The following is a 115136-nucleotide window of genomic DNA, read 5'->3' on the forward strand; positions in this document are numbered from 1 at the left end:
CAAAGTCGTTAGCGGAGCGTGTGTGGTTAACCGGCACACTAACATGGACTAGTGAGAATGGCAAAAGGTCTAAACATTATGATTACGACATCCCTCTTCATAATTGTTTGGACACACATGTGAGCTATCTAAGGAAAGGTGTATGATTTTGATAAAGTCTTATCAAAGCATCTAGTATCAGAAATCTAAACTTTGGTAAGAAAGTCAACAAAGTGTTGATTTCTAGAAGTCCAGCTGATTTCTGAATACATGTCAAAGCTAGTGGGAGCATAAGTGTTATGCTGGTAAGATAATAATTATAATGCTGGTGGGAGCATAATTATTATGGAAAGTGTTGCAAGTTAGAAATGTTAATTATAGAAAACAAAGTTTCAAATCACAAGTTGTAGGGTTTGAAAAGTTGTTTTGCTATAATTAAGGGAGAGGAATTCATACTTCATTTCAATTCTAAAAGCTTAGATTGAGATTTTAATCACATTTAGTCAAATATATATATATATATATATATATATATATATATATATATATATAAATAAATGTTATGTTGGAATGGTTCAACATAAGGAAATTCTATATATCGATGTGTTAATTGCGTTCTCAAAATTTGATTATGATTACATCATCCTTTTTCATAATTCGAATTTTGAGAACATGGCAAATAATATAATATTCTCGTGTTCTAAATTTTTCCAAATGCCTAGGGCATTAAGAGGGAAAAAAGGACTAGAACCGGTTATGACTAAAGTGGTTGTGTAACATCCCAAAAATACAACCCAAAAATTTTCGTTTGAAAACTTTACTAAATCATAATATCAAATATTAAAAGATAAATCCATGGATCATGCGTCTCAAAATGTCATAATAAATTTATCAAATCAACTGATGTCAAAACATATCAAAATATCCGAATAAAACTCCAAGGATAAACTGAAGCTGTGGTGTATGCCATGCCATCATCCCGAGCTCTTCCCCTTACTAGCGGAAGTACCTGAAACCAAAATTGAAACTGGAAGCACAAAGCTTAGTGAGCTCCCCCAAACTACCACATACCATACAATAACATATAAAGCAACTACTGGGCCTTGCCCACTGCATCGGACCGAAGTCCGAAAACTGCATCGGACCGAAGTCCGGGACTAACCAGGGCCTTGCCCTCTGCATCAGACCGAAGTCCGGAAACTGCATCGGACCGAGGTCCGGAACTAACCAGGGCCTTGCCCTCTGCATCGAACCGAAGTCCGGAAACTGCATCGGACCGAAGTACGGAAACTAACCAGGGGCTTGCCCTCTGCATCGGACCGAAATCCGGAACTGACTGAATATAGCATAGCATAATCATAACTACTAGCATAAACACATATATTGCATACTACATCAGACCGAAGTCCGGAACACATAACACGAAGACATGCTTGAATCACAAAGACATCAAGCATACTGAACTACTGCATCGAACCGAAGTCCGGAACTACTGCTAACTTAAACGGACCGGCATTGTGGCCGTAGACCCGTTCCTACTGGAAGAAAACTCACCTCGTAACGCTGGCTGCTGAGGTGCTAAATCTGAGTCTGTCTGACTGCTGCTCCGGAACTCCCCGGCTACAAATCCCATAAACACTAAATCAAATACTAATAACTAATCTCAGGGTAAAATGACTATTTTACCCCTGGTCATAGTCAACTTCCTGGTCAAAGTCAACTTCCTGGTTGACTCTACTCGCCGAGTCCTACTATGAACTCGCCGAGTTCCTGGACTCACACTTCTCTAATTCGTGACTCGACTCGCCGAGTCGGGACGTGGACTCGCCGAGTCCCTCTACTTCTAGATCCGTGTTCTAACTCACTGAGTCCTCTTCCACTCGCTGATTTAACTCACAACTCTAAAATCGGAGAAATTAGGAGGGTTTGCGCTCCGACTCGCCGAGTCCAAGAACAACTCGTCGAGTCCTATGCATGTCCTCACTAAATAGTTGATTCTAATCGATTTCAGTGCATCCAATTCATAGATCTGAGCTTCTAGGGCCGATATAACACGTAAAGTTGCCAACTTTACGTGCATGCATAGAGGTGTGAAGCTAAAACACCAAAATAAGCTAGAAATGGGAACTTAGGGTTTGGAACAAGACCTTGCTTTGCATAAAGGTAGCTACTTTGAGCTCCTGGGGCTCAATAATGTCCAGATCTATAGCTCACTACCCTAAGGGAGCTCCAATCTCGAGTTTGGACCTTGAAATGTTCCAAAAGTGGCAAAACAAGCATATATGAAGATCTACTAGGAAAATGAACAAGGTAGAGGCTTTATTACCAGATGAAGTAGCAAATGGAAGCTAGCTTCTGGATCTCCTTCTTCTCCTTTGCACCTTCTCTATTTCCTTCACTTCTACCCTTCCAAGAATACACCAAAACACTCAAAATAAAGAAGGAATCACTCAAGCTCACCAATGGAGGCTAGGGTTTTGAGGGGGAACGCTTTAAGGGTGCTGGAGGCTGGGATGGGGGCTATAAGGACGTTTAAATAGGGTACAAACCCTAAGGATTAGGGTTTCCTCCAGACTGGCCTACTCGTCGAGTCCAGGCGCGGACTCGCCGAGTAGATCACTTAAAACCCGCGTCCAACCTGGCATCTACTCGACGAGTTAGGGCTACTACTTGCCGAGTAGCTCTTTATAAAAGACATTTAATAAATTAAATATGTACCAGGAACGGGGCATTACAATTCTCCCCCACTTATCTTAGACTTCGTCCTCGAAGTCTGCTGTCTCTGGAAACAACTCTGGGTAGTGCTCCCTCATCTCTTCCTCGGGCTCCCACATCCACTCCGAACCCTTGCAGTGCTGCCACTGCACCTTAACTAACTCTACTGACTTATTCCTCAGCTTTTTCACCTTGCGATCTAGAATCGCCACCGGTCTCTCGATATAGTTCAGGCTATCGTCCACCTGAATGTCCTCCAGGGGTACTCTTGCTGAATCATCCACTAAGCACTTTCGCAACTGGGAAACATGGAATGTGATGTGGATCTGGCTGAGCTCTGCTGGAAGATCTAACCGATAAGCAACCCGACCCACCCGGGCCAAAACCCTAAACGGACCAATGAATCTGGGGCCCAACTTGCCCCTCTTCCGAAATCTGATAACACCCTTCCAGGGTGACACTTTCAAGAGGACCATATCGCCCACCTGAAACACCAAGTCCGAACGCCTCCTGTCGGCGTAACTCTTCTGCCGACTCTGCGCAATCTGCAGTCTGCTACGGACCTGCTGGATCAACTCTGTGGTCTTGAGCACCACCTCAGTGCTCCCGATGACCCTCTGACCGACCTCGCCCCAAAAAATCGGGGTCCTACACTTCCTCCCGTAAAGCATCTCAAAAGTAGGGCGGTCAATACTGGCGTGGTAACTGTTGTTATACGAAAATTACGCTAATGGAAGATACGTATCCCAACTGCCACCAAAATCTAGAACACATGCCCGCAGCATGTCCTTGAGAGTCTGAATCTTCCTCTCGCTCATGCCCGTCCGTCTGAGGGTGGAAAGCGGTGCTGAAGTGAAGACGAGTCCCCATCTCGTCATGAAACCGCTTCCAAAACCTGGAAGTGAACCGGACGTCTCGATCTGATACTACTGATATAGGCACTCCATGTCGTGCCACTACCTCGCGCACATAAATATCGGCTAGCTTCTCGGCCTATATGCTCTCCTGTATCGGTATGAAATGCGCGCTCTTGGTCAGCCGATCCACTATGACCCAAATCGAATCAACTCCACGTACGGTCCTGGGAAGCTTAGTGATGAAATCCATAGTGATATCCTCCCGTTTCCACTATGTCTAACGGCTGCATCTTGTCGTGGGGTCTCTGATGCTCCGCCTTGACCTTCCTACAGGTCAGGCATCTCTCCACGTACCAAGCTACGTCCCGCTTCATGCAAGGCCACCAATAGTCGGGTCGAAGATCTCTGTACATCTTCGTCGCCCCTGGGTGAATGGAGAACTGAGACTTGTGGGCCTCATCCATCAATACCTGTCGTACTCTACCCCAGTATGGTACCCAAACTCTCCCATGAAGGGTCAACAATCATCGATTGTCATAGTCAAAGGAAGCTACTCGGCCCACAATCCTCTCACACTTCTGCCTCTCCTCCTTCAGGCCCTAAACCTGTGCCTCTCTGATCTGCTCCAACAATGGAGTAATCACTGTCATCCTCAGACATACATCCCTGATCGGGGCTGCTACCGCCTTGCGGCTCAGGGCGTCGGCCACTACGTTGGCCTTGCCCGGATGATAAAGGATCTCACAGTCATAATCCTTTACCACGTCTAACCATCGGCGCTGCCTCATGTTCAGATTCGGCTAACCCATGAGGTACCTCAAACTCTTGTGATCCGTGTAAATGATACAACGGACCCCATAGAGGTAATGTCTCCAAATCTTGAGGGCGAACACCACTGCCCCCAGCTCTAAATCGTGCGTCGGATAGTTAGCCTCGTGAGGCTTCAACTGTCTAGAGGCATAAGCTATCATATGCCCTCGCTGTATCAACACTGCTCCCATACCTGTGATCGAAGCATCACAGTAAACTACAAAATCCTCTACTCCCTCTGGCAGGGTAAGAATCGGCGCCTCGCACAATCTCTGTCTGAGGGTCTCAAATGCTGCCTGCTGCTCAGGCCCCCAGCGAAACACCACCGACTTCTTGGTCAGTCGGGTGAGCGGAACTGCTATCTTGGAGAAATCCTGGATGAATCTCCTGTAGTACCCAGCCAGTCCTAGGAAACTCCGAATCTCAGTTGGAGACCTCGGGACCTCCCACTGCATCACGGCCTCTATCTTGGCCGGATCTACTAGTATACCCTTCTGGTTGACGAGGTGTCCAAGGAACTGCACCTCGCGCAACCAGAACTCGCAGTTGGAGAACTTCGCGAACAGTCTCTCCCTCCTCAGTGTCTCTAGCACCTCTCTCAGGTGCTCCTCATGCTGCTCCTGAGTCTTGGAATAAACCAAGATGTCATCAATGAACACTATCACTGACCGATCCAGCATCGGTCTGCATACGCGGTTCATGAGATCCATGAACGCGGCTGAAGCATTGGTGAGTCCGAACGGCATCACCACAAACTCATAATGACCATAGCGGGTCCTAAAAGCGGTCTTCTGCACATCCTCATCTCTGAACCGCATCTGGTGATATCCTGACCGTAGATCAATCTTGGAGAACCAAGATACTCCCTGAAGTTGGTCAAACAAATCGTCTATCCTTGGGAGTGGGTAACGGTTCTTCACCGTCACCTTGTTTAGTTCCCGATAATCTATGCACATACGGTGCGACCCATCCTTCTTCCTCACGAACAGGATCGGGGCTCCCCATGGTGAACTACTCGGCCTGATGAAACCCTTGTCTAGCAGCTCCTGCAGCTGCGTAGACAACTCCTGCATCTCTGGAGGAGCCAACCGATACGGTGCTTTGGCTATCGGAGCCGCACCCGGGACCAGGTCAATCCGAAACTCAACCTGTCTCTCCGGAGGTATTCCAGGCAAATCCTCTGGGAATACGTCCGGGTACTCTCGTACTACTGGCACATCGTCAACTGTCGCCTTACCCTTCTCCCGGGCATCTATGACATAGGCGACGTACCCTGCGCAACCCTGCTGAACGTAGCGCCTCGCTCTCGCCGCTAAACACAGAATCGATCCACGTTGTGCCCTCTCACCCTGAATCACTAACTCTCCCCCACTATGAGTGCGAACCCTCACTAACTGCAGTTCACAATCAATCACTGCCCCCATTGGGGCTCAGCCAATCCATACCTACTATAACCTTATTCCCTCGCAGGGGAATGGGAACCAAGTCCACTGAAAACTGCTCATCAAATAACTGCAGCGAACACGCCCTATGTACTCTCGCGACCCTGGCGGTCCTGTCATCAGCTATCTCAACCTCAAGTGGGCAATCCAGCTCCCCCGGAGCTCTGCTAAACCTCTTGCTAAGCGCAAGGGAAACAAATGATTGGGTAGCCCCCGAGTCAAACAATATTGTAGCTGAAATGTCGTTCACTAAGAACGACCCTATACGAAAACATATAACCATGAGAAACAATCAATATCAATAAGAGATAAGAGGAAAATACATACTCGTCACCACATCAGGAGTCGCTCGCGCCTCCTCTGCTGTCATCTGAAAAGCTCTACTCTTCGCCACTGGCGCCGCACCCCGACCCTGACGGCCGTCTGTAATCCTCAAAGTAGCAGGGGCAGGTGCTGCCACCTTCCCTGCTGCTGCTAAACTCGGGCACTGGGACTTTTTATGTCCCTTCTGATTGCAATGGAAGCAAATCAGATCAACTACTGTGGTGGTGGTGGTAGCTGTACAATCTCTACTCATATGCCCGGTCTGGCCGCACTTATAGCAACCGACACTACCTGCCTTGCACGCCCCATCGTGCAATCTCCCACACTTGCCACACCGACTGTGGCTCTGTTGTCCTCTAGATCTGTGATCTGATACCTTGGGATTTTTGCCCGAACTCCCTGTGCCAGATGCCGCCTCTGGCTTCCTCTTCTTCTCCATCTCCAAATCTATCTCTCTCCCAGTGCCAGATGGGGGCTATAAGGACGTTTAAATAGGGTACAAACCCTAAGGATTAGGGTTTCCTCCAGACAGGCCTACTCGTCGAGTCCAGGCGCGGACTCGCCGAGTAGATCACTTAAAACCCGTGTCCAACCTGGCATCTACTCGACGAGTTAGGGCTACTACTCGCCGAGTAGCTCTTTATAAAAGACATTTAATAAATTAAATACGTACCAGGAACGGGGCGTTACAGGTTGAGCAACTGTTAATGACAATCTAAGGTTCACCAAAGATTGGTCGCTTAAGGAAAGTTGGAAGTATGGTAATGGAAGGACCATGTTGACATTATTATGAATAGACAGGAGTCTATTAATAATGAATTGTCGTATGGAAAATATGGAATGTTTCCATATTGGGGAGTTGAAGAATAGATGAGAAAGTTAGAAACTTTTATGCAAGAAGGATGTTCAAAGGAATGTACTTTGAATTTGAGACTTCATTTCCATGGAATTGTCTTGTAACAATATCCACAGGAACATTTTGTAATATCATTGTTCAAGTCTTTGTGACTTTTGGTACCTAGACATTACAAAAGAATCATTGCATGATAGTTTAGAATCTAACACTTCCTAGCAGTGACAAGAATTTGGAATTCTTACACTTGCAGTAAGGATTTGGAATTGTGAAATGAGCATCATTGAAATGTTTTTCAATTGATCTGTTTTACAAAGTAAGGACCATAGACAAACATAGTGTGCATGCTTGGAGCATGGCATAACTATTGTTTAGAAAACATAGTGTGCATGCTTGGAGCATGGGACAACTATGGTTTTAATTCAAGTATTAAGTTGATTATTTGAAACATTATGCAATGAATAATGTGTAATCAATATGGTGATTAAATAAAAGGTGTTTTATTTATATTCATAAGTTCTGAGACCATATTGGATTCGATTATTCTTGTGTTTCACTTTGCATGTTTTGACTTCCCGAATAACTAAGTTACTCAAACCATCCACAGTCGATCATAGTTTGGAAGTAGGTATTGAGGCAAGACTGTCATGAACGGGTCTGTAGTTTGTCTAGGACAAAATGGATGCAGTGTTCATGAGTGCTCCTGGAATGAGATTCGAGTATTGGATTCAACCCACACTCATTTGAATCACTTCATGGATTTTATCACGAGTGATCATGAGACGATAATATCTTATATTCTTCAAACGGAGACGTGTGAGTTGTAGTTGCGAGTTGGTTGCACATTGACATATGTAAACGCAATGTAACACCCAAAAATTCAAGCCAATTTAAAACTTTTTAAAACATTTAAAACCATTAAGTTATTACAGTTTACTTTCAAAATAATTTAAACATCAGAGTATCCCCAGAATCAATCATGAAAATGTAAGGAGGTGTACGATCACGCCTTCGCCTTCCCGCGTTCATCAAAATACCTGAAACAATAATCGATAAATGTAAGCTCGAAGGCTTAGTGAGTTACCCCCAAAATACCAACGCCATACAATCATAATCATATCATATAACATATAAGCAAACAACATGCATAATGAGCCATCAGTCTGACTGGATCGAATCCCGGTCCTCAGTCTATCTGGACCGCTCTCCGAGCCTTCGGCACGTCTGGACCGCCCTCCTCGGGGCCTTCAGCCTATCCGGACCGCTCGCTGGGCCTTCGGCCTGACTAGATTTGCCCAGCCCGGGCCTGCAATCTACCCGGTCCGCCCAGGGTATCTTGGCCTACTGCACACAGCAGGACCTGCCTCAACCCTTTCCCCAAACCAACAAACATGTGCACATACATATAAACAAGTAAACATGCAGATCTAACAGATCACTAACATGGCAACCATCCTATAACCAGGATACTGATCTAACTGATCTCTAGCATTGCAACCATCCTAAAACAGGATGAAATCTAACATAGCAACTATCCTAAACCAGGATGAAATCTAGCATAACAATAACATAGCAACCATCCTAATCCAGGATGTAATCTAACATAACAACCATCCTAAACCAGGATGAAATCTAGCATAGCAATAACATAGCAACCATCCTAAACCAGGATGAAATCTAACATAGCAGTAACATAACGACCATCCTAACCCAGGATGTAAATCATAAAGGGCCGACCTTGGTGCCGTAGACCCTACTGATATAGTGAGGATAACTCACCTGGCACTGCTGAAGTCCCGCAGATATAACTCCAGCTGTTGGTTGATAGATTCCCCAGACTGTCAACATCAAACAATACCCAATTAATAATTGTGTTCCAAGCCCAAGGTCCAACTCACACTACAAGAACCCAAAAGTCAGTAATGGGCCAAAGCCCAACATATGGCCCGACTTTCCAAATTGGGCCCAGACCTCTACATGGTCTTTCCTTAAGGCCCATCCAATTATTCCAATCCAATTCTCATGGCCCAATATCACATAATCATAAAGGTCCAATTATGGCCCATCTATGGCCCAATTTTCCAAATTGGGCCCAAGTCCTCACATGGGCCTTATCCTAAAACCCATATAATTATTTAGTCCATTTACTTATTCTTGGAAAGCCCATTAATAGTCCAATCACCAAAACCCAATAGAAAGGCCCAACACAAGGCCCAAGTGAAATTAGGGTTTTCACATGAAATGATGATTAGGGTTAAGTGTTCCTACTTAACCCATTAATGACTTATTCCATTAAGGACTTAATCCATTAAGTCCAATATTGCTTTAGATTAATTTGCCAATGATTATTAATTCCTATTTTAAGTTATCAATTAGTTCCAATGCGGGTCCCGATCATTTCCCCAAAGTTAGGGTTTTACAATCCAATACTAGCCCATTAGCCAATTGGTTGGGCTTTAAGGTCACTTTGGGCCTCATTTGGCCCATTAGGGTTTTATTGGGCCCACTAGGGATTCGTCAGGCCCAATCTGTCCAAACACCCCAAACGAGTCAATACGTAAGCTAGGCATACCGCCACCCAACACGGCGGCTGGTGGCGGCAGGACGCGGCAGCCACCACCTTACGGTGGTGGTTTAGAGCTCTCTTACTATTCCGATCGATTAAAAAGTTACAACGCGATATCCAACACACACGACACATACTACATCACACTCACAGTAAATAAAAACACGCACATCCAACCACCTAGCGGCGGCAGGCGGTGGTAGATGGTGGCAGGCTTGGATTTTCGACCACACAAAACAGACACACCCACAACCAATTTCAAAATATACTCCAGCCACCCACCTGGTGGCTCAAGGTGGCGGCGGCAGCAAGGTTGGCGGCAACAACAGTGACGACTTGGAGTGGCGGCAGTGACGACGGTCTGAACAAACACCGAGGGAGGAGCAATTGGAACCGGCACAATCTCGTCGGAATAGCCTCGCAGTGGCAGCACAGAACCGAGGTCGCTTACCAGCGGCTTAATCTTCAACGGTTGTAGTGTAGCGTCGGCAGATCCCCACTACAGCGATAAAGAAAGTGAACGGAGGGTTGTGACATCGGCGGAGAGGGGCTAACGGCTGTTCGACGTGTTCGACTAGCCTCCTCACGACCATAAGGTTGAACTCGGCCACTCGCTTCGTCGGTGATGAGCAGCAGCGGCGCAATCGACGGCGTCAATGAAATAGTGGAAGGGTCCAACCATTCGCATCCCACACGTCGGTGTCCGGCTTCCACTAGGTCTTCAGCATTCACAGCTTCTACGGCGGCTGTTTGCGTCTCGACGGAAGGGGGTTAGTAGCATCGGAGGTCGGAGGAATAAGGGGTGGTGGCGGTTGGAGGGAGTTGAATTGAAGTTGGCGGCTGCAAAACCCGCTTAGGGTTAGGGTTTAGTGGGTGACGGGTTTATATACCCTGATCCCATAAACTTCATTCCATAATAACACTTCTGGTCCCTCCCTATCCCTATTCTTTCAATTTAAGTCCCAAAATTACCATTTGGCTCTTGACTCCGTAATCCTTTTCAATATAAGTCCAAAAATTCTAAAACAACCCCTCCTCTACAAACTATTCTCAATTAAGATCCATAAATTACCATTTCTACCCTGGCTTCAAGAATGCTTCTTAGAATAAGTCTGATATTTACTCTTTAACCCTTGGAAATCAAAAGTATACCATTAGGCACCCCGAAACCAACACTTTATTAATTATTATTCGATTTTAGGCTCAAATAATATAAAATAATAATAATAATTACTTCCCGGGGTTCCTGATTTATTATTTAATTAATCTCTTTAAAATAGGATGTTACAACTCTCCCCCACTTAAATTTGATTTCGTCCTTGAAATCGTTTCTTATCATCCTTTACACGCCAACAACTTGAACTACTTGGTTACAATCTCGAGCATAACCCTAGCCTTTCCACTGCAACCGTAACCAACCCTCGCAGGGTTTTAAAACCTGAAAATAAACGAATCCCTTGCAGTATGGTCACATTTACTCGACCCGTAACCCGATGTCTCGAGATGGTCTGGCTTCCTGACAGACCTCTCATACCAAATCATTATTGTTGAGCCCAGTCCGCTTGTTGCTCATCTGACTATTCAACTTTTGATAACTTGGGGTACCTACTAGAAGACAGAGTCACAGACCAAATTTCCCTTGCAGTACACTTATACTTGACATGAAACTCATCCGGAATACCGGATTCCTGCCCGGTTGCTGAACCAACGAGCGATCTTACAGTCGATCCATGCGATTCGCGAAGGTAACTCGACCAACAATAACTGCCATGGCTCTATCGCCACTCATGGATCCATCAATCCTTCTGGTCCATCCGACCATGATAATCTGACAATCTGTCACCATCGAGCCGAATACGAAAAGTGAATGCTACCAGAATATTGTAGTCTTACATCATGTCCGGTCTCCAACGACCTACGGTTTCCTGATTCCGATTATGTTGTGGTCTACCCACAATCTTGCGAACTGGCCCACCCTGGCCTAATCGTATGAAACAATTCGTGAATGCTACGGGTCCTCCTGTAGTCTCACAACACTTCCCTCACTATCTGACCATTAGACCGAACAGATTACATACAGGGTCTTCAACATGATTGAACCGCCTCACCGGGCCTTCAGTCTATCTAGACCACTCTCAGAACCTTCAGCATGTCTGGACTGCCTCTCTGGGCCTTCAGCCTGTCTGGACCGTTCCCCGAGCCTTCGGCCTGACTGGTACGCCCCGCTGACCTTCAGTCTATCCGGACCGCTCTAAGTCTGTTGTGCATAAACCCGGACCCATCCTGGTGCCCCTTTCCCATGTAGCCAGTTCTCCCCCACTTGGGGTTTCGAACTCCTGATCTGATCCGTGGACTATAATCTCGGCCTAACTCTAGACCTCATGTTGACCGCCCACTCTTTCGGGAAACCGTGGTCTGATCCCTGATCCGCGTATCTACCACCTACGCTAAATAACTCGCACACTCGTGCTGAAAGTACTGCCGAGCCCTGGCAACTAACAAAACCCTCAATCTATCAATCCAAAAACCCTAATAGTCGAGCACACACTCGATCGAACCCCCGAACTGAACTAAATTCATGACTAGAACCCCAAACCGATTCTCCAAATTCTGCTATCAAGCAACGAGAAGATGCGATTCACATGTTGGGGAGTTCTACCGAACTCCCAATTCACAAAACCCTCAAACCAAACAGCCACTTGGGCCCCCTTTCTTCCTGACAAAGATGCGAAAACTTATCCCAGTTTCGAAACGACTCCCGCTTCCAAATCCCGGGACGATTCTCCCCCACTTAGATTCGACTAAGTCTTCACAATACATGAATATTGGAGAACTCCCAACCTTTCTCCCTTTCCAACGATCGATCCAATAACAACCAACTCTTACCAACTAGTGCTCCATTTCTAGCCAATCCCAAATGATCACATGCTTCTAATAACTAGATGAACACTTCATGAAACCCAGTGAAACCGAAAATCCCTAATACTTAAATGATCCCACACTCAAATCTTGAAGTCCAAAAGATAGATGCTCCAACTAACATCTCAGCAACGAGCTACTTCCCTTGGCATTTCCCTCCGCCAACCAATAACAGTTACTGAACTACTGAATCCTGACAATGCTGGATAACCATCCTATGGGACCCTATCCGCAGACCTCCCTCATGATACCCTTCTTCTAAAGGTGCTCCAACAAGTCTCCCGCTCTCGGGCTATAGAAATCATTCCATTCAGGGTTCGCACCCTGACTCCCTCACCCGCTCAAAAGTCCACAACTGAAATGCAGTAGCTGAAGCAACCTCTGCTCTAAACCGGAATACAAACCAACCCCAAGACATAGTCTACAATCCCAAAAGTGAAATAGGTCGCACCATCAATCCTTACCGCCTGATACAAGAGATCCAAGGCAAACCGAAACTCATATTTACTCATGCCACGTCGACCCACCTGCGCTCATCGGCGCTGAAATACTGTCGCCAATCCCTGCGACCAACTGACCCGAGCTGGAACACAACCTGATCCTGGGGTCACAATCCTGCTCACTTCTTCGAGTTCGAAAACTGAAAGGGCACAATCCTTGCCCTAGAAACGACATTCCAATCCTATCAATTAACCATTCTACTTCCAGCTGCATAACTCCAGCTGAACATAATCATCACTTCCTTCCGGAGTCCGCGCGACTCGCATTCCGGCCTCGAGCAAAACCCCCAAAGCCTCAAATCCAGTAACTCATGTGTTAGACTCTCCCGCTCCACCCGCGGAATGTAACGCGTACAGAATACCTCCCTGGTCCCAAGTAACTGCAACCCTCTGCTCATCAGAATATGTACCAATAACAAGTCCCGATGCTGAAAAGCTCGACCAGCTCTTCCCCTTGCTGTCGTTACAGCTGTTGAAGCTGCTGCGACAGCCGTCTCAGCAATGGCTGCATGGCGCTCGACAAATACTCACCCATGACGGTCTTGAAAGACCCAATCATCTCCGGAATCTGTCTTCGAACGATCTCGATCACCTCCTCCCAGATGATCTCCCTGACACGATCCTCTGACAATACTAGCCTATCCTGGCTGCCAGCTCCCGATCCTGACCCGGATCCGGTCTCAAGACGTCTCGTACCCATATTCTGATAATACACCAGAAAGATCTCTGATAACCCATATAATGACAAAGAACCAATTCCCAACCAAACCCTAGGGGTTGTGACTTCCTTGCTACGCGTATGGGTCCTGTGCTTGCAGTAGTACGGGCCCATACTACCTTCCACACCTACCCATATTTGTCTCAAGTATCACCACAACACCCTAACAATATACATAACATAGCGAGCGCTCAATCCTCACTCCTAGAGGAATGCTAAATATCTCATAACTGGCCTCCCGGCCTCACACAACCCACCCATCCATGAAACTTCCACCAACCCTGCAACACTAGTGTATGCTAGCCATACATAACGCTGGACCCTATAGACTTTCAAATATCCAATCCTACCCTAAGCTCCCAATCAAACAAGAACAGAACATAAGGCCAAATCAAACATTCTCGGGCTATAAGATCTTAATTATGTATAACCGTGATGCATACACTAAGCAACTACAGTAATGATGTCAATCTCATATAAAGGAAACCCTAGGCTACCAGGCATCATGTAATCAGGCAATTCTATCATGCAATTTCTGAAGATCCCTAGCCTAATACTAGCATGCTGTTCTAACATATCACATAATCAAATAATCCATAAGGTATTTTGGGGTCTATCCGCGAGCTCCGGCTGATCGTACACTTGCATCCTCCTTTTATTATTTTGAAAACATTTTAAGAAAATCGTTTTATAACCTTGTCCTCAGTTTGAGACTGGAGACACAAGAGTGTTTCCTCCAATTCACTTAAACCAAGGCTCTGATACCAACTTGTAACACCCAAAAATTCAAGCCAATTTAAAACTTTTTAAAACATTTAAAACCATTAAGTTATTACAGTTTACTTTCAAAATAATTTAAACATCAGAGTATCCCCAAAATCAATCATGAAAATGTAAGGAGGTGCACGATCACGCCTTCGCCTTCCCGCGTTCATCAGAATACCTGAAACAATAATCGATAAATGTAAGCTCGAAGTCTTAGTGAGTTACCCCAAAATATCATATAACATATAAGCAAACAACATGCATAATGAGCCATCAGTCTGAATGGACCGAATCCCGGTCCTCAGTCTATCTGGACCGCTCTCCGAGCCTTCGGCACGTCTGGACCGCCCTCCTCGGGGCCTTCAGCCTATCCGAACCGCTCGCTGGGCCTTCGGCCGGACTAGATTTGCCCGGCCCGGGCCTGCAGTCTACCCGGTCCGCCCAGGGTATCTTGGCCTACTGCACACAACAGGACCTGCCTCAACCCTTTCCCCAAACCAACAAACATGTGCACATACATATAAATAAGTAAACATGCAGATCTAACAGATCACTAACTTGGCAACCATCCTATAACCAGGATACTGATCTAACCGATCTCTAGCATAGCAACCATCCTAAACCAGGATGAAATCTAACATAGAAACCATCCTAAACCAGGATGAAATCTAGCATAACAATAACATAGAAACCATCCTAAGCCAGGATGTAATCTAACATAGCAACCATCCTAAACCAGGATGAAATCTAGCATAGCAATAACATAGCAACCATCCTAAACCAGGATGAAATCTAACATAGTAGTAATATAACGACCATCCTAACCCAGGATGTAAATCATAAAGGGCCGGCCTTGGTGCCGTAGACCCTGCTGATATAGTGATGATAACTCACCTGGCACTGCTGAAGTCCCGCAGATATAACTCCAACTGTTGGTTGACAGATTCCCAGACTGTCAACATCAAACAATACCCAATTAATAATTGTGTTCCAAGCCCAAGGTCCAACTCACACTACAAGAACCCAAAAGTCAGTAATGGGCCAAAGCCCAACATATGGCCCGACTTTCCAAATTGGGCCCAGACCTCTACATGGTCTTTCCTTAAGGCCCATCCAATTATTCTAATCCAATTCCCATGGCCCAATATCACATAATCATAAAGGTCCAATTATGGCCCATCTATGGCCCAATTTTCCAAATTGGGCCCAAGTCCTCACATGGGCCTTATCCTAAAACCCATACAATTATTTAGTCCATTTACTTATTCTTGGAAAGCCCATTAATAGTCCAATCACCAAAACCCAATAGAAAGGCCCAATTCAAGGCCCAAGTGAAATTAGGGTTTTCACATGAAATGATGATTAGGGTTAAGTGTTCCTACTTAACCCATTAATGACTTATTCCATTAAGGAATTAATCCATTAAGTCCAACATTGCTTTAGATTAATTTGCCAATGATTATTAATTTATATTTTAAGTTATCAATTAGTTCCAATGCGGGTCCCGATCATTTCCCCAAAGTTAGGGTTTCCAAGACATTAGGGTTTTCCAACCCAATACTAGCCCATTAGCCAATTGGTTGGGCTTTAAGGTCACTTTGGTCCTCATTGGGCCCATTAGGGTTTTATTGGGCCCACTAGGGATTCGTCAGGCCCAATCTGTCCAAACACCCCAACGAGTCAATACGTAAGCTAGGCACACCGCCACCCAACACGGCGGCTGGTGGCGGCAGGACGCGGCAGCCACCACCTTACGGTGGTGGTTTAGAGTTCTCTTACTATTCCGATCGGTTACAAAGTTACAACGTGATATCCAACACACACGACACACACTACATCACACTCACAGTAAATAAAAACACGCACATCCAACCACCTAGCGGCGGCAGGCGGTGGTAGATGGTGGCAGCCTTGGATTTCCGACCACACAAAACAGACACACCCACAACCGATTTCAAAATATACTCCAGCCACCCACCTGGTGGCTCACGGTGGCGGCGGCAGCAAGGTTGGCGGCAACAACAGCGGCGACTTGGAGTGGCGGCAGTGACGACGGTCTGAACAAACACCGAGGGAGGAGCAATTGGAACCAACACAATCTCGTCGGAATAGCCTCGCAGCGGCAGCACAGAACCGAGGTCGCTCACCGGCGGCTTAATCTTCAAAGTTTGCAGTGTAGCGGCGGTAGATCCCCACAGCAGCGATGAAGAAAGTGAACGGAGGGTTGTGACATCGGTGGAGAGGGGATAACGGCTGCTGGACGTGTTCGACTAGCCTCCCCACGACCACAGGATTGAACTCGGACACTCGCTTCGCCGGTGATGAGAACAACAGCGGCGCAATCGACGACGTCAATGAAACAGTGGAAGGGTCCAACCATTCGCAGCCCACACGTCGGTGTCTGGCTTCCACTCGGTCTTCGGTGTTCACAACTTCCACGACAACTGTTTGCGACTCGACGGAAGGGGGTTAGTAGCATCGGAGGTCGAAGGAATAAGGGGTGGTGGCGGCTGGAGGGAGTTGAATTGAAGTTGGCGGCTGCAAAACCCGATTAGGGTTAGGGTTTAGTGGGTGAGGGGTTTATATACCCTGATCCCATAAACTTCATTCCATAATAACACTTCTGGTCCCTTCCTATCCCTATTCTGTCAATTTAAGTCCCAAAATTACCATTTGGCCCTTGACTCCATAATCCTTTTCAATATAAGTCTAAAAATTCCAAAACAACCTCTCCTGTACAAACTATTATCAATTAAGATCCATAAATTACCATTTCTACCTGGCTTCAAGAATCCTTCTCAGAATAAGTCTGATATTTACTCTTTAACCCTCGGAAATCAAAAGTATACCATTTGGCACCCCGAAACCAACACTTTATTAATTATTATTCGATTTTAGGCTCAAATAATATAAAATAATAATAATAATTACTTCCCGGGGTTCCTGATTTATTATTTAATTAATCTCTTTAAAATGGGATGTTACACGCAACCAGTAACTTGGTTGTTATAAAACATATCGTTGTGTGTGATTTGATGAGTAAGTACAAGCGAGCATTTGGGTCGAAGTTTATCCATTCCTTTTACCCTTGGAGGGATAAAAACGATATTTGTGGGCCCCTCGGTGATTTAGTGATGACATCCCTAAGTGCTTGGCCAAGCCTGGACTGATTTAATTTGTTCAATTAGTCAGTCGTCGTAAATCGGAAATCGGGAAACAACAAATTGACAGAGAGAATGATTATAATCCATGTCTCAGTCAATATGATATCTAGAATGGAGGAATATATGATCCCTTATCTAATGGACACGTCATTTGACCGGGTCAGAGTTCGACAGCGGCTTTAAGAGCTACGATTGCTGGTCGGGATCTTGGAGTCATACTTGAATAATAGTTTTAGACTTATCCAAGTGGGAGACTGTTGGATTAGATGTCTAAGCCCATAACTATTATTGGTATGTACTCGACCCGAGAGTAGCATGGTCTATCTGGGTTGCATGGCATCGGAACAATTAGATAGACAAGTGAGAAAAGGTTATTTATTATTTATATTAATATATTATAAGTTCTAATATATCAATATGAAATCATATTATTTAATTAGTATTGATCAATAATTAATTTGGAATTAATTTTGTGATCAAAAGATACTAATTAAATATATGGGGATTGATTATGTAAATCATTCATTCTTATATATGTGGGCTTGTGATCCATTGTCATTCATGTTGGGCTTAACCCATGCGGTAACCCATGGATACTCCATGGATGTTAAAACCCATGGATCATGAAGGAAATGGAAAGTCATGCACATTAGGGTTTACATGGTGTAACCCTAATGAGCCACACTATATAAAGGATCCCATGGTTCATGAAATGGCACTAGTGGATACACAAAGAGAGGGCAAGGGCCAATTTTCATAGGGAGAACCAAAGTAAACTTCTTCTCAAGTTATTCCATTTGTTGGTGGTGTTGTGTGATTCCATTTGAGGCTTCCACACTATTGGGGCTAAGCTCTTAAAGGTTCAAGACTTCAAGCTCCATCAAAAGGTATGTCATCTAACTAGACTTTTGTAGTATAGTTGCTCCATAATATTATAGTTAAGATGATGCTTTGGAATTTTGTATATTTGCATGTATAATAGTGAAAACATAGATCCAAAGCACATAGGGTTGCATGCACACCATAGGAGTGTTAGAATGCTCAAAACCCATCAGATATGGAGCCACACGATCAACCCGACCACCAGCCGCGGCCGCGAGGAAGGAGGAATGTGAGAGGGCGTGGCGAGAGAGGACAATCGGTGCATCATAATGCACCCATGGGAGGTGCTACTTTTGGAGGAGATGCTATGCCCAGTTATTTTGACCAATTGTTTTTTAGTGTGAACTGGATTGGGGGCACGATGGAAAACTTGGACCGACACTTCAATGTTGAGCAACCACCTCACTTAGGAAATCACTATCCAATATGTCCTATGTGGAGTGACTATCAGAACCGGGGTGGAGATGGATCTGGAGGAAGCGGAATGTATGATGAGGAGGATGATGATTAATTTTTATCCTTTTATTTTAGTTTTTGTCTAGTTTATTTTCGGTATGTTTGATTTTATTTTGGTTTGATTTGGTTGTGTAACAATACTTTAAGATTGTTATGTTTCTTTTCCACTTCCTTTGGTTGTTTATTTACAGAAATTTGTGAGAGAAAAACGCGGAAATGGAGAATTAGAGATATGAGAGCGTATACAAGTTTTAGCCGGGTATTTAGAGTCAAGAGGCGAGACCCACAATCTTAGATAAGTGTGGGGTTAATCGAGAGAGAAGCAAGTCTATAGAAAAGTCACGTAATATAGAGTTTGAGAAGGGTCTTGATCTGTTAAGACAATGTTTGCATTGCACTTATTGAAAGAAGACTTTGCAAAACTGCATTCTGTGAGACCCAGTTCTCACGACGTGAGCATTTATATCTCACGTCGTGAGCTCGTTATCAGGACTTTTTGGAACTCAATTTTATTCGCCATCACGTCGTGGATACTATGACTCACGTCGTGAATCCGAAATTTCTACGAAATTAAAGACCTTTATTTCATATTTCTTTCATGGGTCACTATTTCCCTCATTGGAAATATCATAAAGTTGTTTATGAATCTTTCTCTCAACTACGCAATGTGGCGTATGCTTTCTCACATTGTTCTATTATGCTTTGAAGATTTTTGTACACCACGTTTATTGAAGATTCAAGTCTCGGATTCAAATTCTTGTCGGCACATTTACATATCTCACTTGTTGAAGATCCAAGTTCCATATTTGAAGACGTCCAAATTCAAGATGTTCAAGTTATCCGCACTGTTCAGAATTTGATCTCGCCACTTCTATCCCAGGGGAGTCTGTTCTTTTTTCTCCCTTTTTATTATATTATTTTATTCATACAATAAGGGCATTGTATGTAATAAGTGTGGGGTAGGGGGTTGAAAAAGTAAATTGCTAGAAAATTAATTAAATTAAAAAATTTAAAATTTAAAATTTTAGAAATAGATTTGAAATAATAATCTAAAAATTAAATCTAGTAATAGTTTGAACTTAAGTTGCTAAGTGTTGCGTGAGATGATCCAATGCGAGCTCAAATGTTTAATTGAGCCTACATGTGTTATAGTATATTTGTGGCTTTCCATTCCTAGTGAAAATCCATGAGATATGAAAGGTAATCTGGTAGTTTATATGGCATAATAAGTTTTGCAGCCTGTACCTGAAATCTATCCAGAAGAGCTTATGTAGTCATTTCACTTAGACTAATACCTCTAACCAATAAAGGTTGAAGTTAAGCTCCCTTGCTTAAGCATGTAGGATTTGAGCAAAAAAAAGTGGGATATATGTTTAAAAAAAAGAGAGAGAAATTACCAAAAAGTTGTAAGAATCTTGGAGCTATCAAGTATGAAGATCAAAAGATCAAAAATTCTGAATAATTAAAAAGTTGAAGATACCAAAAATCAAACAAAAAGGTGGTGAATTCAAAGAAATCAAAGATCAAATATCAAAGAAGTGAAGAATTCAAAAGAGCTCCATTGTGGTATCTAAAGTTGTAATTTCTAAATTATGTATGCTTGGGTAGCTTAACCAAAAATACCTTGAGGTTAAGAAAGATTTATGAGGATTGATTCGGAGGGTTGCAGAAATGAATGTCATATAAGCTAAGGGGTGAAGGTTCATAAGGATTGTGAGTATTTAGGATTGGGGAGTATTAGGAGATTTAGACACAAATATACACATTGCGGTCTTGGTATAATACGCTACAAACTAAATGACATTTAATGGCACCGAAAAAATGACACTAAAAACCGAAAAAGTGACACTAAAAGCCCCCTGGGGAATGAGCGACACAAAAAGAAAAGTACCACTAAAAGCGCTGCCACTAAAGGCCTTTAGTGACACTTCTCAATTGTGTCGCTGCAGCCTTATGGATTTTAGTGGCATTTTTTTTATGCCACTAAAAAACTATTGGGTTTTAGTAGCATTTATTTTATGCCACTAATATATTTGGTAATATAATTACTATTTTCATGCTTTTGGCATATTTTTTCACCACAAAAATAATGATATTGAAAATTTGGTTTGGTATTTTTTTAATTTAGATGTAATATTAAATAATAAATAAGATAACAAATAGAAAACACAATATCATCACTTAAATTCAAATTTAACTTGTTTAACAACAACATTTAGTACCAAAAAGTTTTCAAAAAATATTAATAAGTCTAAATGTCATGCTAATAACACTCAAAAGTTAAAACTATCAAACTAAATATTGTTGTAGAAAAAACACAAAACTTGATTGACCTCCAAACTTTGCATAATTACTCAATGCTTGTTGTGTATGAGCTAACCCACATGGATCATTTCTTTAACATTTTCTACCACATAGAACTTTTTTGTAACAACTTTCTGCCGTACAGACCTCTTCTATAATAGTTTCCGCCACAACGACCATTTCTGTAATATTTTATGCCACATAGATAATTTCTTATTAGAACATTAATTGGAAAGGTTTTCACATTTATAGCAGTAAATGAAAGTAAAATATTGTAAATAGGAAGAAAAGAAGTACGTTTTTTTTTTCAATACATTTAAGATAACAATTTAAAAATGGAATTGATATATGCCACAAAGCACAACTTCTAACAGTAGCCTTCGATTCGATTACAAACCAATTGAAGTAAACACTTGGCAGATGAAACTTAGAAATCTTTAAAGCCTTAACTAACTTGACATTATTTATTTAAAGACAAAAAAGGGTCTCACCTAATAATAAGATACAGTATTTGAATCCGGTTCTGGTGCATCATTCAAGTAAAGTGGGTGAAGTACATGGCCTTCTTTTAATTCCTAACAAATACATAAGACACATAACATAAAATGGTTGTGAATACATTATTTATAACGACAAAAAATCAAAAGAAAATAACACATGTATGCTATTGCTTTATGCTTAGATTAGTACGAAAAATTAGTTTTAGAAGCCATGGAAACATGGGGAAAATAAAAGGCTGAAATAGGGTTGTCAAGTGTATAATGGAAGCATCTAAAAGAATGCCAAAAAACAACAAAAGATAAGCTGCAAAATAAAGACATAACAGGATCAGAGGAAAGGCAAACCCAAGGGTATAATGGTCAAGTCATATGTACAAGGATGAGAGGCTAGCAGGAATACCACCAGATGTGATTTTTTAGGGAATTGAGCACACCAACGAAGCTTCACATGCACAACAATAATAGTAAAAATTGTCTGAGAAAACCTTCATACCAGAGTCAGGGGTAAAAATGTCAAAAAGAGAAGCAACAAAAAATCCCATGATGTATCTTTAATTTATAAGCAGTGTCAATCCTTTGGTTTTCAATGCCATGGACCAAAAGAATACAATACACTGATTACAAAGAGAAACAGCTAAAAAACACAAAATGACATCAAAAGATAAACTGCAAAATAAATATACGCAAAGCCAAACACAAGGGTATAATGGTCAAGTCATATGTTCAAAGATAAAAGACTAGCAGGAGTACTACCAGATGTGGTTTTTGAGGGAATTGAGCACACCAAAAAATCTTCATATTAACTGCAACAACAATAAAAGTTATCTGAGAAAACCTTCAACAAGAATTCCTTTTAACATGTTTTGCAAGAATCTAAAGTAATTTTCATTTTTAGTTAGAGGAAGTACAAGCTCAGTAAAAATCTATACAGTAAAACTAATAGTGGTGCTGCAAATAAAGTTGGTAAGAAATCCAAGAATCCACTTTAAGATGTTTTGTGACATTTTATAGCAGATGACCATTCTATGCTTGATAGGGTACAAATACACTTACACTCAAATGCTGATTCTAAATTTCTAATTATACAAATGTCCATTCAGAAACTTGCAGATAAGTGAAGCAATATAGATCCCCTCGCTGCCTAAACGCTACATTTTTGGGTATTAAAAATGTGTAAATACAGACAAACCACCCAACGGATTTTTCAAACGATAGTTGATTGACTTACTGTGAAGTTCAACAAAGTGAACAAGAGATGATAGGTTTGACCCTTTTATAATCCAATAAGGTTCAGTGATTTGTCGATGACGATTGGGGGCATAAAAGCAGTGAATGAAACACCATTAGAAGCTATAATGAGAAAAGATTTATATATAGGGACAAGAGTATCATTTTACTGGAACAAAACACCCACAAGAAGACAGATTCAGTGAAGCCAGAGAATATTGAGAGGCAAAAAAAGTTTCAATTTCCATATTTTGGAGAGAAACTTAACCTTAATACCCATGATGAGAATCATGCAGCTTCAAGTCACAAGCAGTTCGATATGAATGGAGTTAGCCAGTAACCAACAAGGTGTGATTTTGAATGCAGAATCATCTTTTGTCATCAATGCCACGAATAATAATTTGGAGTTAGTATGTTGCCAAATGGATGTTTTACTTGAGGTCCCACAGATGGCACGCAGATTCTATGAAACCGGACTAAGACAAGCTCCTAAGACTAAGCTCTGGTGATTACCTAACGGAAGACCCTAAGAGTACAATCTGAAATATTAGTAGCATGGCAACTGGACCGAATGGGGAATGGGAAATCCGGATTAGGTAACTATCGTGGATTTTCCGATTACATTTTCAATGGAAATCTAACAACTCAAGATATAGGGTTTGAGATGAATGTAGGGGATCTGAAGTCGTACTTGTTCAACGGGCAGAAAAACAAGATGAAATCGATGATGAGATATACAAATCTTCAATCGACAGTGAGATACCGAGATGGATTTAATCTTGAACGAGCTTCAACCAACGACATGCCGAGATTTAACCAGCAGCGAACAAGGACATGATACGTAGGAGCGACGTGGATTTTGGATATTGGAAGGGATTGTGATCTCAGGGGATCCAAAAATTTCAAATGTGTTTTTGAGTTTTGACCTAGAAGTTGAAAGGGGTATGTGCAATGCCTTCAATGGTGGAGGGAATAAGGAGCGGGAAATGAAAATTAGAAGGAAAAATAACTAGCGCTAAACAAAAATTAGAACTTTCAACATGATATAGTGTCATACAAAAATATGTGCCACTAAAAACCTAATATAGTAGCACAAAAAGAAATATGTCATTAAAAACTTGTGCCACTAAATATAATTTGGTTTGTAGTGATAAATGAGTTCAAAATGGATTGTTCTATGTTAGGCTAATGATGAAGGTTTGAATTAAAAATAAATTAGATTTGCTTGAGGGCAAACAAAAGATAAGTGTAGGGTATTTGATATTGTCAAATTTATACATATTTTTAGGCAATATTTGAATACATTTTGTTTAATATTTTGGTTATTTGCATAGATAAATGGTACTTATAAGATCTAATTACATTTTGCAGCCAAAAGAAGTCATCTTGAAGAATAAGGACTAAAAGCGACAAGGATTGGAACTTTGGAGGTTAAAAGCTTAAGAGATGAAGAATTCAGCAGAAAGTCGTTCTCACGACGTGAACATGTAGATTCTAGAAGATAAGCATCCGGAAGCAAGAATTTGTGTTCGATACAGATTAATACTGAGCTCACGACGTGAGATGCCTTTTCTCACAACGTGAGGAGGGTGATTTCGAATATTATAAATACTCTTGATGCTTACGGATTTTGGAGGTTAGCTGGGGAGAATAGAGATTCTAGAAGTCAATTTTCAGAGGAGAAGAAGGCAGAAACCAAGGAGGAAGAAGAAGATCTACTTTATTCTTAGTTTGGTACATTACTATGTTTTTAATTATGAAGTTTACTTGTTTGATTGTTTCTATGAGTAGCTAAATCTAGTTGCTTCTGTTAGCTATATGAAGTTGGAACTCATGGTTTAGTTACGTTAGTAAGGATTTTTCTAGTTGGTTAATGGCTTGTGTTTGATTGTTTATACCTAGCATACTTAATTTGATACTGGATTGCTTTAATTCATATTCTATGTAGTTTAGTGACCATTAATCTGGAGAACACATATTGTGACCATAATTGTGTTTGTCAACTCAATCTTACATAACTCCAATCCTATTTAATAATTGATTTTGTGTTAAATTATGTAAGACCATGCATAACTCTACATGAATTAATTCAACATTAGTAAATTTGGACTCGAATTGCTAATAATACATTAATTGGTAACCAACGGGAATAGTTCATAATTAATAGCTAACCATCGAGGGAAAGTGGATTCGAACTAACAGAAGTGTTTTGAATATTTGATTGAATAGTTGTTGAGGAATTAAGTTTGTCTAAACTTGCAAAATTATATAAAAACCATTTTACTTTTGCTTAGAATTTAGGGTTAATTTAATAGTAAGTATGTTAAATAATTAATTTCGTTCCCTGAGATCGATACCCAACTTTTGTGTTATACTATTTGCGAAAGGGTACATTGCACTGGGTCGAATAGCTAGTAGGATAGTTGGTAAAATTAGGTGTAGCTATTTGCACACATCACCTGCCTGGAGTGCCTCCGGAATGTCAAGTAGAATTTAGGATTGACTTAATTCCTGGTACGACACCTGTAGCCAAGGCAACTTATCGTCTTGCACCCCCATAGATGCATGAATTGTCTAATCAAACATAAGAGCTGATGGACAAGGGTTTCATTTAGCCAAGTAGTTCTCCATGGGGAGCGCCGATTATGTTTGTTAAAAAGAAAGATGGGTCGTACATGATGTGCATAGACTATAGAGAGCTTAACAAACTCACGGTAAATAACTGTTATCCCTTACCTAGGATAGACGACCTTTTCGATCAACTTCAAGGAGCATCATGATTTTCCAAAATTAATATACGTTCAGGATACTACCAGATGCGTGTAAGAGAAAAAGATACACTGAAGACTGCTTTCAGAACTCGGTATGGTCATTATGAGTTCGTAGTGATGCCTATCGGGCTTATTAATGCACCCGACGCATTCATGGACCTAATGAACCGAGTATGTAGACCTATGCTTGATCAATTGGTAATCGTGTTTATCGAAGATATATTGGTCTTTTCAAAGACCCAAGAACAACATAAAGTGCACCTAAGAGAGGTACTCGAGGTTCTAAGAAAGGAGAAGTTGTATGCAAAGTTCTCCAAATGCCAGTTTTGGTTACGAGAAGTCCAGTTCCGTGGGCATCTTGTTAACCAGGATGGTATTTTGGTAGATCCAACAAAGATAGAGGCAGTAATGCAATGGCTAGTTGTCACACCCCAAAACCGGAACGACGGAATCGTTCGGGGGTGGAGGACGTCATGTTCAGTATCACAACAATGAATAGTAGTAAACAAGCAACAACATCATCCATTGCATTAATAATATAATTTAATACAAGTGTGTTCTGTCAAGTTAATAGACACCAAAAATATGAATCAAAATAAAAGATGAGTCTTCAACGAGCTCCATCTTCTCAAAACCTGGCACCGGTACCTGTCTACTGGTGACCTGAGAATACAAGTTATTTTGAAAGAGTTTATCAGCTTTAAAGCTGGTGAGATCATAAGTATTTTAGTGTCTGTGTTTGTATGAAAGTGTTTGTAAGTATGTGATGTACAAGTTTGTAAAGGTTTGTAAGTGTTTGAACATTCCTAGAAAACCCTATGTTTTCTACTAAAAGTAGCCTTCTACCAAGGCATCAAGTGTTTGTATGTATGACTCTTGTAAGAGTATGTATTTTCCCAAATCTGACTATCATTAACCAAAAATATAGCTTTTACATTATTGTTCCTTGTGTGAAGATCACAAAGTGAATGCAATGGGGAAATAAAATAGTATTGTAGTGTTGTATTAAGTAACTACTGATGTACTAACTACCTTAAACCAATTGTTATTTAAAGTACCATGTGATCGGCCTGTACCATACTACCGACTAGAAACATGACGATGTAAGACGTCGGAAGAAATGACGTTTGGCACCCGTAGACCTGCAAGTCCCACTATAGCGAGCAGCAAGGTGTAGGATAGTCAATCCAGTATAAATCTATACACAAATTCAACGCTCTCCACTTAAGGAGATTCTGGATACAAAACGAGCCATGACAGGTGATGCCATGCCCCGTTACGTGGCTCACATAACTGTAGTAGTGTTCTTGTATATGTATTGTGTGTACTAGCTGTATTGTATGTTCTTTCTCTGTCTAGTATGTGTGTATGTTCTCTCTGTTTCTCATAGTAGTATGTTCTCTCTGTTTCTCATAATAGTGTGTTCTCTCCGTTTCTCATAATAGTATGTTCTCTCTGTATAATTGTATAGTATGTACTAGCTGTATTGTAATGTATAGTATGTACTAGTTGTATTGTATGTTCTTTCTTTGTCTAGCATGTATGTATGAACTGACTCCTTGTATGTTTCATTGTTCTAGTAATAGTATTAGTAACTTCCTAAACTATACCTATTATAGTTTACTAGCAATGTTGTTTGTATATATGAACATGTTTGTATGCCTTTGCTACCTAAAGGTATTGAATAGAAAGAAGGAACTTTTATATCTATATACATATACATAATATATGACTAGGATTCAAACGACCTTCGGACAAACAACCGATACCCTAAGTCCACAACCAAACAAGGAACAGGAGGTAAGGTGAGCTATCAGTCCTAAGTCCTTTCAATCCTACTTATATAACTATATCTATATAGATACACATTTAACAGAATATAAGTTTAAAAAAGTTTAATAAAAGTAATTGACATGTAAAAGAGTTTGTAAAACAGTTTGAAGTAGTTTGTTTGGTAACACAGTTTGAAAAGTAAGAAATCCACTTGTTTGGTAGTTATTAATCACATGTGATTGATATAATAACTATAATAGTTCAACTTGTATTCTCCCCCATAAAAGCATTTAAAATCAATTAAAAGGTTGATTAAGGGGTATGAACTCACCTGTAGTGAGTGGTTTGGATGAACGGATGGTATAGGATGCTAAGTGTCAAGTGAAGACTTGAGCACACACAAGGATCCTAATTAACATATAATAACACATATATGTATCCAATTAGTTAATTAACAACTAATTAATCAAGTAAAGACACCCTAAACACACGGATAACACTTTGATTCAAGTGCTAGTAGTACCAAAGGGTTGCATCTAAGTGTTGTAGGGCTTTGCTTTTGAGTTTATGGTCCAAGGGTAAACTCTTCATGAGTTTACGGTTTTGGGTTTACGGTCCCAATGGGTTTACGACCGTAAACCCATGGTAACTTCTACCATTTTGTGTTTTGAGGTCTTTATAAGTCATAAAGAAGTATCCTAACTTAAAGTCTAAGCCTTAGGGAGTGATTGTGGCACCATTGCACCACTTTATAGAGTTTACGACCCATGGACCATTTCTCCATGAGTTTACGGCCGTAAAATCTAATGGTTCTTGATCTTTTTTGATGTTTAAGGTCCTAAACACTTCAAGGATGTGATCTAGACTAGTATCCAAGGCTTGGTAAGGGACTAGGGCTCACAATGGCCCTTTCATTAGGGTTTACGGTCCAAGAACATGTCTTGACCGTAAACACCTTTGATCTTGAGTTTCTTTGTGTTTTCTAGTTGTTTAACAAGTGTATCAAGCCTATAACAAGCTAGGGTAAGAGTACTTACAATATAGAAGCTTGTAAGGGTGTTTAAAGTCCAAGAACACTAGTTTGTGTTCTTGGTGAAATGAAGAACACTTGAAGATCTACACAAATGGAACGATTTCATGGATGAAATCATGTAAGATCACTAGATTAAGGAAGAGATCAACTAAACAAGGCAAGAAACACTTACTTTCTTGAAGATATTTAAGAAAAGTCGGATGATACTTGAGAGAGAATTGGATTCTAGACTTGAAAAGGTGAAAAAGTGATAAAAATGACTAAGTGTCATATTTATACTCCTTAGAGTTTACGGCCGTAAACACCATGTTTGGGCCGTAAACTCCAAACTCTTGGAGTTTTGAGACTTTATTGATGCACAATAAACCCTAGGGTATCCTCTCTCTATTTATCTCTTGAAGTACTTAAGCTTTAAAACACTCAAACTGACTCCAAAAAGATTAAAAGTTAGCAGAAACAGTTCTGACTTCTATTGAAGTGAATGGTTGTACAGAATAGAAATTTCGGGTTGTCACACTAGTCCCGACTACTCCTTCAGATGTTCAAAGCTTTATGGGATTAGCAGGATATTATAGAATATTCATTAAGGACTTCTCCAAGATTGCAGTACCAATGACCTGTTTAACGAAGAAGGGAGTTGCTTTTTGTTGGGGTCCGGAACAACAGTTGGTGTTTCAAACGCTAAGGCAAAAGTTATGCGAAGCTCCAGTATTAGCCCTCCCATAAGGTGTTGACGACGATGTAGTTTACTGCGATGTGTTAATCATGTGTTTTGGAGCCATCCTCATGCAACGAGGTCGAGTAATATCATATGCATCAAGACAATTGAAGCCACATGATTTATAGTTAGGAGCAGTAGTCTTTTCCCTCAAGATTTGGAGGCATTACCAGTATAGAGTTCGGTGTACCATTTACACCGACCATAAGAGCTTGAGATATTTAATGGATCAGCCCAAACTAAACATGAGGCAACGTCGATGGTTGGATGTAGTGAAAGACTACGACTGCAGAATCCTTTACCACCCAGGTAAGGCCAACGTAGTAGTTGATGCACTAAGTCGAAAGACGATTAAAACAAAAATTAAGGGCATGTGATTAAGGATGACGGTAGTTACCCTAATATTATAAATGATCAAGCAAGCTCAAAGCGAAGCGATCAAGGAAGAAAACCAAAAAAGCGAGAGAGTCGTAAGGCAGATCTCAGCCTTCAACATAGATAGCCGTGGGTTGTTAATTCTACATGGCAGAGTTTAGGTTCCATACTTAGGAGGAACTCGACAAATACTAATGGATGAGGTGCATAAGTCCAAGTTTTCAATTCATCCAAGAGCTACAAAGATGTACAGGGACCTCAGGCACAGTTACTGGTGGCCCTGTATGAAGAGAGATGCAACATGGTACGTCGAAATGTGTTTGACCTATTGGAAGGTCAATACCGAACACCAAATTCCCCATCGGAAGATGCAGCCTTTATATATCCCGATGTGGAAGTGGGAACAAATAACGGTGGATTTCATCACCAGGTTGTCGAAGACTCCTCATGGAGTAGACACTATTTGGGTGATAGTGGATAGATTAACCAAGAGTGCCCACTTCGTGCCTATCCAAGAAAGCTCCTCGATAGAGAATCTTGAAAAGGTGTACATTAAGGGAGTATATTGTAGACACGGAGTACCAGTCTCAATAGTTTCTGATAGAGATGTCTGTTTCACTTCTCGGTTTTGGAAAAGGTTCCATGATGAGCTGGGCACCCGATTTCATATCAGCATAACTTATCATCCTCGGACCGATGGGTAGAGCGAAAGGACTATTCAAACTCTTGAATACATGTTAATGGCATGTGTGCTTGATTTTGGTGGGAGCTGGGATACTTATCTAGCGTTACCAGAATTCTCGTACAACAACAGCTACCATTCCAGTATTGGTAGACCTCCCTTTGAAATGTTTTACGGAAGGAAGTGTCAAACGCCCATATGTGTCACACCCCCAAACCAAAATGGTGGAAACGTTCAGGTGTCGAGGATTTCATGTATAGTATCACAACATTGCATCATAGTAATCAAAGTAAACACAACCATTACATTGAATCTATATATAAGGTATTTACATCCGTTTGGTACATAATTGTATACATCAAAAGTATAGCAAAATATAAAAGACGTGACTCTATACGCTCCGTCTTCTCAAAAGCCCGTGGAAGTACCTGACTACTGATTTCCTGAGAATACAAGCGGTTTTGAAAGAGTATCAGCATTAAAGCTGGTGAGTTCATAAGCATGTTCTTTTTTTGTAATGAAAACCTGTTGATGAATCTGTGAAAAATGTTTGTATGTTTCCAAGAAAATCCAATATTTTCTTTAGTAAAAAGGTAGTCTTAAACCCTAAGACCAGTTGTAAGTTCGTTATTGAATTCTGTTTTTATGTATGGAAGTACTTGTATGAAATCCCTGGCTACCACCAGTAATGTAAGTAATGTATTGTATGAAAACCCTGGCTAACACCAGTATGTATAGTAGTTTTATTACTTAAAATAAAACTATTGAAGAATGAAATCCCGTAAACAAAAAGGTTAGTTTATACTGTTGTGAGTTCGTATAACCATGCTTGATATGACCTAGTGACCCCTACGGCGTTCTTCAGGCGTCGGACGTTATAACATTTGTCACCCCAGGCATGCCTGCCTAACTGTATCTAGCAGTTTAGGTGTGGGATAGGCAATCCTGAATATATCTATTCATAAATCTCACGCTCTCCCTCCAGGAGACTCTGGTTATACTATGATAGGATTTAGACCGCACCCCGAAGGGTACAATTGAAGTGATGTATCACAACCTTGTATTAACTAGTTTAGTTGTAATGTAATGTTCTCTGGTACTTGAATCTATACGTATGTATTGTAGAGTAAAAATAATTATACTTAAATAATTATTTAGTAAAATACTCTTGTATTCGAAAAATAGTATTGTATACCACAAAACTAGTTTTACCATAATTTATATGTTGTTATGATGTACGGTTCTTGAATTCGTAAAACGGTGTATTGAACCCCAAACTATACCTATTATAGTTTTGTATGTATGTTTACTCGTATGTCTTGAATTATGTAAAAGTTTGATGATGCTTCCAAAGTTTATCAACAAAGTTTGAATGTATAGCATGTATGGTACATAAAACCTTGAAATCTGTATATTGAAAACTACCCTCATGCTCAACATGTTACATAAGGGATTAAAATATCTAAATATTTTTATAAAATGTATTGATTTCTCGGTTTGTATCCATTGCAAAGGTTTTTAAATCCGTTTGAAACCATTTTGTATAAAAACACAAAATTTTAGTATTTTACTTGTATTCTCCCCCTGAAAACATTAAAAGTAGTAAAAATGTAGGGGTATAAACTCACAGTTGGTTGCGTGTATGTGCCGGACAACGAGACTGGAAATGAGGACCCTCGAGTTGATGTATGCGGCAATTAACGGAATCCTAATAATAATTAAACACATATTTGCATTTAAATTAGCGAACCCATTATTTAAAGTGTTTGAAAACACTTGCTTTTGGTTAAGGAATGTTACCTAGACTCGATCGAAGTGGAAAAAGCGGGTTTACAGCCAAGATTCCGATTTAGGGCTGATTACGGCCGTGAACTGATTTCGGCCCTTGAATGGTTTACGGCCTGTTCTTGGTGTTCTTGGTGAAATATGAAGATTTGAAGGTTTTACGGCCGTGAATCCAGAAATGAAGAGTGCTTGATTTGATGAAATGGTGAATGTTTGATGCTCCAGAACAAGTTCCAAGGTGGATTGGATGATTTTTCGGAGGTTAGATGAGAGAAGTCTTGAGTTTTCGGTTGGTGGATTTAGAGAGAGAAAGTAGTGTTTTCGGCTAGCATTGTAGAAATGAGGGCAATATATATATATATATATATATATATATATATATATATATATATATATATATATATATATATATATATATATATATATATATATATATATATATAGGCTGGGTACACGGTCAGAGGTGGGGTCCCCAGGTCGTGACCGGTTTACGGCCGTAAACGTGTTTGCGGCCGTAAACACCAGGATGAACGAGACTTGGCTGATTTTCGAAGAAAAACTTGATTTTTCGCGCGATTTTAGTCCCGACACTTATATAAATTTAATTTATATAATCTAAGTTGTTTTCAACCCTTACGAGCTTGGCAAAATTGACAAAATAAATAAAATTCTAATTTGTTATTTAACGGGATTTGACTTTCTTTGACTGAAAAAGGTTCGGGTTGTCACATCATCCCCCGATAGAGGGAATTTCGTCCCGAAATTCTAAAACGAATACAATTGTGGACTAGGGAGAGAGATGCGGATACTTCTGTTTCATTTGGTCTTCGCGCTCCAAAGTGAATTCAGGTCCCCGCTTGGCATTCCAGCAAACCTTCACTATCGAGATGCGACTTTGTTTCGTTCGCTTGACTTCCATATCCATGATTTCGACTGGCTCCTCCACGAAGTTAAGACTCTCATTAACCTCTATTTCATCGAGTGGAATCATAAGAGTCTCGTCGGATAGACACTTTTTGAGGTTCGACACGTGGAAGACGGGATGTACGTTGTTAAGTTCTTGGGGTAAACGGAGTTTGTAAGCTACGGGGCCGATCCTAGCGAGGATCTCGAATGGCCCAATGTATCTCAGATTTAGCTTTCCACGCTTTCCAAAGCGTATCATTCCTTTCCAGGGTGAGACCTTTAACATAACGCGATCACCAACCTGGAATTCCAAAGGTTTTCGTCTCTTATTGGCGTAGCTCTTTTGTCTATCTCTTAAAGCATTTAGTCGTTCCCGGTTTTGTACGATCTTTTCTGTGGTTTCTCGTATAATTTCTGGGCCAGTGAGAGTGCTATCAGGGACTTGACCTTTGGCTAGCTGCGTGTCACCCACCTCAGCCCAGCACAGAGGAGATCTGCACTTACGACCATAGAGGGATTCGAATGGAGCAGCCTTGATACTAGTGTGATAGCTATTGTTGTAAGAGAACTCGACCAATAGCAAATGGGTATCCCACGACTTACCAAAGTCGATAACGCACGCTCTCAACATGTCTTCTAGTGTTTGAATGGTTCTCTCACTCTGCTCGTTGGTCTGTGGATGGTAAGCTGTGCTCATATCCAGCTAGTTCCAAGAGCCTTCTGCAAGGACTGCCAAAATCTCAAGGTGAATCTGCTATCTCGATCAGAGATAATGGACACAGGCACACCATGCGGTCGAACTATCTCTTGGATGTAGATTCAGGTCAGTTTCTCCATCTTGTATGTTTCTTTGATTGGCAAAAAGTGTGCAGACTTGGTCAATCTGTCGACGATTACCCAGATAGTGTCATGGCCACTCGGGGTCTTGGGCAATTTGGTAATGAAGTCTGTAGTAATTCGTTCCCACGTCCACTCAGGTATTTTGGGCTGTTGAAGTAGACCTGAGGGCTTTTGATATTCCACCTTCACCTTGGCGCAAGTCAAGCACTTGCCCACGAAGGTAGCAATTTCTGCTTTCATGTTTGGCCACCAATAGAGCTTTTTGAGATCCAAATACATCTTATCCGAACCTGGGTGAACGGAGTATCTAGTCCGGTGAGCTTCATTCATGACAACCTCCTTGTAACCGCCGTACTTTGGGGTCCAGATCTGGTTCATGAAATAATAAACTCCGTCTCCCTTGATTTCTAAGTTCTTTTCCATTCCCATCAAGGCTTCATCCAACATGTTCTCTGGTTTCAAGGCTTCTAGCTGAGCCTCTCTGATTTGTGCGGACAGATGGGAATGGATGGTCATTGTGAGTGCCTTCACTCTACGACCTGAGTACTCCTTCCGGCTGAAGGCATCTGCTACCACATTGGCCTTGTTGGGATGATAGCGTATTTCACACTCATAATCGTTGAGTAGCTCTACCCATCGTCGTTGTCTCATGTTCATCTCCTTGTGGTCAAAATTGTGCTGAAGGCTTTTATGGTCGGTGAAGATGGTGCACTTGGTTCCGTAGAAATAATGTCTCCAAATTTTCAGCGCAAAGACCACTGCTCCCAACTCAAGATCGTGAGTAGTATAATTGACTTCGTGTGCTTTCAGCTGTCTCGAGGCATATGCAATGACTTTTCCTCGCTGCATGAGCACACAGCCTAGCCCCTGATTGGATGCATCGCAGTAGACCACGAAGTCCTCCGTCCCTTCTGGAAGAGACAAGATAGGTGCGCTGCATAGGGTCTGCTTCAATGTTTGGAACACAGTGTCTTGATTTTCTCCCTAACTAAAGGTTACTCCTTTCTGAGTCAGGGCGGTAAGAGGCTTAGCAATCCTGGAGCAATTATGGATAAACCTGCGATAGTAGCCAACAAGACCCAAGAATTGACGTATTTCTGTGGGTGTCTTCGGTGCTGACCAATTCTCGATCGCTTTAATTTTGGAAGGGTCCACGTGTATGCCTTCTCCGCTAACCACGTGACCGAGGAAAGTTACTTTTCTGATCCAGAATTCACACTTTGAGAATTTTGCATATAGTTTCTCCGCCCTTAGAGTTCCCAGCACTTGCCTCAAATGCTGTCTGTGATCTTCCTCACTCCGAGAATAGACAAGTATATCATCTATAAATACTATCACGAACTTATCTAGGAATGGGCGGCACACCCGATTCATCAGATCCATGAATACCGCGGGTGCGTTGGTTAGACCAAAGGGCATTACTACAAACTCATAGTGACCATATCGAGTCTAAAATGTTGTCTTAGGAACATCACTCTCATGGACTCGTAATTGATGGTACCCTGATCTTGGGTCTATCTTTGAGAAGTAGCTGGCTCCTTGGAGTTGATCGAAGAGGTTGTCGATTCTGGGTAGGGGTAACGATTTTTTATGGTAAGTTTGTTCAGTTCGCGATAATCTATGCACATCCGAAAGGACCCATCCTTCTTTTTCATAAATAAGACCGGGGCTCCCCAGGGTGAGGAACTTGGTCTGATGAATCCCTTGTTGAGTAGTTCATTGAACTGGCTGGATAACTCTTGCATTTCTGCCGGCGTTAGACAGTAAGGGGATTTAGCTACAGGGGTAGCTCCGGGAATTAAGTCGATTCGGAACTAGACTTGGCGCTCTGGAGGAATTTCGGGAAGATCTTCGGGGAAGACATCAGGAAAGTTTCAGACTTCAGGGATGCTCTCGAGGTCTTTTACTTCCTGTTTTTCATTAACGACATGGGCTAGGAATGCATGACACTCCTTTCGGAAATATTTTTGGGCTTTGATGCACGAAATGATACGAAGGCTTGAGCTGAGTTTATCACCATAGATAATGAGGGCTTCGCCGGATGGCAGATTGAGGCGAATGGCCTTTTCATAACAAAGGATATCAGCACGATTGGGGCTCAACCAATCCATGCCGATGATGACATCGAAACTTTTTATGGAAACTGGCATGAGGTCGATTGGAAAGGAATGGTCGTTTAAGGTAAGGGTACAGTCTATGAATACGTCGTTAGTGCTCTCTTTCTTTCCGTTAGCCATCTCGACGGTGAATGTTTCGGTTAATGGTTGGGATTTATGCTTGAGTAGATGTTTAAATGCATGACTAACAAAACTCCTCTCCGCACCACTATCGAAAAGAATGCATGCATAAGAGTTGTCGAGGAGGAACGTACCCATAACTACGGTGGGATCAGCGACTGCCTTCTCCTGGCCCATAGCTAGGACCTTCCCTGTATTGCCCGCAGTTGTTGCTTTTGGGTAATTCCTCTTGTAATGTCCGATTTCACCACAGCCATAACAGGCTTGACCAACTCCAGCTCCAGGAGTCTGATTGGTTGGTTGGACTTGTGTTTTGCAGAAACGGGTTGTGTGTCCCTTTTTGCCACAGTTGTTGCATTGCATGTCACGACAGGGATCGTGATGATGGAAGTTACACTTATCGCACCTTGGAAGGGTTCCAGTATATCTACTGGCAGGTGCTTGAGTTGCAGGAACAGCAGCAGGAGTGGTAGCAGCATGAACTGCCACTGTTTGTTGTTTCTTGCAGGGCTCATGTGAAGACTTGCCCTTGCGCTTGTTCCATAACTTTCTCTTTCCACTGCTCTCCTTTGGTGGTTCGGGAACGGCTGCTACGGGTTCATGATCATCCCCGTGATCTATAAAATTATGTGCCAGACACTTGGCGCTGTCAAATGTGAGAGGCTTAGCAACCAAGACGTTCCCTTAAGTTGGGGGTGTCAATCCCCATATGTACCTCTCAGTTTTCTTGCTTTCCGGGGTGACCATCCCGGGACACAGAAGAGCCAGGTCGCTGAACCTAGTAGTGTATGCAGCAATGTCGGAACCCTTCATCTTCAGGTTCCAGAGCTCGTGCTCCAGCTTTTGCATCTCGCCCCATGGGCAATACTCCGCAAGCATTAGTTCTTTCAAATTCTCCCAACCCATGGCATTGGCTACCGGCAGAGTTAGGGATTTGACTCGGCTATTCCACCAAGTTAGTGCTCTATCGGTGAAGGTATAGGCAGCAAACTTCACCTTGCTTGCCTTGGGGCACACACAGATCTTGAAAATTGATTCGATCTTCTCGAACCAACGAGTTAGGGCAATGACACCTCCATTGACGTCAAAGGATTTTTCATAAAGTCTTTGTAGGAACACTCCTTCAGGTGTCCCTGACCACCATCAAGATTAAGGGGGTGGGGTCCACTTCCCGATCCGCTAGTGCCACCAGAATTGATCTGCGACATTGCGGCAGCCACGACGGCTATAACCACTGCTTGGAACATAATAGGATCGAACCGAGGAGGTGACGGCGGTGGAGGATCGTTGTTCTTTCGGTTGGACTTCCTCTTCGGAGGCATCTTTCTCTAAAAGATACAAGGGGAAAATGACGATAAGCCTTCTATATTGATCATGAGTCGTGTATTATCGAACAAGATATATCTTAATCCTAAATGCATAATATCTTGATCCTACAGCGTTAACAGAGATCTACAATAAAGGTTTACTAACATAAGCATGGAATTGCAGGTCTTTCGTTTGCGGGGATTAGTACTACTTGTAACAATTTTGTGTAGTGTTATAGAATTATAAAAATACTCCTATAATATTTTAACTATGTGCTTCATTAGTATCAGAGTTGGTGAGTTTTAGACTTGTCGCAACACCACAATCACTCCCAAACACATGTTGGTCATATCTCGGACAAATATAGTTGATCAGGTTATATTGGCCCCACATATGTTTACATAACTATTCAAGTTTAACCATAGTGCCCAACTCGTCCTAAATACTTTTATGTAGTTCTTACTATCATACGGCTTCTAGTATGTATGTATACTTGTATACTTCTTGTAAAATACTTATATTTTAAAAGTATACTTTTAGTTTCAGAGCGCTTCTGCCCCTTTAGTGTTTATAGTTGTATACCATGTAAGGTTCGATATAATTAGTTCACTATAAACAATAGCTCCGATACCAATCTGTCACACCCCCAATCCAAAACGGCGGAAACGTTCAGGGGTGGAGGACGTCATGTATAGTATCACAACAATTGCATCATAGCAATCAAAGTAAACACAACCATTACATTGAATATATATATATATATATATATATATATATATATATATATATATATACAAGGTATTTACATCTGTTTGGTACATAATTGTATACATCAAAAGTATAGCAAAATATAAAAGACGTGACTCTATACGCTCCGTCTTCTCAAAAGCCCGTGGAAGTACCAGACTACTGATTTCCTGAGAATACAAGCGGTTTTGAAAGAGTATCAGCATTAAAGCTGGTGAGTTCATAAGCATGTTCTTTTTTTGTAATGAAAACCTGTTGATGAATCTGTGAAAAATGTTTGTATGTTTCCAAGAAAATCCAATATTTTCTTTAGTAAAAAGGTAGTCTTAAACCCTAAGACCAGTTGTAAGTTCGTTATTGAATTCTGTTTTTATGTATGGAAGTACTTGTATGAAATCCCTGGCTACCACCAGTAATGTAAGTAATGTATTGTATGAAAACCCTGGCTAACACCAGTATGTATAGTAGTTTTATTACTTAAAATAAAACTATTGAAGAATGAAATCCCGTAAACAAAAAGGTTAGTTTATACTGTTGTGAGTTCGTATAACCATGCTTGATATGACCTAGTGACCCCTACGGCGTTCTTCAGGCGTCGGACGTTATAACATTTGTCACCCCAGGCATGCCTGCCTAACTGTATCTAGCAGTTTAGGTGTGGGATAGGCAATCCTGAATATATCTATTCATAAATCTCACGCTCTCCCTCCAGGAGACTCTGGTTATACTATGATAGGATTTAGACCGCACCCCGAAGGGTACAATTGAAGTGATGTATCACAACCTTGTATTAACTAGTTTAGTTGTAATGTAATGTTCTCTGGTACTTGAATCTATACGTATGTATTGTAGAGTAAAAATAATTATACTTAAATAATTATTTAGTAAAATACTCTTGTATTCGAAAAATAGTATTGTATACCACAAAACTAGTTTTACCATAATTTATATGTTGTTATGATGTACGGTTCTTGAATTCGTAAAACGGTGTATTGAATCCCAAACTATACCTATTATAGTTTTGTATGTATGTTTACTCGTATGTCTTGAATTATGTAAAAGTTTGATGATGCTTCCAAAGTTTATCAACAAAGTTTGAATGTATAGCATGTATGGTACATAAAACCTTGAAATTTGTATATTGAAAACTACCCTCATGCTCAACATGTTACATAAGGGATTAAAATATCTAAATATTTTTATAAAATGTATTGATTTCTCGGTTTGTATCGATTGCAAAGGTTTTTAAATCCTTTTGAAACCATTTTGTATAAAAGCACAAAATTCTAGTATTTTACTTGTATTCTCCCCCTGAAAATATTAAAAGTAGTAAAAATGTAGGGGTATAAACTCACAGTTGGTTGCGTGTGTGTGCCGGACAACGAGACTGGAAATGAGGACCCTTGAGTTGATGTATGCGGCAATTAACGGAATCCTAATAATAATTAAACACATATTTGCATTTAAATTAGCAAACCCATTATTTAAAGTGTTGAAAAACACTTGCCTTTGGTTAAGGAATGTTACCTATACTCGATCGAAGTGGAAAAAGTGGGTTTACAGCCAAGATTCCGATTTAGAGCTGATTACGGCTGTGAATTGTTCTCGGCCGTGAACTGATTTCGGCCCTTGAATGGTTTACGGCCTGTTCTTGGTGTTCTTGGTGAAATATGAAGATTTGAAGGTTTTACGGCCGTGAATCCAGAAATGAAGAGTGCTTGATTTGATGAAATGGTGAATGTTTGATGCTTCAAAACAAGTTCCAAAGTGGATTGGATGATTTTTTGGAGGTTAGATGAGAGAAATCTTGAGTTTTCGGTTGGTGGATTTAGAGAGAGAAAGTAGTGTTTTCGGCCAACATTGTAAAAATGAGGGTAATATATATATATATATATATATATATATATATATATATATATATATATATATATATATAGGCTGGGTTCACGGTCAGAGGTGGGGTCCCCAGGCCGTGAACGGTTTACGGCCATAAACGTGTTTGCGGACGTAAACACCGGGATGAACGAGACTTGGCTGATTTTCGAAGGAAAACTTGATTTTTCGCACGATTTTAGTCCCGACACTTATATAAATTTAATTTATATAATCTAAGTTGTTTTCAACCCTTACGAGCTTGACAAAATTGACAAAATAAATAAAATTCTAATTTTTTATTTAACGGGATTTGACTTTCGTTGACTGAAAAAGGTTCGGGTTGTCACATCATCCCTCCGATAGAGGGAATTTCGTCCCGAAATTCTAAAACAAATACAATTATGGACTAGGGAAAGAGATTCAGATACTTCTGTTTCATCTGGTCTTCGCGCTCCCAAGTGCATTCAGGTCCCCGCTTGGCATTCCAGCGAACCTTCACTATCGGGATGCGACTTTGTTTCGTTCGATTGACTTCCCTATCCCTGATTTCGACTGGCTACTCCATGAAGTTAAGACTCTCATTAACCTCGATTTCATTGAGTGGGATCACAAGAGTCTCATCGGATAGACACTTTTGAGGTTCGACACGTGGAAGACGGGATGTACGTTGTTAAGTTCTTGCGGTAAACGGAGTTTGTAAGCTACGGGGCCGATCCTAGCGAGGATCTCGAATGGCCCAATGTATCTCAGATTTAGCTTTGCACGCTTTCCGAAGCGTATCATGCCTTTCCAGGGTGAGAACTTTAACAGAATGCGGTCACCAACCTGGAACTCCAAAGGTTTCCGTCTCTTATTGGCGTAGCTCTTTTGTCTATCTCCTGAAGCCTTTAGTCGTTCCCGGATTTGTACGATCTTTTCTGTGGTTTCTCGTATGATTTCTGGGCCAGTGAGAGTGCTATCAGGGACTTGACTTTTGGCTAGCTGCGTGTCACCCACCTCAGCCCAGCACAGATGAGATCTGCACTTACGACCATAGAGGGCTTCAAATGTAGCAGCCTTGACACTAGTGTGATAGCTGTTGTTGTAAGGGAACTCAACCAATGGCAAATGGGTATCCCACGACTTACCAAAGTCGATAACGCACGCTCTCAACATGTCTTCTAGTGTTTGAATGGTTCTCTCACCCTGCTCGTCGGTCTGTGGATGGTAAGCTGTGCTCATATCCAGCTTAGTTCCAAGAGCCTTCTGCAACGACTGCCAAAATCTCGAGGTGAATCTGCTATCTCGATCAGAGATAATGGACACAGGCACACCATGCAGTCGAACTATCTCTTGGATGTAGATTTGGGTCGTATGAAGAAGTTATGCAATTTTGAAAATCTGAAAATCGTCACGCGCGTGCGTCGCCCGAAGCTAGCCGCGCTGCCCCACCCCTTTACGGACACGTGTCAGCCATCCTGAGGATCCATCTCACCCATGTGCGCGGCGCACACATGGCCTTGTGCGGCGTGCACATGATTTTCTCCCTTATAAATAGAGTGCTCTGTATAAGCTACATCCTTCACACCCCTACAGCCGATCCTCTCGAGTTCTAGCCTATTTTTCCTTCGTTTCTAGCCTACGACGATGTCATGCGACACCCATGAGTACTCATCTGAGTAGTAGCCTTCGAGTAGGAGATACCGAGTCAGTATTCTGCCCGCTTAGATCCCGGTTCTCATCAATAGCACTCTGTAAGTGAGCTAGACTTACTCTGCCTCTGTGTAATTTATAATTATAGTTTTAAGTACTTACTAGGAACCTATAATTAAGATTTATCAATAATTCCAAGTCATTATACTGATTGATCTACTTACAGGAAATGTGTCTAGAATGGTCACGTTGGCTTGGTTGTTGGATTTCAGAAAAGCTATACACCGAAATGATCATGCCTCCTAACTGTCCGGTCTGGCCGATCCTTATTTGATAGAACTATTGGTATTCATTAGGATTAGTGTTAGGTCTAGCCTACGTTACATATTCCCATTGAGCTAAGAAACTATAGTAATATAGATTAATCATCGTTAAAGTGTTGGTCTTTAGCTAAACTGTCCGGTTGACTGTTAATCATTTAAGAATCTGTCAAGGTGAGTTCTTCTCAGTATATTGTATACTCCAGTATGTATCCTCTTTATGTTAGGATATAACTACCATGCAATATGCACTTAGGTAATTAGGCTGGGATAGTTAGTTTCCTGTTATGTGGACTGTTGTTACATGTGTATGTTATTATATATGGAGTTGAGGGCGAACCAACATTGAGCTGAAGGCCAATAGACTCGAGCGGACTAGCTTTACGCTAAAGGCCAAGGTGTGGTCCAACTATATGTTGTAGGCAAAGATAGGGCGTACCAACTATATATTGAAGGCCATTATGTGTATGCATTGTATATGTGTTGGGGTATGGAATATTTTGAGGGAATTCACTAAGCCTCGACTTACAATTGTTGAATAACTGCTTTGTAGGTTGTTCATCAGACCGTGGAAAGGCTCCCGCATGACTGTATCAACATTGAAGCATCAATAAAGTTTTATATTCTTCCGCTAATATACTCTTTTATATAATAATGAATTGTGATGTTTTGTAAAACTTATATTCTAATAAATAAAAACGAAAAATTTGCCTTTAAATTTCGGGACGTTACAAAAGGGATGTCGTAAACATATGACATAGTTATTTAGGTAGGTAATGAAATTAACAATATTTACCAGTTTCAATCTTTTGAAACTCCTAGATCATTTTAGATTCATTGACATTCAATGGAATGTTAATCTTAATTGTGCTCATCTCGATTCAATGATGGGGATGGAGCGGATCTTTGAATAGATGGTGAATCAAGCATGCAAAACTGCGTGACCCTAGATATATAATTATTCTCAAATTGACGTGCCTGTTAATCACACACGCTTCATCGACAAAATAATTCCACGAGCTCCATATCATATTAGACTTATATTTTTGCAATGACGTGTCGGATAACCACACATGCTCCATCATCAAAATATAAACAATATGTGCATTTTCATGGTTAACACATGACTTACGTTTTTAGATATATACAACGAGAATTTTGTTTTATTAATTGATTAATACTTCTAATCTTTAAAAAAAATGATCGAACCCTTTTAGTAACTCCACTCTCAAAATACAAAAAGACGGCGAGGGAGGTAAGCGCGAAGCATTTTAAAAACTGACCTCATTAGGAATCACAAAGATCTCCTTAAGCCAGTATTAGATTGTGTGTGTGTGTGTCTAGTCTTGATTCGATGATAATGTTTTTAATTAACATGTGAGGACGCATGTGGTATAAATCGTAATATGTATAGTAAATTATACCATATACTAATTTTAAACCTTTTAAATTTATATTCTTCTCTTTCAAACGGTGAAATTTAATTCTATAATTTAAATAATATTTGAAGTCTTAATTAAAACCTTTTAAGTATTTTAGTTTAAAGCTTTATTAAACAATATTTGAAATATAATTAATCCTTCAAATATTCCAATTTAAATTCTCTAATTAAATAATATTCAAGATAAACATTCAAGCTCTAGTTCAAGTTTAAATAATATTCAAATTTAAATTCTAATTAAATAATATTCTAAACTAATCTCCTTATTTGAATATTTAGATTTAAACAATTAAAGCAGTATTTAATCAAGAGGTTAATCCACAAATTTTCGGAAAAATAGGAAAAATCTGGAACCTAAAAGTCAGGCAGGCGTGCCGCATCCTGAAGAGGGTGCGCCGCGCCCTACGACAAAGCGGGTTTTTATTCAGTTTTCGATTTTACAAAATATGTGGAAAAAACTAAAACCTATTGGATTTGATACAACTGTTGGGGATTTATTGGCATCAAATACATATTAAGAAGGTAGCAGAACAATCTAATAATTTACTTAAGTGTACATGCCTAGGATCTAGGTTTTACTAGTTTTAGCAACATACTTTAAAATCTACTAAGAGAATGATAAATTTTATTTACCTCTTGATCCTTAGATCTTGTGATCGACACGTTTGAATTGGATAGAGAGCCCAAAGTAGCAATCCTCTCATGTAGTCAGACCTAAGACTCCAAAAACAAAACAAGGAACACTCTATTAGGGTTTATTTGAAAATCCCATAACCCCAGAGAGGGGTTATGATTTTCGTATATGGAAAAGAAAAAGAGAGGGGAGAACAAAAATTAGAGGCTCCAGAAGTCTTCCAGAGTTTAAACCCAATCCCTCTATTTATAGGTATCAGATAAATCCTTTAGGGTTTTAAACTCTTTAGGATTATCTATACCTTATCTGAAACCTGTCATATCCTTATCAAAGGACATATGGAAATCATCAATATCAGCTCTCTATGAGCTTCTGGAATATTCCAATTAATCTCTTAGATTAATTCATATTCAAGCCCTTTAATTAATTAAAAATAATTTAATTAATTACCAAAAAAATTTCTAATTAATTTATTAATTCCTTAATAAATTGACAACTTATTTTCTCCATTTCCTTAATGTTATTTGTGTCATGAGGCCAACCTAAAAAGAGTCTGTTATTATTTAGAAAATATTACTAACTAGTTAATAACTTTGCACGCTATTTCCAACAAAAAAAGCTCAGATCTGAAGCTTCTAAGGGATTTAATGGATGAAGTTCCTGAATTTATCCATTACACCATCCAACAAACCCTTAAACTCAAACCCTAACTCCTAAATGAAACCAAAATGACTTAAATCCTTTGCATGGCAACAAAGAACCTCAATCTCATCAAGTCTAGAAGTCACTCGAGGACAAGCATATGATCTGGGAGTTCTCCAAACTTCAAGAACTTTAAAGACAAGAACCACAAGGGGTCAAACTCACTTCCCACGCCTAGATCTATGCAATATTACAAATATAGCAGGGAACTTTATGACTTACAAAGCACATTCAAGGTCTAGAAGGTTACAACTTCAGCTGGAGCACACACCTTTAAGCACCGCCAACTTCTATTCTCCTCAAGATCATCCAAACGCACCACCAAAGAACACAAGGCATGCAAACACGGAGGCTAGGGTTTCAATCATGGAGATGAAGGCTGATGAATGTACACAACCATAAAAGATAACACCCTTATATAGGGACCAAAGACCGAGATCTAGGGTTTTGAACCCAGTCGCCACCGTACTGCGGTCAACACTTGACCGCACTGCGCAGCGACTAATTTTTTTCCCCCAAAACCTTATTCTCAAAATCCTTTATCCTTTAGCTGATCGGATCAGAAAACAGATATTACATTTCAACCGCTAGAATCTGAATCGAAGAGGGTGTGGTGCGATTTGAATCATAAAAAAAAGGAGAAGGATGCGAAACGAACAAGATGAGAAGGGGATGCACTATATTGTTGTTACGTACCTAAGTGAGGGAGAAAGAAACACGAACACAAACCATGAAATCGACACACACTTTATCTGATTCAGAGTTTCCTTCGACGCCAAAGTTCTTCTCCCAATGGAGGCCACTAGGGTTTCATCCGATGGAGACGGCTAGGGTTTCGTCCGATGGAGGCAGTTAGGGTTTCGTCCAAGGGGATGGTGGTGAAGGCAGAGAGGGTGTTGAAGATGGTGACCGTCGGAGATGGTATAGGAGATGACTCTTGACGGTGGTGGTGGTGGTCGGCTACCCACATGTGATGGTGGTTGCTTTGTGTTAAGAAGATGACTAGATGATTGTTACCCACACGTGACCTGATAATAAGCTATAAATGACAAAATTTATCCAAATGTAACGTATTAATGGACATAAATTTGGACTTAGGACATAACCATACATTTTATGTAAATATAAGGGCTTTTATGGCAATAACCCTATTAATAAATGGTGATGGTGGTGATTGGTGGAGGCAGTATCGACAATCGATGGTGGTTGATGGAGGCTAGTGGAGTAGTGACGACAATCGATGGTGGTTGATGGAGGCTAGTGGACTAGTGACGGGTGGGGTTCTTATATTAATAAGAAAAAAAATATACATATATAAATAAAAGATAAAAAGGCTAATTTCTTTACATAGGAAGAGATATTAACGGTTACAACCTCACGGATTAGACCATTCATATTAATTTTTCAAAATTTAGACTAAAAATAGGAATAGGAGCAAACCAAATGCACCGAATCTGTAATTTTTATAATCCGAGTCACAAAAAAAAAGTCACTCACATTCAAATAAATAAAAAAGTTAGCGGCTTCTCACTTTTCCCTGCAAAAAAGCCACTCACATTTTCCTCATCAATGGCTGCTGCAAGCTTTTCAGAGACATAGAGAGGTTAAAGTCGAAAACAAGCAAAACTCTATCAATGCCACTTTCATCATCAACCTCTCTCTGTTATTCCCTCAAAAGAAAAAAAAACTTTTATTGTTTTTTACAAATGGGTTTATGATAATAACTCGTAAATTCCCTTCTTTATTCATTTTTCCAAATGGGGTTTCTACTTTTTAGGTATTTGTTGGGAGTTTCATGATTTAAAGGAATTTGCAAGCGGTTGTCAACAAATTCAACAAATACATTTAATATCAGCAAGGGTTATAAATGTAAAAATCCTCTTTCACACTCCCTCACTTAAGTTTATGGTTAACAAATTGCAAAAAAGTCTACTATTTTCTTTATGTTTTTTTGGATGTATATCCATGTGTCAGTAAATGCGTATATACATGTATCAATTAATATTGATTTAAAAAATGTACCCAAATAAATGCACTTTTCTGCTCTTTTTAATGTGTGTTGTTGTTATTTCAGTTTCATATAACTCATTAACAAAAAAAAAATGGCTATTGGAAACAACATTCAAGGTGAAGGTGAAGGTGAAGACGCCATTGTAGCAATGGAACAAGAGGAGAGAGAAGGGGTAGATCAGTCAATGTCTGGTTTCAAGAACTTTCTTTGGCATGGTGGGTCTGTTTATGATGCGTGGTTTAGTTGTGCTTCGAACCAGGTAATTTACGAAAATACCCATCAACAACAACACTTGTTTCTCTCATTTTCTTGATTTCTTGTTTGTGTTTTTTACATGATAAAGATTGAATCTTTTTTTTTTTAATTGATTTATTTTGAAGGTGGCTCAAGTTTTGTTAACTTTGCCATACTCTTTTTCGCAATTGGGGATGCTTTCGGGGATTATATTACAAGTGTTTTATGGTTTGCTTGGGAGTTGGACTGCTTATCTTATAAGTGTTCTATATGTGGAGTATAGAACAAGGAAGGAGAAAGAGAATGTTAGCTTCAAGAATCATGTTATACAGGTTGGTTTTTCCTTTCTTTTTTCAAGAACATATAATTAAAAAAGAAAAATGAAATTTGAAAGTTTACCCATGTTTTTACTAGAGATTTATCAGTTTTTGCCACTTAAAAGCTGACCCTTTTCTTTTATATTTATGTAAGAATCTTTATTTTTAGTGTGTACTTCTGCAAAGAATCTATTTCGGTTGATTATGATCATACATTCATACTCTCTTCTTGTAAAGAATCTATTTTCCTCTACTTTATGAAATTTTTCGGTTTGTCATATATATATATATATATATATATATATATATATATATATATATATATATATATATATATATATATATATATATATTATATTATATTATATTTAAATGATATGTGTTTTATGTTGGGAAGTGAAATCTTGAAAATGAGAGACTTTAATGATTAGGAATTAGTTACACAATGGGTAATCGATTTTACTTTTTATTATTATGGTATTACATTTTCCCTAATTTTTTTTTTAAATATTTGAGAAAGACTTTCAAATAAAGAAAAAGTTGGACTCTATTATATATATTTAGAGCATTCAGTTAAGTCATTTAATGACTTTCTATTTTCAGACACATAATATTTTCATTAACTTTAACATATATAAAGGGAATTTTTTTTTTTTGAAAAACTAAATGATATATATACTATAATGCAGTGGTTTGAGGTGCTAGATGGGCTGTTGGGCCCACATTGGAAAGCTATTGGGTTAGCCTTCAATTGCACCTTCCTCCTATTCGGCTCGGTTATACAACTTATAGCTTGTGCAAGGTTAGCTTAAAATTCCATCTCATTATCCTTCATCACTTTCAATTTACATCTACCCTTTCGAAAGAGGGATATATTTGACATTTCACAAGTTGTTATTATCACAGCAATATATATTACATAAATGATCACCTTGACAAGAGGACATGGACATATATATTTGGAGCTTGTTGTGCTACAACAGTGTTTGTGCCCTCTTTCCATAACTACAGAATTTGGTCTCTTCTTGGGCTTGGAATGACCACTTACACAGCTTGGTACTTAACCATTGCAGCCTTCATCCATGGCCAGGTATAATCACCAAAAATTAAAAACGATTTTTTTGATGATTAAAAAAAATAGAGTAAGATTTTTTTTGGTCCCTTGAGTATAGCTGATTTTTATCAAATTTGGTCCTCAAATGAGGTTCTTATACATTTTTGGTTCTTAGCGCATATAAAATGACTAATTTTGGTCTATGAGTATAGCTGACTTTTGCAATTTTGGTCGAAAAACTAGTCTTTTTCTGGAACCAGGACAAAAAACATTACAAGAACCTCAGATAAGGACCAAAATTGCAATAGAAAACTTTTTGAGACAAAAATACAAAATAACTATACTTATGGACCAAAAATGTAATGTACTCTAAAAATCAAGGGATATTCACCCAAATAACTACATTTCCTTGAAAGATAAAACCAACTTTTTAACAAAAAAAAAAACACAAATGACCATCAATTTCGAACATTGCAGTTTTCAAAATAGATATGAAATATTTTACTTTTTTTCCTGACAAAAACAATTTTAAAAATTGCTTTTTCTATTCATAAAGTTGTTTTTCAGCTCTAAAAAGCAATTTTTGAAATTGATTTTTGTCATAAAAAACGAGTTCAAAAATTCATATCTATTTCGAAAATTGAAATTTTCGAACTTGGGGGCTATTTGTGTTTTTTTGTTAAAAACTTAGTTATTTCCTAATACTATCTTTTTAGAAAATGTGGTAATTTGAGGGTGAATATCCCAAAAACCAATATATCATAGCGACTATAAACGTAAATTACTCTCATTATTTTTTGTTTAGGATAAAGGGGTCGTTCACTCGGGCCCTAAAACGATGGTTTTGTACTTCACCGGAGCAACGAATATACTCTATACTTTTGGCGGACATGCTGTCACAGTGTTAGTATTTATTCAATTAATTTATTTTATTTAAATGTATTTATGAGACGTTTTATTTAAATAATAAATAACAATTTGATTTTTTTTATAGGGAGATAATGCATGCTATGTGGAGGCCTCAAAAGTTCAAGTACATATATTTATTTGCAACATTTTATGTGTTCACACTTACACTTCCATCGGCTGTTGCCATGTATTGGGCTTTTGGTGATAAACTCCTTAACCATTCCAATGCCCTCTCTCTCCTACCCCGGAATGGATTTCGTGATGCCGCCGTTGTCCTCATGCTCATACACCAGGTTTTTTTTTTGTACTTTCATTTTTTTTTCTTTTTATGGCAATGCTATAATTGGTGGTTAATTCACATAATAAATCATTTAAGTATTCTTATTTCATTTTCTTGTAGTTCATAACTTTTGGTTTTGCTTGTACACCACTCTACTTTGTGTGGGAAAAAGTGGTGGGAATGCATGACACAAAAAGCATATGTTTAAGGGCATTAGCAAGATTGCCCGTTGTCATACCAATCTGGTTTTTGGCCATTATCTTTCCTTTCTTTGGTCCAATCAATTCGGCTGTTGGGGCTCTCTTGGTTAGCTTCACTGTCTACATCATCCCCGCTCTTGCTCATATGCTCACTTATCGAAAGGCTTCTGCTCGCCAGGTATTCATGATAATTTTGTACTGTGTTTGACATGCACTGCACTAGGATCAATACTGACGTCAACGAGACAAAATTCACAACTTTTTTGTCCACAACAAAAAGGTGGAATTGTGACTTGGTATTCATGACACTTTTGTACTATGTTTAGTGTGCATCGGGCTGTATGTCAATGAGACAAAAACTGTAATTTTAATTGTCCCCGAGACCTGTACTCAAGACAATGTTAGACTGACTGACTGATACTGATGTCAATAAGACAAAAAATGCAACAAAAACTTGGGAAAGAGGCTTGATCTCAAAATTTTGGTTGGTGTAAAAGACATTAATGCCCTTACACCATTAGTGAAAAATTTGTTGGTTGTAGAATGCGGTGGAGAAACCACCATTTTTTCTTCCAAGCTGGACGGCTATGTACATGGTGAACATCTTCATTGTTGTGTGGATTATGGTGGTGGGATTTGGATTTGGAGGGTGGGCAAGTATGACAAACTTTATCAAACAAGTTGATACCTTTGGGCTCTTTGCCAAGTGTTACCAGTGCAAGGCGGCACCACCACCACCACCACCAGTGTCGCCATCATCACCACTACATCACTGAGATTGCAAACCTTCTTTTTTGCACCAAGTATGTTCTAGTTTTGGTATAGTGTGTAAATGGCTGGATGAATGGTGTTAAGTAACTTGAGCCATGAAAAATGGATAGTTAGTTTTGGTGTTATTTTGTTAAACATGCTTAATTCTTAATAGAAAGGTGCTTAACGGGTGCTTTATATAATGAGGTTAACAAATACGTTCTCACTTTTCATACATATGAAGGAGTTGCTTTCAAATAACTTTACATACCCTCCAAAAAGTATTGGATACTTGAATTTACTCCTTGAACTTCACCAAATATAGTTATTAGATTCTGATTAACACTCTAATTCAAGAGTCAAACCAGGGTTTTTTTCTATAGATAAGAGTTCTTACTTTATTTTACATGATATCCTCACTAATTCTTAACATTCAAGTTATTATATTTCTTAATAACACATAAGTAACAAAATGCTACAACTACACTTCACAGATTTCATGAAATTAACTTAGATCACTTGATATGGAACTATAAGAGACGAAATTAACTTGGGGGATATTCTTTAATATCGGGCTTACACTCTTCACAAAACTTGCTCCCGTGATACTAAACTTTGATCATTCGAATTTGCATTGCATTATCCTTTTCTTGGATAGATTTAATCTCTACTTCAACGCTCCATCACTTGCGATTGCTAAAAAACACGCACAAACCAGAGAAAAATGAATTGATTTGAACTTTCAAGGATGCCTCTACATATACTTTACCCTTTAGTCCCCTAACTTCGTCTTTTTGCAACTGTACCCTTATTTCGAAATTCGTATGTGCTATAAGTTTTTAGGAAATAAATGAACTTCAAGCATACATACTTATAAAGCTAACATTTTTTTTCTTAAATCTCATTCATTTGAGACCCCCTTTTTTAACTTCCTTTCACCACATTCATTTGAAACTCCCATGACTTTTCAATTTCTTTACAATAATATTATAAATAAGTTAAATAATGTTCTATAAACAAGAAATGGTGTTTTATTACAATGTCTTCATCCCACATCGATGGTGAGAGTAAACAAGAGAATGTTTCCTCATCTATAAATATGAAAGGTTGTGAAATGTTTCAAAGAGACCAAACCATGAGAACTTCCTCATGCCTACCTTTGTAGGATTTTGAAGGTATTATTTGGTGAGATTGTCTATATTGGCAAGTGTCCAGTTAACTTTTAGAATTCCAAAAATGGTTTTGAACTGAATTTTTTGAGGTTTAAATCGTGTTTCAATTAGAAATTTTTTTTATGTAATTGGGTATATTGACTTGAACCGGAGCTGGATCAATTTGGACCGATAAATGAATCATTTTCCTTTCACAACAAACATTTGAAACTCCCATGATTTTTTAAATTATTTCTAATAATATTATAAATAAGTTACATAATTTTATATAAATATAAAAAAGCATCGACCTAAACCTAAAATTATAATTGTTTGAAAAATCACTTTTATTCAAAAGCACGAAATATATACAAACCAGGTTCCACTAGAAAAAAAATATGTAGTTTGATATATTTAGTTGAATCGGTGCGAGTTTGATCTATTTGGACCATAAAAGAAGCATTTTCCTTTCATTACATATATTAGAAACTCTCATGATTTTTCAAATTGTTTCCAATGATATTTTAAAAAAGTTACATAATGTTATATAAATATAAAAAAACATCTACCTAAACATAAAATTATAATTGTTTGAAAATTCGATTTGATCAAAAGCACGAAATATATACTCAGATTATATTTTATAAATGAACACTTTTTATAATGAACTTTTGAATCATGAAAATACATATAAACAAACTTTCTATATTAAGTACCTAACTGAATTTATGATTTTAGAATTAAACAAAAAGTTATTCAATAAAAACTTACTTTTTTGGATAGCCACTTACGAGATTATAGAAAAATGGAACTATTGAACAATAAAGAAAGGGTAAACAAGAGAAAGGGTGTTTTACTAAATAAGTTGAATAATGTTTTATAAACAAGAAAGTGTGTTTTATTACAATGTCTTCATCCCACATCGATGGTGAGAGTAAACAAGAGAACGTTTCCTCTTCTATAAATAGGAAAGGTTGTGAAATGTTTCAAAGGAACCAAACCATGAGAACTTCCTTATGCCTACCTTTTTAGGATGTTGAGGGTATTCTTTGGTGAGATTGTCTTTATTGGCAATTGTCCATTTAAGTTTTAGAATCCTGAAAATGGTTTTGAACAAGATTTTTTTAGGTTCAGTTTCAGCTGAAAAATTCTTGGCTAGCCGCAATAAATTTGGCTCGCCCCATTTCCCGATTATAATCCTCGGCACAAATATTTTTGGTTCTTAAAAAGAAACAGTTCGAGAAGGTTCAATTGTCCGAAATGAATTTCTAGACTCGCGGATTTATCGACCTCAAGTTTGTACTTTCAACTTCATGATTGTATTCCAGGCTGAGCACAACATCCTTATGCACCCATTTCACATGTTTTCATTATATCTAAAGTGTGCAGTGAGGGAGAATTGGGAATTTTTCTGATAGGAGATAAGGGTGTTTTTCCTTGGCGCTATAAAATTCGCCCACCGGGTTCAGGTAAAGACTCTCCCGAATATTGGGTAGTTGTTGTTAAACCAGGTCGGAACGGTGCTAGATCTGGTCCAAGACGAACTACTGTAGGGGATTTATTAAAACCATTAAATTCGGAATATGGTAAAGTGTTTCGGATTGAAAGAGGAAGAGTTGAGTAAATGAAAAATCCTTTTTTTTCATACCTGGAAAGTTTCATTCGTTGGATATAGAGCAAATTTTTATAAAAAAAGCAAAAACAAAGAAAGAAGGGGTCAAGTCAAATAGTCTTCTTCACAATCTACATACTGTGGCTAGGAATGTGGTACAAGGATTTCCCGGCATCATGTGTAATGTAACATAGTAATTATCTTTTTCAATTGGGAGAGATGGCTGAGTGGACGAAAGCGGCGGATTGCTAATCCGTTGTACGAGTTATTCGTACCGAGGGTTCGAATCCCTACCGTTATGTAGTTTGGTATATTGAGTTGAATCGGTCTGAGTTTGATCAATTTGGACCGATAAAGGAAGCATTTTCCTTTCAGCACATACATTTGAAACTCCCATGATTTGTCAAATTGTTTCTAATAATATTATAAATAAGTTACCTAAACATAAAATTATAATTGTTTGAAAAATAAATTTGATTCAAAAACACAAAATATATACAAACCGGGTTTCAATAGAAAAAACGTTATGTAGTTTTGTATATTAAGCTGAATCGGTCCGAGTTTGATCAATTTGGACCGATAAATGAAACATTTTCCTTTCACCACATACATTTGAAACTCCCATGATTATTCAAATTGTTTATAATAATATTATAAGTTACAGAATGTTATATAAATATAAAAAAATCTACCTAAACATAAAATTATAATTGTTTGAAAAATCATTTTGATTCAAAAACACGAAATATATACTCGCTTATATTTTATAAATGAATTCATTTTATAATGACATTTTGAATCATGAAAATACATATAAACAAACTTTCTATATTGAGTACCTAACTAAATTTTTGATTTTAGGATTTAACAAAAAGTTATTCAATAAAAACTTAATTTTTTTTATAGCAACTTACGAGATTACTGAAAAATGGAACTATTGAACAATAAATTTTCTGGATAACATTTTATTTTTATTATTTAATATTTTATTTAACAAAATGAAATTATTGGCAAATAAAGAAATGCGTTTAATTAAAATGTCTTCATCCCACATTGATCGTGAGAGTAAACAAGAAAATGTATTCTTCTCTATAAATAGGAAATGTTGTGAAATATTTCAAAGGGACTAAGCCATGAGATCTTCCTTGCATCTAACTTTGTAGGACGTTGAGTGTATTCTTTGGTGAGATTGTCTTTGTCCACAAGTGACCAATTAAATTTCAGAATTTCGAAAATGATTTTGGATCGTATTTTTTAGATTTGGATTGAGTTTAATAAATATCCGAGTGTCTTCTGGCTGAGTTAGGCAAACTCGCTTCCATTGGAGGCCGAGTTTAAGTAACATGCCGAGTATTTGGTTGTGTTAGACAAGTTTTACAACCCTGTATGTAATACAATTTAAAGTTTTAACCTTATAAAAGACGTCACTATTATCATATGTTCTACATAATTATGGTAATATTTATGATACAAAACATTTTTTTTACTATTTAAGATAAAAAGTTGTCTCTATTATCATATGTTGTACAAAATGATAAAATTTAAGATAGATAAAAAGATGTCTCTATATTATCGTATTTTCTACATAATGATAATATTTAATATAAATGTTTTAATTTAATATGAAATTATTATTTAATAGATAACAATAACGATTTATTTATTTATATTTTTTTTTCTATTTTAACCATATAACTTTGTATATGCAAAACAGCTTCAAGTTCCAACCTTATCTCTTATGATATAGTTCAACATAATAACAATACTAAAAATATTTTTTATATTTTTTATGAAATTATTATTTAATTTTTAATAACAATGATTTAGTTATTTTTAATATAAAATATTTTTTTATATCCCACGCAACGTGCAGGCATTCGCCTAGTCTAATATGTAAGAACTGTGATAATTCACGTGTTATGATATTAGGAAATAGAATGAAATTCAACCATGTAAAAAAATTATGTTAAAAAGAAATGTGTTTACCTTTTTACACTTTGGTATAAAAAGAATGGAATATCTTGAAAAAAGGATTTTGAAGGCTTCTTAAGGATTCCAATCATGTTGGTTTCACAACCAAACATGCCCAAGGTCTTGATTCAATAATTTCTAAAACTAATTTAGTTTATCATATATTTAACTAGTTAACGAAAAAAAATCATGTACCCGAAATCGTTTTCCAAGCAGAAATTCCTACCAAAATGATTAACTAAGAACAACAACATTTTGGTGAAACATAATAATGTCGTTGACTTGGTCTATCATTAGAGAAATCAAATAAACTTTTATCTTTTGTTCATACTTATATTCATGTTGACTTGGTTTATCATTAGAAAAATCAAATAAATTTTTATCTTTTGTTCATACTTATATTCATATTCATTAGATCACGGTAAATATCAAAATCAAGTGAAAAAAATTTAGAAAAAGAATTAATAAATTTCACATATCATTATAGACAATATGTTTAATTCCTTCAATTGTATAATAACAAGATACTTATATTTTCATTTTACATATAATAATGACATGTTTATTTTTAATTATAATAGTGATATGCATGGATCTTGTAAAATATACCTTGTACTATTCATATTATAAACATATATATTTTTTTCAATAATAATACATGTAATCATAAAAATTTGTAGGAAAATGGAACAAGACGGAAAGTTACACGACATCGTATTGATCATATCTTGTTACCAAAAATCAACGTTCTCAAAAGAGCTACCCTTATCCTCATACACCAAGAAAGCAACACAGCTCTTGCCAATGGCGTCAATGGCACTTTCAATTGCTTCTTCTTCTCTCTCTTTCTCTCGTTCATGTTCCCCAACTGCCATTCCCCTCGCTTCACCCTCTTCCTCCATCTCTCTCACCTCCTCAATTCAACCACTGAGTACGTAAACTCTAAATTCCTTTCTTGTTTTAACTTACGCAATTTTAAGCTTGACTGAGTTTCGTTTCAGTTTATTGCGGAAGAGGAGACAAGAAGACTGCTAAAGGAAAGCGATTCAATCACTCATTTGGGAATGTGAGTTTTCCTGTTTTTCTCAATTTTAGGGTTTCGAATTTCAGTCTATTAATTGGTTGCGTAATTAGCAGAACGTTCGACAGTTTCCTATTTGCAGCAATCCATAGTAGTAAAATCATGCTCAAATTATCAACATGAAATTTAAGAATTATATGATCGAACAGGCAAGGCCACGGAACAACACCAAGGTGCCACCAGCTCCACCACGGAAAGACCGCTTCGACGACGGTGAGGTTGTTAAGATAGAGATCGATGAGTCTATCTTCTCTAACTAATCTAATCCAAGCATTTGTTTAATTTTTTCTTGTTTCATGATTTTGGGATCAAATCCTATGCTTTCAGTTCCAAATCCAATGAGAATCATCAAATTTTTCTACGGTTACATCATCTGAACACTCTTAAATCTTACTATCTTCCATAATCATTATGGTTAATGTTTATTTATACTTTATATTCAGTTATTTTATTACATATAATAATATTATTTAACTTATATTTTATATATAATATATGATATGATTAAAACTGATAGTGAAAGTGGAGTTTATAAGAGCGATTTAAGTTTTACTATTATATTTTATGAAAATATCAAAAGTAATTTTTTCTTTTGCCGGCAGGAGATTTACACTGAACTTCCTAAGCTTATTTTGATGGTAGGGACACCTAACATCAAAATAAGATCCCTATCAAAGCCCCTAAGGCTAGAGGAAAGGGTTTGACAGTGATGATGTGGACTTGGCAAACGTACTCTGCAGGTATTGATCGGCAGTGTTAGGATCGATGCTCAACATAGAAGAACAATGAAGTTTCATTTTCTAAAATCAATTAGTGATAGAAGGGATTACTCATCGACTATATGCTTATGCTAATATATAGTTTCTCTTTTTATCGATGTGGGATTGGGTTTGCATCCCAACAATCATCCCCCAAACCCAAGTTCCGTCCTTGGTCTCCCCTTCAACGGAAGTTCATCAAATCCAATCCTTTTTCATAGGGCCGATACTTTCGGGACATGCTCACTTGACCTTGGGGCCATGACCTGGGACCATCAGACTTGACCTTGGGGCCATGACCTGGGACCATCAGGAAGACTTTCGATACAAGGCTTCAGGATGAACTTCACCATTTGTTAGGATCGCTATTAGCCTAACCATGCTTAACATAGAAGAACAATGATGTTTCATTTTCTAAAATCAATTGGTGATAGAAGGGATTACCCATTGCCTTATATGCTAACATCTAGTTTCTCTTTTTACCGATGTGGGATTGGGTTTGCATCCCAACAATCATCCCCTCAAACCTAAGTTCCGTCTTTGGCCTCCCCTTCAACGACTGTTCATCAAATCCAATCCTTTTTCATACCGCCGATACTTTCGGGACACACTCACATGACCTTGGGGCCATGACCCGGGGCCATCAGGAAGACTTTCGATACAAGGCTTCAGGATAAACTTTGTTGGACCGGGAATTATACTTTTCGATACAAGGCTTCATGATGAACTTCGTTGGATCGGGAATTATACTGGGGATTACGCCACTTGCGACCACCACATCATTCAGACTACGATCGTAGCTCTGATACCATTTGTTAAGATCGCTATTAGCCCAACCATGCTCAACATAGAAGAACAATGAGATTCCATTTTCTAAAATTAATTAGTGATAGAAGGGATTACCCATTACATTATATGCTAGCATATAGTTTTTCTTTTTACCAATGTAGGATTGAGTTTGCATCCTAACAAGCAGCCCTACTCGACAATCCTTTACCGAGTTACTCTCCCTTCTACCTACAAATCAATGGCTAGCAATTAAGAAATGGTTAAAAGAAATTTTTAAAAAGAGTGGCAAACCATTCCTCCTAAATGATAAACTTTTAAAAAGGTGTGAGAAATCTTATGTGGCGTCTACGTGACAGTAAAAATGATGACAAAAGTGGCAACACTCCCTCTAGCCTAAAAGACTCGATAGTGGACAATATATGAAAGTCCAAGTGCAATAGACATACCAAACACTGAGACTGGATAAGAGGCTTCAAGTGTTAGTTATCAAAACACTGAGACTGGATAAGAGACTTCAAGTGTTAGTTATCAAAGATTATGATTGGACCGGTCTGCCAAACCCAATCAATAAGAAATCAAAGCCATACCTTCTTTGTCTTTCTCTGACCATAAGAAATCATATAAGGGATTTAACTGTTCCTTAAATTATTTACGCTCCATAATTGGCCCTCTAACACTAGCTAAAGTGTCATAAGAACCTAAATTTTTATATATTTTTTTTCCAATAAATATCATTACACAGTAATAGCAATATATTACATCATACCTTGTAAATTTATAAATTTTATATGTTTTACTATATACTTCATTTAAATCTTCTTAAATCGTCTTCCTATATCATATACATATATTCTTAAGGGCGGAACTATATAACTATATTAACAGATATGTAACTTAGGAACAATATACTTTGTGCTTATCAGATTTTGGCCACAGTAGTTTGTTGAGGTTGCCAATTTTAGTCCCTGCCTCCTCAAAATTCCAATTAGGTTTTTACGGCTGTTCTCCACCCCCTTCTCTCCCTCGATTACATTACCCAATTGTTTCAAATCTAGGCATATACACGAGTGATCGATTTTATTCTCCCAAAACCCTTTCCACCTACGACTTCTCACGAACGCCACCACCACCACCGTTCTCAACGAGTACAACTGCTTACTGTGTCTACACGAAGGAGAGAGAGAGAGAGAGAGACGTCTCCTCGTTCGTTTTCACCTCTATACATTGATCCGTGTTAACTGCTCCAGTAAGAATATGAAATTTTTTGGATATTGTAGCCTGAATTAAGTGCATATATGATTGCCCTTTATGCTCCCGTGTAATTAATACTTTTTCCAGATTGATACCTATGCATATTACAATTTCGAATCAAGTTTGCTCGCTTCCAGTGTTCCTATTAAGAATTTCTCCATTGCACCTGTTTTGAAAAAGAAATCGAACATATTAATTTGATTAAATTAATGTTTACAATGAGTAGTGATATGAACAAATTGATCTCTAATATGGTATTTCCATTTCCATTCAGGTAGCAGCTAATCCAAATGATTCTATCTCCACATCTAAAGAAAAATCATCTCATTTCAAGGAACTAAGGAATGTAGCTTGTGGCGTCCTTGCTGTCTTGGCTCTCACTACCACCTCTCCTGTAATCGCTGCTAATCAGGTTCGACTAATTTCTGCCTTCCTGCTACATAAACATTATACTAAATACGAATAGTATCAGATTTTGATTTATATTTGGATGTTTGATTTGCAGAGATTACCTCCGTTGTCAACAGATCCTGAAAGATGTGAGCGAGCATTTGTTGGAAACACAATAGGTCAAGCAAATGGTGTATATGACAAGGCGATTGATCTCCGATTTTGTGACTACACAAATGATAAAACAAATCTAAAAGGAAAATCTCTTGCAGCTGCACTTATGTCTGATGCTAAATTTGATGGAGCAGATATGACTGAAGTTATCATGTCTAAAGCTTATGCTGTTGGTGCTAGCTTTAAAGGTAACACCTTTTGTTTGATCTGATTGATTTATTTTCTTGATTTCTTGATAATACATTAATTTTTGTTTTGTAAAAATGCAGGTACAGATTTTACGAATGCAGTTCTTGATAGGGTTAACTTTGGGAAGGCTAATCTTCAGGGAGCTTCGTTTAAGAACACTGTGTTATCTGGTTCAACATTTGAAGGTGCTCAACTACAAGATGTAGTGTTTGAAGACACGATTATTGGGTACATTGATCTTCAAAAGCTGTGTGTAAATAAAACTATCAATGAGGATTCAAGACTTGAATTGGGATGTCGGAATTAGAAGAGTGAGGATGTCTCTTTGTGTTCTGGAATCTTCTTGTATTTTGTGTAAACAGTTTTGTTGCTTGGGATTACATTGCCTTATATTGCACCAGTTGTAAATCACTAAATTATAATGTTTTGCTTGCTTTGTATGCACATAATCTAAAACCACATTCTCGGTATAAAGCTCTTTGATTTTATCAGTTGACAAGTGCATTGTTTGTTGTTTGACTTGCTTATGGCAGTTTTTATAATCCAATTTTCTTTCGTTTTCCTTATTATTTGTTAGTATTTATGTGTCTATAGTATTTAGTAAGGTTTCCATCTGTCTTTCACTCGACTTTACTTTCCTTGCTATTGATTGTGCTAACTTTGTTGTGTGTTGTTGCTCTTTATGCATATCACTAAAGAAATGAAGGCGTTTTCCGGTTGAAATGTCATAGATGGTGACATTTTTAAGGTAACAAGTTGTGAGGATTTGATCATTTGTTGCATTGATATGAACGGAAGTCAAATGATGAAAGTCAAGGAAAGGGATTCAACGACAAGTGTTGGTTAATTCTGAAAGGGTGTCGTTTATGTTGTATAATCTCAAGGATCCGTCATCGTAACCACCAACAACATGTTTCTCACAGTAGACAACACTTGGTATGATTATAGCATTCTAATTTCAAATAGGTGGAATTGGATTGTACTTTAGAATTACATGATGAAAATATAATGGGTTGAATGTAAGAAATAATTGTCTTTTTTTTTTTTTCCTATTATGGTATTGTGCTTTTAGATTTTCTTATTACAACATTGTACTTTCAAATTATTTCTTAACAATGGTGTAATGAAAATAGATGAATGTACAATGCTATTATAAGAATATTTTAGAAAGTATATTGCCATTTCTTGCATTAGAGGTCACCGGTTTCATAAGATAAGTTTAGAAAGTATATTGCTATTATAGTATTGTATTTTTTTTCCTTTTCTTATTAGTGTATTATAATTTCGTGTTATTTCTTATTAGAGCATTGTACTATGAAAAATTGATGATTGTAGCAATAGGACAAAAACTTGGGAAAGAGGTTTGATCTCAAAATTTTGGTTGGTGTTAGGGGTGAGCATTCGGAACCGGGTATCCGCCTTTGGAACCGAAATCGCCTTAGAACCGCCGATTCCGAAACCGGAACCGCCTTAAGCGGTTCCGATTCCGGTTCTCATTTTTTTGGAACCGCTACCCGCTGGGTACCCGTCGGAACCGGTATATATATATATATATATATATATATATATATATATATATATATATATATATGTGTGTGTGTGTGTGTGTGTGTGTGTGTGTGTGTGTGTGTGGTGGGGGGGGGGGGGGTAATACAGTACTATGCCCAAATAGGGTGTATCCTTGTCCTTAACCATCTCAGTCCCCACTGACAACCTGCTCATGCTCTAACATTACCTCTCGGCAGTCATACTGCCCAAATATTCTGATGGAAGGTCGCCATCAATGCTAACCAGCAGGGTTTTAGCCCCAAGCTCAGAAACCGAAATCTCAACACCTCTTATGTTTCCCACAGGAAACGGAAATAATACCACCCAGGTCACAGAAGGTGACATATCCACTATCGGCTGATTGCTCAACTCATGCCGCAATCCTCCATAAACGTCATCTCTACTCATCCTTGAGCCTTGCGACTCCATCTGACATCTCACCAAAAATACCTTGGAATCATCTCGACTTCCCTCACAAGGGATGCTTCGCTGGAACTTGTTCCACATGACCCCCTGACCTCATACCCTATCGCATCCGATCTCGGTCTAACCAATCACAACGGAATAACTGGTAGAACCAGTAACACTAACCGCCACGGGTCATGGTACTCGAACCATGACATCACCAATCAATCTGTCACTTAGCATGGTACTCGAACCATGACATCACTAATCAATCTGTCACTTAGCATGGTACTCGAACCATGACATCACTAATCAATCTGCTACTTAGAATCTCCAGAATACTCCTTGCATCAAGTATGGGTCCTCTGCTTTCAGTAGTACGGGCCCATACTACCTGTCACATCTACCCATACTTTCCACACGGACCATCCCAGATTTCCTAAGTAGTTGCGCAACCTTCTCGTTCGTCCATCCCGTTACACGTGTTCGCTCCCCAACGAAATGCTCTACCCTGTCAGCACACTCATCTGACCACGGTCACCCCTAGGCTCTTCCTAGGTGCTCACACTTCTCTGCCATCAGCTGCTGAAAAACTCCTAATGATGCCAGCCATCTACCTCCTGAATATCGTCATATTCACTTAGTAGCTGACTCCCATCATCGAGAGTTCCACAAAGCACGAAGCAAGCAGCATTCGGGCATCGAATAATCCCCACCAATACGTAAACCACTCTAGGTTACAACTCCACTTGCTCTATTCACACACAACAGGTGTCACCGAACTCAAGCACTCTACCCCACACGGGCATATAACTACTCTCTCAGTAGGCATCCTTCGATGCTTATCTAGGTATCTCTCCTAGACTACTCCTCTACTCGAAGCTATATCTCTGAAATATTCCTACTGGATACTCTTACTCAGCACATACTCGAAAGCACATCACAGATAACAACAACTCCTAGGCTAAGGCATCACAAATCAGGCCACTCTAGTCCTAAAGTATGGAATACCTAGCCTATTTCTAGCATGCATGATATCTCATAAAATATCTCATAAACATCTCATAACATAAAAAGAAATGGTATTTTGGGAAATCACCGTTCGGGCTCTGGCTGATTGTACACACTGCTCCTTCTCGTTTTCTCTCAGAAACTCTTGTTCACTTTAGAAAAATCATTTCTTTGAAATTTTTTCTCAAATCCTCAGTTTGAGTCCAGATTTACCCGAAGGCGCATCCGAATCCCTCAAACTAAGGCTCTGATACCAACTTGTAACGACGTAAATTTTCAACAAATTTTTCCTTTTAAAATCGCATACTTTTCATAACATTTTGTATAAAAATCTCGTTTATTCAAATTACAAAACACAACTCCATTAATAATCCAGGATCCTCAAAACATAACTCTTTCTCTGGTGTGTACAATCAAGCCGGTGCCGTCCCGCGATCCTGAGAAACCTGAAACACATAACACATAACACGGTAAACACAAAGCTTAGTGAGTTCCCCCAAAATACCACATACAACAAATTCGCCACTCGAGGCTATACTCTGTAGGACCCTCCGGTCCATGTGTCTCAGCGGGACCCTCCAGTCCTGTAGCTCGTTGGACCCTCTGGTCTGGTCTAGCTCGTTGGACCCTCTGGTCCGGTCTGGTTGAGCCTTCCGGCCTCATATATCGTTGGACCTTTCGGTCCGGTCTAAATAACTCATATCATAATATCACATAGACAAGATGCATAACTCAAGTAAGCACATAAGACCTTCCGGTCACACATAAATACCACTCTAGGTAACGTATAGTGAGAAGACTCACCTCGGATGATGAACAGTCCCTACAAATGCTGCAGCTACGAATCGGCTACTAACTCTGTGCCAACCCACAATTAACCCAATTAGGAACTAAGTCCAACTCTCACTCAGAAGGTCCAAGACAGACCACTGATCATCCCATCAATAACCTAAAACCCATTGGGCCCACCAAGGCCAAATGATAAGTGGGTTCTCCAGAGGCCCAAATCTCAAATCTTGAAGGCAAGCCCAACACTAGATAAACTCCTCAAGCCCACTAATGGCCCAATTTGCTAAATTGGGCCCAATCCCTCTAATGGGCCTTGCACCAAGCCCAAAAATATCTTTGGCCCATAATATATGACTTATGATGGCCCAAAAGGCCCAAAGACCCAAGGCGTGGCCCAACCGTGGCCCAAGGACACAAAGCCCATACTGACAGAGTACGCGGGGCGTACCTCTACGTACGCTAAGCGTACAGGCAAGATAGCGAGTACGCTGGGCGTACCTGCACATACGCTCATCGTAATTCCCCTGATAAGTCCTCTTTCCATTAAGCACTAATTACACCACTCCAGAGGCTACAAACTCAGATCCCGGTCCTCTTCCATGTCTTATTTCATAAAGTCACTGACTTTGTGACTTTACTTGGCCCAAACAACTCAAACTCCAAAAATGATCTTCTACTTCCATAAAGAGGCCTAGATCTCATGCATGATTATGAATGGACTAGCAAGTTCGAAACTTTACTGCTTTAGAAACACTTTTAGCCTTGAGGGTGGCAACCCTAAGCTCAGAAACGAGATTTCATCATAAAGGTCCAATCTTGGGACCCAAAATGACTCCAAACCTAGATCTATGCATCCTTAAGTAAAGTGATGAACTTTATACCTCCAAAGAGTCCCAAATGATGATGTTATTCCAGATCTATGAGCTCCAACTTCGAAAGTTCTTCCTTACCAACTTCTTCTTTTCCTTCTTCCAAGTTTACACCACCAAGATGAGCTTCTTAAGGAGAAAATCACTCAAGAATGAGGGGATGAGGCGTTCTAGGGTTTTCTGAGGGTAAGGGAACATATAAGGTGGCTAGGGCTTGAACCAATATGTTCTTTATATAGTGGCACACCCTAAAATTAGGGTTTCTGGACATTGGACGTACGCTGGGCGTACATCCTGTACGCCGGGCGTACGCCAGAAGGCACCCGCGATCTTTTCCTGTCATACGTTGGGCGTACCCACACGCGTTCCAATTTGCATGCATGGTCCTCCATACCAACTTTTCTCCATAAGGGACCATTTATGCCAACAACTTGCAAGTGCCATAACTCCCTCACCCGATGTCCGTTTCCGACGCACTTTATATCCGAGAAACTCTACACTTCTATCAACTTTATTCCTCCAGCGCCTTTAACAATACATTTTGCTCTAAAGCACAAACCGAACTCTTTTATTACACAACCTACCTTACCCATATCCCAAAAAGGCCTAAACCTTTATCCCTAAAAGCCTCAAAGCCTTCTCATACTCGGATTAAGGCCCACGGCCTTAAATCACAAAACAATCTGGAACGGGATGTTACAATTCTCCCACACTTAAATTAGATTTCGCCCTCGAAATCGTTCTTTTCCTTTGCATAGATCAAAACAATTAGCCCGAGAAGCACAACCGGAAAATCTCTTATCATTCAACGATCCTTCTCCCAAGACATCCGAAACCAAATAGAAATTCCCAAACCGAAAAAGGACGGACCCCTTTTTCCCGTGGAGGTATCTGCTCTAACTCTCCAAAACTGGAAGACTATAGTGGTCTGTCTCCCGCCAGACCGCCCATGCAGAATATCACCCTGATAATCGCTCATCGAATAACAGACTCGGATAAAACACTTCCAACTCTGAGTACCCGGTCAGCTCCCGACCCAACGGGTTAACCTCCAGCGGCTACCCCTTGCACACCTAATATGATAACTTTACAACCCTCCTGTTCACAATAGCTACCTCGGCTCATCGTGACGCACAAGTCACGTAGTTCGCTTTACCCCAAGCGAATACTACAATTTATCTGATATCGTCTCACCTTCGACCTCTGCCGTCTACCAACCACTGATTCCATGCATTTTGCGGTTCTTCCCATACCGACGAGCTATCTCACTCTGGTTTAATAAATCTGATGGAGAACAATACTTCTCAAAATGAACCCATCTACGAATCTAAAACCTTATCTTGCCTACTAACACACGAACGAATCCAGACTCAAGCTCTAGAGTCGGATTCAACAACAGAATTGGGTCCACTCAATTCCAATCTGGTACTCAACTCATGACCCAAGATTTGCAATCCACGCATACACCACCTCTCCAATTCCCTTCGGTTGCGATAACCACGACTCAACTCAGAATATAGCGATTCCTGACAAATATGGAGACCTCGGCCTCGCCCCTGGTCCAACCACCAGGCTCCCAAAACCCAATCATTAGGGCTACCCAAACCTAAAACCCTTCTGCGTCATGCTCTGACTAGTGTCTAATACGGCTCCCCATGATATCATAACATTCCATCTCACTGACTAGTGAGTACTACGGCTCCCCGTAGTATCACAACACCCTCTCGCTGACTAGTGAGTACTACGGCTCCCCGTAGCATCACCACAACCTCTCACTGAATAGTGAGTACTATGGCTCCCCGTAGCATCACCACAACCTCTCACTGAATAGTGAGTACTACGGCTCCCTGTAGCATCACCACAACCTCTCACTGAATAGTGAGTACTACGACTCCCCGTAGCATCACTACACCCCTTTGCACTAACTCATTAAGTCTGCAGCTCCCAGCAGTCTTACTGCACTTGCTCTTACCCCTTCACAATCTCATCCTCAGGTCGACGCCACACTGCGATCATTAACTCATGCCCTGTGGACCAACCATAGATAGGTGCACACACTTACCCAAATCATGCATTGCTATTTCTGACAACATCCGCCATAACAAAACACCTTTCCCAGCTGCAATCCACATTCTTGAATAATCTCGCTTGATGTCAATTGGCCGAAGGGCCCCCACTGGAACCGTAGATACCTGATACACCACTTGCCATCTCAAACTCAAAACTCAACATAATCAGAGATTTAGGACATTAAACTCAGATACCCCGATACACCATCACAACACCTCGCAGTGTCTTGACTCTACCACTGATCTCATACTCATGACATCATACTCAGATACTGCATTGCTTCCTCAGAATCTCGCAACCGATCTTTCTCTCGTGCCACTTGTAACCCCGGAATACTCCATCTCCCAAATTGAAACACGGAGAAATCGCCAACGACTCAGAACACGAAGATGACCCTCCGAAACTCTTTCCTCATTTGCTAAAACCCAAGAGAGATTACGCATGCCGACCCGGAAATTGGATGCGCGATCATCTCTTACCCTTTCCAAAGAGCATAGAATAATCCATTCATCGAACCAAAATTTCCCAGCTGCCGAAGTATCCCTACGAACCAACCACCTCGAAGAATTCTTATCTACCACAAGGCCTCTGACCAACAGCCACCTGCCGTGCAGACACTCATCCTTTCTTGAACGCGTACAACATGCATTAACTCCCTCTGCAACTCACCTCGACCACCAATAACCATGGTCTCATGAATCCATAGTGCATATCTCTATCCAGTTCCCTAACCGCTCTTGAACAAATCTCTGATCCTCTCGATAGAATACCCGGTTCTCCCCCACTCAGGGTTCGAACCATCACCAATTGGCGCACCAATAATCTATTCCACATAATGTTTCCACCAGGAACATCACACTTACTCTTGGAAGGTACTACACAATGCTCGGTGGTCTCCCCGATAGAGACCCCGCAACTCCAAATACCCGAATCTCAGATGAAATCCTCATAAACTTCTCATCATGATTGCCTCTAATCATACAGAATCTCATACCATCCTATTACCGGGCATCTCAACTGTCCAGTAGTAACTCTGACTCTTAATCTGAAAATAATGAACTATCATACTCATCATCCTCGACTCCTCAACCAACGTTCCATCACGTGGGTTGTAATAAGAGCGGAGACCTCATTACCACACTCGATACTCATCATAGATAATAAGAGCCACTGCCCCAATATCCTCTTCTTGATCGTCCGTCGCTGTAGCTAATACATGCCCTACTATGCCCAAATAGGGTGTATCCTTGTCCTTAACCATCTCAGTCCCCACTGACAACCTGCTCATGCTCTAACATTACCTCTCGGCAGTCATACTGCCCAAATATTCTGATGGAAGGTCGCCATCAATGCTAACCAGCAGGGTTTTAGCCCCAAGCTCAGAAACCGAAATCTCAACACCTCTTATGTTTCCCACAGGAAACGGAAATAATACCACCCAGGTCACAGAAGGTGACATATCCACTATCGGCTGATTGCTCAACTCATGCCGCAATCCTCCATAAACGCCATCTCTACTCATCCTTGAGCCTTGCGACTCCATCTGACATCTCACCAAAAATACCTTGGAATCATCTCGACTTCCCTCACAAGGGATGCTTCGCTGGAACTTGTTCCACATGACCCCCTGACCTCATACCCTATCGCATCCGATCTCGGTCTAACCAATCACAACGGAATAACTGGTAGAACCAGTAACACTAACCGCCACGGGTCATGGTACTCGAACCATGACATCACCAATCAATATGTCACTTAGCATGGTACTCGAACCATGACATCACTAATCAATCTGTCACTTAGCATGGTACTCGAACCATGACATCACTAATCAATCTGCTACTTAGAATCTCCAGAATACTCCTTGCATCAAGTATGGGTCCTCTGCTTTCAGTAGTACGGGCCCATACTACCTGTCACATCTACCCATACTTTCCACACGGACCATCCCAGATTTCCTAAGTAGTTGCGCAACCTTCTCGTTCGTCCATCCCGTTACACGTGTTCGCTCCCCAACGAAATGCTCTACCCTGTCAGCACACTCATCTGACCACGGTCACCCCTAGGCTCTTCCTAGGTGCTCACACTTCTCTGCCATCAGCTGCTGAAAAACTCCTAATGATGCCAGCCATCTACCTCCTGAATATCGTCATATTCACTTAGTAGCTGACTCCCATCATCGAGAGTTCCACAAAGCACGAAGCAAGCAGCATTCGGGCATCGAATAATCCCCACCAATACGTAAACCACTCTAGGTTACAACTCCACTTGCTCTATTCACACACAACAGGTGTCACCGAACTCAAGCACTCTACCCCACACGGGCATATAACTACTCTCTCAGTAGGCATCCTTCGATGCTTATCTAGGTATCTCTCCTAGACTACTCCTCTACTCGAAGCTATATCTCTGAAATATTCCTACTGGATACTCTTACTCAGCACATACTCGAAAGCACATCACAGATAACAACAACTCCTAGGCTAAGGCATCACAAATCAGGCCACTCTAGTCCTAAAGTATGGAATACCTAGCCTATTTCTAGCATGCATGATATCTCATAAAATATCTCATAAACATCTCATAACATAAAAAGAAATGGTATTTTGGGAAATCACCGTTCGGGCTCTGGCTGATTGTACACACTGCTCCTTCTCGTTTTCTCTCAGAAACTCTTGTTCACTTTAGAAAAATCATTTCTTTGAAATTTTTTCTCAAATCCTCAGTTTGAGTCCAGATTTACCCGAAGGCGCATCCGAATCCCTCAAACTAAGGCTCTGATACCAACTTGTAACGACGTAAATTTTCAACAAATTTTTCCTTTTAAAATCACATACTTTTCATAACATTTTGTATAAAAATCTCGTTTATTCAAATTACAAAACACAACTCCATTAATAATCCAGGATCCTCAAAACATAACTCTTTCTCTGGTGTGTACAATCAAGCCGGTGCCGTCCCGCGATCCTGAGAAACCTGAAACACATAACACATAACACGGTAAACACAAAGCTTAGTGAGTTCCCCCAAAATACCACATACAACAAATTCGCCACTCGAGGCTATACTCTGTAGGACCCTCCGGTCCATGTGTCTCAGCGGGACCCTCCAGTCCTGTAGCTCGTTGGACCCTCTGGTCCGGTCTAGCTCGTTGGACCCTCTGGTCCGGTCTGGTTGAGCCTTCCGGCCTCATATATCGTTGGACCTTTCGGTCCGGTCTAAATAACTCATATCATAATATCACATAGACAAGATGCATAACTCAAGTAAGCACATAAGACCTTCCGGTCACACATAAATACCACTCTAGGTAACGTATAGTGAGAAGACTCACCTCGGATGATGAACAGTCCCTACAAATGCTGCAGCTACGAATCGGCTACTAACTCTGTGCCAACCCACAATTAACCCAATTAGGAACTAAGTCCAACTCTCACTCAGAAGGTCCAAGACAGACCACTGATCATCCCATCAATAACCTAAAACCCATTGGGCCCACCAAGGCCAAATGATAAGTGGGTTCTCCAGAGGCCCAAATCTCAAATCTTGAAGGCAAGCCCAACACTAGATAAACTCCTCAAGCCCACTAATGGCCCAATTTGCTAAATTGGGCCCAATCCCTCTAATGGGCCTTGCACCAAGCCCAAAAATATCTTTGGCCCATAATATATGACTTATGATGGCCCAAAAGGCCCAAAGACCCAAGGCGTGGCCCAACCGTGGCCCAAGGACACAAAGCCCATACTGACAGAGTACGCGGGGCGTACCTCTACGTACGCTAAGCGTACAGGCAAGATAGCGAGTACGCTGGGCGTACCTGCACATACGCTCATCGTAATTCCCCTGATAAGTCCTCTTTCCATTAAGCACTAATTACACCACTCCAGAGGCTACAAACTCAGATCCCGGTCCTCTTCCATGTCTTATTTCATAAAGTCACTGACTTTGTGACTTTACTTGGCCCAAACAACTCAAACTCCAAAAATGATCTTCTACTTCCATAAAGAGGCCTAGATCTCATGCATGATTATGAATGGACTAGCAAGTTCGAAACTTTACTGCTTTAGAAACACTTTTAGCCTTGAGGGTGGCAACCCTAAGCTCAGAAACGAGATTTCATCATAAAGGTCCAATCTTGGGACCCAAAATGACTCCAAACCTAGATCTATGCATCCTTAAGTAAAGTGATGAACTTTATACCTCCAAAGAGTCCCAAATGATGATGTTATTCCAGATCTATGAGCTCCAACTTCGAAAGTTCTTCCTTACCAACTTCTTCTTTTCCTTCTTCCAAGTTTACACCACCAAGATGAGCTTCTTAAGGAGAAAATCACTCAAGAATGAGGGGATGAGGCGTTCTAGGGTTTTCTGAGGGTAAGGGAACAGATAAGGAGGCTAGGGCTTGAACCAATATGTTCTTTATATAGTGGCACACCCTAAAATTAGGGTTTCTGGACATTGGACGTACGCTGGGCGTACATCCTGTACGCCGGGCGTACGCCAGAAGGCACCCGCGATCTTTTCCTGTCATACGCTGGGCGTACCCACACGCGTTCCAATTTGCATGCATGGTCCTCCATGCCAACTTTTCTCCATAAGGGACCATTTATGCCAGCAACTTGCAAGTGCCATAACTCCCTCACCCGATGTCCGTTTCCGACACACTTTATATCCGAGAAACTCTACACTTCTATCAACTTTATTCCTCCAGCGCCTTTAACAATACATTTTGCTCTAAAGCACAAACCGAACTCTTTTATCATACAACCTACCTTACCCATATCCCATAAAGGCCTAAACCTTTATCCCTCAAAGCCTCAAAGCCTTCTCATACTCGGATTAAGGCCCACGACCTTAAATCACAAAACAATCTGGAACAGGATGTTACAACAGATGAAGGAATTGCTTTCAAATAACTTTACATACTCTCCAAAAGTATAGGAAACTTGTATCTACAGACAAGAGTTCTTACTTTATTTAACATGAAATCCTTGCTAATGCTTAACATTCTAGTTATTATAGTGCTTAATAACACATAACTAACAATATGCGACAATGACACTTCACCGATTTCATGAAATTAACTTAGAATACTTGATATAGCACAATAAGAGATGAAATCACCTCAATTTGGAGGAAATTCTTCAAAATCGAGCTTACACTCTTCACAAAACTTGCTCCTGTGATACTAAAATCCGATAATTCGAGCTTGCATTGCATTATCCTTTTCTTGGATAGATTTAATCTCTACTTCAACACTCTATCAATCATGATTGCTAAAAAAACACGCACAAACGAGAGAAAAGTGAATTGATTTCAACTTTCGAGGATTACTGTGATGGAGATTAGTGCCCATAGTCATAACAAGCCCGATAATATTACTATAAATAACAATGTTCTTTTGGGTTACACACATGAACAAAATAAATCAGAACTAAAAAGATATTTATATGAGGGATTAGTTTTGTTAATTAATTAATAGTTTAATTAACTAATTAGAAAATAATAGAATATAGAATATTCGAAAATGATTTGAATTCATAGATAATTTTTATTGTATTTGGTAATTATCATTAGGGTTTCAAATCACCACCCTATATAAAGAGGACTCCAAATCTGGTTTTGACACTTATGAAAAATACCTTTCGGCTATCAAAGTTCAGTGCCCTCAAAACCCTAAAGAATCCCGAAGTGCAGTTCCCACGACGTGGCACCTTGATCACCACGTCGTTGCCGATCGTAGAATCGAGTTTTTGATTCAGTTTGCAGGTTACAGTTCGAGGATTGCTCATATCTACTTCTACTTTGTTGCTTAGGTGCGATTTTAGAAGAGGAACTCTCCGTTGGGTTCTCTAGTCCATTCAATTGGCTCGTTAAAAGAAGAAACTTACTACGAAAGCAAATGTATGATTCCATTCTATTATGTTGTAACATTCGATTTTGGGTACTACTTCTTTGGTCCTTTAAGTTTGAGAAAAATGGAAAAAGTGGTTCCTCGTAAGCTGGACGTACATTTGGTACGCTTAGCATACGAGGTCATTTTGGTCGCGAGGATTTAACCACGTATATTGGGTGTACGTGGTGTACGCTGGGCGGATCAAACCCTAATTTTTAGGGTTTGAACACTATTTAAACGTCATTATAGCCTTTGGACACCTACCTCATCAACCTCCATTGTTCTTTTCGTCCCATTGAAACCCTAATTCATTCTTTGAGTGTTCTTGAGCTTTGAAAGTACCCTTGTGGCATTTTTATGTGTATTCAAGAAGAAGGAGCTTGGAGACCAAGCATTTGTGGATGTTGAGCTTTTAGATCCAGAGTCTTCATCAACTTTATGAGCTTAGAAGGTATAAAGTTCTTACCTTGATGATTCATTTTGATAGTTTGAGATTAGGGCTTGTTGTGAGCTTTATTTGGTCGGATCGGTCCCCCTTGTGAGTTTGAGCAACTCTAGGAGTTAGATTTGTTAGATCTCAGCCTCTTTTGTTGTTCATGATGCATAAAAATGTCATCTTGATGGTTGTTATTGGTCCATGCATGAGTTTGAGTTCTTATTAGGAGTATTGTTGGACAAAAATGGATGTTGGGTTCCATTAAGACATGCTAAGGGTTAAAGTTGCCAACTTTATGTATTAGACCCTAAAATGGAAGAGATCTGAGAGTTGGACCTTATGGCTGAATGGATTAAGCACTAAATGGCTTGGGGTGGCAAGCAACCCAGTACGTTGGGCGTACCAAGTGGTACGATGAGGGTATTGGTGATCGGTCGTGTACGCCGAGCGTATGCCTCGCAGTGGCTCTTTGTGGGCTTTTGGTCTTTGGTTGGGCTTTGGACTTTTGGGACTTAGTTAAGTTTAGGCCTTGGACTGTTTGAAGCATGAGTGGGCCTCAGGATTTTGTTAGCGGACCTTAAGTTGTATGAGTTGGGCCTTTTGGGACCTTGGGGGAAGGGGGGGGGGGGGATTATTGTGTTATTGGACCAAGTTTGGTTAGGCCTATTATGGGAAGGGTAAAATGACATTTTTCCATAGGAGTTTGGGTTTGGGATTTAGACCCATGGTTATGGTTTATAACCTAATTTTGATTAGGGTTATTTGTTTGCGTTTAGTGTGGGATCTTCCAGTTCTATAGTTGAGCATCTAGTTATTTATCAGCAGACTGAGGTGAGTTTTCTCACTGTATCAATGTGTCGAAAGCACCAAGGCCAACCCATTATTTATGATATAGGATGCTAGCTATCTTTGTCATATGTGTATGAAAGATCAAGATTTGGCCCGTAGCAATTGTATAAAAGACCAGGAGGGCATAGCATTCTCCCTATTTTCTGTACTTTTGATATTGTTACTGTAATTTGACATTTTTACTATGTGATGTACACTACAATGGAAAATTAGCGCTTAAAGGGATAAAATCCTAAAAGTTAAGTCTCTTGTATTTTACACCTTTGCGTGCCAATGGAACAAGACTGGAAGTTATACGACGTCGTAGTGAGTCATATCTTGTTACCAAAAATCATTATTGTCGAAACAGCTACACTTATCCTGATAGACCAAGAAAGCACACAGCTCTTGCCAATGGCGTCAATGGCACTTTCAATCGCTGCTCTTCCAGTTGCTTCTTTTTCTCTCTCATTCTCTCGTTCATGTTCCCCAACTGCCATTCCCCTCGCTTCACCCTCTTACTCCATCTCTCTCACCTCCTCAATTCAACCACTGAGTACGCAAACTCTAAATTCCTTTCTCGTATACATTTTTGCAAATTTAAGCTTGACTAAGTTTCGTTTCGATTGCTTGAGTTTCAGTTTACTGCGGAAGAGGAGACAAGAAGACTGCTAAAGGAAAGCGATTCAATCACTCGTTTGGGAATGTGAGTTTTCCTGTTTTTCTCAAATTTTAGGGTTTGTAATTTCAGTCTATTACTTGCATAATTAGCAGAACGTTCGACATTTTCCGATTTGCAGCAATCCATAGTAGTAAAATCAGCTCAAATTATCACATGAAATTTAAGAATTTATATGATTGAACAGGCAAGACCACGGAACAAGACGAAGGGCAGAGGACCACCGAGGGTGCCGGTGCCACCAGCTCCACCACGGAAAGACCGGTTCGACGACGGTGAAGTTGTTAAGATAGAGATCGATGAGTCTATCTTCTCTAACTAATCCAAACATTTGTTTAATTTTCTTGTTTCATGATTTTGGGATCAAACTCTTTCAATTAAATTTTATGCTTTCAGTTCCAAATCCATTATCTGAACACTCTTAAATCATACTGTCTTCCATAATTTTTTTTGTCATCGTTCCCACATCGGCTTTTGTATAATATGAACTTCTGTTGATAAACCCGGCGGGGCCCGAATAGCATCAAATTGGGGTGCGTGGGTGCTTTGAGTCCGCACACCAATACTTAACCCTAAACCACTCTGTTTCGCAGCAGAGGCGTTTTACCGTGTTTCCATGGGTCTGCTTTACCCGGGTTTTACTTGACCCGGAAAAGGAAAACCCGAAGTCTTGTCGTGTGTGCAGGCTCAATGCGCGTTGCATAGCCCAGAGTAATAAGTCGGGGACGGCTGACGTCAGTCATCTGGTTTGATGATGTCTGTCGGGGGTAGCATTTCCCCACTCACTCAGCGCACCTATTTTAAAAAAGAGGCATTTTTTTATACAAGGAATGTCATTTTTTTTATGAAGTTACATACAACCAGATAAATATTAGAAGATACATAAATTCACAATTACTATGATGCTAGGAATAAAAATTATGCTAAAATAATTTTGTACTCCAAACATTTGAAACAGGCATCTTCCAACTAATATAAACTAATTCTCACATCCAAACACTTCTATTATCATTATTACTAACTTGAGAACATGTAAAAATAATTTCAATACATTAGATTTATGAAAGGCCTTGTAAGTTACATAAAGTTGACATCATATAGTAAAAGTTTACAAATTTATGTATATAGAGTAAACAAAACCACCAAAATGTACAATGTATGAAGTGCAACCTTGCCCAACTTAAGTTATCTATTCTCATAACTCATATCTATAATGATGTATATTTCCCATCTTTAAGAAAGTTTTTCATTGATCTCTCAACAGAAGATTAACTAGTCGCAAAAGTCCCAATATATTAAGGAGTGCCCTTGATCTCTCTAAAGGTGAAGTCACAAAGGGTTGTGCTCCCAAAATGGATATCCAAATTAAGTATCTTTAACACACCATAAGCAATCGCTGAAACACGATAACTCATATTAACTTTCACCTCTAAAACTCTTTGAAAAAATACTTCTATATTAAATATGATTAAATTAAACATATATAAACTCAAATACATCAAAAGTATCATCATTCAAAAACACACATAAGTTGAAAGTACAATTCCAGAATAAAATGTGTGCTTAAATGGCTATGTACTCGCCTCTCAAACATGTAAGTAATCTCCCAAAAGCTTCTACAAGTGTAATATTAAAATAAAACACATAAATGAATAATTAAACAAAATTAAAATTACTAATTGTTTCAAACCAAGATTTCCCTTCCCAATAACTCAAACTCTCTCTTCTTCTATCCTAAATTTATTTCCCCAAAATAAGAGCTTCAAGCCCTAGAAGCTTAATGCTACACCGTTTTCCAAACTTGTCACATTCGGTCCCCCAACCTTAGTAATGTCTTAAAAGTACCAATATTGGACCTAACATCAAGTTTCAGTCCATAGTCTTACCATTTAACCCTTAGCCTTCTATGTTTATACATTTGTAGTTATTACTGAATGTTAAGTATAACAAAGATGTCACATACCTTTTTTCCCAATTGGAGCATAACCATCGACTTGGTTTTCAAACATCACCTCCAAAATATATCCCAAACTAATACTGAATTAAATTTCAATTATTTTTAGTTAGCAAAACATTTAACCCATTTTGTCGAGTGTTACAAAATTCATGCACAACAACCAAGTACAAGACTTAGCTTGATGCCCGATAATATCGAGACTATTGGATGGAAATGAGTCTTCAAAAGAAATAGCAAGAAAATCTGGACATCCATATTATCACTATTACTAGAAGCATTATATATATTGAATTAGTTTGACATTTTTCAAATCTGAATCAATAAATGCTTAAGACAAGTAAAATTAAGTTTTTATAATTTGATAGAAACATTTTTATTAAAGAAAAAGAAAAAGGTTTTAGTATAGTTTTACTACTCAATATTATTGTCATATGGACAAAAATCCGCCAATTCCATCGTGTTAGCCTCTGCGTAGCAGCAGATCATTTCCTCCCACAGCATCTATCAAATAACAACAAACGAACTGCTTCATGCTATAATGCGCGGCAGGTGCTTTGCCCACACCCCTCCTTCTTCCTCCAGCACTCCCTAAACCCACTCAACCCCATTAATCTAAAACCTCTAACTATGTCCCTCTCCCTATCTCTCCTCCTCCTCATCTCCGTCGTCTCCACCGCCTCCGCCACTACAATTGGCGTAACCTACGTACCAGCTCCATCTCAACCACCACCGGAAGAAGTCGCCAGTACACTCAGATCTCTAAAAATCACCGCCGTCCGCCTCCCTGTCGCCGAACCTTCTGTAATCCGAGCCTTCTTCTACACTAATATATCCCTCTTCCTTTCCATTCCAAACTCTCTCATCCATTCCATATCAACCAATCGCTCCACCGCCTCCCTCTGGCTTTACAACCACGTCGTCCCTTTCTACCCACGCGCTCTCATCACCGCCATCTCCGTCGGGACTAACGTCCTAGCTGACGGAAACGCTTCCTCCGCAGATGTTCTCCTTCGCGCCGTACGTAACGTCCATCAATCACTTGTGGATCTCGGGATACGGAAAATCACTGTCTCAACGACTTTCTCGTTTGTTAACATCATGATGACGTCGTTTCCTCCTTCCTCAGCTGAATTCGAAGAACCGACTAACAATGTCATCCTTAAACCCTTGCTCCAGTTTCTAAGTGAAACGAATTCGTCATTCTTCGTGAATTTATACCCTTACTTCGTATACAAATTGCGCCCTGAGATCCCAATCGGTTTTGCTCTCTTTCAAGAACAGACTTACAACTTCAGAGACGATGCAATCACCGGCGTTAGGTACCGGAATTTGTTTGATCTTATGGTGGATGCTGTTATCGCTGCATTAACCATCTCTGGACACGAGAATATTCCGGTGGTTGTGACGGAGACAGGGTGGCCAAGCTGTGATTCAGCAAATGACGTAGAAGCACGTCCAATATACGCTGAAATGTACCTACGTGGTTTGGTTTATCATCTCCAATCTGGTAGAGGTACACCATTGAGGAAAGAAGGAGTAGCTGAAGCTTACATTTATGAGGTATTCGATACAAACACTACATTCTCAAACCTGCCAGCTATGAGAGTTGGGACAGGACAGAATTGGGGGTTTTTGCACCCCAACATGTCAATGAAATTCGAAATTGATTTCTCTGGATGTTTCTCCACTACCATTGGAGCACTGACAGAGATCACTGTTCTTGGATTCCTATTACTGGTAAGTGGTTTATTGCTGTTCTAGTGGTATGTTGATATGCTTTAATTTTTTAATGACACGATTAGCTGTAGACATGGTTGATTAGGGGTACACCATTCATAATCTCTGTTGTTGACTGAGGTGATTAGTGGATTACTGATTTGATTAGGTAAATATATTTGGGAGGGAAGATTGATAGTATCTTATGATTGTTATGTTAGTATCAATGAAAGGCATGAATTTTACTATTTTTGTTGTTCTTGTGTCTTTTTGGAACAAGTATTGTTGTTCTTGTACATGATGGTAGCCATAGTAGTTTAAACTTTTCTTCCCAAATTAAATAGCAACTTGTTTGATTAAAGCAGATGCTAAAAATGGATTTAGTAGATGTTCTTCTTGATATAAGTCCAATAATAAGCTTCTTGTATTTAAAACATAATTAAGATGGGATAATGTCACTCTAACAAGATTTCACCACAAAAAAACAATTATAAAAAATTGGTCACTAGTTAATGCATTGCCCAACACGATTTCACCACAAAAAACAATTATAAATATTCGTTACTAGTTAATGCATTTCCCTTTTTAATGTGTCAACATTTGACAATATTATAACACAACTAAAATTAGTCAGTCATCTACATTCTTCAGCTGTCATCAAGTTGAAATTGGGTGTGATACAACAGTTTCAGGAGTTAATGATGTGCAAAGTTTTGACAAATTTGGATCATCTTTATACTTTACCCATGCTAATTCAAATTGCTCCCCTTTGCATCTGAAAACAAATAATAATAATACAAATTAATACCATTTTTTGTCCCATTTACTCATATCTAACACTGTTAGTGCATATCATGCGTAACAATCGATAAGTAGGCTTAGAATTTTACTTATGTAGAAGGGTGAGTATCTGAACAATACGAGCACGTATTTCTTCTTTTTCAACTTTGAGCGATGCATCTTTGTATAAAATCACCAATTCATCTATCAATCTGGGGTCAAAGAAAAAATATCAAATCAAACCAAAAAAAAAAAAAGAAAAAAAAACCTTTTTAACTCCAAATCACATGTGCATTTAAGGACTATACCTGTCATAAAATGGTGAATACCTTATCCACGTGAACTTTATAACTGTTTTAATACTGTCAAGAACCTGCAAGTTTCAAGAAATAATAAAAGGTCTTTTGGTTTCCTCTATGAAGAAATGAGTCTATACTCTATAGTGTATTATTTAATGTTACCAGTAGAACACTTTGATCATCATCAGCATGCATCCACTTGAAGAAAAGAGGGAACATGCGCCTGAAATGACCCAACAATACAAGTCCCATGCCAATAAAAAGTGGCTCAATGTGTTTAAGAAATGCGATACGCCTCTCCTTTGATCTTGGTTGCCTCCATAAATGGCTTAACATCTCATTCAACACCTTCTCAAACCTACAAAAATTCTCACTTATATATATGCTTTTTGATGAACAATGACTAGTTAAAATCAGCTAAAAAGGGTAGAAGAGATAGAAGATAGATACCATGAGCTACGAGGATTGTTTTGTTGGGTAGAAGTCACAAGGAGCACTGACATCTCAACCACATGTTCCCAGATTTCATCACTTGAAGCAATGTTTTGACAACAAGCATCCAGAATCACATCTTCATACACACTAAACTCGGAAGAATTCACATGTTTTGCTAGATGTATGAACGTCATCATTCCCTGACCCTGAAAGAAATTCAATCCAGAATTGGAGCAATAAGAAGTAGAAATGAGAGTCTATGAGATTGAAGAACCCAAGTTTTGATACCTACTTTCACTTCTGGAGACCAATGATCAAGAGCTGTGAGTGCACATGGGATAATCAACGAACAGAGTTTTCCTAATTGCGATGAATCAACCTGTCATAAGCCATAACGATGATAATTCATGATGGTTTTACATAAAACCCTAACCCTAGCTTTATTTGAGTTTTTTAATGAAGAGAACGATACGAAACCTGTGTGACAATCCATTTAAATTGATGAGCGGCGACAATGGCGTAAGCAACCGGAAACCTAGCAGAGGCGGCAGAGACCTCGTCACCATCGGCATCCTCCTTATCGATTGAACTCTCCTTGATACTCGTTTTAAGCAAAGGCAAAACTCTAGGCATCAATTCGATCGTTATGTCCTTCCCCTGATCATCGGAAAAAGCTTTATGTAATTCTCGGAAAGCGGAATCCGCGGAATTTGAGAGAGAAAGTGGAATCCATGAGAGCTGATCATACGTAGAGGTTTGAGAAGAAGCTAAAGCGGCACATAGTAAGGTGAACCTCGTCAATTGGGATTGAAAATCGGATTCTTCGATGATGTTAATCGGAAACGGAGGTAGAAGGGATTGAAGTAGAGATTTGATTGAAATGTCTGAGTCTGGTTGTTTGTAGGAAGTTTTCGATAGTGATTCTCGGATTGGTTGGGACAATCTGCGTGAAGAGGGAAATTTCAGAGTGTAAAAGACAAGACGCTGAGACAGATAACAGATGGTTTGTGGCGGGAGTATCTACTTACCGAGTGAGGAGGTCACGAAGATTGGAGAAGGAAGTCGCCATTTTTGCTGGTCTGAGAGTCTTGAGTTTTTCCACTGCAGTTTCTTCACAAGCAGGATAGAACTATAGAAAGCATAAATTTTGGTTCCTCGAGGTTAATCGAAAATAAAAAGTAAAATACTTAAATACCATTTTTTTTAATTGTTACAATTGTTTGCCAAATTACATATTTGGTCCCTATAGTATTGAATATTGATTTGCCAAGAGTTATATACCTTGTCTTCGGAACTATGAGTCCATTCGGTACGGAACTTTTAAGAAAAAATTTGGGATAATTAAACGAATGGTCCTTATGGTTTGGGATAATTTGAGCGCATGGTCACTAACTTATTCTTTTAACTCGGAAGGTCCTTGTTGTTTGTTTTTGTTATGCGCTTGGTCCTTACTCTTTGTTTTTGTTACACAATTGGTCCCTGTCTTAACTAAAATAAAATTGAAAAAGATAAATAAATAAAATAAAATTGAAAAAGAATTATTAATGGCAAAATGGTCATTTTATGTATGTATGGTCTGAGTAAAAAAACATGCATAAATAAATAAAATAAAACTGAATGATAGCCGATTCGTGTTATATATATATATATATATATATATATATATATATATATATATATATATATATTGATTTGTTTTTTTTGTGTTCCAAAAAAACATGCATATAAAACAAAAAAAACATGGGATTTTTTTAACTCATTTTATTTTTATTCATCTATGATTTATTTTCTTTTGTTTGCCAAAAAAACATGCATATAAAAAACTTCTTACTTTCCTATATATATATATATATATATATATATATATATATATATATATATATATTGAAAGAACCCCTTTCTAAACTTTCGTATTTCTGAAAAACCCAAACTTTCAGACTCGACAATTGTTACTCCAAAACATGCTACTTGCATATTCATAAAAATAATATTTTACATTGATAACTTGTTTACATAAGACTGGATACAAACCGACTATTACAAATTTTTATATGTTACATAACTTCCCAGGATACTATAAGTTATACATACATGATTACTAAATACAATAGTTTCAAACTATTCAAAATCTTCTATCAGTATATAACTATACTGGTTGCTTATTGCCTGCAATTGTTAAACATTGAGAGGGGTAAGTGGTGACGCTTAGTGAGTTCAATAATAGATACAATATAACGTTATGCCATATATATACTTCAATATGGCAGAAGCAAAGAGGAACAAGAAACAACAAAGACATATGTGAATCATGTGACAAACTTTCCATATCAATCAATGATTTGATTCAAAGATATACGATCAATGAGACAAGACAATTTCTATACTTGATATACATCAATAAAGCTTCGGCCCAAATGGCACAGAAGACATACACTTTCTGAGTTAAACATTTTGGTAGATTTCAGGCTTATAGCCCTGTCTAACCATCTGCCAATGCCATAAAATAGAAGTCATTCTCTTACGGAGACATGCTCTACATGGCCAGAGGCTACGTACCAGTACCATCGTGAATCTAAGTCCTTTCACTGATCACATGGTCAAAGGTATAGTTTTGCTATCATAAATAGCAGAAATAAAAATAACACGGGAAAATAACCCGAAATAATAACACTGAAAAGCACATAGCACATATAACACATAACATACAATTGTTCCTATATATTGAACTCACCGTGAAATAACCGGATGTTAAAATAGTAATTTAGGCAGCACTTCGTTACTATAATTGATTTTCTTCAATGAAAACCGGGAGTTTTCTTAAAAACCGGGTCTTGCGAGGGTTGGGCTTCAAACCGAAAAGATAAATTTCTCGGGCTTCTCGGGCACTTCGGGGCGTGTTTCGGGTGTTGGAAATGATCTTGGGGGCTTCGGGGGAAGTCGAAATAGTGAAAATATGAGTTTGGGGGTGAAAAATGCCAAATTTCTAAATCTAGCCGGGAGATCTCGCAACCCCCCCCCCCATTTATAGGGTGCGAGACCAAAGATCGATGGCTGAGAAGGCTCCACGCGGCAGCAGATGCGAAGCTCGGATTCGAGGGAGGGACGAGCGTCGGAAGCTCGCAGGCGAGACATGGCTCGCTTTGGACACGCCACGTTTGCGACACGCGTCGGATTTCTACCGGACCACTTCGGACTCGTCATCAGCATCGGTCACGGGGCAGGTGACTCCCCGAGATCGGACACGGGGCACGCCTGGAGCGAGTGACGTGGCTTCTTCCAGATGAAGCTTATCCATGCGAGATTCCTCGGAATTTGTGCCAAAATCTTCTAAAATCCATAACTTTCGCATACGAGCTCCGTTTTTGACGTTCTTTATATACACGTGTAGGCGGGAATATATTCTACAACTTTCGTTTAGACTCGTCGGCTAATTTTGACTTTATTTTTAATATTATTATTTTTAACAGACCGGGACAGAAAAATCCGTTAAAAATTCATAACTTCTTCATCCGATGTCCGTTTTCGTCTGTCTTTTTACCGTTGTACTACTATTGACGAGACCTTCGATTCTCATTTAGATTGTGTTGGATAAAAATCACCCGATCTAAAATTCGAGTTTTTAGTTGTCTACTGCTAAGCTGAAACGTAGAAAAATCATAACTTCCTCATACGAGGTCAGATTTTGGCGTTCTTTTTATCAAAATTCTCGGTTTAACAAATACTACGACTTTCATTTACATCACCAAGGCTAAAAAGTAGTTTATCAAAAACTCACTTTTTACGTCATTCGGCGTCGTGTCGGTTTTGTCACGGATCTTCGATTGGTCATAACTTCTTCGTTATAACTCAGATTTCGATGAGGTTTTCGCGTAAATGTTTCTAACGAGATTATTTACAACTTTCAATAATAAAATTTTACTTATTTCAAATTTTATATTTTCGTTACATTTCACTATTTGACATTTGATTGGAATCTCATAAGACTCCAATATTTTCCAAGTGATTCTAAACATAGTTTTACTTCAATTATAGTAAAAACTATCTGTTAGAACTCAATTGCTCAGATTCACATAATATTTCGTAATATTATTCATTACAAAACACGATTTCAAAACGTGTATGTTACAAATACCTCCTCCTTTTGAGGATTTTGTCCCCGAAATTACATCGATTAAAATAAATGGGGATATTTCGCTCTTATCTCATTCTTATTCTCCCAAGTATAGTTTGGGCCTCGATGGTGTTTCCACTTGACAAGCACCAACTCTACTTCTTTATTACGTAGATTAGTTGTTCTTTCATTCACGATCTCTTCAGGCTCTTCTACATATCTTAACTTATTATCCAATTTCACCTCGGATAATGGAACTGTCTCATCATAGATGCTCAAGCATTTACGCAGATAACTCACATGAAAGATATCATGAATACCTGCCAAATCTTCAGGCAATTCCAAGCGGTATGCTTGTTTACCAATCCTCTAGATGATTTTGAAAGGACCAACAAATCTAGGACTTAGTTTTCCTTTCTTTCCAAATCGCATAAGATCTTTCCATGGGGATACCTTCAACATTACGAAATCACCCACCTGGAATTCTATTGGTCGCCTCCTCTTTTCCGTATAGGACTTTTGTCGATCCTGGGCCGCTTTCATTCTTTCTCGTACAATTTGAATCTTGTTAGTAGTGTCTTGAATCATTTCAGGGCCTCCAAGGATTTTTTGTCCTACTTCACGCCAACATAATGGAGTACGACATCTACGAACATATAATGCTTCATACGATGGCATTTTGATTGAAGCGTGGTAACTGTTATTATATGAAAATTCGACAAGCGGTAAATACTTATCCCAGTTACCACTGAACTCCAAAACACATGCACGAAGCATATCTTCTACTGTTTGGATTGTTCTCTCCGTCTGAACATCTGTTTGGGGATGATAAGTTGTGCTGAGAGCAACTCGAGATCCTAATTCACGTTGCATACTCACCCAAAAGTGAGAAGTGAAGCGAGTATCACGATCGGAAATAATCTTTAGTGGCACACCATGTCTCGCAACAATTTCATCCAAATATACTTGTGCGTATTTCTCCATTGGAGCCGTTTCACGCATGGCGCGACTCCACGCATGGCGAGAAAATGTGCACTCTTAGTCAGGCGGTCAACGATTACCCAAATGTCATCATGCTGTCTAGCAGTCTTTGGCAATTTGGTAATAAAATCCATGGACAGTTCTTCCCATTTCCATACAGGAACACTAAGACTTTCTGGGGTTCCGTGAGGCTTTTGGTGCTCTGTTTTGACTTGTAAGCATATCAAACATTCTTGCACATATCTTCCAATGTCTCTCTTTAATCTAGGCCACCAATAATCAACTCTTACATCATAGTACATTTTACTTGTACCAGGATGTATTGACAGATTTATGAGCTTCATCTAAAATCTTTCGTCTTAATCCGCCAATCTTTGTAATCCATAGCCGATTCTTGAATACCTTCAATCCTCGTGGATCATCAAGTAAAACATCAGTATAATGTACCATCCCTTCTTTCTTCACATTTTCTGGCTTTAAGGCCTCAAATTTCCATTTCTCTAGTTCATCTAGGATAGTAAACTTCACTATAGTGTGAGTAATAGTATAACACATACTATTACGATAAACCTTCCTGCTAAGTGCATCGACAACTACATTAGCCTTTCCAGGATGATACAAGATTTCACAGTCATAGTCTTTGATCAGCTCCATGGCTCGTTCTTGTCTCATATTCAGAGTTTGCTGACTGAATATATACTTGAGACTCTTGTGGTCGGTATACAATTGACATTTTGTACCAAAAAGGTAATGTCTCCAAAGTTTTAGGGCAAATACCACTGCAGCGAGTTCGAGATCATGAGTGGGATAATTCTTTTCATAATCTTTCAGTTGTCTTGAGGCATAGGCTATCACTTTACCACATTGCATCAACATACAACCGAGTCCCAATCTTGAAGCATCGCTATATACAGAGAAATCATCATCACCTTCTAGGAGTGATAAGATTGGAGCATGAGTCAAAAGATCTTTTAGAGTTGAGAAAGCTTTTTCTTGGGCTTCACCCCATTCGAACTTCACTTCCTTTCGTGTAAGACTCGTGATAGGTACGGCTATACGAGAAAAGTCTTTAATGAATCTCCGGTAATATCCCGCGAGACCCAAGAAACTACGAATTTCGGAAGCATTACGGGGCACTTCCCAATTTTGAATAGCTTCGATTTTGGTAGGATCTACGGATACACCGTCACCAGAAATAACATGGCCGAGAAATTGAACTTGGCGAAGCCAAAATTCACATTTCGAGAATTTAGCATATAGTTTCTCCTTTCGAAGAAGTTCTAATACCGCACGAATATGAATGTCAATGAATACGATGACAGATTTATCGAGCATTGGGCGGCATACCCGATTCATCATATCCATGAATACAGCAGGAGCATTTGTCAAACCAAACGACATGACAATGAATTCATAATGTCCATATCGAGTACGAAAAGCAGTCTTCGGTACATCCTGCTTGTGTACTTTCAACTGATGATAGTCTGATCTTAAATCAATCTTCGAGAAATAGCTAACACTCTGAAGTTGATCAAATAAATCGTCAATGCGAGGTAGTGGGTACTTGTTCTTGATAGTCACCTTATTTAGCTCACGGTAATCAATACACATTCGCATTGATCCGTCCTTCTTCTTGACAAACAATACCAGAGCACCCCAAGGAGAGGTACTCGGTCGAATGAAACCTTTGTCAAGTAGTTCCTGTAGTTGGATCATCATTTCTTTCATCTCATCTAACGCAAGACGATAAGGAGTCTTTGCAATCGGAGCAGCACCAGGCACAAGGTCAATTCGAAATTCTACTTGCCTGTCCAGAGGAAGTCCAGGCAATTCTTCGGGAAAAACATCTGGATATTCTTTAGCAATGGGAACATCATTTACCGTTTTCTTTTCCTCTTTTGAGATATCGACTGTATAGGCCAGATAGATAGAACACCCTTTCAATATGAATTTACGAGCTTTGAGGAAAGAGATTATTTTTAAGATTCTTTGTTCACCGTAGACATAGATAGGCTTCTCCCCTTCAATGGGAATACATACTATCTTTTCATAGCACAAGAGTTCTGCGTGGTTCTTTGACAACCAATCCATTCCGAGAATAATTTCAAAGTTGGGCAAGGAGATAGGAATCAGATTAGCAAGAAAATTGTAGCCTTCAATTTCTATAACACAATTCCTATAGACTTTATCAGCAAGTAATGATATACTTCCAGCAGTATCTACGTGAAATGGTTGCGCGAGTGCATAGCAGCAATTTGAAAAGAATGCGCAAATTCATAAGACACAAAAGAATCTGAGGCACCAGAATCAAATAAGATGTGAGCAGGTCTAGAGTTAACAAGAAATGTACCCGTCACAACATTCGGGTCCTCGCGTGCCTCTTCTGTGGTGATCTGGAATGCACGACCCTTAGCTTTTGGAACCTCCTCCTTTTTAGTTGGAGTACCCTTTGATTGTTGAACAGGAGCTTGACTTCTCGCCGGTTGTTGAACAGAAGCTTGACTTCCCGTCATCTGACTAGTAAGAGTAGGGCAAAAACACTTCTTGTGGCAAGTAATACCACATGCATAACAAGTAACATCCTTCCTTGGGCAAGCTGGCTTTATGTGACCCATTTATCCACATCCATAACAGACAATGGATTCCTTGTCTATTTTGCATTGGCCCCGATGATTCCTTCCACAAATGCGACATGAAGGCGATTGAATAGAAAAAAATTGTGATCTACCGCGGCCACGAGGGGCATTTTGATTTTGCACTTGATTACCAGGTTTAGTCCGAACGGATTGAGCTGGTAGAAAAGAGGGAACAGGAACACTTCTTTCAGTACGTGGATGCTTCGGAACAGTAAAAGTGGCACCACGTATTTCTAAGTCATGCTCGCGTCTTCGAGCATACTCAACGACTTTATCGAATGACAGAACTTCCCGATTGGCAACGAAATCGTGGATTTCGTGCTGTAGTCCATCCATGAATAACTGAAATTTCTCGTCTTTAGTTGGAATATACTTTGTAGCAAACCTTGCTCTTTGATTAAACTGAGTTTCATACTCATTCACAGTCATTCCTCCCTGTTTAAGCTCGAGGAATTCCTTCTCCAATCTCCTCCTCATGTCTAGAGGACAATACTTCTCTAGCAAACGAGTTTTGAACATTTCCCAGGATAAATTCTCCTGGTCAAACCCATTGAGAGCTTCATATGTTGCTTCCCACCAGACCAAGGCTTCCCCGATGAGCATTGCAAAAGCATAATTAGCCTTGTCTTCATTATCCACATGAGAAATACGAAATACTTTCTCTGTGTTCTGGATCCAGGTAAGAACAACAATGGGATTAAGAACACCAGAAAACTCTGTAGCACCACTACTCTTGAAATCTTTGAACGAGGGAGGCTTCACCTCCCTTTTTGAAGATTCTCCAGTGGCTTTCTCTTTTCCTTTATCACCATTCTTTTTGTGTTCTTCGAAAGTCTGTCGAATAATACCAGTAAGTTTACCCAATAGTCGCTCCTCACGAGGAGATAATGGAGTATTTACTTCATCAGGTTGAGGACCTACACCCACCTCAGGGGTATGGCTACCTTCTTGTTCAGCCATTGTTCTGCAATATGGAGTAACATTGTATTTTAGAATATATTAGGGTTTATCGTTACCTAATACTCTACTTAAGTCTTTCCTAAAGTTTGTATCCATATACTTACAATGACTCAGTTCATATATTGAACTTCCAATAGCTTAAGTCTAAATACCAATCCGTGGAATTTAGTTCACTTAAACTACTGCTCTGATACCATGATTGAAAGAACCCCTTTCTAAACTTTCGTATTTCTGAAAGACCCAAACTTTCAGACTCGACAATTGTTACTCCAAAACATGCTACTTGCATATTCATAAAAACAATATTTTACATTGATAACTTGTTTACATAAGACTGGATACAAACCGACAATTACAAATTTTTATATGTTACATAACTTCCCAGGATATTATAAGTTATACATACATGATTACTAAATACAATAGTTTCAAACTATTCAAAATCTTCTATCAGTATATAACTATACTGGTTGCTTATTGCCTGCAATTGTTAAACATTGAGAGGGGTAAGCGGTGACGCTTAGTGAGTTCAATAATAGATAAAATATAACGTTATGCCATATATATACTTCAATATGGCAGAAGCAAAGAGGACAAGAAACAACAAAGGCATATGTGAATCATGTGACAAACTTTCCATATCAATCAATGATTTGATTCAAAGATATACGATCAATGAGACATGACAATTTCTATACTTTATATACATCAATAAAGCTTCGGCCCAAATGGCACAGAAGACATACACTTTCTGAGTTAAACATTTCGGTAGATTTCAGGCTTATAGCCCTGTTGTAACGCCCCGTTCCTGGTACGCAATTTTTATTATTATACTTCTTGTTTTAGAATCTACTCGACGAGTCAGTAGCCCTAACTCGTCGAGTAGCAGCGGGTCTGCACGTAGATTTAACATTGCGACTCGACGAGTCCGTTATTCCCGACTCGGCGAGTCCGCCAGTCTGGATGAAGCCCTAATTTTCAGGGTGTGTACCCTATTTAAACACCATTATAGCCCCAAGCCAGCCTCCTCCACCTCTCAGAGACTTATTCCCAAAACCCTAGCCTCCTTGAAGTGTGTGTGAGTGATCTTTGCCTCGTGAAGGAATTTTGGTGCATTCTTGAGCAAGAAGAAGAAGGAGAAGGTAGAAGAACTCAAGGAAGAAGAAGTAGATCCAGATTATACTCCTCTTTGGCCATCCTTTCTGGTAATAAAGCTTTCATCTTGGTTATTGTATTGTTAGATCTAGTTTGTCCCCAAATTGTTGGTTTTGAGCTCAAAAACCCCAAATCCCTAGTGATGAAGCTTTGTATCAATCCATATCTCGGATCTAGCCTCTCTTGAGTTCCAGGAACTCAAGAAGGCCACCTTTTGGTAGCCATGGATTTGTTCTAGACAAGTAACCCCCATAATAGCCAAGTTTGAGTGTATTTGCTTCATTGCATCATAGATACACGTAAAGTTAGCAACTTTACGTGTTCAGATAGTCCCAGAAACCCAGATCTATGAATTGGATGCGCTAAAACTGATTAGAATCGACTGAATAGAAACTGCGTGTAAAGGACTCGGCGAGTCGTTCTTCCGACTCGGCGAGTCAGGTCGCGAGTCTTAGATTCCATGTTCAGTAGTAGTGAGTCTGTTTAGTGAGTAGAGTAAAGACTCAGTGAGTTAATACATAGATCTGAGTGTAGAGGGACTCGGCGAGTCTACGCCCTGATTTGGCGAGTCCAAGACAATCTCCTTACCCGTAAGAACAGACTCGACGAGTTGTTCATACAACTTGGCGAGTCACAGGCTGGACGTGTTCTTATGATGAAGGTGAACTCGACGAGTTGTTCATACAACTCGGCGAGTAGGATGAAGATTGACAGGATATCAGTAAATAAGGAGAACTCATCGAGTTTTGGTTAAACTCGACGAGTAGAGTCGGGAAGGGAGTAGAAGGAAAGATAGGGACTCGACGAGTTGGCGGCCCAACTCGGCGAGTCAGGTCAACGGATTGTTGACTTTGACCAGGGGGTAAAATAGTCATTGTACCCTAAGAATAGTTATCAGTGTCTGATTAAGTGTCTTTTGGGAATTGTAGCCGGGGAGTTACCGGAACAGCAGTCAGACAGTTCCCGAGCAACATTTCAGCAGCCAACCTTACGAGGTGAGTTTTCCTTCCAGTAGGAACGGGTCTACGGCCACAATGCCGACCCATTTAGTTAGTAGTAGTTCCAGACTACGGTCCGATGCAGTAGTTCAGTATGCTTGGTGTCTTTGTGATACAGGCATGGTATGTGTTATGTGTTTCGGACTATGGTCCGATGCAGTATGCAGTATATGTGTTCATATTATATGCTATGTTATGCTATGTTCAGTCAGTTCCGGACTTCGGTCCGATGCAGTGGGCGAGGCCCTAGTTAGTTTCGAACTTCGGTCCGATGCAGTGGGCAATGTAACAACGTAAATTTTCAAAACAATTTTTCATTTTTAAATCATACTTTCAATCACACGATAATCACAAAACATAATGTATCCACTGTGTCATAACAAAACATGTCCCAGAATCTCAATAACATAATCTCTATGAGTGTGTACGGATCATGCCGGCGCCTTCCCGCGATCCTCGCTAGTACCTGAAACACATAACACAACGACTGTAAGCATAAATGCTTAGTGAGTTCCCCAAATACCACATACAACACATACGCCTTTCCAGGCCACAACTCTGTAGGATCTTCCGATCCATGTGTCTCAGGGGACTTCCGTCCCGAATCCCGGTAAACCTTCCGGTCCTACCCGTATCGACCTTCCGGTCCGTAACCCCTTGACCTTCCGGTCCATATCATCTTGAGCTTCCGGTCCTTATCATCTTGACCTTCCGGTCCTTATCATACATAGCATACATAACACATACATATCACATAACCGCATATAGCACATACATCGCATAGCATACAAGACCTTCCGGTCAGACATAGGTACCCTTCCAGGTACAGTATAGTGAGAAGACTCACCTCAATGAAGTCGGATAAACTTTTGTGCTCAACGTCCCGACTTAGCCTCCTCCTATTATTCAAATAACATCCCCGATCAATATTCTCTCGTGATCTCATCTCTACAGATTGGGTAGAAGGCCATTCTACCCTTCCCTGAACTCTCTTGAATCAGTCTTGACCAGAACCCTAAGGTCAACGAAAGTCAACGGTCAAACTTTGACCCGACTCGTCGAGTGCACAAGGGCGACTCGGCGAGTCCATGCGGGTCCTCTGAATCCTTTCAGCCTTTCTTGGCTCGTCGAGTCATCCTTCCACTCGACGGGTTACACCTGTCACGAATCGCGGGGCAACCCCGACTCGACTCGTCGAGTCCACTTATGGACTCGGCGAGTTGCTCCCATAACAACTCTCAAATGACCTTCTGAGGTCAGATCTGCTTCTCTAAACTATAGATCTGGCCTTCAAGTGCTCAAAGGTCACGTAAAGGTGCAACCTTTACGTGCATGCAACCCACATCAAGTCATAAATGGAGAAATAACTCTAAAAATGGCAACCTAGTCTCCAATCCTCCATGAACAAGCATAAAGCATAATGGGAAAGGTTCTCTGGACCTCTATGGGTCCAGATCTAAGGTCTAACCCAGCAAGGGACCATAACCTCAACCTTTCAAGCCTAAAAAGGTTTATAGAAAACCCTAAATCATAGATCTTAACCCAAAACAGAAGGGAAGTTCGATTTGATACCTCAATAGTGTAGATCTAACTTGAAAACCCTGGATCCACAGCTCCCTTGACCTCCTCTTGTTGGAAACTACTTCTCTTTTGCTAAAACACACAAGAAATGGTGAATTAGCCTTCCTCTTGCACCACACACGTTCTCTTTCTCTCTCTAGGTTTTCTCAGGGGTGAAGTGGCCGCAATGGAGGCTATAAAGGCCTTTAAATAGGGCACATGCCCCGAGAATTAGGGTTTCACTTAACAGCACGGACTCGCCGAGTCCACGCATCGACTCGTCGAGTCCTTCATTAAATCAGACCAGAAATGCGCGATCCCTTTCGGCGAGTCTGAGCGCTTACTCGCCGAGTCCCTCTCTAAAATTCAATATAAATACTTAAAATAAGATACCTGGGAATCCGGATGTTACAATTCTCCCCCACTAGAATCAGACTTCGCCCTCGAAGTCCTGCTCGGCAAACAACTCTGGATGCTGCTCCCGCATCTCCAACTCCGGCTCCCAGGTCAACTCGGACCCTTTCCGATGTTGCCACTGGACCTGCACCAGGGACACTTCCTTGTTCCTCAGAACCTTGATCTTCCGCTCCTGGATCGCGATTGGTCTCTCAGCATAATTCAGGCTCGCATCCACCTGAATATCCTCCAGCGGTACCACCGCCGATTCGTCGGCTATACACTTCCTCAACTGAGACACGTGAAAGGTATCATGAATCTGTCTCAGCTCCTCAGGTAGCTCCAACTGATAAGCTACCCTGCCCACCTTCGCGGTCACCCTAAATGGCCCGATATACCGGGGCCCCAGCTTGCCCCTCTTCCTGAATCGGATCACTCCTTTCCAAGGAGACACTTTCAGGAGTACGAAGTCTCCCACTTGGAACTCAAGCTCGGATCGTCGCCTATCCGCATAACTCTTCTGACGACTCTGAGCCGTCAATAACCTCTGTCTAACCTGCTGTATCTGCTCTGTCGTCTGAAGCACTATCTCAGTGCTACCCATCACACGCTGTCCTACCTCTCCCCAGCAAATGGGAGTCCGATACCTCCTACCATACAACAACTCGAAGGGAGGCATACCAATACTCGAATGGTGGCTGTTGTTGTAGGAAAACTCAGCCAACGGCAAGTACGTGTCCCAACTTCCTCCGAAGTCCAACACACATGCTCGAAGCATGTCCTCGAGTGTCTGAATCGTCCGCTCACTCTGTCCGTCCGTCTGGGGGTGGTAGGCGGTACTGAAATGCAACCTCGTACCCAACTCCTCGTGGAACTTCTTCCAGAACCTGGAAGTGAAACGTACATCTCGATCTGACACAATCGAGATCGGTACTCCATGACGCGATACCACCTCCCTCACATACAACTCTGCCAACCTCTCAGCAGAAGAGCTCTCACTGATAGCAAGAAAATGCGCGCTCTTCGTCAGCCGGTGGACGATCACCCAAATTGCATCGACACCCCTCGCGGTCCTCGGCAATTTGGTGATGAAATCCATGGAAATCTGTTCCCACTTTCACTGGGGAACCTCAAGCGGCTGCAACTTGCCATGCGGACGCTGGTGCTCGGCCTTAACCTTGCGACAGGTCAAGCACCTCTCGACAAACCACGCGACATCCCTTTTCATACAGGGCCACCAATAATCTTTCTTGAGGTCCAAATACATCTTAGTGGCCCTGGGATGGATCGAGAACCTCGATCTATGCGCCTCCTCCATCAGAATGGTACGTGCCCCGCCTGCATACGGCACCCAAATCCGAACTTGAAAGGTCATCAGCCCTCGACTACCGGTAACGAACTCGGACACCTGCCCGATCACCCGCTCCCTCTTGCGGTTCTCCGGTATCACAGCCTCTGCCTGGGCCTCCGGAATGGTGTCCAACACCGGACTCATCACTGTCAGTCGCATGCAAATGTCTCGAATCGGGGCACTCTCCACCCTACGGCTCAGGGCGTCAGCTACGACATTAGCTTTGCCCGGGTGGTACAGGATCTCACAATCGTAATCCTTTACCACGTCCAACCATCTCCTCTGGCGCATATTCAGATTGGGCTGATCCATCAAATACTTCAAGCTCTTATGGTCCGTGTATATGGTACACCGAACCCCATATAAATAATGACGCCATATCTTAAGGGAAAACACCACTGCCCCCAACTCCAGGTCGTGGGTGGGATACCTCGTCTCATGAGGCTTCAGCTGCCTCGATGCATACGCTATCACATGCCCTCTCTGCATAAGCACCGCACCCAACCCTGATATCGATGCGTCACAATACACCACAAAATCCTCCATCCCTTCCGGGAGGACTAACACAGGGGTTTCGCATAACTTCTGGAGAAGTGTCTCAAACGAGGTCTGCTGCTCCGAACCCATGAAAAAGCAACACCCTTCCGGGTCAACCTGGTGAGAGGCACGGCGATCTTGGAGAAATCTATGATAAATCTCCGATAGTAACCGGCCAATCCTAAGAAACTCCTGATCTCGGTGGGAGATCTCGGCACCTCCCAACTCATCACTGCCTCAATCTTGGCCGGATCGACCAAAATCCCATCCTGGTTGACGAGATGCCCCAAGAACTGGACCTCCCGTAACCAGAACTCGCACTTGGAGAATTTGGCATAAAGCCTCTCCGTCCTCAATACCCCGAGGATCTCTCTCAGATGCTCCTCGTGCTGCTCTCTAGATCTCGAATACACCAGTATATCGTCAATGAACACGATCACCGAACGATCCAACATCGGTCTGCACACCCTGTTCATGAGATCCATGAACGCTGCTGGTGCATTGGTGAGCCCGAAAGGCATCACCACGAACTCGTAATGCCTATAACGAGTCCTGAACGCCGCCTTCTGGATATCCTCATCACGCACTCTCATATGATGATATCCAGAGCTCAGATCAATCTTGGAGAACCAAGACGCTCCCTGCAACTGATCGAACAAATCGTCGATCCTCGGTAATGGGTAACGGTTCTTGACCGTCAACTTGTTCAACTCCCGGTAATCAATACACATCCGGTGTGAACCATCCTTTTTCTTGACAAAAAGGATCAGTGCTCCCCAAGGGGAACTACTCGGTCTAATAAACCCCTTCCTCAGCAGCTCCTGAAGCTGCGAGGATAACTCCTGCATCTCTGGCGGCGCAAGGCGATAAGGCGCCTTGGCGATAGGCGCTGCCCCCGGAACCAAATCGATGCGGAACTCTACCTGCCTCTCGGGAGGCACACCCGGCAACTCCTCGGGAAAAACATCCAGGAACTCACGCACTATCGGAACGTCATCCATCGAACTCGGCCTCCCAACGGCCTCTCGTGTATCCATCACATATGCTACAAACCCGCTGCAGCCCTGCTGTAAACTCTGTCTCGCTCTGGCAGCCGAACAAAATGCTGACCCACATCGGGTACCCTCGCCGTACACCGTAAGTACTCCCCCACTAGGGTCTCGTATCGTCACCAACTGTCGCTCTCATTCTATAACAGCCCCAAATCGGCTCAACCAATCCATGCCCACTATGACACATACGTCCCGTATTGCAATCGGGACTAGATCTATCGGGAACTCAACACCGAAGATCTCGAGTACACATCCTCGAATCCCATCCGTAGCATACATCGCTCGCTCGTCAGCTATGGAAATTCGTAGAGGTCGACTCAACGCCTCTCATCGGCTACTGATGTGCCGACTAAACGCTATCGACACAAATGATCGACTCGCACCCGAGTCAAATAACACTAAGGCAGGTACAGAACTCACAAGAAAAGTACCTACGCATATCATAATATAAGCACAATATCTCAATTCAGCATTAATAAATAAAGAATACATACCAGCCACAACATCGGGCGCTGCGCGGACCTCCTCCGCTGTCAACTGGAAAGCTCTTCCACGAGCCTTCGGTGCCTCGGCCTTCGCTGGCCAAACCTCGGTAGCCCTAGCAGCAGGTGCAGATCCCTGTGCTGATCCCTGATGTAGCTGCGGGCACTCGGCCTTCCGATGGCCAGTCTGGTTGCAATGAAAGCAAACCATAAATCCCTTGGGCCAATCCTTGGCGATATGCCCCTCCTTGCCACATTTGTAGCAAGCACCCGATCGACAGACCCCATCATGTCCCTTGCCGCACTTCCCACAAGTGCGGCCCTTCTGGCCTCCAAATCTCGTATCAGCGGACTTGGCCCGCTTGGTTGCCGGCTGAGACTGTGCCGGCTGCCGATCCATCCTCTGAGACTCGGCCTCCTCCCTGACCTGAGTCTCCAACTTAATCTCCCTCTACCGGGCATTTGCCTGGAGCTCAGCAAATGTCTGGTAAGTCGAGTTCGACATGAACTCCCGAATATCCCTCCTCAAAACGCCCAAATACCGACTCATGCGTGCCTGCTCAGTAGACACCTGCTCAGGGCAGAACATCGCCCTCTCATGAAACTTCCTGGTAACCACAGTAACCGAATCAGTACCCTGCTTGAGGGTCAAGAACTCCTGAACCAACCGTTCCCTCTCCACTGGGGGGACATACTCGTCTCTGAACATGGTGGTGAACCTCTCCCAGGTCACCGCTGAAATCTCTGCAAGAGTGAAGCTCGCCGTCACGAACTTCCACCAATCCTTCGCTCCCAAGCGAAGCTGGTTCAACGCGAACCGTACCCTCAGATGCTCCGGACATGAACACGTGTAGAAGCATCCCTCGATATCAGAAATCCATCTCATTGCAGCGATCGGATCCTGCGTCCCGTCAAACTCTGGTGGCTTCGTGTTGCTGAACTCTCGAAGCAACAACGAGTCACCTCCCTGAGGTCTGTCAGCAGCTACAGCTGCAGTAGCTGCAGCAGCCGCAACCTCAGTCACCGCTGCGTACCGCTCATCAAAAGTCTCAATCAATGTGGTCTTGATAGACCCAAACATCTCCAGAATCTCGGCTCGAATCGCCGCTGCCACTTCATCGTGGATCATCTGACGAATCTCCTCGTCACTCACGCCACTCGGCTCAGCTCTGTGACGTGTCCCAACCATGATGTCTCTGAAATACAACATAAAAATATCAAAGACTCGCTCGAGCATACTTGCACTCGATAACTCAACCCTACTTGCCTGTCCAGAGGAAGTCCAGACAATTCTTCGGGAAAAACATCTGGATATTCTTTAGCAATGGGAACATCATTTACCGTTTTCTTTTCCTCTTTTGAGATATCGACTGTATAGGCCAGATAGATAGAACACCCTTTCAATATGAATTTACGAGCTTTGAGGAAAGAGATTATTTTTAAGATTCTTTGTTCACCGTAGACATAGATAGGCTTCTCCCCTTCAATGGGAATACATACTATCTTTTCATAGCACAAGAGTTCTGCGTGGTTCTTTGACAACCAATCCATTCCGAGAATAATTTCAAAGTTGGGCAAGGAGATAGGAATCAGATTAGCAAGAAAATTGTAGCCTTCAATTTCTATAACACAATTCCTATAGACTTTATCAGCAAGTAATGATATACTTCCAGCAGTATCTACGTGAAATGGTTGCGCGAGTGCATAGCAGCAATTTGAAAAGAATGCGCAAATTCATAAGACACAAAAGAATCTGAGGCACCAGAATCAAATAAGATGTGAGCAGGTCTAGAGTTAACAAGAAATGTACCCGTCACAACATTCGGGTCCTCGCGTGCCTCTTCTGTGGTGATCTGGAATGCACGACCCTTAGCTTTTGGAACCTCCTCCTTTTTAGTTGGAGTACCCTTTGATTGTTGAACAGGAGCTTGACTTCTCGCCGGTTGTTGAACAGAAGCTTGACTTCCCGTCATCTGACTAGTAAGAGTAGGGCAAAAACACTTCTTGTGGCAAGTAATACCACATGCATAACAAGTAACATCCTTCCTTGGGCAAGCTGGCTTTATGTGACCCATTTATCCACATCCATAACAGACAATGGATTCCTTGTCTATTTTGCATTGGCCCCGATGATTCCTTCCACAAATGCGACATGAAGGCGATTGAATAGAAAAAAATTATGATCTACCGCGGCCACGAGGGGCATTTTGATTTTGCACTTGATTACCAGGTTTAGTCCGAACGGATTGAGCTGGTAGAAAAGAGGGAACAGGAACACTTCTTTCAGTACGTGGATGCTTCGGAACAGTAAAAGTGGCACCACGTATTTCTAAGTCATGCTCGCGTCTTCGAGCATACTCAACGACTTTATCGAATGACAGAACTTCCCGATTGGCAACGAAATCGTGGATTTCGTGCTGTAGTCCATCCATGAATAACTGAAATTTCTCGTCTTTAGTTGGAATATACTTTGTAGCAAACCTTGCTCTTTGATTAAACTGAGTTTCATACTCATTCACAGTCATTCCTCCCTGTTTAAGCTCGAGGAATTCCTTCTCCAATCTCCTCCTCATGTCTAGAGGACAATACTTCTCTAGCAAACGAGTTTTGAACATTTCCCAGGATAAATTCTCCTGGTCAAACCCATTGAGAGCTTCATATGTTGCTTCCCACCAGACCAAGGCTTCCCCGATGAGCATTGCAAAAGCATAATTAGCCTTGTCTTCATTATCCACATGAGAAATACGAAATACTTTCTCTGTGTTCTGGATCCAGGTAAGAACAACAATGGGATTAAGAACACCAGAAAACTCTGTAGCACCACTACTCTTGAAATCTTTGAACGAGGGAGGCTTCACCTCCCTTTTTGAAGATTCTCCAGTGGCTTTCTCTTTTCCTTTATCACCATTCTTTTTGTGTTCTTCGAAAGTCTGTCGAATAATACCAGTAAGTTTACCCAATAGTCGCTCCTCACGAGGAGATAATGGAGTATTTACTTCATCAGGTTGAGGACCTACACCCACCTCAGGGGTATGGCTACCTTCTTGTTCAGCCATTGTTCTGCAATATGGAGTAACATTGTATTTTAGAATATATTAGGGTTTATCGTTACCTAATACTCTACTTAAGTCTTTCCTAAAGTTTGTATCCATATACTTACAATGACTCAGTTCATATATTGAACTTCCAATAGCTTAAGTCTAAATACCAATCCGTGGAATTTAGTTCACTTAAACTACTGCTCTGATACCATGATTGAAAGAACCCCTTTCTAAACTTTCGTATTTCTGAAAGACCCAAACTTTCAGACTCGACAATTGTTACTCCAAAACATGCTACTTGCATATTCATAAAAACAATATTTTACATTGATAACTTGTTTACATAAGACTGGATACAAACCGACAATTACAAATTTTTATATGTTACATAACTTCCCAGGATATTATAAGTTATACATACATGATTACTAAATACAATAGTTTCAAACTATTCAAAATCTTCTATCAGTATATAACTATACTGGTTGCTTATTGCCTGCAATTGTTAAACATTGAGAGGGGTAAGCGGTGACGCTTAGTGAGTTCAATAATAGATAAAATATAACGTTATGCCATATATATACTTCAATATGGCAGAAGCAAAGAGGACAAGAAACAACAAAGGCATATGTGAATCATGTGACAAACTTTCCATATCAATCAATGATTTGATTCAAAGATATACGATCAATGAGACATGACAATTTCTATACTTTATATACATCAATAAAGCTTCGGCCCAAATGGCACAGAAGACATACACTTTCTGAGTTAAACATTTCGGTAGATTTCAGGCTTATAGCCCTGTTGTAACGCCCCGTTCCTGGTACGCAATTTTTATTATTATACTTCTTGTTTTAGAATCTACTCGACGAGTCAGTAGCCCTAACTCGTCGAGTAGCAGCGGGTCTGCACGTAGATTTAACATTGCGACTCGACGAGTCCGTTATTCCCGACTCGGCGAGTCCGCCAGTCTGGATGAAGCCCTAATTTTCAGGGTGTGTACCCTATTTAAACACCATTATAGCCCCAAGCCAGCCTCCTCCACCTCTCAGAGACTTATTCCCAAAACCCTAGCCTCCTTGAAGTGTGTGTGAGTGATCTTTGCCTCGTGAAGGAATTTTGGTGCATTCTTGAGCAAGAAGAAGAAGGAGAAGGTAGAAGAACTCAAGGAAGAAGAAGTAGATCCAGATTATACTCCTCTTTGGCCATCCTTTCTGGTAATAAAGCTTTCATCTTGGTTATTGTATTGTTAGATCTAGTTTGTCCCCAAATTGTTGGTTTTGAGCTCAAAAACCCCAAATCCCTAGTGATGAAGCTTTGTATCAATCCATATCTCGGATCTAGCCTCTCTTGAGTTCCAGGAACTCAAGAAGGCCACCTTTTGGTAGCCATGGATTTGTTCTAGACAAGTAACCCCCATAATAGCCAAGTTTGAGTGTATTTGCTTCATTGCATCATAGATACACGTAAAGTTAGCAACTTTACGTGTTCAGATAGTCCCAGAAACCCAGATCTATGAATTGGATGCGCTAAAACTGATTAGAATCGACTGAATAGAAACTGCGTGTAAAGGACTCGGCGAGTCGTTCTTCCGACTCGGCGAGTCAGGTCGCGAGTCTTAGATTCCATGTTCAGTAGTAGTGAGTCTGTTTAGTGAGTAGAGTAAAGACTCAGTGAGTTAATACATAGATCTGAGTGTAGAGGGACTCGGCGAGTCTACGCCCTGATTTGGCGAGTCCAAGACAATCTCCTTACCCGTAAGAACAGACTCGACGAGTTGTTCATACAACTTGGCGAGTCACAGGCTGGACGTGTTCTTATGATGAAGGTGAACTCGACGAGTTGTTCATACAACTCGGCGAGTAGGATGAAGATTGACAGGATATCAGTAAATAAGGAGAACTCATCGAGTTTTGGTTAAACTCGACGAGTAGAGTCGGGAAGGGAGTAGAAGGAAAGATAGGGACTCGACGAGTTGGCGGCCCAACTCGGCGAGTCAGGTCAACGGATTGTTGACTTTGACCAGGGGGTAAAATAGTCATTGTACCCTAAGAATAGTTATCAGTGTCTGATTAAGTGTCTTTTGGGAATTGTAGCCGGGGAGTTACCGGAACAGCAGTCAGACAGTTCCCGAGCAACATTTCAGCAGCCAACCTTACGAGGTGAGTTTTCCTTCCAGTAGGAACGGGTCTACGGCCACAATGCCGACCCATTTAGTTAGTAGTAGTTCCAGACTACGGTCCGATGCAGTAGTTCAGTATGCTTGGTGTCTTTGTGATACAGGCATGGTATGTGTTATGTGTTTCGGACTATGGTCCGATGCAGTATGCAGTATATGTGTTCATATTATATGCTATGTTATGCTATGTTCAGTCAGTTCCGGACTTCGGTCCGATGCAGTGGGCGAGGCCCTAGTTAGTTTCGAACTTCGGTCCGATGCAGTGGGCAATGTAACAACGTAAATTTTCAAAACAATTTTTCATTTTTAAATCATACTTTCAATCACACGATAATCACAAAACATAATGTATCCACTGTGTCATAACAAAACATGTCCCAGAATCTCAATAACATAATCTCTATGAGTGTGTACGGATCATGCCGGCGCCTTCCCGCGATCCTCGCTAGTACCTGAAACACATAACACAACGACTGTAAGCATAAATGCTTAGTGAGTTCCCCAAATACCACATACAACACATACGCCTTTCCAGGCCACAACTCTGTAGGATCTTCCGATCCATGTGTCTCAGGGGACTTCCGTCCCGAATCCCGGTAAACCTTCCGGTCCTACCCGTATCGACCTTCCGGTCCGTAACCCCTTGACCTTCCGGTCCATATCATCTTGAGCTTCCGGTCCTTATCATCTTGACCTTCCGGTCCTTATCATACATAGCATACATAACACATACATATCACATAACCGCATATAGCACATACATCGCATAGCATACAAGACCTTCCGGTCAGACATAGGTACCCTTCCAGGTACAGTATAGTGAGAAGACTCACCTCAATGAAGTCGGATAAACTTTTGTGCTCAACGTCCCGACTTAGCCTCCTCCTATTATTCAAATAACATCCCCGATCAATATTCTCTCGTGATCTCATCTCTACAGATTGGGTAGAAGGCCATTCTACCCTTCCCTGAACTCTCTTGAATCAGTCTTGACCAGAACCCTAAGGTCAACGAAAGTCAACGGTCAAACTTTGACCCGACTCGTCGAGTGCACAAGGGCGACTCGGCGAGTCCATGCGGGTCCTCTGAATCCTTTCAGCCTTTCTTGGCTCGTCGAGTCATCCTTCCACTCGACGGGTTACACCTGTCACGAATCGCGGGGCAACCCCGACTCGACTCGTCGAGTCCACTTATGGACTCGGCGAGTTGCTCCCATAACAACTCTCAAATGACCTTCTGAGGTCAGATATGCTTCTCTAAACTATAGATCTGGCCTTCAAGTGCTCAAAGGTCACGTAAAGGTGCAACCTTTACGTGCATGCAACCCACATCAAGTCATAAATGGAGAAATAACTCTAAAAATGGCAACCTAGTCTCCAATCCTCCATGAACAAGCATAAAGCATAATGGGAAAGGTTCTCTGGACCTCTATGGGTCCAGATCTAAGGTCTAACCCAGCAAGGGACCATAACCTCAACCTTTCAAGCCTAAAAAGGTTTATAGAAAACCCTAAATCATAGATCTTAACCCAAAACAGAAGGGAAGTTCGATTTGATACCTCAATAGTGTAGATCTAACTTGAAAACCCTGGATCCACAGCTCCCTTGACCTCCTCTTGTTGGAAACTACTTCTCTTTTGCTAAAACACACAAGAAATGGTGAATTAGCCTTCCTCTTGCACCACACACGTTCTCTTTCTCTCTCTAGGTTTTCTCAGGGGTGAAGTGGCCGCAATGGAGGCTATAAAGGCCTTTAAATAGGGCACATGCCCCGAGAATTAGGGTTTCACTTAACAGCACGGACTCGCCGAGTCCACGCATCGACTCGTCGAGTCCTTCATTAAATCAGACCAGAAATGCGCGATCCCTTTCGGCGAGTCTGAGCGCTTACTCGCCGAGTCCCTCTCTAAAATTCAATATAAATACTTAAAATAAGATACCTGGGAATCCGGATGTTACAATTCTCCCCCACTAGAATCAGACTTCGCCCTCGAAGTCCTGCTCGGCAAACAACTCTGGATGCTGCTCCCGCATCTCCAACTCCGGCTCCCAGGTCAACTCGGACCCTTTCCGATGTTGCCACTGGACCTGCACCAGGGACACTTCCTTGTTCCTCAGAACCTTGATCTTCCGCTCCTGGATCGCGATTGGTCTCTCAGCATAATTCAGGCTCGCATCCACCTGAATATCCTCCAGCGGTACCACCGCCGATTCGTCGGCTATACACTTCCTCAACTGAGACACGTGAAAGGTATCATGAATCTGTCTCAGCTCCTCAGGTAGCTCCAACTGATAAGCTACCCTGCCCACCTTCGCGGTCACCCTAAATGGCCCGATATACCGGGGCCCCAGCTTGCCCCTCTTCCTGAATCGGATCACTCCTTTCCAAGGAGACACTTTCAGGAGTACGAAGTCTCCCACTTGGAACTCAAGCTCGGATCGTCGCCTATCCGCATAACTCTTCTGACGACTCTGAGCCGTCAATAACCTCTGTCTAACCTGCTGTATCTGCTCTGTCGTCTGAAGCACTATCTCAGTGCTACCCATCACACGCTGTCCTACCTCTCCCCAGCAAATGGGAGTCCGATACCTCCTACCATACAACAACTCGAAGGGAGGCATACCAATACTCGAATGGTGGCTGTTGTTGTAGGAAAACTCAGCCAACGGCAAGTACGTGTCCCAACTTCCTCCGAAGTCCAACACACATGCTCGAAGCATGTCCTCGAGTGTCTGAATCGTCCGCTCACTCTGTCCGTCCGTCTGGGGGTGGTAGGCGGTACTGAAATGCAACCTCGTACCCAACTCCTCGTGGAACTTCTTCCAGAACCTGGAAGTGAAACGTACATCTCGATCTGACACAATCGAGATCGGTACTCCATGACGCGATACCACCTCCCTCACATACAACTCTGCCAACCTCTCAGCAGAAGAGCTCTCACTGATAGCAAGAAAATGCGCGCTCTTCGTCAGCCGGTGGACGATCACCCAAATTGCATCGACACCCCTCGCGGTCCTCGGCAATTTGGTGATGAAATCCATGGAAATCTGTTCCCACTTTCACTGGGGAACCTCAAGCGGCTGCAACTTGCCATGCGGACGCTGGTGCTCGGCCTTAACCTTGCGACAGGTCAAGCACCTCTCGACAAACCACGCGACATCCCTTTTCATACAGGGCCACCAATAATCTTTCTTGAGGTCCAAATACATCTTAGTGGCCCTGGGATGGATCGAGAACCTCGATCTATGCGCCTCCTCCATCAGAATGGTACGTGCCCCGCCTGCATACGGCACCCAAATCCGAACTTGAAAGGTCATCAGCCCTCGACTACCGGTAACGAACTCGGACACCTGCCCGATCACCCGCTCCCTCTTGCGGTTCTCCGGTATCACAGCCTCTGCCTGGGCCTCCGGAATGGTGTCCAACACCGGACTCATCACTGTCAGTCGCATGCAAATGTCTCGAATCGGGGCACTCTCCACCCTACGGCTCAGGGCGTCAGCTACGACATTAGCTTTGCCCGGGTGGTACAGGATCTCACAATCGTAATCCTTTACCACGTCCAACCATCTCCTCTGGCGCATATTCAGATTGGGCTGATCCATCAAATACTTCAAGCTCTTATGGTCCGTGTATATGGTACACCGAACCCCATATAAATAATGACGCCATATCTTAAGGGAAAACACCACTGCCCCCAACTCCAGGTCGTGGGTGGGATACCTCGTCTCATGAGGCTTCAGCTGCCTCGATGCATACGCTATCACATGCCCTCTCTGCATAAGCACCGCACCCAACCCTGATATCGATGCGTCACAATACACCACAAAATCCTCCATCCCTTCCGGGAGGACTAACACAGGGGTTTCGCATAACTTCTGGAGAAGTGTCTCAAACGAGGTCTGCTGCTCCGAACCCATGAAAAAGCAACACCCTTCCGGGTCAACCTGGTGAGAGGCACGGCGATCTTGGAGAAATCTATGATAAATCTCCGATAGTAACCGGCCAATCCTAAGAAACTCCTGATCTCGGTGGGAGATCTCGGCACCTCCCAACTCATCACTGCCTCAATCTTGGCCGGATCGACCAAAATCCCATCCTGGTTGACGAGATGCCCCAAGAACTGGACCTCCCGTAACCAGAACTCGCACTTGGAGAATTTGGCATAAAGCCTCTCCGTCCTCAATACCCCGAGGATCTCTCTCAGATGCTCCTCGTGCTGCTCTCTAGATCTCGAATACACCAGTATATCGTCAATGAACACGATCACCGAACGATCCAACATCGGTCTGCACACCCTGTTCATGAGATCCATGAACGCTGCTGGTGCATTGGTGAGCCCGAAAGGCATCACCACGAACTCGTAATGCCTATAACGAGTCCTGAACGCCGCCTTCTGGATATCCTCATCACGCACTCTCATATGATGATATCCAGAGCTCAGATCAATCTTGGAGAACCAAGACGCTCCCTGCAACTGATCGAACAAATCGTCGATCCTCGGTAATGGGTAACGGTTCTTGACCGTCAACTTGTTCAACTCCCGGTAATCAATACACATCCGGTGTGAACCATCCTTTTTCTTGACAAAAAGGATCAGTGCTCCCCAAGGGGAACTACTCGGTCTAATAAACCCCTTCCTCAGCAGCTCCTGAAGCTGCGAGGATAACTCCTGCATCTCTGGCGGCGCAAGGCGATAAGGCGCCTTGGCGATAGGCGCTGCCCCCGGAACCAAATCGATGCGGAACTCTACCTGCCTCTCGGGAGGCACACCCGGCAACTCCTCGGGAAAAACATCCAGGAACTCACGCACTATCGGAACGTCATCCATCGAACTCGGCCTCCCAACGGCCTCTCGTGTATCCATCACATATGCTACAAACCCGCTGCAGCCCTGCTGTAAACTCTGTCTCGCTCTGGCAGCCGAACAAAATGCTGACCCACATCGGGTACCCTCGCCGTACACCGTAAGTACTCCCCCACTAGGGTCTCGTATCGTCACCAACTGTCGCTCTCATTCTATAACAGCCCCAAATCGGCTCAACCAATCCATGCCCACTATGACACATACGTCCCGTATTGCAATCGGGACTAGATCTATCGGGAACTCAACACCGAAGATCTCGAGTACACATCCTCGAATCCCATCCGTAGCATACATCGCTCGCTCGTCAGCTATGGAAATTCGTAGAGGTCGACTCAACGCCTCTCATCGGCTACTGATGTGCCGACTAAACGCTATCGACACAAATGATCGACTCGCACCCGAGTCAAATAACACTAAGGCAGGTACAGAACTCACAAGAAAAGTACCTACGCATATCATAATATAAGCACAATATCTCAATTCAGCATTAATAAATAAAGAATACATACCAGCCACAACATCGGGCGCTGCGCGGACCTCCTCCGCTGTCAACTGGAAAGCTCTTCCACGAGCCTTCGGTGCCTCGGCCTTCGCTGGCCAAACCTCGGTAGCCCTAGCAGCAGGTGCAGATCCCTGTGCTGATCCCTGATGTAGCTGCGGGCACTCGGCCTTCCGATGGCCAGTCTGGTTGCAATGAAAGCAAACCATAAATCCCTTGGGCCAATCCTTGGCGATATGCCCCTCCTTGCCACATTTGTAGCAAGCACCCGATCGACAGACCCCATCATGTCCCTTGCCGCACTTCCCACAAGTGCGGCCCTTCTGGCCTCCAAATCTCGTATCAGCGGACTTGGCCCGCTTGGTTGCCGGCTGAGACTGTGCCGGCTGCCGATCCATCCTCTGAGACTCGGCCTCCTCCCTGACCTGAGTCTCCAACTTAATCTCCCTCTACCGGGCATTTGCCTGGAGCTCAGCAAATGTCTGGTAAGTCGAGTTCGACATGAACTCCCGAATATCCCTCCTCAAAACGCCCAAATACCGACTCATGCGTGCCTGCTCAGTAGACACCTGCTCAGGGCAGAACATCGCCCTCTCATGAAACTTCCTGGTAACCACAGTAACCGAATCAGTACCCTGCTTGAGGGTCAAGAACTCCTGAACCAACCGTTCCCTCTCCACTGGGGGGACATACTCGTCTCTGAACATGGTGGTGAACCTCTCCCAGGTCACCGCTGAAATCTCTGCAAGAGTGAAGCTCGCCGTCACGAACTTCCACCAATCCTTCGCTCCCAAGCGAAGCTGGTTCAACGCGAACCGTACCCTCAGATGCTCCGGACATGAACACGTGTAGAAGCATCCCTCGATATCAGAAATCCATCTCATTGCAGCGATCGGATCCTGCGTCCCGTCAAACTCTGGTGGCTTCGTGTTGCTGAACTCTCGAAGCAACAACGAGTCACCTCCCTGAGGTCTGTCAGCAGCTACAGCTGCAGTAGCTGCAGCAGCCGCAACCTCAGTCACCGCTGCGTACCGCTCATCAAAAGTCTCAATCAATGTGGTCTTGATAGACCCAAACATCTCCAGAATCTCGGCTCGAATCGCCGCTGCCACTTCATCGTGGATCATCTGACGAATCTCCTCGTCACTCACGCCACTCGGCTCAGCTCTGTGACGTGTCCCAACCATGATGTCTCTGAAATACAACATAAAAATATCAAAGACTCGCTCGAGCATACTTGCACTCGATAACTCAACCCTACTTGCCTGTCCAGAGGAAGTCCAGACAATTCTTCGGGAAAAACATCTGGATATTCTTTAGCAATGGGAACATCATTTACCGTTTTCTTTTCCTCTTTTGAGATATCGACTGTATAGGCCAGATAGATAGAACACCCTTTCAATATGAATTTACGAGCTTTGAGGAAAGAGATTATTTTTAAGATTCTTTGTTCACCGTAGACATAGATAGGCTTCTCCCCTTCAATGGGAATACATACTATCTTTTCATAGCACAAGAGTTCTGCGTGGTTCTTTGACAACCAATCCATTCCGAGAATAATTTCAAAGTTGGGCAAGGAGATAGGAATCAGATTAGCAAGAAAATTGTAGCCTTCAATTTCTATAACACAATTCCTATAGACTTTATCAGCAAGTAATGATATACTTCCAGCAGTATCTACGTGAAATGGTTGCGCGAGTGCATAGCAGCAATTTGAAAAGAATGCGCAAATTCATAAGACACAAAAGAATCTGAGGCACCAGAATCAAATAAGATGTGAGCAGGTCTAGAGTTAACAAGAAATGTACCCGTCACAACATTCGGGTCCTCGCGTGCCTCTTCTGTGGTGATCTGGAATGCACGACCCTTAGCTTTTGGAACCTCCTCCTTTTTAGTTGGAGTACCCTTTGATTGTTGAACAGGAGCTTGACTTCTCGCCGGTTGTTGAACAGAAGCTTGACTTCCCGTCATCTGACTAGTAAGAGTAGGGCAAAAACACTTCTTGTGGCAAGTAATACCACATGCATAACAAGTAACATCCTTCCTTGGGCAAGCTGGCTTTATGTGACCCATTTATCCACATCCATAACAGACAATGGATTCCTTGTCTATTTTGCATTGGCCCCGATGATTCCTTCCACAAATGCGACATGAAGGCGATTGAATAGAAAAAAATTGTGATCTACCGCGGCCACGAGGGGCATTTTGATTTTGCACTTGATTACCAGGTTTAGTCCGAACGGATTGAGCTGGTAGAAAAGAGGGAACAGGAACACTTCTTTCAGCACGTGGATGCTTCGGAACAGTAAAAGTGGCACCACGTATTTCTAAGTCATGCTCGCGTCTTCGAGCATACTCAACGACTTTATCGAATGACAGAACTTCCCGATTGGCAACGAAATCGTGGATTTCGTGCTGTAGTCCATCCATGAATAACTGAAATTTCTCGTCTTTAGTTGGAATATACTTTGTAGCAAACCTTGCTCTTTGATTAAACTGAGTTTCATACTCATTCACAGTCATTCCTCCCTGTTTAAGCTCGAGGAATTCCTTCTCCAATCTCCTCCTCATGTCTAGAGGACAATACTTCTCTAGCAAACGAGTTTTGAACATTTCCCAGGATAAATTCTCCTGGTCAAACCCATTGAGAGCTTCATATGTTGCTTCCCACCAGACCAAGGCTTCCCCGATGAGCATTGCAAAAGCATAATTAGCCTTGTCTTCATTATCCACATGAGAAATACGAAATACTTTCTCTGTGTTCTGGATCCAGGTAAGAACAACAATGGGATTAAGAACACCAGAAAACTCTGTAGCACCACTACTCTTGAAATCTTTGAACGAGGGAGGCTTCACCTCCCTTTTTGAAGATTCTCCAGTGGCTTTCTCTTTTCCTTTATCACCATTCTTTTTGTGTTCTTCGAAAGTCTGTCGAATAATACCAGTAAGTTTACCCAATAGTCGCTCCTCACGAGGAGATAATGGAGTATTTACTTCATCAGGTTGAGGACCTACACCCACCTCAGGGGTATGGCTACCTTCTTGTTCAGCCATTGTTCTGCAATATGGAGTAACATTGTATTTTAGAATATATTAGGGTTTATCGTTACCTAATACTCTACTTAAGTCTTTCCTAAAGTTTGTATCCATATACTTACAATGACTCAGTTCATATATTGAACTTCCAATAGCTTAAGTCTAAATACCAATCCGTGGAATTTAGTTCACTTAAACTACTGCTCTGATACCATGATTGAAAGAACCCCTTTCTAAACTTTCGTATTTCTGAAAGACCCAAACTTTCAGACTCGACAATTGTTACTCCAAAACATGCTACTTGCATATTCATAAAAACAATATTTTACATTGATAACTTGTTTACATAAGACTGGATACAAACCGACAATTACAAATTTTTATATGTTACATAACTTCCCAGGATACTATAAGTTATACATACATGATTACTAAATACAATAGTTTCAAACTATTCAAAATCTTCTATCAGTATATAACTATACTGGTTGCTTATTGCCTGCAATTGTTAAACATTGAGAGGGGTAAGCGGTGACGCTTAGTGAGTTCAATAATAGATAAAATATAACGTTATGCCATATATATACTTCAATATGGCAGAAGCAAAGAGGACAAGAAACAACAAAGGCATATGTGAATCATGTGACAAACTTTCCATATCAATCAATGATTTGATTCAAAGATATACGATCAATGAGACATGACAATTTCTATACTTTATATACATCAATAAAGCTTCGGCCCAAATGGCACAGAAGACATACACTTTCTGAGTTAAACATTTCGGTAGATTTCAGGCTTATAGCCCTGTTGTAACGCCCCGTTCCTGGTACGCAATTTTTATTATTATACTTCTTGTTTTAGAATCTACTCGACGAGTCAGTAGCCCTAACTCGTCGAGTAGCAGCGGGTCTGCACGTAGATTTAACATTGCGACTCGACGAGTCCGTTATTCCCGACTCGGCGAGTCCGCCAGTCTGGATGAAGCCCTAATTTTCAGGGTGTGTACCCTATTTAAACACCATTATAGCCCCAAGCCAGCCTCCTCCACCTCTCAGAGACTTATTCCCAAAACCCTAGCCTCCTTGAAGTGTGTGTGAGTGATCTTTGCCTCGTGAAGGAATTTTGGTGCATTCTTGAGCAAGAAGAAGAAGGAGAAGGTAGAAGAACTCAAGGAAGAAGAAGTAGATCCAGATTATACTCCTCTTTGGCCATCCTTTCTGGTAATAAAGCTTTCATCTTGGTTATTGTATTGTTAGATCTAGTTTGTCCCCAAATTGTTGGTTTTGAGCTCAAAAACCCCAAATCCCTAGTGATGAAGCTTTGTATCAATCCATATCTCGGATCTAGCCTCTCTTGAGTTCCAGGAACTCAAGAAGGCCACCTTTTGGTAGCCATGGATTTGTTCTAGACAAGTAACCCCCATAATAGCCAAGTTTGAGTGTATTTGCTTCATTGCATCATAGATACACGTAAAGTTAGCAACTTTACGTGTTCAGATAGTCCCAGAAACCCAGATCTATGAATTGGATGCGCTAAAACTGATTAGAATCGACTGAATAGAAACTGCGTGTAAAGGACTCGGCGAGTCGTTCTTCCGACTCGGCGAGTCAGGTCGCGAGTCTTAGATTCCATGTTCAGTAGTAGTGAGTCTGTTTAGTGAGTAGAGTAAAGACTCAGTGAGTTAATACATAGATCTGAGTGTAGAGGGACTCGGCGAGTCTACGCCCTGATTTGGCGAGTCCAAGACAATCTCCTTACCCGTAAGAACAGACTCGACGAGTTGTTCATACAACTTGGCGAGTCACAGGCTGGACGTGTTCTTATGATGAAGGTGAACTCGACGAGTTGTTCATACAACTCGGCGAGTAGGATGAAGATTGACAGGATATCAGTAAATAAGGAGAACTCATCGAGTTTTGGTTAAACTCGACGAGTAGAGTCGGGAAGGGAGTAGAAGGAAAGATAGGGACTCGACGAGTTGGCGGCCCAACTCGGCGAGTCAGGTCAACGGATTGTTGACTTTGACCAGGGGGTAAAATAGTCATTGTACCCTAAGAATAGTTATCAGTGTCTGATTAAGTGTCTTTTGGGAATTGTAGCCGGGGAGTTACCGGAACAGCAGTCAGACAGTTCCCGAGCAACATTTCAGCAGCCAGCCTTACGAGGTGAGTTTTCCTTCCAGTAGGAACGGGTCTACGGCCACAATGCCGACCTATTTAGTTAGTAGTAGTTCCAGACTACGGTCCGATGCAGTAGTTCAGTATGCTTGGTGTCTTTGTGATACAGGCATGGTATGTGTTATGTGTTTCGGACTATGGTCCGATGCAGTATGCAGTATATGTGTTCATATTATATGCTATGTTATGCTATGTTCAGTCAGTTCCGGACTTCGGTCCGATGCAGTGGGCGAGGCCCTAGTTAGTTTCGAACTTCGGTCCGATGCAGTGGGCAATGTAACAACGTAAATTTTCAAAACAATTTTTCATTTTTAAATCATACTTTCAATCACACGATAATCACAAAACATAATGTATCCACTGTGTCATAACAAAACATGTCCCAGAATCTCAATAACATAATCTCTATGAGTGTGTACGGATCATGCCGGCGCCTTCCCGCGATCCTCGCTAGTACCTGAAACACATAACACAACGACTGTAAGCATAAATGCTTAGTGAGTTCCCCAAATACCACATACAACACATACGCCTTTCCAGGCCACAACTCTGTAGGATCTTCCGATCCATGTGTCTCAGGGGACTTCCGTCCCGAATCCCGGTAGACCTTCCGGTCCTACCCCTATCGACCTTCCGGTCCGTAACCCCTTGACCTTCCGGTCCATATCATCTTGAGCTTCCGTTCCTTATCATCTTGACCTTCCGGTCCTTATCATACATAGCATACATAACACATACATATCACATAACCGCATATAGCACATACATCGCATAACATACAAGACCTTCCGGTCACACATAGGTACCCTTCCAGGTACAGTATAGTGAGAAGACTCACCTCAATGAAGTCGGATAAACTTTCGTGCTCAACGTCCCGACTTAGCCTCCTCCTATTATTCAAATAACATCCCCGATCAATATTATCTCGTGATCTCATCTCTACAGATTGGGTAGAAGGCCATTCTACCCTTCCCTGAACTCTCTTGAATCAGTCTTGACCAGAACCCTGAGGTCAACGAAAGTCAACGGTCAAACTTTGACCCGACTCGTCGAGTGCACAAGGGCGACTCGGCGAGTCCATGCGGGTCCTCTGAATCCTTTCAGCCTCTCTTGGCTCGTCGAGTCATCCTTCCACTCGACGGGTTACACCTGTCACAAATCGCGGGGCAACCCCGACTCGATTCGTCGAGTCCACTTATGGACTCGGCGAGTTGCTCCCATAACAACTCTCAAATGACCTTCTGAGGTCAGATCTGCTTCTCTAAACTATAGATCTGGCCTTCAAGTGCTCAAAGGTCACGTAAAGGTGCAACCTTTACGTGCATGCAACCCACATCAAGTCATAAATGGAGAAATAACTCTAAAAATGGCAACCTAGTCTCCAATCCTCCATGAACAAGCATAAAGCAGAATGGGAAAGGTTCTCTGGACCTCTATGGGTCCACATCTAAGGTCTAACCCAGCAAGGGACCATAACCTCAACCTTTCAAGCCTAAAAAGGTTTATAGAAAACCCTAAATCATAGATCTTAACCCAAAACAGAAGGGAAGTTCGATTTGATACCTCAATAGTGTAGATCTGAACTTGAAAACCCTGGATCCATAGCTCCCTTGACCTCCTCTTGTTGGAAACTACTTCTCTTTTGCTAAAACACACAAGAAATGGTGAATTAGCCTTCCTCTTGCACCACAAACGTTCTCTTTCTCTCTCTAGGGTTTCTCAGGGGTGAAGTGGCCGCAATGGAGGCTATAAAGGCCTTTAAATAGGGCACAGGCCCCGAGAATTAGGGTTTCACTTAACAGCGCGGACTCACCGAGTCCACGCATCGACTCGTCGAGTCCTTCATTAAATCAGACCAGAAATGCGCGATCCCACTCGGCGAGTCTGAGCGCCTACTCGCTGAGTCCCTCTCTAAAATTCAATATAAATACTTAAAATAAGATACCTGGGAATCCGGATGTTACAGGCAAGGCCCTAGTCAGTTCGGGACTTCGCTCCGATGCAGTGGGGGAGGCCCTAGTCAGTTCCGGACTTCGGTCCGATGCAGTGGGCAAGGCCCTAGTTAGTTCCAGACTTTGGTCCGATGCAGTGGTCAAGGCCCAGTATGTGCTTTATATGTTATTGTATGGTATGCGGTAGTTTGGGGGAGCTCACTAAGCTTCGTGCTTACAATTTCAGTTTTGGTTTCAGGTACTTCAGCTAGCAAAGGGAAGGGCTTGGGATGATGGCATGGCACACACCACAGTTTAGCCTGGGAGTTAGACTCTGATATTTTCTCATTTGGTTTTGATATGAGATTCTGAGATAAATGACACTTGGTTTTCTTTTGATTATGGATGATTATAGTTTTTGATAATGTTTTTCAAACGAAATTTTTGGGTTGTATTTTTGGGATGTTACAAGTTGGTATCAGAGCCTTGGTTTGAGGGATTCGGGCACGCTCTTGGGTGTGTCTGGACTCAAACTGAGGAATTGGTATGGAAATTTTTAAAAGGAAAATCATTTTTAGAAAGAGAGCTTTGAGAAAAGAAAAGAATTTCTAGAAAAAGAAAAAGGTTTTGAAAAGAGAAAAGAATTTAAAAAAAAAAAAGAGAAAAGGGTGTGGTGCATGCAATCAACCGAGCTCAAGTAATACTCCCAAATTACCCATACAAGTTTATGCTATGTTATGATTATTAGCTTTATCAGAATAGCATTCTAGATTAGGACTAAGGATCTAGGAAGGATGCCTTATGTGCCTGTTATATGTGTTCAACTTTATGAGAACTGCATGCTAGTACAGATTAGTCAGTATGATAGCCAGAGTAGTAGATGTTTGATTATGTGTACTCGATGCTCGAATGCTGCTTGCTTTGTGCTTTTAGGAGTCTTAGTTATCTTTCACTAAGTAGTAAACGAATATGTTACGTTACATGTTGCAAGGACTAAATAATTTCAGAAGGTTAAGTCTAGCTCTATTTCGCAGCTCTTGTCTGAGTCCAACCGTTGTAGAGTAGGATCTCTCATTCGAAGAATTATCTAGTCTGAGTAATATGTAATAGTATTTGCGAGCTAACTAGGGGAAGAAAGCAGGGACTTATTATGCAGCTGATGGCGGAGAGTGGGTTGGTGATTTCCCTGTGGCAAGCCTAGGATGAGTTTAGCATTAGATCAGCAGTAGTAGTAGAAGGGACTTGGCGGAGTCAAGGCAGTTCTTGAGGAAAGTACGGATAGATGTGGAAGGTAGTATGGGCCCGTACTACTGAAAGCAGAGGATCTGTACTCGATTCAAGGAAGGCTGAGATGAGACCAGGAAACTTGTAGTAGTAGCGATCCCTCGAGATATATATATGTATTCCTGACATTGTCATTATGTGTTTTCAGAATGGTGGTTTTACGCCCTAGACCAGTAGTCGGCAGTTCAGGTGCCGGTGAGGGATCGGGATCAGGCTCGGGGGCCGAGCATTTAGATGAGCAGACTAGGGAGTTTCTCTCCTCAGAGGTTACTCGCATCATACTCGAGCAGACTCCTGT

At 41.0% G+C, this 115136-nt stretch overlaps 5 protein-coding genes and 1 long non-coding RNA gene across 9 annotated transcripts; 4 read left to right on the forward strand and 2 right to left on the reverse strand.

The window, feature by feature from the left end:
- Window positions 1-21110: 21110 nt before the first annotated feature.
- On the reverse strand, window positions 21111-23982 carry LOC145138357 (uncharacterized). Its single transcript, XR_013721458.1, has 4 exons — window positions 23250-23982; window positions 22508-22557; window positions 21746-21829; window positions 21111-21436 (listed from the first exon to the last, which is right to left on the reverse strand). It is a non-coding gene; the product is annotated as an uncharacterized LOC145138357 (long non-coding RNA).
- A 22530-nt stretch (window positions 23983-46512) lies between these two features.
- LOC145138504 (auxin transporter-like protein 2) lies at window positions 46513-50718 on the forward strand. 2 transcript variants are annotated; one of them, XM_079072586.1, is made up of 9 exons: window positions 46513-46629; window positions 46835-47030; window positions 47152-47337; window positions 48012-48124; window positions 48214-48412; window positions 49182-49279; window positions 49371-49578; window positions 49686-49943; window positions 50308-50718. In XM_079072586.1, the coding sequence occupies exons 2-9, from the start codon at window positions 46863-46865 to the stop codon at window positions 50539-50541; spliced, it is 1464 nt and encodes a 487-aa protein (XP_078928712.1). In that variant the 5' UTR covers window positions 46513-46629; window positions 46835-46862; the 3' UTR covers window positions 50542-50718. The 2 variants fall into 2 exon arrangements, with proteins under 2 accessions (XP_078928712.1, XP_078928713.1); XM_079072587.1 differs by having other exon boundaries at window positions 46524-46629; window positions 48229-48412.
- Window positions 50719-55980: 5262 nt separating this feature from the next.
- On the forward strand, window positions 55981-60372 carry LOC145136378 (thylakoid lumenal 17.4 kDa protein, chloroplastic-like). 3 transcript variants are annotated; one of them, XM_079070498.1, is made up of 6 exons: window positions 55981-56180; window positions 56251-56315; window positions 56480-56548; window positions 59403-59540; window positions 59634-59880; window positions 59962-60372. In XM_079070498.1, the coding sequence occupies exons 1-6, from the start codon at window positions 56054-56056 to the stop codon at window positions 60186-60188; spliced, it is 873 nt and encodes a 290-aa protein (XP_078926624.1). In that variant the 5' UTR covers window positions 55981-56053; the 3' UTR covers window positions 60189-60372. The 3 variants fall into 3 exon arrangements, with proteins under 3 accessions (XP_078926624.1, XP_078926625.1, XP_078926626.1); XM_079070500.1 differs by having other exon boundaries at window positions 56128-56180; window positions 56387-56548; XM_079070499.1 differs by lacking the exon at window positions 56480-56548 and having other exon boundaries at window positions 55984-56180.
- A 13640-nt stretch (window positions 60373-74012) lies between these two features.
- LOC145136379 (small ribosomal subunit protein bTHXc-like) lies at window positions 74013-74819 on the forward strand. The gene is made up of 3 exons (XM_079070501.1): window positions 74013-74289; window positions 74375-74439; window positions 74600-74819. The coding sequence occupies exons 1-3, from the start codon at window positions 74028-74030 to the stop codon at window positions 74732-74734; spliced, it is 462 nt and encodes a 153-aa protein (XP_078926627.1). The 5' UTR covers window positions 74013-74027; the 3' UTR covers window positions 74735-74819.
- Window positions 74820-76961: 2142 nt separating this feature from the next.
- On the forward strand, window positions 76962-78291 carry LOC145140819 (glucan endo-1,3-beta-glucosidase 12-like). The gene has a single exon (XM_079074199.1). The coding sequence runs from the start codon at window positions 76997-76999 to the stop codon at window positions 78128-78130; it is 1134 nt and encodes a 377-aa protein (XP_078930325.1). The 5' UTR covers window positions 76962-76996; the 3' UTR covers window positions 78131-78291.
- A 282-nt stretch (window positions 78292-78573) lies between these two features.
- LOC145135911 (ARM repeat superfamily protein) lies at window positions 78574-80759 on the reverse strand. The gene is made up of 8 exons (XM_079070105.1): window positions 80628-80759; window positions 80077-80542; window positions 79892-79978; window positions 79615-79805; window positions 79327-79522; window positions 79174-79238; window positions 78976-79077; window positions 78574-78860 (listed from the first exon to the last, which is right to left on the reverse strand). Exons 1-8 carry the CDS (start codon window positions 80666-80668, stop codon window positions 78743-78745), a joined length of 1266 nt encoding a protein of 421 aa, XP_078926231.1. The 5' UTR covers window positions 80669-80759; the 3' UTR covers window positions 78574-78742.
- Between the last annotated feature and the right edge of the window lie 34377 nt (window positions 80760-115136).

This window comes from Lactuca virosa, chromosome 9 (assembly GCF_052849685.1).
Source record: "Lactuca virosa cultivar CGN04683 chromosome 9, Lactuca_virosa_CGN04683_v6, whole genome shotgun sequence".
In the NCBI taxonomy this organism is placed as follows: domain Eukaryota; kingdom Viridiplantae; phylum Streptophyta; class Magnoliopsida; order Asterales; family Asteraceae; genus Lactuca; species Lactuca virosa.

Excerpts from the sequence above, each read along its gene's own strand:
- LOC145138504 (XM_079072586.1), top strand. The coding sequence starts at position 46,863 with ATGGCTATTGGAAACAACATTCAAGGTGAAGGTGAAGGTGAAGACGCC. Across the intron at positions 47,338-48,011 it reads TCAAGAATCATGTTATACAG|TGGTTTGAGGTGCTAGATGG; the intron begins GTTGGTTTTTCC and ends ACTATAATGCAG. Across the intron at positions 48,413-49,181 it reads CAGCCTTCATCCATGGCCAG|GATAAAGGGGTCGTTCACTC; the intron begins GTATAATCACCA and ends TTTTTTGTTTAG.
- LOC145136378 (XM_079070498.1), top strand. The coding sequence starts at position 56,054 with ATGGCGTCAATGGCACTTTCAATTGCTTCTTCTTCTCTCTCTTTCTCT. Across the intron at positions 56,316-56,479 it reads TCAATCACTCATTTGGGAAT|GCAAGGCCACGGAACAACAC; the intron begins GTGAGTTTTCCT and ends ATGATCGAACAG. Across the intron at positions 56,549-59,402 it reads ACCGCTTCGACGACGGTGAG|GTAGCAGCTAATCCAAATGA; the intron begins GTTGTTAAGATA and ends ATTTCCATTCAG.
- LOC145136379 (XM_079070501.1), top strand. The coding sequence starts at position 74,028 with ATGGAACAAGACTGGAAGTTATACGACGTCGTAGTGAGTCATATCTTG. Across the intron at positions 74,290-74,374 it reads CTCCTCAATTCAACCACTGA|TTTACTGCGGAAGAGGAGAC; the intron begins GTACGCAAACTC and ends CTTGAGTTTCAG. Across the intron at positions 74,440-74,599 it reads TCAATCACTCGTTTGGGAAT|GCAAGACCACGGAACAAGAC; the intron begins GTGAGTTTTCCT and ends ATGATTGAACAG.
- LOC145140819 (XM_079074199.1), top strand. The coding sequence starts at position 76,997 with ATGTCCCTCTCCCTATCTCTCCTCCTCCTCATCTCCGTCGTCTCCACC.
- LOC145135911 (XM_079070105.1), bottom strand. The coding sequence starts at position 80,668 with ATGGCGACTTCCTTCTCCAATCTTCGTGACCTCCTCACTCG. Across the intron at positions 80,543-80,627 it reads CTTCGTGACCTCCTCACTCG|ATTGTCCCAACCAATCCGAG; the intron begins GTAAGTAGATAC and ends CTCTTCACGCAG. Across the intron at positions 79,239-79,326 it reads ATGATCAAAGTGTTCTACTG|GTTCTTGACAGTATTAAAAC; the intron begins GTAACATTAAAT and ends TGAAACTTGCAG.